The following is a 121,157-nucleotide window of genomic DNA, read 5'->3' on the forward strand; positions in this document are numbered from 1 at the left end:
AACAACAACAGATAGCATGAGAGCTGAGGCATGATTTGATGAAGTGAACATGCGCGAAGCCCAACCATTTTGCCTGACGTTCTTAGAATCATTAAAATTAAATGCAAATTTTATGCAACGATTTTATGAAAAGTTTATTGCAAATGGCATATTTTTCATTTCGCCATGTGGATGACAAATCCATACAAGTGTTAAATCACTCTGCCTTTCATATCTGAAGGCCAGATGAAAAATAAATCCAGAAAGCTGAAATATATGTCAGGAACATTGTAAAGCACATTACACAGTAATAAAGGTTGTCTGTCAACTTTTAAGTTCACAACATATGAACAGGAACATAACACCGGGTATACTTGTTGTTTCCAAATATATTTATACAGTACCTGATTTAGACCAATTGGGCAGGCCTGGGCAGGCTACACATGTACTGTAGTACCGGGTATTTATTTATTTATTTAGCCACACACACCCCCGGCCGACCAGATTGGTTGACCCAATGAGTGATGCAGCCCCTGGGCCAGACTTTGGACATGCCTGGTCTAGGTTAATGTATGGTAACTCCTCTAGCCCCCACCGTAACCTTTCCACATCACCATCAGGGTGAAACAAAAATAGATTTTTTTTTGGGGGGGGGCTCATTTTAAATCTGAATGTGCTGAGAGCCCAAGTAGATATTTGATGAAGATATGGCATTCTGAGTCTGTGATGAACATTGAAATCAGGGATGGAGAACCTTTAGTGGCAAGGATGTTATTGGACTCCAACTCCCATCAGCCTCAGCCAGCAAGAAAGGGGAGCTTAAATATTTCCATCCTTCTGATTCTTCTAACCCTGAATTCTTTTCTCTCAGTTGTTAAGAATCCACTTCTTCCCTCTAACTCATCCCCTCACACTGTTTTGGAGATGTTCAGTAGAGATTCATGCTCCTAGAAGTTGATATCAGTCTTCCCCTGAATATCCTGTTCTGCAGCGTGCCAAATCTCATATGGAGGATGCGGCAGTGGGCTTAATCTTGGTGGTCTAGGGCAGCCACTGATGGTGACGTGGAAAGGTTAGGGTGGGGTCTAGAGGGGTCAGAACAAGCTGTGTCCCATCTAGTCCACAGGTAGCCAATGTAGTGCCATCCAGATGTTAGACTCCAACTCCCATCATCCCTAGCCATTGGCTATGCTGGCTGAGGCTGATGAGACTTGGAGTTCAACAACACCTGGCAGGCACCACGTTGGCAACCTCTGAAGCAAGTGGAGTCACTTTCAGGAAATCATTTGGTTCAGGAAAATGCAGCAGAGGGCATTCAGGTTCATCTACAGCATGTGCCAACCTCCCTCCCCAAACCAATAACAGGTCCACTTAGGCACAAACTCAGTGGCTTGGAAAGAGCAGAATCCAGGCCAGGTGCTATTACAAGGGAAAGGATTAGCAACAATCAGTCCAGTCCAAGAGCAAGGACCAAAGTTCAAGAGTTTGAGATTAGCAGTAGGAATTCCAAGGCTGCATGGGAGTTGCAAAGTTGTTGATAACTGAGACACCCTGACATTAGGAAACCAATTAATGCACATAATGTGCTAGAACTTCTATGTCTTCATTCATTCCACAGGAGATAGCATTGAACCTCTCAATTTATTGCAATTTAGCAGTTTCACATTGTCATCTCTTTGTAATGTAAAAATATTTGAAATATTAAGTTAGACTTCTAAAGCTGACACAATCTGTGTTTCGTTGGTGAAGATATCAGATCAATAGACCTTGGGCCTTGACTGAATGTCAATTAAACCATCTTTATTGCTTTCTTGAATTGATCCACAAGCTGCAATCTTAAGCACACCTCCTGGGTGGGGAATTCCACTGAAACCAATTGCCTCCTGTTCCAGTTAAGAGTGGATAGGTCCAAGGTGCAAGAAATGGAGATTTATTTGTTATACTTTGTTAGATGCTTTGTAAAGCAACTTATCTAAGCATTGTACAGATCAGTTTAAAATACCTGTACAATGCTTGTAGGACAATTGCACAGTAAATCTTAAAACTCCGAGAGTCAAGCAGAAGACAGGGAATAAAATTAGGTGGTCTTAAAAGACTTGGGGAGAATGAAAGGTTTGTAGCTTGACACTGAAAGAATAACAATATGGATGGTAAGTGGCTTTCCCAATGGGGAGCGTTCCATAGCCAGAGGGCCACCACAAAAAAGGCCCCCTCTGAACTTCAGATTGAGGGAATGCACAGAGAAAGACATTCTTAGATACAGTTAGCAGAAGGTAGATACAAGAGGAGGCACTCTGTCAGGTACCAAGCAGGTACCATAGGCAGATCTGTATCTTTCCACCTGAGCAAAGGTTAACCTGTGTTTTTCTTTGTTCACTCTTCCAGTACGACCTCCTCCACCCCAGGTTCGAGATGTTGTTGTCACAAAGGATGGTGACTACCTATTGGCTTGGGAAGCAGGGGGTGGAACAAATAAAAGACATTGGCTGGATGGAGCCCTGGACTTTGAAGTGACCTACAAAAGGCGCTGGGAACTCTGGGAGGTATGTATGACCATTTTGAGAGTCATGTCAACATTTCTGTCTGCACTTAGTCATGCAGTGAACAACTTGTTGTTGTTGTTGTTGTTGTTGTTGTTGTTGTCGTCATTATTATTATTTCAGAAAAAAGCAACCACAAAATATTATTCTACACAAGAAGTGTATTCGATACCATTTGTAGAAGTGCTGACTGATTTTCCAAAATTTAAGAGTTTTAAATGGAGTAGAGAAGGTAGCACTAAAGAATTCACTACCCCAAGATATAATGACCACCAACTAGGGTGGCCTTAAAATGGGTTTAAACAATTTCAAAGAGGATAAAGCTATTAGTAGCTGCTAGGCATGATGTCTCTGTACTCTCTCCAGTATCAGAGGTGATAGACCTCTGAATACCAGTTGCTGGAGAGAACAAGCATTGGGAGTGCTGCTGTGATCAGCTCCCACTTTTGGCTTCCTATAGGCCCCAAAGTTGGCCCCTGTGAGAACAGGTGACTGGAGTGTATAGAGTACCGGTATATGATATATGGCGCAGCCGCCCCCCCCGCTCGACTATGGAAATGTATTTATCTTTCTTTCCCCCCCTCTATGCAAATCTCTCTCTCTCCCTTGCTAGGATTCCACCTCTGTCTTGATGCCAAACACCTCCAGGTGCCTTTTCCTCCACGATGACCTTGTGCCTGGGAGCCCCTACGTTGCTCGTGTTCGAAGCAAACCAAGACAAGGCGGTAGTCTTGTTGGCCGTTACAGTAAATGGAGCCATGAAGTCTATTGGGAGACACCGAAAACATGGAGAGGTAATACTGCAAAGAGATGGTTCTTCCTTGTGGGCATGGGTGTATGTTCTAAGCTGCTGGAAGAGCTGCATGCCAGTTGGATAAGATTTATGCTGGAAGATTAGTTCTGGGTGAGTTGCACTCGGTTGCTCAAATACTCTGGATGCTCTTGCACATGCATGTCTCACCGCTGTTCTTCTGTAGGCACCCATGGTGTTGGGCAGCCTTTCCCAACTTGGTGCCCACCATCAGCTTTGTGTTTGTGATGCCATTAAGCAGCTTGTGAAGAAGCTTCAAGTTTTGCACTGAGATGAAGCTAAGATTTGAGACACACCCAGACATTTCGATCACTCTTGGAAAGAACTCCATGATGCTGGTGGTTCACCTGAAAACATGATGGGACGTCTGTTGGAGTTAACCTGTACCTGTCATGACCCCAGAGTCCAGCAGCAATCAAGACTCAGGTCATGGGCTACAAAGTCTACAGCTAAGGAGTCTGACCAAGTGCAGAACTCTGAGTCTGCCGCTGGAGATCAGGAGACACCTGAACCAGAAGATCATAAGTCTCCAGAAGATGCTTATAATGACTCAGTCTGCTCTCAACCTTTCTTGGAGCATGTCAGTAGCTGTAAACTCTTATCTGCCTTGTCCATGACATCCAGTATTGGACCAGGAGGTGATGGTACCTTCAGGTGTCCTCATTCTAAATAACAAAGATAGACTATTGCATACAAGGCTTCCCTCACATTTACTAACCCACTTCCCATCTTATTGTTCCATGCACCTTAATTCAACAATTGGTGAGGACTCCAGGGATGCAATGTGTACATAGTTTCTGTTTCCTTTGGAATTAATTCATTGGATGCTCCCTGACCTTTGGCCTTGATGTCTGGGTCTAGTCTAGCAATATTTGGAGGACCCAGGCTCCCCATTTCTGATCTACTCATTGGTGGTTTCCACAACACTAATGAGAGTTAATTTGCACTGGTGTCTTCTCTGCAGGACAATCCCTATTTCTGTCTTGATCAACGAAGTGTTTTGTGTTATATAGTTTCGTTGGTCTTCTTTGAGAAGCCTGATATTTAATGGATCCTCTTTTTCATTTCTTGTTGCACTTCTTACCAAATCCCTCCACAATGTTCCTTCCCTGTGTTAGCTTTTGCCAAGCTCTGCATGACCCTAGACAGGGCTTATTCTTTCTGGTTTCTCCCATTAGATGATGCAGAAGCGCAGCCCAAGAACCTCCAATGTCTATTTAATGGCATTGATCAGCTAAATTGCAGCTGGGAGGTGCGTCAAGAGGTCACCAGTTCAGTCTCATTCACACTCTTCTACAAAGCCAGCCCAGAAACAGGGTGAGATTTTCTGTATGAAGCAAAAATACCTCCAAATATTCTTGTCTTAAAAAAACAACAACTTAACTTCCTCTTGTTGTATCTTCCTTGTTCCTAGAGAGAAGGAATGCTCTCCAGTCCTTCAAATGGAATTGCCTTCCACCCGATATGTCCTGCAAAGCTGTGAGATCAATGTCACCAACCCCAAGAAGATAAGCCAATATATTGTGACTGTGCAGCCAAAAGAGGAAGAGAAAGTGATGGAGGCAGCAAAACACAGTAAGGCCCCTTTAGAGTCCACGAAGCTTAATTCTATGGGACACATGTGGGCTCCTGTAACTTTGCTTTACTTTGTGACTTACCTGAGCAATGTCACCTGTATGCAGTCATGAAGAAGCAAATGTGAGAATAAGTCACGTGGCCAAACCCAGTGCCAGTGCCTCTTACAGGCAGACCAAGTGAGGGCCAAGACTCTGAAGGGAAAAGGTGCAACAACCTTGTGGAAGCTGGAAAAGTCTGAATCTGGTCCATAGCTGAATGGAAGACCCTTGTCCCATCATGGAGGGAATGACCGTTCCCCACATTAAAAGGGGAGCGGCTTTTGTGTGGTTGCGCGCAGCCCCCTTGGATCCCACAGCGGCTCCTGCCAGTTTGGGCTGGCGTCGCCTTCCCCAGGCTAGATACCTGTGGTCTCCGCCTACCTCAGCCAGTGCCCAATCCCGCCTGGGGGAAGCGTTGCCAGGGGGATTGGCCAGGTAAGGGGAAGGACCACCCAGCCCACACAATAGAAAGCGTAGCTTACCTGGGAAACGGCAGTCAGGCTCCAGAGCTTCTCCCACCCTCCACTCCCTCAATTAACTCTTAATTTTGCAGGTTAACCTCTTCTCCACAGGTACGCAGGTGCTGCTATGTCAAGGCCGCTGTTGAAGGGCCAGAAAGGAATTTCCCTGCATTGGCAGGTTTCACCTTTCCCGTAGCAAAATGTCACAACTTTGGCAGTTTCAGGCCTTGGGCGGAATCCTTTAGTCATCTTCCTAAATGGGGGGGGCATGGGGCGGTGACCCCATGCCCCCAATGCAGCGGCGATACCAGGGTTCCCCGTTAAAGGGGTCTAGGGGGGAGGCATTGACCATACGCCGAGAGGTTGTCATTGCTCTCCCCCTCCAGTGACGGTGAATGGGGGGCGGGCTCTCTGCTTGAACATATGTTCTCCAGAGCCAGCCCAATCCCCACACATTCTGGATAACCCTGAAGTTTCCCAGATCCCCGGCTGGGGGCTGGGAAGGATAAACGCCCAATGCCTGAGCCAAGGTCTCCCTACATCTGAATCTTAATAAAGTTGTGGCCAATTTTAATCCCATAGCACGTTGTCTTGTGTCATTATTACACTCAGGAGTTGCCTGGGGTTTGGGGGACTCCGCCTGTCCACGCAACAATGCCATAAAACGAATTAGCAGCCACTTGGGGTAGCACAATTCAAGAGACACTCCATAAGGAAAGAAGCACATCAATCTGAGACTCTGATGATACTTTTGGTGTTGGCACTTCTCCCAGGGAGCTGGCTATGCATCCTAAACCCTCAGTGAAGTCCTAGGGACTCCTGGGGGTACACTCCTGCTTTGCTTGGGCTCACTCTGACCTTACCCTCGCAAATACTCTTTAACAGGTTAACAAGAGATAGGTTTCTGTTCTTGATGCATCCTTTTTTCCCCAGTCAAGGCAGCCCCACCTTTCAAGCTGTCTGTGTCAACCCAGGACAACAAGGAGTACAGCCTCAAATGGGAAGTTAGGAATTCAACTCTGCGAATTCCAGAGACATATCAAATCTCATACTGGAAAACCGGAAAGCTTTCAGAGGTGAGCAGTAAATAAATGGCTCCCCAATAATTTGAGAAAAGCAAAGTGTTAGCTCCTCCCTCGTTTTTCTCCTCTTTTCTCTTCTCAGGACCATTTGGGCAACAGTGACGACAAATGGTTCACCTTCCCCTCAGAGTTGCTGGAACAGGACACAAGTTACACAGCAAAGGTGCGGGCAAAAGTCCGTGGTTACTCATATGATGGTCCATGGAGTGAATGGAGCAAGGAAATTGACTGGAGAACACACAAGGGTAAGCCAGAAATGGAGTTTTCAAACAAGGGCTCTAGTCCACCTTTCTTCTCTAGGGGGAAAGGTTCTAATTGCTGTCTTCAGATGGTGATATGCTGAAGGGTTGATATGGACATGCTGAGCAGAGGCATAGGAAGGGGGGTGCTGAGGGTGCGGTCTGCCCTGGGTGTCATGACAAAATGGCAGGTGAGTGGGCAGCACATCTCGTGCCTGGTGGCATAAGCTCCTGCGGAGAGCAGGAGAAAAGCAAGCAGCAGCTTCCCCGCATCTCTCCTACCCTGAACTGTGGCGTGTGGGAGGGCACCCTCCACACCACGCCCCCCTCGGGAGCGCACCCCACCCTAGGCAGTGCGGGCATATGCTTTGCCACTGGTGCTGAGGGCACATTACAGTAGTCCAGTCCGGAAGTCTGCTTGGCATACATCTAATGTTTTTCCCTGGGTGTGACTTCTTAACAACACTTGAAACAAAGGCAATGCTGCTTCAAAGTCAGTTTTCAAATTTGAAGTGCAATTTGCTTTAACTTTCCTTTCAGTTGATCTCTCAGCATTCTGATGATGTTGCAATCTTCTGTTTGGTTTCAGTTGTGCCTCCTTGGAGCATTATACTGATTGCAGCAATCTCGGTCATTGTGATGATGGCGGGCATGTGCTTCTGCCATAGTTATTTTCTCAGGTAAGCATGTGTTGCAAATGGGTTGGTTATCTGGATACATTGGCACACAATAGTGGAGGGGAGGGTGGGAACTGACTGCAAGGGGTTGCACAGCTCTCAAGTGGTGCCTGTTGCCCTATAGTGAACAGTCCATAGCATACAGCTGTTCGTTATGTGGACTGGGTATTGTTTTTTTAACCACATCTCTATAAATATTCCAGAACATACATTTGCACTGGTGATGCATTGCACATGGACAGCTCACAATTTGTTAACATCCACAAAGAGGAGTGTTCTCCACCCTTTTGCATCTGAAATATGTATATGCATGCAGGATATGCTGGGTGGCATAGTGTCATGGCAGTGCTATAATTATTTGTCATGCACAAAGTGCATAGAGTTTATTCTGTGCTGTGTGCAGATTACAAACATTGTGGTTCCTGCCCACAAGCATAAAATCCAAAGGCATGACACAAAAGGAATAAGGGGTGAGGAGGGAAGAGGAAAACAAGCAAACTCGGGTGTCAGTTCTAAAAGTGATATACTCTCTGGCTAGGGTGGAATTCTCCAACAGTTTTGGAGAAGGCTGCAAAAGAAACATTCAGAACATTTCTGATAAATTTCTCTTCTGTTAATTCCACAGTTTGAAGGAAGCAGTGAGCTGAGAGACAAGAACTAAAAAGTGCAGAGGCCAAGCCCCCTGTTTCTTTCGACAATATTAAAATAGCATGAAACAAAATTAAAAGTGGACCTGCAAATTGTGCCCAAAATTCTCTCTCCTATTTCCAGGATGCAAAATTTGGAATGGGGAAGTCAGCTGACCTGAAGAAAATTAGGGTTTTCTGAGAATTTTCTTATGCCCCCCCCCCCGAATGTAGTATTGTGGACAATTTCAGTCTCCTGTTGAAGAATGTTCAGCCAAATTTCAGCCCACATCTAATGTGCATAATGAGTAGCTTGAATGGAAACAGTTGTGGCGGGGGGAGCCAAATTGACTTGGTCTCCAACCCAAGCCAACTGAGAGGTCCTGGCAGTCTTATCTCTCATTCTGCTGCTGCCAGGTGAAATGGAGGCTTTAAATGACTGAGAATCTGCTGACCCCATGCTCTCAGCACTGCCAGATTTGCCTGGTTGCTTAGCTGCACTGGCGGAGAAAGAGGAGTGTGGGGGGAGTGCACCGCCCCTGGCAGCGCGATCCCGGTGGGGTGCCATCGCGGCTGCTCCCTGCCTGCGCTGGGTGCCATGCCCCCAAGATGCGTGCCAGCCCCGCCCCTGCCTGTTCTCTACCCCCCCCCCTCCAGTGCCAGAGCTTGAAGCTCCACCACTGCTTAGCTGGCAGCAACCAGATGTCATCTATTATTTTAGACATCCTCTCAACATCTGGAATAAAGACCATGCATCACCGTGGTTGAAACAGCATGTGGAAAACACTTTGGGTGGCAACAGCAGTGATGTGGAGATCCTTCTAATGTGGCAGTGCTGGTTCAAGCAGTGAACAATCTTATGGGTGCCACATTGAGCAACTTCCATTCAGAAGCTGTTTCATGCGGCATTTGTTGAAGTATAGATGGACTGTTGTTTGCCGACCACAGAGAGCAAATGGAAACTCTTCTTGGTCTGACTGACGTTGCTTTAATGTCTTCATTACAGGAAGAGCAAGAATTGGAAGGAAGCCATCCCACACCCTCCCAAGGCGCTTCTTCTCCCAAACCTTTTCCCGGTGAGAGAGATTTCCTTTGGACTGGAATCAGCATCCTCTGCTTCTGCCTTGAAAAAGTGTACTGGGCTTCTTTGTCTGAAGGCATTCCTTCTGATACTTTTTTTGTATCAAACCATCTTCCCTGAGATACTTCAGCACTGTGTGTTTGGCCTTGGTCAAGATCCAAGGACATTAAGGTTCTCCCATGTGGGCAACCAATTTCAGGTCCATGTCACTTCTAACTGATTCACCCCAAGTCTGTTTCATTCCATTTCCACATAAAAAAAAAATCCACATGGAAAACTGCATTTAAATCCATATTTTCAAAACCATGCATTTAAAACACTCTTATACTACTTTAAACAGCCATGGCTTACCTCAAAGAATTTTGGGAACTCTAGTTTGGTAAGGGTGCTTAGAATTCTTAGGAGAAATCTCTCAGAGCTATAATTCCCAGCAACCTGAACTAACGACAGTTCCCAGGAGCCTTTGGGGAAAACCATGACTGTTAAAGTGATATAAAAGTGCTTTCAATGTATGGTGTACATGTTGTTTTGAAAAAGCAATGGTATTTTGATACTTTTTTGAGCCAAGATCTGCACTGGAACAGTCTGGAAATGTGAAACATATGAAATTCCCTTCTATTAGAGTCAAACCATTGATCCACCTAACTGATATGCAAGGTAGGATCTGAATGAAGATGAGACCAGCTGCGTATGGGCACTAAGCCAGCACACAGGTGCCCATGAGAAAGCAGGAATATGCAGATGCCCTGTATCACTAAAGCACTTGGGACATGGTCTCACCCACAAACACCCTGTGTTTAACTTGAACCATGCACAGTGGCACTTTCGTTCCAGCTCTTTCCTCACACTGCCCTTGTGTCCTTGTGTCCTTTCAGAGACTAGAGTTGCTGAATGGCTCAGAGGACAGTAGAAGCCAGAGCTCTGGGGAGGAAGTCAACAGCTGTACGTTGGAAAGGTGAGTACATCTAAAGGAAGGACACACTACTTTTCCAAGGCATTCTCAGAAAACTAGCTGGTATGTTTCCGGGCCATGTATACACTAAAGCAGCAATCCCATACGCATTTACCTGGGAGTAAGCTCTGCACGGGTGGCGCTGTGGTCTAAACCACAGAGCCTAGGGCTTGCTGATCAGAAGGTCAGTGGTTCAAACCCCTGTGACAGGGTGAGCTCCCATTGCTCGGTCCCAGCTCCTGCCAACCTAGCAGTTCGAAAGCATGTCAAAGTGCAAGTAGATAAATAGGTACTACTCCGGCGGAAAGGTAAACGGCATTTCTGTGCGCTGCTCTGGTTCGCCAGAAGCGGCTTAGTCATGCTGGCCACATGATCCGGAAGCTGTACACCGGCTCCCTCAGCCAGTAAAGCGAGATGAGCACCACAACCCCAAAGTCATCCGCGACTGGACCTAATGGTCAGGGGTCCATCACCTTTAAGCTCTGTTTAATTCAGTGGGGTTTCCTCTGAGCAGATAGGCATAGAATTGTACTGGTTTCTGTAGCTCTAATTAGCTGCTTCCTGTTCACTAGCAAGCCAACAATGGCTCGGAAAGTGGGCACATAGAAAGAAGCCACAGACCATTGGTCCATCTAGTTCAGTATTGTCTACACTAATTGTCAAGCAGCCCCCATCCACTCCGTTTCAGGCAGGGGACGGTCTCAGCCCTACCTGGAGATGTTGGGGGCAGTGGTGGCTGCTGAGCCAAGGGAGCAACATCTCAAAGCCTAGTAAGCAAAGTGCTGGGCTGTGGGAAGGGGGTGTTGGGCTCTGACAGTGTCTTAGAGTCCTCCCAGCTCCTTCTCAAATGCTAGTTAGCACTTTTCCAGCTTTGGGAAGGGAGTAGGAGGGCTCTAGGACCATGCCAGAGCCCTCACGCCTCTTCCAGAGCCATGCACCACCTTACCCACTTTTAGGAAGGCAATGCAAGTACTGGGTGTGCGTGCACCAAATTTTGTCCTCGCACGGTGCACCATAGTACCCGTCAGCCACTAGGTGGGGATTGAACTTGGGACCTTCTGCATGCAGAACAGAAGCATAAGACAGGTTTCGTGATCCCAGCATCTTCAGATGAATTCCTCCTCAGACTTCCCTCTCAACAGAGTTGGTGCATGGGAGGACGCTGAGGTGGGAGTTGCATGTGTGCTCCTACCCACTCCCCACATTTAGCCTACACACACTCAGGCAAATGCTTGAGTAGGGGTATTGTCTTGGAGTAACCTTTTTGGGTGGGAAGATCTCTCTTTACTGACTAACATTCTTCACTTATTTCCTCTGCTGCTGCCACAGGCTGGTTAGTCACCCAGAGCCTCTTGAAGCCTCCACTTCAGGGAAAACAACACCACATTCCACGGCCTTCCAGGATGTGAAAGGAACAGAACCTCCTGTGGCCAATGCCTGCCAATTTTTGGATCAGCCCGACAAGGCACTCTGTAGCCACAAGGCTCGGAAGTTTGATTTTGATGGCCCATACTTACTCTTCCCACCAGAGTCCTGTCCGCCTGAGAACCAGAAGGACTCGGAAGTTGCCTCTTTGGAAAGGAAAGAGATGCCTGTGGCTCCGCAATTTGTGGGACTGCCTCATTGCTGTACTTTCCAGCAGCTTCCACCTGTGGGGAAAGAGAAAGAGCCGCCAGCGTCTCCTGCCCTTGTCCGAGAGCAGGAGAAACAACAACTTCTTCAAAGGCAAGAAAGCCGAGTGGCAAGTGACAGGTTGGAGAAGGAGGCAAATGAATGTTTGAGGTCACAAAGTCTTACTAGCACGAAGAACCATGGTCAAAATGAGTCCTTAGACTACATTGCCACAGAAGATCTATCGCTAAGTAAAGAGAGGGACTTCTTGTTCCCCTCACCTCTGTTGGGCTCAAAGGCTGGAAGCCTTCTGTGTTCTGGGATGGCCACAGCTGGCTCACAACTGACCCCATCCAAGGATGATATCTCAAGCTCACAGCTGGTCCAGAAGAAGGAAGCAGGTCCTGGGCACCCAGCTAATGCTCCAGTCGTGTCCCAGGACTCATTTAGTGACTACGTCACCAGCATGCCCCAAACCCCAAGATCCGTGCCAAAGGAAGGGCTTCCTTTCTCCCTAGATGAGCCTAAACACAAGGGCTTCCTTTTATTCCACCCTGGTGGCAACAGTAGCCCAGTTTTATTAAGCCAGGTAGGTGAATACTGTTTCTTTCCTGGCTCCAAGACCATGGCGGAAGCCTCTAAGAGTCAAGCAGAATCCGTACGGCAGCAACTATCAGAAGTTAGTCAGAAAGGCACCAAGCCTCTCTGTGAGGACAAGCATTTTGGGAACAAGCTGCAGACCACCCCTGCCCTGTGCCAAGACTTAAGAGTGGGTATGCCTCACGCACATGCATGAACATCATTCTGTTGTCTTTCCTTTTGTCACTAGTATTGAGCTTTCCTCCCATTGTGAAAAGCAGAGGGGGGGGTGCTTGTGTGTGGTCCCTTCCAACTCTACAATTCTTTGATTCTGTAGGAATGGCAGCAGGGACAAGAGCCCCCCTCCTCTCACAACACAGACTTGTTTGCCCTAAAAAGGGATAAATCTGTCTGTTTCAGTGTCTCCCCAGTTCTCATTTTTTCCAGTCTTCAGTTCTCCACAGCTTCATATCAACGTGTGATTTATTTATGTATTTTTAAAATGTCCTCAGGAAAATTCACCAGCATTTTAGTACAAATCCCCCCAAATACAGTATACACATTTTTATGCCATTTTGCCTAATACACACATTTTTGCAGAGCATTCTGTTTGTTATTTTCAGATAGATAGATAGATAGACAGACAGAAGGATGGTAAGATCGATCATGTTATTATTTCTGTTTCTTTTATTATTTCTGCCCCAAACTTCTTAATTTGGGGGACAAACCCATAAGATGTGTTGCATCCCATTACTTCCTCTCAAATTTCTGGGGGAAATGTGGATGTCTTTCACTTGAGGGCTTCAATTTTCTTTAAAGTATTTACAAATCTAAATATGTTCAGACATACATTGCCCATCACTATAATGCTTTTTTGTAATATTATTTTTAATTTGGAAGATGTAAATCATCTCCAAAGTAATGCTTTGGAGAGAATATATATATATATATATATATATATATATATATATATATATATATATATATATATATGATGCCATATTAACCATGGAATGCTTAGATAAACATTAAACCAAACATTTACTTACCCAGCTATATCAGCTATTAAATGATGCAATATGTGATTATGCTTTTAAGTGATTAAATGATCACTAATTAATCATATTTAAGTGAACATTCGGGGGAAACAAAAAATAATAATAATCTATATTTGCTTGTAATATTTTTCAAAACAGATTACAATTTGAAAAGAAGGTCATGTGCCTGCCATAGTTAAGCACATTAAGCAAATATTGAATAGACTTAAATGTGTTTCACTTTGGCTAGGTCATTTTCTGAAGCCAAGGAATATTAAGGGTTATAACAGAGGATTCTGATGGAAGCAATGTGTTGTCTTTATTGAATCCTACAATGAATCCTGGCCATCAATTTAGGTCTGGGACAGTTTTTCATACACAATCCAAGTGTTATGGCCCCAATAAAGAGTACAGGAAAGACATTCCAGTATGACTCTATAAAGATGTTACACAGGGCTTTTTTTAGCCAGAACACAATGGAACTCAATTCTGGCACCTCTCAGGTGGGTGCCATTGCCATTACGTATAAGAGAACAAAGGATGCATTCACGATGAGTTCCGGCACCTTTCCCCCCCTAGAAAAATAGCACTGATGTTAAATATTTTAAAAAGCTCATATGGTAGATCAAACAGAAAACCCAGAATTGCCTTTCAACAGTTGTCAGCATTTACCTCAAAACACTGTGCATTTATTCTTCGAATTTTGAAACTCCTGTTTAAAAGCAGAAGAGCTTTAGGTTCCAGTCAGTAGGGCATTCCCTTTTTATGAGGATCACATAATGACAAACATCTGTACCTTCTGATGAACAGAAATTATTTATTGACCAGTTTCATCTACTTGCAAAAGTCATCTTGGTGCTGTGAATGCAGACATGGCTGCTCATTTATTTGCTCATCTGGATATTCTGTAGATATGGTAAAAAACAACAACAACAACACCAACAACAAAAATACTATTCTGTATAGTGCGGAGGTCAGCAAGAGCCGGCGTGATGTAGTGGTTAAGAGCAGCAGACTCGTAATCTGGTGAACCGGGTTCACTTCCCCACTCCTCCACATGCAGCTGCTGGGTGACCTTGGGCTAGTCACACTTCTCTGAAGTCTGTCAGCCTCACTCACCTCACAGAATGTTAGTTGTGGGGGAGGAAGGGAAAGGAGATGGTTAGCCACTTTGAGACTCCTTAAAAGGAATGAAAGGCAGGATATCAAGTCCAAACTCCTCCTCCTCCTCCTCCTCCTCCTCCTCCTCCTCCTCCTCCTCTTCTTCTTCGCAGGCCAGGCAAGCCACTGGAAGTAGCCCACCAGTTCCCACAACTATTTCCTGGTGTCAGCACTGAGTTTGCTGAGTGCAGCGTGCAATATCATGGCCTCCTTAAGCTTTAGTTTGCATGCTGCACTCAGCCTCATGGGATCAAATGACTTGGCTGAGCCAAAACTGGCAAGCTCTATCTAATTCAGGAGTTGTAAACCTGCCCCGCCACCAGATGCTGTTGGATTACAAGTCCCATCACCCTGATCATTGGTCATGCTGACTGGGGTTGATGGGCCCTGGAGTCCAGCACTGTGAAAATATGCAAATAGCCAACCTGGCTAAGCACCATTGGATAGTCAAATCACATATGTGCCTCATTCCACGACATCCATACTTATACTGAACATAACTTCACCATTACAACTCGGGTCCATCAACTGCAATCTAACAAATTTGACTGAACAAGAGGCAACCTAACATATTTTACTGTTTGGGACAGTTATTCAGAAGAGGGAGGTGGCACAGCTGATTTATTACCTAGAAGATATTACTTGACCTAGAATCAACAACCTTGGTCAGTGCCTGCCATTTCAGACAACCCATGCTGTTGGCCAAGTGACTCCTTAATGTTTGCTATGTAATGTTGCAACTGGCATGATAGGGTGGTCCTAAATTCCCTTTTCTATACACCTATTAAAGGTGAAGGAGCTCTGTGTTCTTTTTTCAATTGCAAAAGCTTGACCTGGGCTACTTCCACCGCAATGCTGTAAGCAATCACCATGAGAATCTAGAACAGGGGTCAGCAAACTTTTTCAGCAGTGCTTTTTCAGCACTGTCCCTCAGACCTTGTGGGGGGCTGGACTATATATATATGGGGTGAACAAATTCCTATGCCCCACAAATAACCCAGAGATGCATTTTAAATAAAAGGACACATTCTACTCATGTAAAAACAAGCTGATTCCCGGACAATCCACGGGCTGGATTTAGAAGGTGATTGGGCTGGATCCGGCCCCTGGGCCTTAGTTTGCCTACCCATGATCTAGAAAGAGATACTTGAAATACCAACATTTTACATGTGAATGAGGTTGCGGTCCACAAAGCACATACTTATGCCAAGATTATCCATTGATGTTAATCATTGCTAGAGAGGTTTGTTTAAACAAACAAGGTGCAATGATTATCTCAGGTTTATTGTCCTACAACAGCAGCCACAATCTACACAAACTAGGAAGTCCAGCCTGGATTCTTCAAGTTTAAGGGGGATCCAGGGCTGGGGAGTCAGACTCTTTAAATCTGAGTAAAAAGTCCAAGTTTGGCAAAGTTTGCTGACAGTCCTGATTCTCTTCATGAAGCAGCTGATGCTCTGCTCTGTGTTCCCTACCGTGTGTGTGTGTGTGTGTGTGTGTGTGTGTGTGTGTGTTTACTCTGTAAGAGTACTAGGAAGCAGGATATCTGCAAGGAAACGGAAGCCTTACAAGCTTGCTTCCAGTATTGTGAAAACCTGTCCTCCTTCTGAAGTATAATTCTTGAGTTGACTAGTCTAAGAAAGGCAGCTTAGTCATTGGCTTAATGACGTTTGTTGAATTGGATTCTGTAGCACCCAGATTCATCAGGAGTTATGCATGGTTGCTCATAAAACTTCCCTTGTGTCCTGCTAGCCCAGAGAAGCACTGGTAATGTCCTTAGGGCACTCTTTATTCATTCTAGGTGATGGATGAGGGACCCAAAGACCTCAGCAATGGCCCACAGAACATGATAGCATTGCTCACAAATTTTAGGGCAGAGAGACATAAGTGTTTCGCAGCTGATAGATGGATGTGGTAAAAGTTATATGACTGTAGGAATGCAATTGGCTTAGTACATTTTATCTGCAGAACAGGGGAAGGAGACATTTTCAGACTTATTCTGTCTCCTTGCACCAATACTTCTCTGGTAGCCCTCTCCACTATACACAGTAGGTGTTCCATATCCCTCCTTACTGTATTTCTGCAAAACTCTATTCACTTTCCTAATTAATGGTTGCCATTGATTGAAATGGACTCATAGGAAGCTGCCTTATACCTAGCTGGACAATTGGTCCATTTAGTTTAGTATTGTTTGCAGTGTAGACTCAACACTAATCGGTGGTGGCAGCTCTCCAGAGTTTCAGGTCTTTTCCCAGCACCCTGTGGAGATGTTGGGAATTAATGGGGGATCGCGCTTTGTTCCATTCTTTGAAAAGCTGCACCTGCTCATTTCAAGTGACTACTAAAGATACACAATCAGGCCAGGCTGACTATTCCCAGGCCACTTAGATAACCCAACTTTCTGCTTTATCCATATACAGAGCACATCAAAAATAGAGGCTAGATGGAGGTTTATTCCACTGCTAGGGAGAGCCAGATATTTTCCAGAAGGTCTTCATCCCTCTTCTATGCCTTCTTAGGATTTGCCGCCTTTGTTCTTGTCCCCATATTTTTGTTCCAAAGCTTTTTGAAGGTTAAGGTTTAGCGCATTTTTCTGGAACCACCTCCCTGTTGAGAAACAAACAAATACACACAGTTTGCATGTACATATCATGTACCTTTTAGCAGGCACCAGGATTAAAGGGCTATCTTTGGGAGAGGCTGGGAAAGGGCCAGTAAAGGCCATGAGGGCATGGAAAGGCTGAGGTGTCTCTGTGTAGCTGATGTACAGTATTAGCAAGCTTTCTCTGCTTCTTTCTCTCTATTTCTCTCTCCACCCCCCCTCTGCGTGCAATGTGGGTATGGACACTATGATACTAACTAGCCACAGACATGCCCAAAGTGGCAGAATCTTTATCACTGACAGTAATGAGAACAAGATGCCACAAAGATTCCTAGAATATGTGCTCAGTCTTGCAATGTGTGATTTGCAAGCTGTCAGCTGGGGGGAATCCAAATATTTAGATTATAATAATACTTTAGGTATTTATATATAGCTCTTTTTCTAAGTGCTCCACTAGCATAATCTCTGTAATCCTCACAAGAACCCTGTAAAACAGACTGGCACTATTATCCCCCATATTACAGATCTGATGGAAGATGCCTGAGGCAAGTCCTTTGTTACTCAGCCATCATTTCCTTAAGATCCTAGGGTTTCTTACCTAGATCATCAGTTTTTCTTCCATGCCAATGTTTGGGGTCCCGAACTGCCCTCTTTATTACATCTGGGGTATAGGAATCCTTCATCAGGCTTCTGCTTTCCAATGGGCCTCCTGCAAGAAAGGAGATTCACAGAACTCTTACGCCACTTGCATCAGAGTCATCTAGGAGCTGGATCATAGGCTAGGGGGAGCTGGCCCCTACAGGAGACAACAAAGTAGTTGTGTGACTTGGGTACCTCAAATTGTGAGGGCTGTCCTGAATCAACAGTCCCATGTTCAGCCTGTTTATACAGGAAGAGGTTCCCAGTGGATTTTAGCCACACATGCCTTGCCTGAGTAGGATGGATTTGGTAGCCTGAACTGTCCAGAAAACAGAGTGTGGGGAAAGCCTGACTCGAACCCTTCTTGTGCTTTTAGCAGGTTTTTCCCCATTCTGGTGATAATACAATCACCTGCAATTTGCTGCAGATCAAAGGTAGTAGGTAATGGAGACAATAGGAACATGGGCGATCTTACATAAAAACAAAAACCTCAAAGTGATGGAAGTTACTGGACTGGATCTGTCCAAAGAATGTGAGAAACAGTCTGGAGTTTTCCTCTGTCAAAGGTTGGTTGGGTTGGGTTGGGTTGTAGTTGTGTGATGGTGTTGTGAGAACTTTGGAATAGGCCCCTTTAGCTGTGCTTTAATAGCCCTTAATTTGCAGTGATTAGCAAGTGATAATATCTGTCTACCATACCATAAAGCTTTGCCTGCTGGTCTCTGCATATCAGAGTTCTGTTAAAGGCACAAGAGAGACATTTCTAGGTGGGCTGGGTTTCTCTCCCTGCTCTCTTCCAAGTGTTCCTCCCTCCAAGTCTTCTGTGTTCTTGCTGTGCCTTCTCCTAATACCTTTCCTATTTCACGCACATACACACAAAGACTTTTCTAAGGAAACTGACACCGCAAAAGATCTGTTCTATTTTCGCTGCTCATAAGTAGCATGTAAAAAGTGGTGTCAATTGTGGGAGATCTGTGAACTCAGCAATACAAAATGAGTAAATGCCATAACTGGAGTCAGAACAGGCAGTGTGCAGGTAGACCTAGGGTGCTCCTTTACCTTGGAAAATGTTGGACCTCAAGTTGTATCCTAGTTCATAATAATCAGCATAAGGTGACGATGCCATAGGATTCTCTAGTGTCTTATATGGCCAGTCACTGAGGCGCTTCTGCCCCTGGATCAGCCCAGCTTCACAGAGAGCACGACGTGCCTGGAAAATACAAGACGGTGGAGTCAAATTCCACTTAAGGTTCTGAGGTACTGGCTCCACCAGCTACTGGTGGAACTTTCCCCTCTCAGAGTGAGTCCTCTAATCAGGTATAAACTTGGCTAGAACTAAGGTTACCACCCACAAATATTTTTTTATGGATTCCCCATACCCTGAACCCCTTTCCATATTAAGTAGAATATTAATCAGAGTCAGCTATTGTCTTATCATCTTTTTGTCATGACTTTTTCCCTTCATAAAAATGAAATCTCAATAAAGCACAGTCATTTTTTCCTAAATGGTGATGTATTTGTCACTTTGACAGATTACTCTGCGGATTAATCAGTGTCCCCTGATCTATGGCATCAACCTCGTATCTTTTAAGAAGTAGGGACAGAAGCTTTGCAAAGCTATAATTGTCACTGCATAACCATGTTCTGTTTTCTAATTTATTGGCTAATGACTGAAATAATATCATGCATTATACTATCATTAGAATAATTCCTTTACAGCACAACTGTATTCATGTCAATTCAAGAAGTAAGCCCTATGGTCAATGGTTCTTACTTCTGGATAATTGTTTACTGAATGGCAGCTTTATATATTTTGCATTGCTGCTTATTAGCTACTGTGCTACTAGTAGCATTCCTATTTATAACAATGTTACTAACAGTGCTACTCAGGGCTTTTTTTCAGCCGGAACTCAGTTCTGGCACCTCTCAGGTGGGTGCCATTGCTATTATACGAGAACAAGGGGCATGGTGAGTTCTGGCACTTCTTTTTCTAGAAAAATAGCATTGGTGCTACTTCTCTACTGCTGAACTTACTATAGCTGCTGCTATGAGAGTTACAAGTATAATGAGTAGCACTGCTGCTGCTGCTGCTGCTGCTGCTAATACAATGTATTACTTAGCAGATATTTCCAGTTAAAAAAAGTGTTAGGCATTCCTAGTTAACCCTCTTCAAAGGCAAGACCATTACATTCTTTACCTGCTCCTCGGAGACCAGCTTCTCCACCACAGATGTGCCAAACTTGGCCTTGATACTAGGAGGTATTAATAGGCTGTTTTTCTTCTCCTGGAGGGCCTTCCCCTCTGCTTTGACATCTTGCCCACTTGATGCTAACGACTCTTTGGCACTCATGACATCCTGGGCTTCTTTCATGTCTTCACAGCTGCCCTTTACGTTCTTTCGAGGAGATGCATGCAATCGGGTCACTATAGGCCGGTATTGCCTACCCGTTAGTTCATCTGAATTACCATGTCCATCTTCCATTTCTTCTTGGCTAGACTTAGCTGACAGCCTGGAACCTCCAGGTTTCCCCTTTGGGTGATGATTCCCTATTCCCTTGGAAGTGGTACTGTCCAGGCTGTCTTTCCTCCCTGCAGCCGTGTGAATGCAGAGGGCAGATGGAGTTTTAGACCTGAGGGTCTGTTTGTTTTGGTTTCTGGTTTGGATATGCTGTGCGGATGGTGATGTCTCAGGCAGGACTGGGGGTTCGCCCATAGCTGTTCTGTTCTTGGGATTCTTGGAGTTCGTTGATGAGGTCCTACTGGAGCACCTTGAGGGAGGTCTTTTGTTGTTGGACTGTTCCCCAGTCAAGTTGTAGGTGGCCTGTTCCTTGTTTCCATATCCAGGCACTTCTAGAAGACAGCAAGAAAAGTATAACCCACAACAAAATGTTTCTGTTCAGGTTACCAGGCAACCAGCTATGTTCCCCCCTCCCCCGTTTTTATGATTTTCCTTCCCAGCTGACACTCCATGTTCTGTGACTATTCAGCATGCTTAGGTCTCATAGGGGTCGGTGGCTGTGGGCCTTTGGGGGTTGACCCTTCATGTACTTCTGCAAACTTCAGGATGACCAGAAGCTAAGCAGGGTCTGGTATGTTTCAAATTGAATGGGGGACCATGTGTTGAGATTCCGGCATTGCAGCAGGTTGGATTAGATCAGTGTTTCCTAACCTTTTTTTTGGCCATGCCCCACCTAAGCATCTCTAAAACCCTGACCCCCCCCATGATATATAATTCTTATTATTCAAAAAGTGAGGTCCTATTCACGTGGAGGAAGCCTAAAAGGCCATTAACTTGCTCTAAACAAGCTTCCAAAGAACATGGCATCCATGAAAGAGGAAAATAAGAGAATGAAAGGACAAAGTACTGAGGAAGAGCGCTACTCCCCATGAATAAGCCCAGTTTATTTTATGTTTAGATAACTTTTTCTGTTTTGATAACCTCTCCCATTGTTACCTGCTGACCGTCATGTACATTCTGATATTAATTTTAAAAAATGTCTATGTCACAATATATATTTATATACTGTATATGAGGCCCCTAGAACCATAAGAAATGCAAAAAAAACCCACTGTTAATAACTCATTCTCGAATTGCCCCCCCTAAAATCAAATTGCCCCCCTGTAGGGCATGTGCCCCATTTTGGGAACCACAGGATTAGATGCTCTGACTAGCAGCAGGTTTCAGGTAGGGAACATTCTCACACATACCTGCAGCTGCTACAGATCTAACCTGGAATCTTCTGCATACAAAGCAGATGTCCTTCCACAAATGCCATTAAAAATAAAATTGAAAAATCCCCTTAATTTACTTTTTATTTACATATATTTATTTATGACTCAACAACCAGATGCCTTCATCTGCCCTGGCTGCAACAAAACATGTCTCTCCAGGATAGCTCAGTTGGTAGAACATGAGATTCTTAATCTTGGGTTTGTGTGTTCAAACCCCACGTTGGGTGAAAGACTCCTGCATTACAGGGGGTTCGACTACATGACCCTTGTGGTCCTTTTCAGCTCTACAGTTCTATAATTCATATTGGTCTCTACAGCCACAGCAGGCGCTGAAACCTTCCAACAGTTTGACTTCACCCCCAAAGATGCACTCCTCCATTGTCTCCCAAGACACATGGATGCCAACAACAAAGTATAACAGATATCAAATATAAGTTAAAAAAGGAGATCTGTTGGAACTAAACATAAAGGGGGGGGGTGATTTCCATACCATAGTTGAAGATAACAAATGAATAATTATCCTGTACTTTATTACTCTAGTACATTCTTAAAAGACTCCATTTCTCAATAAACACACAACTATCTTCTTGTCTGCCTTCTCTGGTTCTTACACCATATATGTAAGCTTAACCATGTAGACCACCCACCACCCTTCTGAGTAATACTCCTCCCCACTCCCTCACTATATTTAAGGATCTGGTGACTTCTGTTTCAGTGTATCTGAAGAAGTGTGCATGCACACGAAAGCTCATACCAAGAACAAACTCAGTTGGTCTCTAAGGTGCTACTGGAAAGAATTTTCTATTTTGTTTTGACTATGGCAGACCTACACGGCTACCCACCTGTAGCATGTAGACTATGTTCCAGATTTTAGTTATCCGTTCTCTTAAGGATGGTGTTGTCATTCCTGCCCCCCCCCCCGTTATTCTGACAAATAATAATTCCGGCAGCAGTTAAGAAAAACATGAGAGCAGTGCAGAATAAAAAATACCTAGAGCAAGGACAGAGAAGTTTTTACCCTCCAGATGTTGTGGGACTCCAATTCCCATCAGCACCAGTTAAGGGTGCTGGAACATGTAGTCTAGCAACATTTCTAAGGCCAAAGATTCCCCTTACCTGACCTAGAATCTTGCATCAGCAAAGCATTTTCCTCTAAAGGCCTGAAAACATAGATAAGTTTTAACCTGGAAATGGAATCCCAGACCCATGGCTGCCATATTTATGCCCAGGAGGAGAGAATTCCATAGGCAAGGTGTCACAATGCAGGAGGATGTGAGCCAAGCCCATAAAACTTGTGTATCTATATTAGCCTGCATAAGGCATTAGAGAAGATTTCAAAGTATCTCCTACCTGTTGGACCACCGGCCATTCTGGTTTCATGGTATGCGGCGGCAGGAATTGGGAAGGCCGTCGTGTCCATGGGCACCTGTTCCAAAGAGAAGTAAAGAGTGGATTATCTCAGCAGTCTTTGCAGCAGCCTGTAATATATAATCTGTCCAGCACGAAGGGGAAATGGAGAGGGAAAGTAGATTTGGTGAAATCATGGCTAAATTGACACTAGAACAAAAACATCCAACTCAATTCGTTCTCCTGATCACTACACTTTATCTGCTGTCCTGTAGATGTCTCCAGATGTACATATTGGATGTACAAATTGGATGTAACTCTAATATAATTATATCTTATGAAAATAATTGACTGTGTATAATCTGCTTCATTACATTGGCATTGTGTCTTGTTATTACATTAAATAATAATACACTGTACAAAGCTTCTGGTTTGAAAGTGGATAGAATTTGGGGCTGAGAGTTTCCTGTGTAGCTCTGCCTTTAAAGGCAGCTTGAGATAGGGATCAGTGAATTTGAATTTCCCTGTTTTTTGTTGTTGTTTTTACAGACTTATTTTCAGTTCTCCACATTTCCAAATCAGTTTTCAATTTTTTTAAAAAAAGTCCTTACAAAAATTCATGGGCATTCTAGTGCAAATTTTTCCCAATATTCACATTTTTATATGTAATTTTGCCATATACATGCACACATACAGTATATGCAAATAATTTCCCCAATATAATGCATTTTTGTCCATCTGATGTATGTATTCATTTATTTTTTGTGCATTACTTGGCCAGAGAACTGCACTACAAAATTCAAAGAAGTGCAACTTTCGAAGGATGGCTGTGTTTTGGTTCATATAGTGTTACGGGAAATGTAAATATGGTAGGTTTGTCTTAAAATGCAAAGTTTGTTTTTCATTCCTTGATCTGGTATTAATTTTATAGTTTGGTATTTGTTGCTCGTTTCCATGCTATTTGCTTCCAGTAATAATCCATTTCCAAACAACATTGAAATGTGCTCTAACCTTGTGTTATATTCCGCTATATTTTGGGAATTGGCTTTTACATCTGAAAGCTTAAATATAATGTGGAAACTCACGGTTAAAGGGAATATCAGGGAAATGGAATAAACTGCCATGTGAATGCAGCCATGGTTGCTTTGACAATGTTTAAATTTGAAAAAAAAGAGAGAGGAAATATTTGAATTGAGAAATTCTAAAGAATCTGTCAGGTATTCTTTAGCTGTAATTCAAGCACTGTAGGGGAGATTGGACTAGATGACCCTCTGGGTCCCTTCCAACTCCACAGTTCTGATGGAAGGCACTTCACACCACTGAGGCCACCTGAGCCTCAAGCGACAGCAGAGTGTAACCCTATCAAGAGCAGGCAACCTCCCATCCATCTGCTCTAGGGAACCGCCCACTAACAGTGCCTCAGTCATATCTGGCTTGAGCTTCAGTTTGTTGGCTCTCATCCAGTCCATTACAAAGGCAAGACAACTTCTACACAACTTCTTCACACTTCTACAGGTGTGTGTGTGTGTGTGTGTGTGTGTGTGCTAGCTGCTGGTCAAAATCAGAATGTACTTATGACCTTGTCCGCAGCATCACAATCTAAAATACAATAATGTCACAAAAAGACAGGGAAACTGAAAGGAAACAAGAAAGTGTTTGAGCGGATTTGGAAAGGAAAAATGAATAAATTACAGAATAGAATTATTAACCTAGGAATAGAAAGAAATAGATATCAAATAGTATAAGCAATAGTGGAACACAGGAGATAAAAGGCTTGCTTTTAAAAATTTCTTAAGCGTGAGGAAACAAGGAAGGCAGTGAAATATTTAAAGGGGGTAATTTCCCCACACATGAGAGGGAAAGCACAAAGATGAAATATTATACATAGAAATGGAGGTTTAATAAAACCTGTTGATTTGTGATTTGAGATTATGAGTTTCACATATATTTGTTGCACATATATGAAGGTATTTAGTCACCTTAGTTGGCTACAAGACAACTCTCCACAGTTCTTAACACCTTTATTGTTACCTTCATAATAATGACAATATGATATGTAAATTAGCTGTGGCCCTGCAGCTCCTGGTTTTCCTCTGGGGCTGGCAGATCCCTTGTCCCTGTGCTTAATAGATGCATCCCATTTTAAATGGTTGCATAGACCGGACTTTCTCTCTCTCCATTTTTGTTGACCTTTGGCTTCCGCAACTGAACCTGTTGCAGATTCTGGACACCTAAATTTGCTGTCTGCTTTACTAGAGCAATAAACACCAAGAATAGCAAGGCCCACAATGCTGTTTTCTGGGCCTGGAGCGAAACCCTTCTATTCCTAGTCAGTCCTGAGGCTGGTCTGATTCCTTCTCTGCTCAAGTATGTACTTGCCACATTCCAATTATTACAGGAATCTGATAGCATCGGAAGGTGGCAAGAGACAGCTGTGGTCCTTGAACATCCCAACCCTCTTTTCCCCCTCTCCAAATCACCACCTAGACTTTCAGAGTCATTCTTGGTTCCCAATAAAGATCCTGAGAAAGTTGTGTTAGATGAGCCTGACCAGCCCCCACATTATTTTTCACCTGAGTCACATCCTCCACTTTGCTGGCATTTCTTGGGCAGGAAGACATGAGGCTGCTGTCCCGTTGGAGCAGGTTAGTACCAATCTCCTCCAGCTGTTGTAGATACTGGAGTACAGGGCTAACTTCTTTCGACTGGTGGACTGAGGGATCAACCTTTTCCTCAAGCTGCGGAAGTTGGTGGTGCAAGGCAGCAAACTCTTCGGGATGCTGTAGGTATCGTAGCACAGGGCTAACCTCCTCAGGCTCGTGTATGTAATGGAGCAAGGGACTAGCCATCTTTGGCTCCGGTTGGCGCTGGAGCAAGGGGCTAACCTCCTCAACCTCCTTCTGGCACCGTAGCAAGCCACTAGGCTCCTGAGGCTGGAGATATTGCCTGGCCAGTTTCACGAAACCTCTGGCTGGGAACAGCACAACTATTAGAATAAATGAGCTATATATGTGCCAGGCATGTCCCAGTGTGGCCAACCAGATATGGCTCCAAATCAGTTGCCAGAAGTGGCCAAGGACAGCCTCACATGCCTGCCACATGTGGCCTGGACTGGTATCAAGAAAACAGCAAAGCTCACTGCATTGACTGGTGCTTAAATACCCAAGACTCTTTGTGTAGGTCATAGGGCATCTGAACAGTGTGTGTGTGTGCCTCCCTGCCTGCCTGCCTGGGAGGGGTTATTGTTGTCTCTGAGGGTGCCCAGAAGTTAAGTCCTCCTCATAAACATGTGCCTCACCTCTTCCATGATCTCAACTGAGGTGCCAAAGTAGTTCTGGTGAATCAAGCAGATCCTTGCCAAGTCTAGAAGTGTCGACAAAGAGGTGGAACTATGAGAAGTCGCCAAGGACAGTTGCTAAGAAACCATCCCTATCTGTGAGCTGTAGTTGTCATGGGAACCAAGTAAACACAGGGACCAGCTGAGAGTTATCTTCAATGCCTTAACTTACTAAATGGGTCTGGGCCACAATATCTTAGCCCTTGCCATAAAATGATAACTTTTAGGAGATAATTTTGGCCTGTCTTTCCAAGGGTTGCAAGTTATTTCATGTACCTCAATTAGCTTCTCAGGACAAATCCAGATGCAATACAGACAATTGATGAATGGCTCTCAAGACATGTGTGTGTGTGTGTGTGTGTGTGTGTGTGTGTGTGTGTGTGTAAAGCAGCCTTGCCAGATTGCATTAGAGCAGTGTTTGGGAGAGATTTAACCTTCTCCCCACTTGAAATTGTCCCCTGCTTCTGAAGCTGCCATGAGATTCCCCAAGGACAAAACATGTACAGCTATTGAGCTTGCCTTTATTCTGTAACGAGGTTTACACCAATTTTTAGGGGAGGGGTTCTTTTCATCCGGGTTATATCCCCTGGCCCTGCTGCCCTGATCCAATTCACCTATCTCTGATGAATGCTTTAAACTGAAAGCATTAGAAGATTCAGTCACATGGGGTTTGCCCCCAATCTCAAACACACTATATGGAAGTCAAATACAGCTCCAAATCTGGTCTTCACTGGGCTGTTTTGAAGAGTTCCTTCAAGAATTCTGATACCTCTCGAGTGTGCATGCATGGTGTCAGAATTGTGCCATTCCGGCTATATAAGCTACAACACTCACACAGCTGAATATCAGAAATAGCCTGATATTTGATAAATCTTGAATAGATCGGACTACGGGCAACTTTATATAACTGAGATGCGTGCTTTTGTATCTGAAGGGGTTAGCACATATTCATTGCACTGCATGTACACATGCTGAAAAACTGCACCCAATTACAGCTCTCTGCCTCAAATATATGACAAAAGGCTATTGTAGCTCTTGAAATGTGGCAGTGCACACATGCAATCCTATGCATCATCCTTGCTGGCAAGTCCCACTGTTGAATTTAATAGAAATAACATGTGTGTGGGTTGAGAAATCCCCGCTTCTTTTGATTTTTTTTTTAAGTCTTTTTATATAGGATTCTCAGTGCAATCTTCATTGAGGGAAAAAAAGTCTTGTTTAATTAGTCCATCTTGCCATTTGTATGCCTGATGCAAGATTGCATCAAGGTCTGTGTAGAAATCCACCAAGCAGCTGCATTGTCTTCCAGCACGTACACTCTCTAGTGCTGGCGAAATATGTACCTAGGCCCTGATAGGCTGAAGCAAAACCTATTCTTCTTATAGTATAAAAACTGGTCTTTCACCTGGGTCTAACTACCCCCATTCAGATGAAGGATTGTGAAATGCAACAGCCACGTGTGCCCGGATGAAGCTTGCTGGTGGGGGTCTGTGACTCTTAATGGTGGGTATTAGGGCGAGGCAAGGTAGCTTTGTTATCTTATATTCTGCAGTCAAATTCCCCAAAGGTGTCTTCACTTCATTAGCCTTCCTTAACTGCCTTTATTGGTGAATGGTTCTAATGTTTAGAATTTCCTTCACTTCGGTGTGGCTTGTTGAAGTAAGCTTGGCTCCTCGGCCGCACTCTACTGAGAAATAACAAAAATGCACAGAGGTAAAAGGCCACTTGACCTGAGATTCTGTTTTATTCCATTACCAATTACAAAAACGAAACAGGAAAAAAACCCATAGTGTTCAATTAGAAAACTAAAAAAAATTATAAAATTACTACAAAATTTGCATTTCCCCAGCCCTTGATCTTTGTCAGGAATAATTAAGAACCTAAACCTCGGTGCATGAATAACCGCAGCAGACTGATATTGCTTTGCTTATGCCTTATGGCGTTTCCACTCTGAAATTTTAAGCTCTGGAGGGGCACGGCGAAACCACTCTGACCAAGATCCATCGTAGATGGCCACATCAGGTGTGCCACACAGGTATGCCGCCAGGGCAATGTGGCAGGCCGTGACCCCCTTGCGGCATGTGGCAATCAGTGGCTTTGAGAGATCCACTTTCTTCTCCTGGAACATGCTCCGGATCTCTTCCGTGCTCTTCTCAAATCCTTCTTCAGTCAAGAAATTGAAGAAAGGCATGTTCAGAGTGTGGGGGATGTGGCCTGGTTCGAGCCCTAGAATAGAAGGGAGAGAGAAAAGAGCCTCCATTTAGATATGGTGGGAAAAATAAACCAATGCGTACATCTTAAAGTTGATGCTTCAAAAAACTGTGGAGGCAAAGTATCTCAAGAAAGGGTTGGAGAATATGCTGACAGAAAGGGTTTAAAAAGGCTATTCCAGAAGGAAGGAAGGAAGGAAGCCAGCTGCAATTATGTAAAATAAATTCAGTTTAAAGATCAAATAATGATGATGGTGGTGATGCAAATTAAATTAAATCTAAATTAAATTAAATTACATAAAATAAATTCCGTTTAAAGATCAAATAACAGTGCAGCAACAACAATTTATAATTTATACCCTGCAACAACAACAATTTATTATTTATACCCCGCCCATCTGGCTGGGTATAAACTACTTCCGATACAAAACAGTTATAATGTGGGACACATCTACAAAACTTGCATTAAGTGATGAATCAAGGTAACTGTATGTAGCCAGAAATATTCACAAACAGCACTGACTCAGTAAAACTGAACTGGGAGATCAAGAAAGGATCTTCAATTATTTTGTTTGGTCTGCATTTCTAAGTGAACCAGCCTGATCTGCACTTCTCAGACTAATACGTGAATTGGAACATTGTTACCCTTTGGTTTTTGCACTTCTCTGAATTTTGCAATACCATTCTCAAGCAACATTGCAAAATTGTACTTTTCTTTAAAGGTAAAGGGACCCCTGATCATTAGGTCCAGTCATGTCCGACTCTGGGGTTGCAGTGCTCATCTCGCTTTACTGGCCGAGGGAGCCGGCGTACAGCTTCCGGGTCATGTGGCCAGCATGACTAAGCCACTTCTGGCGAACCAGAGCAGCGCACAGAAACACCGTTTACCTTCCCGCCGGAGCGGTACCTATTTATCTACTTGCACTTTGACGTGCTTTCGAACTGCTAGGTTGGCAGGAGCAGGGACCAAGCAACGGGAGCTCACCCCGTCGCAGGGATTCGAACCGCCAACCTTCTGATCTGCAAGCCCTAGGCTTTGTGGTTTAACCCACAGCGCCACCCGCATCCCCTGTACTTTTCTTTATTCAGTACTTAAATCAACATAAGGTACTTTGGGTTGCCCTGGCCAAAATAAAGTGACTAAGAAATTCAATAAATAGTAGTAATAATAGTAATAATGATAATATCATGGACAGGACAAATAGATAACACTAAATGTTTTGAGTATGGGGAAAGTGTTTTTCTCATATTTATATTTGGAATGGAAACCACTGGCATGCAAATTTTGATAGCATGGAAATAATTTAAAAGAAAGGAAATTCAGAGTTCAGAGTTTGCAACACTCCACCTGTACTGGAAGTGTTCACTGTCTCACAAATTTCAGAAGTGTCATGGCTGGTTTTGATTAACTGATGGTAAGGAACGGGCACTCTGCACATGATCAAATGCAATGTCTTAATTGTTGTGTGAAATATCCAGTAACTTAAGTGTTTGTAGGCTAAGCTTCGCTAAACTCTGGCTGGGATGACTGCCCAATTGCCACAGATTTAGGATGAGTTCATATGAAAAATCTGAAGAAACCACTAGGGCGGTCTGCTCATTTTGTGCATTTTTATATGTATGATGGATAATTTATTTGACATACCCTAGGCAGCCTAATTACCGACTAGCTCACAGGCCATTTACAGGTGCTTCCATTGAGTTGATAAGCCACAATCTTGCTGTTTTGGTAGAATTATATTTCTCAAATTTGCCTTAAATAACATGCATATACTGAGCACATGTGAGGATGGTGGTTTGTAGAGAAAGCAAATTCCCTGGATTGGGTCGTATTGAAAAGGAGGGATTCCTCCGTAGCATATTGAAAATCACTGCAGGTAGAGGACACATTTGGACATCAAGTATCATGTCCCACCAAATGAAGAAAAACCCACCAGCCAAGGATGTCAACCACCATTGATAAAGCTTATTGGCTTTGCTGCCTGTCTGGGTCTGCCAGAGCCATGAGACAAGTCACACAAAATACACAGCTTGGGGCGAACTGTGTTTGGCAGGTCAGCTCAGGACATTTAACCAAGTAATCAAAACATTCACCTAATCCAGGCTTCCTGGCCACAGCTATTCATCCGAAACTTCCCCCCCCCCACACACCTTTTGAGAAAGTTTAAATCTCATGGGTCAGGGCTTTGTGTTGTCAGTGTTGGTCATGACTCAAGTGTCTTATGATAGGACAGCATTTTAGCATCCGCTTGGACTTAGGTAGCACCATAATGAGAAGCTGCAATAAACTATGGCATGCTTGGCTCCCCTCCACCCAGCAAAACACACACACAAAGTAGTGTAGTTTAGTAATTTTAGACCCTAAACATCATGGTCTTACAGGGGCCCCACTGATGAATCTGATTGTAATGGTCTTGTGGGGATCCTACTCTTTAGATCAGGCTTCCTCAACCTCAGCCTTCCAGATGTTTTTGGCCTACAACTCCCATGATCCCTAGCTGGCAGGACTGGTGGTCAGGGATGATGGGAATTGTAGTCTCAAAACATCTGGAGGGCCAAGGTTGAGGAAGCTTGCTTTAGATTGTAATGTGTTGCTTCAAAATATGGTAGGCCAGATCTACTGTATTTGGGGGCCCTCCTGCTGAGCTGGTCCCTGGATTTCTGCCCTCCTCCCCCCACCTGCCCCTGATGGCACCACTGCATTTCTGTCCATGTGCACACACACAGCACACACACACAGCTCGTGCACACACACTGTACACAAAGAGGAGCGACTGGAACGCTGAACCTGCAGCAATTCTTTTGAAAACGTGCCACAGCTGGTCTCTCGCCACAATTCCAGATGGACATTTTTCGTCTCATTTGATTCTTGATTTGTCTCTTCTGTGCTCCGCAGGAATTGGCTCTGGAGCTCATGGCTTCCCCTGGACATTATCTCAACATTAAAGAGCTAAAAAAAATTGAACTGAGTTTTTAATTTAAAAAACCCCATCCTTCCATTTTGACTATTATGTTTTGATTTTACAGCACATCCAATAGCTTCCTGCTACTCCATCTGCCCAAGCTTTGAAGAAAACCAGAAAAGCTACAGAATATAATAGTAAACAGATCCTCAATGTTTACTTTCTCAGTAATATCACATAAAAGTTAGGTCGCTGGGACTCTCCATTGGCCATGCTCCCTGCCCAGACCATAACCCTGGCTAGCTCTGCTCCATGCCCTTCTCGAGTGCTTTTGCTTGGCTGAAAGGTGTCAGGTGGCCAAAATGTAGCTTAATGTACAAATGGAAGAGTTACATCCATCGCCCTGCGCACCTTGTCTCTGGCCCACCACCAACATGTGGCCTCTGGAAGGTTGCTCCCATTTGACCTGGTGTAAGCGAAGAGTATGCAGAAAGATTCTGGTGCTCCTATCTTTACTAAATGTCTTTCATACAAGGTGCAAGAAGCATTTGTGGGATAAGAACTTCCCACAGTGAAGGACCGGGACTCAGAAAGCCAAAAAAAAAAATGTGCACTCTCTCCCACAGAGGCTACCCCTATCCAAAATGTTGCATTTTTCAGGTCATGCAGCTGCAGTTACTATATAAAAGGGCTTTAGCAAGCAGATAGTGAGCTGCCAGAGTAAAACTTGCAAACTGACCCTTAATCTGTTCCAAGAAAGATAATAGCTGTGTGGACATAGTCATGTGATGTTTTATAGGTATTTATGTATGCACAGCTCTCTGAAGCAGGCTGCCTCCCAATGACGAAACATTGCATGAACCTCCAATCCCACATGCAGCTTGTCATACATGCATGTGTATTTTAACGTGTGTTGCTGCCATCCGTCTGTCTCAAAAGAAAATGGAGTGTGCCTCTGGGGGTGAAGTCAAACTGCTGCATTTGCAGCACCTAAGTGACCTCCCTGGGGGACAAGCCTGGGCAGTGTATATGGAGGTCCTGGGCTGCCCAGATAACAAGACCCCCCTCTTGGCCTCATTGATGTGGTCCAAAGGAAAGCGGAGCAAGACATTTGGCACCAACTTGGCTGCAGGAGTTGCCAGAAGGAGGTGTACAAGTCATCATCCAACCATCTTAAGGACTCCACTCTGGATTTGTGTAGGGTTTGCTCCTTAGTCTTTTCTTCTTGAGAGCCAGTGTGGTGTAGTGGTTAAGAGTGGTAGACTCGTAATCTGGGGAACCGGGTTCGTGTCTCCACTCCTCCACATGCAGCTGCAGGGTGACCTTGGGCTAGTCACACTTCTTTGAAGTCTCTCAGCCCCACTCACCTCACAGAGTGTTTGTTGTGGGGGAGGAAGGGAAAGGAGATTGTTAGCCGCTTTGAGACTCCTTCGGGTAGTGAAAAGCGGGATATCAAATCCAAACTCTTTTCTTCTTCTTCTTCTTCTCCTGCAGATGTCCCACAAGGCAGCAGAGGTCTAGGATGAGAGTTTTCCTTCTCCTCGAGAAGCTACCTTCCCCAGGTTGATGAGCCCCACCTGCACCTCACTTCCTTCTACAGCACATGCAAAAACAGACTTCTTGACCGTTGGACCCACTACTGGTTTCGTCCGTTCAATCTGCTGGAGCCTGTCTTCACATGCAGGGGAAGTCCTGAACTCACCAAGGGATTGAGATCCATTGGCTACTCTCACTTGGTTCGGCCAGCCACTGGAAGCCATTTCCCAGGGTGTGGCCGCTGTCGCATGCTGACAGCTTCTAGGAGCCACAGGTGATTGCTGACTTCAGGGTGGGAACCAAAGGTTTGACAAACTGCCTCAGAAGGAGCACAAAACACATGTATGTACAGCTAAATCGCCACATGCATATTTATCTGTATTCAAAGCCAACCACAATGCTGAAGATTATCTGAGAAAAAACATTACTAATCGAGCATGAAACAAATATAAGTCTTGTGAACTAGGTAGATTGTGTGTAATCACAGGCTGGGCAGAAGGACTAGTTATCACTCAACAAAACAAACCAGGGCTAGGGTCACCACCTGAAATCCCTGGACAGCCACCAAGGCTCCAGAATCTAGGAGGGCCCACCAGTGCTGATCCTCTCACTCAGTTAGCCACCCCCCCCCCCAGTCATTCCCCCATCTTGGTTTACTTAAGGATGGGCTGCTGTGTGCTGCATGCCCACACTTTAAAATGAAAATGTCCTGGGGCACTGTAGAGGATTCAAAATGGTGGGCGGATCTGAGCGGTGCCAGTCTTGATAAGCAGTACAAATGCAAGATATTACACAGTGCATAAATAAAAGGGAGGAAAAATCTAAAGAAACTGGCCGTCACCGAGTAGATTACAGGAATGCATGCAAATTCTTTTATCTACATCACCAACCTGCAATTTAAATACTCCCTTATCTTTTTTGTTGGTGCTTTTGATATATATATTTTTCTAACACGGAAGTGCTTCCTCTATAGGAAAACGTGTTAAGAGTGGAGAGATCAGTCCTATAATTTTTCTGCTGGGGATAAAACGCTGGAGTGGCTGGGCATGGCGACCCTGGGGAATAAATGGTTAACTTGGTGTTTATCTCAGGATTCTGTACCATGAGGCTGCCATTCCTCTCTGACATATGCACAGATGCACACAACTTTCTGCCACTCCCACCCTTTTGGCTTTTGCCCTTTGTCCAGGCTGATCAAAAGTAACAGCTCAGCAGTCTCCCATGGAGGGGGGAGAGTATACAAGAATGTGAGGCAGTCATTTCAGACTTTTTGTTTGGACAGGCTGGTTTTTGGACAACAAAGAGGCAAATACTAGTCAAGCCAGTTCTCTGAAATATATAAGGAAGAGCTGCACTCCTTGAAAGAGCTGCAGAATCATCAAGTTACCGGAGAACCTGTTTTAACTTAACGTGCTTCTTATTGCGTTCATGCCTCACTTTCCTCCAAGGAGATTGTGGTGCTCCCCCTCCCCATTCTATACTCGCAAAATTCTTGGAAACTGTCGGTGGCAAACATAAATGTCAAGAGTACAGCTGTTACCAATAGAGATTGTTGGAAACAGACCCAGAGCACAAAAGATAAGTTCATCTGCTGCTTTTCTGGCTAACCCATAGTCAATATAACTAACTGCTTTTGCCATATATAAGGGGAGGAGAGGGAATCAGAGCTAAAGATCTGCCAATGGGCTATTTTCCGATCATTCCACTCTTCTAATAGATTGTCGGTGGGGAATCCTGTCATATATCCTCCATATATTGGAGGATATATGGTTCTGCCAATGTGGACTACCTATTAGACACCCACCACGGCCCTGTGCAGATTTACTCACAAATATCCCACTTTGTTTTTGCTTTGACGCATGCATGCGCAGGATTGTAGCCCAAGTGTGCAAAGCAGACTAAATGAATGGATCTACATTAGTGGGAAATGAGTGTGGAGAGAAGGTCACATCAGAATGAATGCCAGAAAACACTCTTTTGCAGCTGAAGGTGGTTCCAGATACCGTTCCTACCTTGTGTCCCTGGCTCAGGTTCTGTTCCCCGATATCTCCCTTCAGATCTGGAATCCACCACTTGGAACCGCTTGGATTCCAGGTTCTCCAGCATATCCTCATAGGTCTTCAGGAGTGATCTGTTTAGGCTGGCTTTGAAAACGGCCGGCTCCAGTCTGGTGCTCTCTGATGTCACAGGGTGCCCTTCTTTCACCCAGTTCTTGAACCCCCCATTCAGCACAGAGACAGTTCGGTGCCCAAAGACACGGAACATCCACCAGGCCCGCGGTGCGTAGAAAGTGCCCAGGTTGTCTCCATCGTACACGACGACGTGGGTCTGGTTGCTGATGCCCAGGCGGCCGACGTAGTCCGCAAAGTGCTTCTCGCTGGGAAGCATGACCTCGTAAGGGGATGACTTGTCTTTGCATTCCTCGATGTCGAAAAAGGAGGCTCCGGGGATGTGCCGCTCCCTGAATTCTTTCTGGGCATCTCTCTTGCCACCGGGTTCATACCAGGAGGCATCCAGCACCCGCAGCTCAGGCCCAATCTTGTTTGCCCGCACAGCTTCTGCTAGCCATTTGGTGGAGACCAGAGCTCTATACAGCACTTGTTGCACCATGTCAGCTAAGGTTCTTTTGGATGGATGAAGACAGACCTCGGCAAGCAGAAGGGAATATGCAGGAGAAAGGGGAGGGTCTCAAACTCACAAGCTCGGGTGTCTGGTTCCCCACCAATAAAGGAGCAAGGGGCGGAGAAACCAGGGTGAACTATATCCATTTGTATGCAGACCCGTCCTTTGAGTGAACACAGGCCCTCCCCCGCAACAGCTTCCAATCCCAGAAGACCTTTTCTCCCTAAACATTTAGTCTGTTTCAAGTACCTGGATCAAGTCCTAGCAGAGAACAATAAACCTCTCCCAGTTCCTTTCTACACCAGCTGTTACGGGACGTGCTGTAACAAGAAAAAAAATATGTCTGAAGTGCTACAGTAAGTGAGGGTGCAAGAGTGTGGTGTGATTGGTTGAACCGGCAAAGTGGGGCAAAGGGCTAACCTGAAAGGGGAAACTTACCAATAAGCTTCCCAAGAAGGCTGAGAATGTGGGGTCGGAAAGGGCAAAGAGGAAAAGTTGAGAGAGAACGCAGGCTATTGATCTGAAACACCCTCCAGCTGTTCAGAACTCTACCCAGATCTGTTACAGGGCCACAGGCAGGCAGCCCACTGGGAACTTTTGCTGCCTATGCATGACAGGCCTTTGGTGCTTATATAGTTGTTCCCAACGAATTTGAGAATTAACCCAGAAGTGAGAGGCAGAGCAAAAAGTTAAAAATAGCAGACGCTGTTGAGTGTCTTGGCTCTGCTCCAGAGGAAATATCGGGAGGTCTGAAATAATAACGCTGCAGCCCTAAAGCCCACTTACTAGGGAGTCAGTCCTATGAAACGCAAGGGGAACTTTACTTCCAAGAAAGCATATATAAGACAGCCGGGTTCCATGGAGGTCAGAGGGTTGTGAGAACCCCGATTCCTTTTAAGAGCAGGGTGTTGTTTACAGCAGCACACAGTAACGCTGCAAAACTCGCCCAAGTGCACAAAGGAAGCCTGTGAACTAAATCCACGGGCCCAGGAGTCCAGGACCTTCAAACAAGCAGAAGTGACTAAAGGACTATATTTGTTCCTTGGCACTGCCCATACCTCCGCCTTCCAGTAGTTCCTCCTTCCTCCTGTCCTTGCCAATGAGAGCGAGATAGCAGGGATTACTCCCCGTTATTGGGTCAGCTGCAATTTCCACAAACGCTGCTTTGTCTGCTTTAAGGGAAATGGGTTCGATGGGGGAGACTGGAGACTTTGATCCCTGTGGTGTAAAAGTAGATGGAAGATCCTGGGCCAATGCACGGCTGGGAACACTCCCTGCAGGCTGCTTACCCGCCCCCCCGCCGCGCTTTAAGAAACTTGGGGCACCCCCCAAAAACATATACTGGATACGCCTCTTTCTTTTAGGTTCAGCTGTCTGTTGCTGCAGGGAGGCGGCGGGGGGAGCGCGGCTCCTGCTCCCGAGCCGAAAGAGGCTCCCGAGGGCTTCGCACTTCGCCCAGTCTCCCTCCTCCCTTTGCCAGCGAAGGAAAGCGAGGCCGCTTCCGCGGTTCGGTCCCGAAGGGGACCCGGTCTGCTCATTCGGGCCGGAGACGTCGCGCCGGTTCCCCCTCCTTCCCTGCCCCGACTTGGTTTGCCCCGGCAAACTCTTTTCTGCCACTGGTTGGCAAAGTGGGATGTGGCCCTTGTCTCCACCCAAAATGCACGTAACGGCCTAATGGACGGGGAAGGAGGCAGCCCCGGCGGGCGGTAGCGGTGCGGGGCCCTCGGAGCGAGCGCGATCGTCCTCGGCGGGATCTGTCGGAAGGACGAAGAGGTACCTTGGTCGGTGGGGGGGGGGGAGGCGGATCCTGTCGGGGGTGGGGTGGCTGAATGGTGCGTGAAGCCGTAAAGGCTTTTGCAGAGAGGGGAGTCCCGCCCCATGTGCTCGGGAGGCCGTCGGATCCTGCAAGCATTTCGCCTGCTCAGGAAGAGACGGGAACGTGGGTGCTCTGCTGGTCCGAGGAGATCGTAGATTTGTGGAGTTGGAAAGGGACCACGACGGTCATCTAGTCCAACCCCTTGCAATGCAGGACTCATTTTCCCTACGTGCGACTCGAACCCACAACCCTGAGCTTAAGAGCCTCATGCTCTACCTACCAGAGATGCCAACTTCAATAAAATATTGTGGGGGGTGGGGACGACGACACGCACCAGGTAAGCCCCGCCCCTACATCATCGATCACATGACACGGCACATGCACACTGTTCGAATGGCAATGCCCATCAACCCTAGGAGTTGGCTTCTATGCTACCTACTGAGGTATCCCAGCTGAGATCACCACCAGCACTATTTTGCAGCTCTTTTCACCAGCTCTTTAAGGGTGACCTTGGGCCAGGCGCATGACTTTCAGCCTACCCAGGCTCATTGGATTGTTGCCCTGTGTCAAATAGAAGAACTGTTTCTGCTGCATAAAGAGCTCTGCTGGATCAGGCCAAATCAAGGCCCACACAGCCTGGCAGCCTGTTCTTGGATGCTTCTGTGGAAAGCCTGAAAGCAGAACCTTAGTGCAAGCAGTGCTCTCCAACAAATGGTCCTCAGAGGCCTGTTGCCCTTGCCGTTTGGGCTCCTCTTCCATTGACTTCTCTAATCCTCTTTTAAAGTCTGATCCAAGTGGGTAGTCATCATTGCTTCCTGCGGGAGAGAGTTTCATAGCTGGAATATGTTTGTGTAAAGAAGTGCTTTATTTTACCTGTCCTGAATCTTCCAACCTTCAGCTTCCCCAAGAGATGGGGGAAACCTCACACTTACACTTGCTCTCACCTGTTGGGCGTGGGCACTGGGCACACACTCACTCATCTCATTTACCATCTTTTCTAAGCTGCTTGAAAGAAAGGTGGGGCAGAAATAAAATCAAACTCTTAAAGTCAGAGGGCAGTTGCTGTCCTATCACTTCCTTGTCTCCTGGAAGTCAGAAGTTTCCATGTCTGCAAAAAGAGGAGCTGGGGCTCTTTCGGAAGTCAGGCCTGCCCCCCCCCCCGGCCCACATACTCTTACCTCTAATTCTACAAAATCTCAGGCAGCTCATTCTGCCCCCATCCAACTGTCAGTGGTCAGCCACAGAGCATGAGGCTCTGAGCAAGCGCAGAGTGCATTCGTGCTGACAGCTGTAATTAGTCAGTTTCCACAGATCTTATGGGAAAGGGGATTGCTAGTCTGATTAGGGTTGAGCTCAGGGCTGCAAAAATATAATCCATTAGATGAATCCATTTTTTAAAAATGCCCTCTCAATTCAGGCAGTAGTTATAAAAAAGACATACACAATTTTTAGAAATTCTTATGTATGTGATTATATATATATATATATATATATATAATCACATACATAAGAATTTCTAAAAATTGCAGGTGTTCACAGCGAACTATAGACAGACTATAGAAGAGACATTCTCAACTTCTCTTGCCCATGGGATAAGGTTTAACTTACATTTATTTATATATTTAATGAAAAAAGAATTCCATCTCTTCTTTCCACATATGTGTTTGATGCCGCTCAAAAAACTGCACAGCAGCTTAACACAACCACCTTTAAATCAATAGTGCCTTTATATATATATATATATAAAAAGTATATTAATTTATACTGGGACCAAATGTGGCTTTTCTGCAATGACGGAAGGCACTCCAATCACGTGTTTTTTTAAAAATGGATTCACATGTGCCAGATGTGAGCCCTGGTATTTGAAGTTGGTTCAGTGACTAAACCCTTCTGAGCTGTGTCTCGGGTTATGCATTGGTTATTAGCAATGGGGAAACCTGGCTGTCCTAAGTCAGAAAATTGGCTTGTAATGGGGAAGATTATACAGAGATTTTTTTTCCCGAGCATCAGGAAGGGTGTGCGTGTGTGTGTGTGCAGTCACATGGCCACTTAAACTTCTGTTTAAGTTTGAAGCTTGCTGTGTTGACTCAACATGGTTTGCTCTCTGATAGCAACACTGAGTGTGAGACCATTCATGGTTCCTAAAAACTTAATAAACAAATAGGAAGTAGGTCATTGAGTGTCTACTGCTGTGAACATTACCACAAGTGACAATGTTTACAGCACCAACGTAAGTCGCACACACTAAGAGTGTGAAACACACATACTCATTCACCTCTGACAAATAGTCTTTCTGTCTCCTGTATAAAAAACTTCTGGAGGAGAAGATGGATATGTGTGCTCGTTTATATCAAAGAAGGTGTTTGGCTTTACCTTACCAGCCAACCTAAATCTTCCTTTCTCCTTGAACTTAATTCTTATTGACTTCCCTCTCCCAGCATATCTTGCAGACAACAGTTCACCTAATTCTTTGAGACAACATTTTAGACAGAGCAGATAACTGAAGACTGTTGCAGTGGTCCTTATAAATCTTTATTTGCTCCCTGCAGCTAAACAGGGAAATGTTCCCATGATTCGAGAGAGAGTTCTTTCAGGTGTCCAATCTAGCAAGACAGTGTGCACACAAACTCATTCACCCCCTAGCCATTTTTGTTGCTTTCTAAAAATTGGTGAGCTTGTTGGATCAAGAGCACTGCATCTAACTCAACCACATAATAGGCTAAATTTGTCTTTCTATTTGTCTACATTAAGGTTGGGGGACTTTTATTTTTTTTTATTTTTTTTTTTTTTTTTTAAAATCTTTATTGCTCTTTAAAAATATTCTTACATATCTCACATGTGTGAATAAGTATATACAAAAAAGGAAAAACAAACACAATCAAAACTTACGTGCATCTACATTCAATATCTAAAAAAGAGAAGAGAAAAGAAAAGGAAAAAAGGGAAAGAAAAGGAAAAAGAAAAGAGGGGAAGGGAAGAGAAAAAAAAAAAAGGGAAAGAAGAAAAAGAGAGAAAGGAGACCAAAGGCATAGTAAGGAGTCTCCAGTTGACATTACATAATTAAACTTCAAAAGATGTACTTCCACTGCTTTAACAACGCTTCATTTTAAGTAAATTACCTTGTTATAGCTGTCATTTATACATATTCCACAATTTTTACAGATCTTCCAATCATCGCTTTATTAGCTTTAATTCCTTTCCTTATTCTAAGCACAACCAGTATCTTCTGTTCGTATCTTGCTTCCCCAAATATTCATTTATATATTTCCATTCGTTTTTAATTGTTTCTTTTGAGATACCTCTGATGTAATTCGTCAGCTTCGCAAGCTCCAGATACTCTACTATTTTACTGAGCCATTCATCTTTTGATGGTAACTGATCTCCTTTCCAATATTTAGCCACCAGCGTTCTTGCGGCGGTTGTTACATATAAAAAAATATTTATTCTGTCTCTTGGTACTTCGTTAGTGATTATTCCCAATAGATATAGCTCTGGTTTTTTGCAATACGATGTTTTGATCAGCTTTTGCACCTCTTTGTGGATCAAATTCCAAAATTCTTTAATTTTGGGACAGGTCCACCAGATATGGAACAACGTCCCAGTCTGGTTTCTACATCTCCAACACTTGTTGTTATTGGATTTACTTATCTTGGCTGTTTTTTCTGGTGTTAAATACCATCTATGGTGTACCTTCATAAGGTTTTCTTTTATTTGATAAGAGGCGGTGAATTTGATATTTTTTGTCCAAAATTGGTTCCATTTGTCACTCTCTATTTCATGCCCGATATCTTTTTCCCATTTTATCATATTACTATTTTTTATATCTGAAGTCCTCTGTTCGCCTTTTAGTAATCTATATATTTTGGATAATATTTTTTGTTTACAAACAATTATTTCATCTATTCTTGTTTCTTTTTCCCCGAAACCTCTATTTTTTACATCTTTTTGGAATGTTGCTCTCAATTGAAGATATTCTAGCCAACTTATGTTTAAGAATCTTAAATCTGTATAATTTTTTAATTTCGGGTTTTCTTTCTGTTCTTCCACTAATTCCTTGTATATAGGCCATCTCCTTTTAGTCGTATTCTTAAAAGTTGAGGTGGCCTCCACCGGTGAGATACACCAGGGTGTTTTTTGCATTATTTTGATTTTAATTCTTTCCCAGACTTCAATCAGGGCTTTTCTTACCAGATGGTTATTGAACCTTCTATGCATTTTTAGTTTCTCGTAAAAAAGGTACCCGTGCCAGCCGTAGAGCTTGTCCCAGCCTTCCAATTCTAATGTTTCTTTGTTTTCTAATGTAATCCAATCCTTAATCCAGATCCACCCTGCAGCATCATAGTAAGTTAATAGATCCGGAACCCCGAAGCCGCCTACTTCCTGTTCACTTAACATAATTTCTTGTTTTATTCTCGCTTTTTTCCCCTGCCAAATAAAGTCTGCCAGATCTTTTTGGCAATTCTTTAGATACTTCGTCCCAATGATCACCGGTGCTATCTGAAAGAGGAATAGGATTTTTGGGAGTATCATCATTTTTATCATTGATACCCGTCCTAATAAAGATAACTTTAATTTCTGCCATTTTTTAAGTGATTCTTTGACATCTTTCCAAAGTCTGACGTAATTATTCTTAAATAAATTTGTATTGTTGTTGGATATCCACAAACCTAAATATTTGGCTTTAGTTTCGATTTTTAATCCCGTTACTTCTTCTAATCTTTTTTTCTCCATTTCCCCCATATTTTTTGTTAATAATTTGGATTTTTCTTTGTTTAGCTTGAAGCCTGAATTCTTCCCAAATTCGTTAATTTTCTCTAATGCTTCTTGCAAACTTTCTGTCGGGGATTCCACTGTAATAATTACGTCATCTGCGTATGCTTTCACTTTATAATTATAATTTCCCACTTTTATTCCTTCAATTTTCTTGTCTTCTCTTAATGTGTTTAGGAGAATTTCTAGTGTTATAATAAATAACAGTGGGGAGAGGGGGCAACCTTGCCTAACGCCTCTCTCGATTTCAAAACCTTCCGACAGCTCATTGTTTATGATTAATCTTGCATGTTGTTTGTTATAAATACTCTTAATTCCATTCAAGAATTTCTCTCCAACTTTCCACTTCTCCAAATTTTTCACCATAAATTTCCAGGAAATGCTGTCGAAGGCTTTTTCGGCGTCCACCAGTAACATTGCGATTTTTTTGCTAGGGTTTAGTTCTGCATATTCCCATAAATTGATTATTGTTCTGGTGTTGTCTTTAATTTGTCTCTCGGGGAGGAAACCCGCTTGGTCTTTACCTATCACTCTTTTTAATAATCTCTTTAATCTATTTGCCAGCACCCCGGTAAAGATTTTATAGTCTATATTTAATAGCGATATCGGTCTGAAATTTTTTGTTAATTTCAGATCCGCACCTTGCTTAGGGATCAAAGTTATCAAGGCATCTTGCCAAGAATTAGGGATTCTCTTTTTTTGCAGAATCTCATCTAATATCACCTTTAGCTTTGGTGTTACTATCTCTTTGAATCTTTTGTAGTATATTACTGGAATTCCATCCGGGCCAGGGGATTTTCCTGTTTCCATTTTATTTATTACATCCTCAATCTCTTCTGTTCTAATTTCAGCATTTAACATACTATATTCCTCATCTTTAATTTCTGGCAATTCTTTCCCATTTAGGTAATCTTGCATTTCCCTTTCTTCCTCCCCCTTATCTTGATATAAATTTTTATAGTATCTCCAGAATTTTGCCTTAATTTGTTCCGGGTCTGTTAACTCCGCCTCTCCATCCATTATTTTGTTTATCACCCTATTAGCTTGTCTTTCTTTGGCTAGCCATGATAACATTCTCCCTGGTTTATTTGCCTGTTCAAAATATCTTTGTTTTGTCCAGAGAATCCTCCTTTCTACCTCTTTATTTATCATGTCCGAAAGATGAGATTGTAGGTTCCTGATACTCGATCTTAATTCTTCACTCTTCGGGTTTTTAACCAACTCCAATTCCTTATCTCTTATTTGCTTATTCATTCCTATAAAATTATTGTTCTTCTCCTTCCTAATTTCCTTCATCTGTTGGATCCCAAATCCCCTCATATACGCTTTACTGGTGTCCCAGATTACCATATTATCCGTTGTTTGATTTTCATTTAGTACAAAAAATTCCTTTAGTGTCTCTTTTGCTTTATTTACTCTTGCCTCATCCCTCCAAAGTTCTTCATTCATCCTCCATCTCCCACTTGTGCATTTCCTGAATTTCATCTCTATCGACACTGGATTATGATCGGAGATGGATTTATTTAAGATTTCCGTTTTTTCCACATTCAACATTAATTTTTTTGAAACCCAAATAGCGTCAATCCTCCCTCCAGATTTGTGTACTTCAGAATAGTGGGTGATGTCTTTAACATTTGGATTCTTAGTTCTCCAGGCATCGTATAAATTTAGATTAGTGACCAAATTGAAGAAAGATAAGGGGAGTTTACCGGAGTTGGATATTTTTTCCCTATCCGTTCTATCCAGGTCGATTGAGATCACACCATTCTGATCTCCCATAAATATCATATCTTCCCCTACAAAATCCCAAAGTTTATCCTCTAAGTTCCTGTAGAACTCCTCTTTCCTGTTATTGGGAGCATAAAAACCAACCAAAACAATTTTTCCAACTTCTGATTGTATCTCTACAATTAATATTCTCCCTTCTTCATCTTTAAATAATAACTGAGGCTGTAACCCTGGATTGATGTACATTACTACACCTCTTTTTTTCTCTTCCCCCGCCGCTATAAATTCCTTTCCCAGTCTTGCGTTCTTTAAGACCCTTGTATGAATTTGAGAAATATGCGTTTCTTGTAGGCATATGATATCCCATTTTCTTTTTTTCAATGTACATTCTACCCTATTCCTCTTTAGCTTGCTGTTTAAACCGTTTACATTCCATGAGACACATTTCAACATCGTAACTGTAATTCTATCTTTATTCACCGTTTATATACTTAATGAGGAAGCTCTAAAGAGGAAGAAAAGGAGGAAGAGAGAGGGGGGAAAATGTTAAAAGAAAGGGACAAAGAAAAAAGAGGGCACAGAGAGAGAAAAGAGAGAAGAAGAAAACAAAAAAAAAAACAAAAAAAAAAACAAAGTCCACGACGCCCAAAATGCAAAGGGGCGACGTCTGTTTAAAAATACACATTCCCTGAACCAGTTACAGTTTAGTCGATCGAGAGGTCCCAAGGAAGGTCAAGATGTGATTAGTCCTCTGTTGTTCCAACCGCCACTTTCCCGTCGTTTCAGTCGCTTTGAATACTCTTTTCTGGACGTTTCTCGCCGCCCAGCTCCTCCCAGTACTTTCTCCAGAAGATTTCAGTATCATCCACGGATTTAAAAAGCCTTCTTCTTTCCTTAAATGTAAACGAGAGCCCCTCTGGGAACTCCCATTTGAACAAAATTCCATTTTTCCTCAATGCTGTTGTTATAAACTTATAGTTCTCCCTCTTTTTAAGCAGGCGAGTCGGGATTTCTTTCATTATTTCTATCGTATTTCCGTATATTTGAAGTGGTTCTACTCTTCCTTTTAGCAAAAGCTTATCTCTCAGCAGTCTTGAGTTTAAAAAGATGAGGCAGTCCCCTGGGCCTTTCCTAATTTTGGTTTTATTCACTCTTATTCTGAAAATTTTCTCTATATCCAATATCAGCTCCTCTTCTGGCACTTTCAACCACTCCGCAATTGCTTTGGTGATTATTCCTGGAATGTCTTCATCCCGGTTTTCTTTGATACCTCTCAGACGAAGAATCATCTCCTTCTGCCTCATCTCCAAAACAGCTAAAGCATCCAAAGTTTCTTCATGTATCCTCTTCAGTTCGTCTATTTCCATTCTATCTTTTTCTTGGTATCTTTTGATTTCTTTTTGTTCTGACTGCGTCTTTTTGATGTTCTCTTCTTGTTTTTGCAGCTTCTCTTTAGCCTCTTGCACCATTGCGTCTAGTTCCGTCTGTTTGGCTGTCATTTGGTTTACTTGGCCTGATAACTCCAAAATTAGACTTGAGTTTTTCTCAATCTTACTTCCCATGAGCTCCATCTTTCCGTCCAGCGTTTTAATATTCCCGTCAAGCGTTGTTAGTTTGTCACCTATATTTTTTTCCATTCTTTCCATTACTGCCATTAGCTCTTTCATCTCCATACTGGTGTCGTTTTCTATAATTGAAGTTCTACGTTGGTGACTCAGAGCTGCTGCGTAGCTACTGGATGCTGTTCCTTTTTTAGTTCCCATTAGCGTATTGCCACAATTTATAATATTTCAGTCTCTTTTTGTTTTAACTTTGTGTTATTAATTTTGCTACAATACCCGCTTCTTTCCTTTTATAGGGAGTTCCCTTTGGGAGTATTCCTTAGCAACTGTCCATATCCACTCCTCTTTTCCCTAAATTTAAATTTCCCCTGTATTTCTCAGATCGGCCACTGGGTGGCGTGTGTTCAGATAGTCTTTTTATTTCCAATTGCCGTTCTATTTGTGGCCACTTGGGGTCGCGCTTCTCTCTCTCTTACTTCTCTCCTTCCCTCGCTTACGATCTATTTTCCAGCACCTCTTTGTCTTCTCCTTCGGCCCTCTCACTTATCTCCTCTCCTCCTATGATGGCGGCCCTTCCGCTGACTCAGCTTTCTCAAAGTGTTCCGGCTATTGGTAAAATTGTTTTTATATCTCTTTCTCAGGGGAAAAAAAGCTTGAATTTGTATATTTGCACGCTCTTCACCTTCCCGCTCCCCCTTTAGCGGTTTCTCTCTTTCTCTTTCTCGTGCGTGCTTTATTAGTTTCGGTTTAAGCCGTCTGATATTATTAAGTCCACAGGGGGTGGTTTACGATACTTTCACCACAGTCTTGGTTGTTTTATGACAGATATTATGCGTTGTACCGCAGCCCCCCTAGTTATTTCTGTCCGTTTCTGCCGTTTAGCCTCTCAACGTCCTCTCCCTCCGTTGTAACCCCCTCGTTCCAGGGTTGTGTTCTTATATATCTTTATATTTAATCCTTCCAAATTCGGGGGAGTTTGTTCTTTTGCAGTCTATATTTTAGTGGGGGAAAGTTCGGCGCCGCTTTGCCGAGAGTTGGGGCGTGTGTGTTGCGGAGGGGTTTATGCCCGTTTGCACGGAGGTCCTCCCAGTCAGTGCTATCGCGCCCGTTCAAAGTTTTTTAGGGCAGGAGACCCCAAATCGTGCCGCCGTGGGCTTCTGCCCCCAGGATCCCCCCCTGGGGTCGGTTGACTCACGCTTCGTCGCCCGTTTTCGCCTCCTTTCAACACCGGTCCGCCTCGAGATAGCAGGAGCGCGGATCCCCACCCGGCACTAAGCACGCCGTCCCGGAAGTCCAGGTTGGGGGACTTTTAGGCCCAATGGGCCAGTTTTTCTATCTCCACCCACCCCACAGACCCAAGTGGGGAGTACACTTGTCAATCATCTGATGTCATGATAACATCAGGTGACTGATAGGTGGGCAGTCCCACCCATCTCAAAGTTGACCCGTGGAGGTGGGGCAGGCATCTGTTTTGCCAGCATGTTCCCCACAGAGAGAATGCGCTGGCAAAGCAGCACCCAGCAGGATTGAACTCAAGTGGGTTCGGTTCTGCCGTCTGCAGGAATCTGCTTCCCCAGCTGTTCCCTGTTGGGAACGTGCTGGCAAAGCAGCATCCAGAAGCACTGGCACACCCACACCCACCAATCAGCTGACATCAACCAGAACTGATGGACAGGTGGGCATGGTTTGGAGGGAAATGGCTTTGTGGCCCAAATTGGAACTTCACTTGGGCCAAGACTGTCTCACAAACTGGAGCTTCCCCGCCCCTTCTCTGCATCACGGCAGGTGAACTCCTCCCTATTCATGTGGGGATGACAATGTCTGTTGTATCATCTTCTTTCACCATAGTGTAGACAGTCCAGCAGAGTCCCAGATACCTCCTGAACCCGAACAGGACTTGAGCACCATGTCTCAGCAGCTTCTCTACCGGGCTCTGGTGTCGGCCAAATGGGTCTCAGAAGCCATCAAATCCCCTCAAGCTGGGCTGGCTGTACGGCTCCTCGACGCCTCCTGGTACCTCCCCAAAATGAAGCGCAACCCCCGGAGCGAGTTTGAGGAGCGCCACATCCCCGGAGCGTCTTTCTTTGACATTGACCAGTGCAGCGACCGCACTTCACCGTACGACCACATGCTCCCAGGCCCGGCGGCTTTTGCAGAGTACGTGAGCAAACTGGGGGTTGGCAGCGACTCCCATGTCGTGGTCTACGATGCAAGTGACCAGGGCTCTTTCTCTGCCCCTCGCGTCTGGTGGATGTTCCGGGCCTTTGGGCATGACGCCGTTTCCGTCCTAGATGGCGGGCTGAAGAACTGGCTGCGCGAGGGGCACCCCGTCAGCTCTGGGAAGAGCCGCCCTGTCCCTGCGGAATTCCATGCTTCTCTGGACAGATCGCTAGTGAAAGCCCACGAGGATGTTAAGGAGAACATTGAGGCCCAACGCTTCCAGGTGGTGGATGCTCGGTCAGCCGGGAGGTTCACTGGGACGGAGGCAGAACCTCGGGAAGGTAACACGTCTCTTTAGGCCTTGAGGGTAGAAGAGTCCGCTTCCTTTAGCTCAGCGACTGAGAAGGAAAGAAGCAAGGGACAGGCATCAGTGCAGGATACAAAGCCTCTAGATCAGGGATGAGGGAACTGCAGCCCTCCTGATGGACTACAAATCCCATCATCCCTGACCACTGGCAATGCTGGCTGGAACCATTCTTATCATTTATTCCATTTATATACCACCACCACCACCACCACCCCCTTCATCAAAACACCACAGGGTGCTTTGCAACAGACAACACAAATATCAGGGCGGTAACATAGTATTTGTGCAGTTATGTAAATACAGTGGAACCCCGGGTTACGCACGCGATCCGTTCCGGGTCGCCTTGCGTAACGGGCGTGAGTAACTCGAACACACACAAAAAAACATGAAAAACTGGAAGTCGCGTGATTTGAGCGCTTCTGCGCATGCACGAAGTGCGCAGAAGTGTTCTGCGCATCCGGTGGCTGCGCGTGCTCCGGAAAACACTTCCGGGGGGCAGGAGTGCGTATCCCGAACGTACGCAACATGGAGCGTACGCAACACGAGGTACGCCTGTACAGTACATTTGATATGAAATCCATAACACAATACGTTTTCTCATGAAATACAGATTCTCGCAACAGCATGGGAGGAGAAAATCAGCCGCAGGGTATCTTAACATAACAAAAATGTTGCACAAATACAGAATCTTCTCTCTAGTCAAAGTAGCTCTCCATCCTGGCAGCCCACAGAAAATGCCATACCCTCCCAGCTCTCACCTGGGAGTGCCTCCCTACCTCTCACTCAGGGTCCTTCTGTCATCTATCAGCCACTTTTCTGTGAGTGTGGTCCTTGGCCCCCAATGACATCCCAGAGGGGGAGACACCCAGGGGTAATTCCCTGTGGAGTCCCCCCCCCCTTTGAGGTGTCTCCCCCTGGCGTTTGCCCATCATTGGGCAACCTGCTGTGTGCAGCATCACTGACTTCTCTCCCCATCCTGAAACACAGCCATAAGGAGCTTAAGTCCCGCAGCATCTGAAGGGACACTTTCTCCATCTCTAAGAACCTTTCTAGGTGCTTTCATTCAAGGCCTGGTCAAACGCTTGATAGATATGAGTGCAAAGTCTTGGTTCTGGAGATCTCGGGGTTTTTTTCTACCTCAAGTCACATGTATTCAATGGACGAGGTCTGTAGGGTTGTACTGGAGAACTGGTGCCCTTCAGATATCGTTGGGTTAAAATTCCCACCATCCCTGGCAATGCTGACCAGGGCTGAAGGGAGTTGGAATCCAACAACATCTGGAGGGCTGCCTGCAGACTCTCAATGCAGAAAGATTTACCTTACTGTGCCCGATGCACAGTTTAGATCTTTGCTGGGGACACCGTAAAAAAACAAAACAAAATTGTTTTATCAAGTGCTCTGTTTCAAAATGATTCCTGGAACACACTTTAGGCTTAAAGGGTTTCCTCTCCACTTACTAGCTCAGTGATCAAGCAGGTGCAAGTTTGCAGCTATGTCTCACTGTCATAGGTGAGATCCTGCTTATATATAGGCCAAGTTCTGCAGAGGATGCTCACACACTGTTGCTCACATGGATTCATTTAAATCAGGCACCCACCAAACTCGGCCCTCCGAATGTTTTGGGACTACAACTCCCATCATCCCCAGCTAACAGGACCAGTGGTCAGGGATGATGGGAGTTGTAGTCCCAAAACATCTGGAGGGCCGAGTTTGGGGGTGTATGATTTAAATGAAGGCGATTTGAATTGCAAGGAAGAAGAAAATGAGCATTGTAGATCTGCTTCTTCAGCAAGTGTGTGTCCTAAGTGGTGGGTATAACTGTTTTTTAATACTTTTTATTTTGTTTTAACTTTCTCCAGGAATTGAACCTGGTCACATCCCTGGCTCGGTGAATATCCCTTTCACTGACTTCCTGACTGAGTCTGGCTTGGAGAAGAGTCCAGAGGACATCCGCAGCTTGTTTCAGCAGAAGAAAGTGAATCTCTCCAAGCCCCTGGTGGCCACTTGCGGTTCAGGGGTCACAGCCTGCCACGTGGCCCTGGGGGCGTATCTGTGTGGCAAGGCTGATGTGGCCATTTATGATGGCGCATGGGTGGAGTGGTTCATGCGGGCACGGCCTGAGCACATCATCTCAGAGGGGAAGGGGAAGGGGAAGAGCCTGTGAGTTTTTGGCCTCTCGCCTCAACAAGGGGCAGAAACATTGCCTTGTACAAGGGAAGGGCCTGGACTTCAAAAATCCTGTCTTAAGATGTTCTTGCCGATGTGTGAAGCATTTCAACAGCAAATATGGGGTTCCGCTGTCCCTTTGTTGGGCATGAATGATGTCCTTTGTTCACTGCTGCTTGTCTGGGTGGAAGAATGCACTGATCATGGTATGGCAAAATAAGGGTGTCAGGTTGCACAAAGGAGTTGTGGAGGTCCAGTCACATTGGCCAAACCACAGGAAAGGGTTACGTACGGAATCAAGCTAGCACTTTGACTGTGGCAAATTATCTCATCTGAATACACAGTACCAATCGTTTCCCTCTTGTGAATTGAAATCTGGTTTACTTTTTTTTTAAAGTGAATTCTGATTTTTTTAAAAAATTAAAAGCATCTTAAGGTACTTTAATTTTTCAGTGTGTTCGTTTGTTCTGATGTAGTTGCTTCCAAAGCACTTTGTTCAGGACACCATATGTTGTAGATCACAACTTGAGTTACCACAGTTCTGGCACTTGACCACAGCAGCATAAATATCAGAAGGACATCGCCACCTATTGAATGAAGCTGTATCCGGGGAAATGCACAAGCTTCCTGACTACACAGAGCTCTTAATTAGGCATAGGCAAACTCTGCCCTCCAGATGTTTTGGGACTACAATTCCCACCACTAGTCCTGTTAGCTAGGGATCATGGGAGTTGTAGTCCCAAAACATCTGGAGGGCAGAGTTTGCCTATGCCTGTCTTAAATCTTTATGTGGCCAAGGTGGGAAGGTGGTTCTTAATCGTCCATGGAATAATAATAATAATAATAATAATAATAATAATAATAATTTATTTGTACCCCTCCCATCTGGCTGGGTCTCCCCAGCCACTCTGGGTGGCTTCCAACAAATATTAAAATACATTAAAATATCATAGATTAAAAACTTCCCTAAACAGGGCTGCCTTCAGGTATTTTCTGAATGTCAGGTTGACCTCTGATGGGAGGGTGTACCACAGGGCGGTGCCACTACCGAGAAGGCCCTCTGCCTGGTTCCCTGTAGCTTTGCTTCTCGCAGCGAGGGAACTGCCAGAAGGCCCTCAGTGCTGGATCTCAGTGTCCGGGCTGAAAGATGAGGGTGGAGACGCTCCTTCAGGTATACATGGAAGGTGTTATAGAAGGGCAGGAGCATCTTATGGTGAGAGAAAACCCTGTTTGCTTCAGGTAACTTGGTATTATTTACCTGGAGGTGATCATTAAAAGTCAATTTCCTAGTTCCACTTTTTGATGACTAGTTACAGGAAAGCATGCCAAAGCCACAAATGCCTTCACTTTAAAAAGTGGTGTATGCTTGTTTTGCCCAAGGCAACAGTCTCAGTTGGGGAATGGGATTCTGGCTCAAACGCGGGGTTAGGTTGGACACAAAGTACAGGGATGCTGGGGCACATATTGCTAGCACCAGTCCCAGATCCAGGAAGCAAAGTTGGTCAAGTGTAGTCAAGTCCAAGCAAGGCAAGCTCAGCCAAAGCAGAGGGTCAGTCCAGAAAAACAAGGTCAGGCAAAGCAGAGATCCAAGTCCAAAAAGCAAACAAGCAAGGTGGGTAGCACCCTTGATATCCCCATGTGAAGTTAGTCTGGAGTCAGACAAGGCAGGGGTGAATATTTCATATAGTTATATTGCATTAAACAGGACTGCTGCTTCCTTTAAGCAGCTGGCTTCAGCCTCCAATGAGGGTCAAGCCTGTTCTCTTAAAGGGGCCCAGCCTGTTTTAGGAGCTGTGGGTTCTGGTAATGTGGAGGAGGCTGTGGTTGTGCGGTAATGTGACAGCTTTAGGCGGGAGATTTGCAGTCAACATCCGGGAGTGGAAAGGCCAGCTGACTAGGCCCCAGCTGGATCATCTCCCTCTCACCCTCCACTCTGCGGAGATTCATCGACCTCTGGCTCCAACGTAAATCAGCGACTCAAGCTTGCTGCCGTGAGCACACTATGCATAGCAGTGTAAACTGCACAACAGAAGAGGCTGAGGCTGTGGATACATACTAAAACTACAGATTTATTCTACATAAATCAGAACAAAGAAAAATGTCATCTCTCCTTGCCATCTTCTTGGAGAGAGTCTAAAAAACAAAAGCAATACACAGAGCGGAAGTTCCGCTCACGGGACCCAGCAGTCTGTGCTGGAATGTAAACAGACATGTGACACGCAACAATCCCATGTCTGCAACAAAAGGTGGAATGGAATCTCCAACGCACGGGCCCTTCTGGTCCTGGAACTTCTTATGAGGTAGGGATGTCACAGGCTGGCTCAGAGGGCAAATCCTCCCTGTCAAATATGTCCTCTGAATCCATGAGGTTTTCCCCTGAGGATCAGCAGTTGGAGCCCTTGGTCATAACACTTTGACTCCCCTTGATAACAGTGCTATTATGATATATAAAAAGTAACAATCGCAAATGCTCTTTAAAAGTCATTGCTCTTTTTTGCAGTTTAATCTTTGATATACCTAACACAGGTATTTATTAACTGCAGAGTCCCTCCCCTCTGCCCCCAAAAAACTGGCAAAAGAATGGATATGAATTATACATCGGCAGCAGAAGCATATATGAGAAAATGGATTGTGCTCCTATTAAGCTGGTAGAGTGTTGATATGATGTGCTTTTAAAATGTGAAAGCCCTTTTGGCTGATAGAAGTAGCTCAGATGTATATATCTGAGAGCCACTCTTATGAGCATATCTCCCCTTCCAACTCTGTTCTGTTCAGCTGCATTGGAGTTTTTTGTTTTTGATAAAGGCTTCTTCACTGAAAAGCAACAAGCCTGGAAGAAATATATAAAATGATATTTGAATTTGGCTAATTCGCTGTACTGCTGTTTGGATATGGAACTTGGATAGATTGAACAAAATAAAATAAAAAATTCCTTCCAGTAGCACCTTAGAGACCAATTAAGCATGCACGAAAGCTCATACCAAGAACAAACTTAGTTGATCTCTAAGGTGCTACTGGAAGGAATTTTTTATTTTATTTTGTTTTGACTATGGCAGACCAACACGGCTACCTACCTGTAATTGGATAGAAAGGTTTGAAGTGCAATATACAGGGATATTTCACAGGTAGTAATTTATGTGGTTATCCCCTCCCAGCCGCCCAGCTTTCATTCTAAAGCCATTGCAAAGGGTGGATGAAAGCCCATCTAACTTCCAAAGCTCTATGCCACCTGATATACATGGAGCTAAAAGCTGGGGTCAGTGTCTTGACCCTCTAACACAAGTACTTCCATCTGCAAACACTGATCACACGAATGCACCTTATAGGCACACCTAAACAAAGTTAAGGCTGTACACCTTTGCATGAGGCTGCACACCTGGAAATAGGTCCACTGAATATAGAGCAATGCAAGGTGTGCCCGTGGCAAGTGTGTTCATTTACAATGAAGTCATTCAGCATGCAAATAAGTAGCGATCAAAAGCCCAGGATCCCAGAGGATCTACTTTGTGGGGAGCACTGTAAGAGATGTTGATCTGAGTGCTTGTTGAGCTATGAACAATCATAACCATGTTCTGTATGCATTCCTCATTCAAAGGAGCTGTTAGCACAGGTGGGTGGAGGCAGGCTATCGCCTTCTGGGATCTATGTTGCTTTTTAAATAGAATCTTGATTTGATTCACCAACTGGAGCCAGGTGCAAAAATAGTGACTGGGGTGGGTGGACATTTAAAATTCAGAAATGGATGGTGCTTGAAGACATGCTCACCTAGGAATTTGTTTTCAGTACCAGAACTGGGCCGCCTTCACGCCATATATTTAAAGCACTATGATGCCACTTTAAACAGTTGTGGCTTCCCCCAAAGAATTCTGGGAGTTGTAGTTTAAGGGCACTTACTCCTCTCCCAGAGCTACAATTAAGTTTTCTGTGAAGAGGAAGACTGATAGTTAAACCACTCTGGCTGTGAATGTGTGCTGTGGATGAGCCACTCTGGCTTCATTATCCTTTCTTAGGAAAACTGAGCCCTGGTTCCCTGCCCAGCCTTTGTCTCAGCAGCCTAATTTTCATTCTGGGGGTGAGCAGTGGTGGTGATGGGGAAGGCTTTCATCATTCTCAGCCAGTGGAGCCAGTGTTCAAGAGTGACTGGGGTTGGAATCCTAGAACATCTGGGGACCCAAGGTTGAAGAACACTCTGTTCAGCAATTGCTGAGAGTCCAGAACCCTGCTGTAAATCACCCAGAGCCGCTCCAGGTTTCCCAAATCAAATGGGCAGTACTCTCCCTGTGGGGTTGGATTACCTGGGGGTGCTAAGAGGCAAGCGGGCAGCAGGGGGGAGGTGTAAATGACTATCAGACTTTGAGAAGTTTGTATCACTGGATCAAGTTCACCAACTTTGTTAATTAAACTAAATAGGTTTACAGACATACCTTGGAAGTCGAACAGCTTACTTCCCGAACGTTTTGACTCCCGAATGTCACAAACCCGAAAGTGACTGTTCCGGTTTGCGAACTATTTTTGGAAGCCCTGATGGGGCTTCCACGGCTTCTGATTGGCTGCAGGAGCCGTGCTTTGGTTTTCAAACGTTTGGTTTTCAAACGTTTTGGAAGTTGAACGGACTTCCAGTACGGTTCCGTTCGACTTCCAAGGTATGGCTGTAATTCGATTTTGCATAAATGTGCAATTAACTGTTACTGTTTTGATTTTTGTGTGTGTTATTATCTTCCTTCGTGGGTCACGCAAACAGCTATTCTGAATAATGCACTGGGGATAAGGGTTTTAGAACCAAGTGGGTGGTGGATTGAAAAAGATTGGGAACCACTGATCTAAATTGACCTTCTGCCAACTCTTGTCCTAGTTTCTGATAACCTGTAAACAACGAAAGACACGCACACAGCCCCTTCTTCAAACTGAGGCTACATACCATACATTTAAAGGATATTACCCCACACCCAGCATCTTGTGAGCTGTGGCTTGTTAAGGGTGCAGGGAATTGCAGCTCTGTTGGGGGGAACTACAATTTCCAGGAATATTCCAGGTGGAAATATGTGGGATAACCAGCCTCATACAACCAACATGCTTAAGTCTAATAAATGCATGAAGGGGTTAATATCATGGAGTTAGCTGTCCTGCTAGACTTAGCTATGTCCACTTCCTTTACCTTTGGAGGAACTAGTTACAGGTAGGTAGCCATGTTGGTCTGCCAGTCAAAACAAAATAAAATAAAAAATTCCTTCCAGTAGCACCTTAGAGGCCAACTAAGTTTGTTATTGGTATCTGAAGAAGTGTGCATGCACACGAAAGCTCATACCAAGAACAAACTTAGTTGGTCTCTAAGGTGCTACTGGAAGGAATTTTTTATTTTATTTTGTTTTGACTTGGGAGGAACTAGTCTATCAGGCCTATTGTTCTGTCTACCAGAGAAGCTCAGCATGTAAAGAGGGTTGAGCTGGTTACTCCAGCTCAGGACACATGGCTCTCATCAGCCGCTCTTGAATTCCTATGCCAGTAATCTAGGAACCTTCACCACTTTGTAGCTAAGCCAAGTTTTATGCTTATTGGGTAACTTATTGAGAATGCTGTATGGAAAAGCACATGAATATGACCTTGGGAGTGTTTGTAAGTAAACCATTTCTAATGTGTGGTCTGTGCTGGAGGAAGAGGAAAACTTTGGAAGGAACTTAGAAGGGCACATTTTTAAAGGTCTAATAGCCTCTATTTCTATGCTTGAGTAGCTTGAGATTTTGAATCTCTCACTATTTGCCCGAAACCTGGATCTTAGCATCCAGGGAATCTCCTTATAAGTATACCTATTGTTTTTCCTTGAACTCACGAAAAGCGCTTCGATTGCGCTCTAACTGTGCGTTGTGCCGCTCCAGCCCACTGGGAAAGCCTCCTTTGTGGTGGCGCTGCACCCGAGGAGAACTACAAGCCCCAGAATCCTCCAGGCCCCCCACCTGCCTCTGAAGCCCCGCCTCCCCGTGGAAGTAGGAGGGACCGGCGGCGAGGAAAGGAGATGAGGATGGACCGAGGGGAGGCAACGCGAGGCGTGCGGAGGGCTCCTTGCGCGTGGGAAAGCTCCCAGCAGGCTCTGCCCCCCAGCAGCCGAGGCAAGTGGGTGAGGCTCAACGTCGGCGGCACCGTCTTCCTCACTACCCGGCAAACGCTGTGCCGCGAGCAGAAATCCTTCCTCTGCCGCCTGTGCCAGGGAGAGGAGCTGCAGTCGGATCGGGTAAGCGAGCGAGCCCGGCGTGCCAGCGCAAAGGATCGCAGTGTTTTTTGCGGAACACGTGCGCGCCCTGCTCCTGCCGCGGGGATCGGTTGCTCCTTCGGCCCGGGAGGGAGAACAAAGGAGACGCCGGAGGAAGCGCCCTCCGCCGCTCCGATGTTCCTCGCTCGGCCATGCACTTTGCAAGGCGCGCTCGCTGGAAGGAGTCGGGCTTGGCTTTTTTTTTTAATTTTATTTTTTTGCAAAGTCATAAGGCTTGCATTGCAAACGTTGCCGGGCCGCTGGATTTCCATGCATGCACCCACCCCCGGTCAGTTATATACAAGCCTCTCTGACTCTCCTTTTTGGCATCTGGGAGATTTGGAAGAGGCGTGCCGACGAAACGCAGCTGCTGAAGGAATCAAGTCCTAGAGGAGGAGCCTGATTCGGGAAGGAGCCTCGTCTGAGGCATACAGTACTCCCAGAATTAAATTAAAATAAAATAAAATGAAACGGCGCCTGTTTACTCAGTAGAGTTTCCCCTCCGCGCGCCCGGGCAACTGCAGCACCGCCTCCCGCTTAGTTTACTTGTGTGGTGATCAGTTTCCCCGGGGAGGCAATTGGGGTGTTTGGGCGCGCGCTCTGGATCTCAGATGCGCCTAATTTACAGACCGCACTGATGGGCGCACCCTCAGAAATACGAGCGCCCAAAGCGATGTAAGCGCCGCGTTTGCCTCTCCCGCGTTGCTGGTTTGCCCCGCCAAGCCCTCACTGGATGCTGGTCGTCAGGACAGGGTGGCGCGCCGTGAAGGCTCTTTTGGCCAGCCTTCCTGGCGGCGAATCCAAGGAGGTATCCCAGAGCCCAAGGTGGGGCGTTCCGGCTGCAATCCTGTACTCAATTAGCTGGGAGTGGGTTCCGTTGAATCCAGTGGGGAGTATTTGGGTAGGATGTATCAGTGTGTTGAAGTCCAAGAGTTGATCTTGGCTCTTGATTGCTCTTGCAGTGATATAAATACTTAAAGTATGTTTTATCAGAGAAAGAAAGCGAATTTTTGAAGTACTGTATGTAATTTCAAAGTTTCAGCTTCCCAGTTTTAAAAGTCATAGTTGCTGAGAACAGATGGAAAAAAGAAGTAACTCCAAATCTGCAAATTTGGCTTACAATAGCCAACGTTTTTTGTCTTCCCAATCTCTCCCGATTCCTTCCTCTCAATAGCATCATCCTGTTCTGAGGCTTCCTGCCGCCTTGGCTCCTGTTCTTGGCCTCCTGCCTTCCAGCCTAGCACTTACTGGCCTCTGCATTCTGTTGCATTCAACTTCCGCAACCCTTACGTGAGAAGCTTCTTTCCCATTCAAGCCAATGTCGTTTCACTTCCTTCACAGCTGACTTAAGAGTCCAGGACTCCCTCTTCCTCAGTAGTTAGATTTATGAGAATTCTGTGACATCACAGCAACAGAGGGGACATACCATGGACTATTGACAGCTAGCCATCAGGCAGATGACTGTTGACAAATTGGATGCTATGTTTGGACACAAGCATCTTTGGACACTTACTATCTTTGAGATTTGGTGACCAGAGCTGTACAATATATTCCAAGGTTTGTCCAAAGTAGGGGTGAGGAAACTCTGGCACATGGGCCTAATTAGGCCCAATAGGCACCTTCATTTTACCCACAAAGCCATTTTGGTCAAGCTATGCCCACCTGCCCTATACTTAATATAAGGTATGTGGCAGGTCATAATTATCTGGCTCAGCCAAAACTGGCCCTGCAAGATGATGTTTTGCAAGCATCTTCTGAAGTAACTTGCAAAGTGCTCTTCAAGACCCACACATGCATAAAAAGACTCACTTGACAATGCAATACTGTCCCACCTATAAAACTTGGCCTATGAAGAGTGGGTGGGGAGAAGATAATGATCAAGTCTACCAGCCACTTCCAGTTCCCCACCTGTAGGCTAAAGTCATTATGCTGCTAGCAGTTTTATTTCCATCTGGTTGGATGGATGGCCGTCGTTCTTGGTTGCTTTCATTGAGATTCCTACATTGGTGGGGGGCTTGGGTTAGACTAGATGACCCTTGCAGTGGCTTCCAACTCTACGATTCTATGGTGACTTGAGCTGTACTCATTATATTCCACACCATAGGTTTGTTTAAAGCCATTTTGGTATTGACAGTTTCGTTTTAGAGCACTTGCCGAACAATCCCTAGCACGTAATTTGTGTTTCCACAACTGCACACTGGATCAACATTTTCTTTAAGCTCTTCACCATGACTCCCAAGACCCAATTCCTGGTTGGTAACTCCCAGCTTGCATTAGTATAAATGCAGTTAGGATTTTTTTTTTATAAGAATTTTATTGGCTTTTTTCAAAACAAAGAACAACAAAACACGTACAACACACAACACACAAACATAACAATCAAAACATAATAAAAAAACAAATATAACCCCACTAAAACACCAATAATTCTTTTTCTTGTTTGAAACAAAAAAAAATTTTCTTGTTCGAATCAATACTGGGTGACTTCCCCCGTTTTCTCTCCTTTGGTTCCAATTCCCATTTACTTTAATAACTTCTCATCTCTAAAATTCAAATCATCCAAAAAGAAAATCTAAACATACTTCTCAATATTTAATTCTAGTTCAAATTAACAGTTAGGATTTTGCTTCAGTGCCTCGCTTTGCACTTGCTTACAATGAACTGCATTTGTCATTGTATGGCCCATTCTCCCAGTTTTGGACTGCTTTACAATCACTTCTTGTTTGTACATCCTGAATAATTTGGTATGTTGTTAGCAAACTTTGCCACCTTGCTCCACACCCCTAACTCTTGGCCATATGCAAAACGATTAGATAGCACCAGTCTCTATACAGATCATTGGAGGAGCCCACCTCTTGTATTGTGAGATCTGCCCATTTATTCCTCCTCCTCTTTTAGTCAGGTTCTGACCCATAAGATGATTTCCCCCCTCTTATTTCATGAATGTTAAGTCTACACAGTTATCAGTGGGGATCTTTGTCAAAAGCTTTTTGAAAACCCAGGTAAGCAATGTATATTGGATCACCCCTATCCAGATGCTTATTAACACTCTTAAGGGAGGTTCATGAGACAAGATTTATGCTTGCTTGTCTGTTTCTTTTGTTTAGGATGAGACTGGTGCATACCTCATTGATCGGGATCCCACTTATTTTGGACCCATTCTGAATTTCCTCCGGCATGGGAAGCTAGTACTGGATAAAGATATGGCAGAGGAAGGTAAGTTTTCAGACCTGTGCAATTATCACACCCGAGTACAGGACTGCCTGATGTTGCTTGGAGAGGCCAATGGAACAAACAGAGTGCATCAAGGCATGAATTAAGCTGACTGTAAGAAGTGGATGAACTAGCCTATAAACCAGTGGTAGGGAGCTTCTGACCCATTTGGCCCATGAGATGCTTTGGGGGTGAAAGGCTTAAACTGCAAAGTAACAGTCTTCAAGGAAATGCTTTGTTTACCATGCTGCTAACATCCACTGTAAATAGAGTGCTGGTGCCATAACTCTTGTTGTGCTGTGACGGATCCTCTCTCTCACTTTTTGTCCCTGCATCCATGACGTGTGTGTGAAAGGAATGTCAACATTTACTGTAGTTCCATTTACGGAGTACAGGGAATGGAGCTAATATATGGTCCTGTGATGATAATGTTTTGATCCTTGCGAATACACTTATGCTTTCATGTCCTCAGTGTTTATAGTTTTGTCCTCTTGATACAAAGAGAGAACTTAAAGCAAAACACTTTGTTCCAGGGCCATGAAGAATAAGGTGCCAGCTCCAGGATTTTTGGGGAGGGGAGCTTGGGCAGGATGCCCTGGCAGGATCCCTCAGTGAGTCTGCGCCCCATTGCCATTGTTTTTATAGGTTGTTGCTCCTCTGCCACCTCATTGTTACCACTTGCATGCTTGCCAGACATAGTCAATAAACAAGCAGGCAGTGGGGACTTCACCACCATCACTTGTTTGCCCTCCCTCCCTTCTGGGCCAGAGGCAAGCAGAACAGATTACCTAAGGGATCACATAGCTCCATATATACCTGCCAGGCAACTGTGCTCCTTAGATGATGCACTGCTAAGAGCACCCATGTGCTCCAGAGGTGCACTTAGTATGCACTAGAAACCAGGCGTTTTAAGTTTTGCAGCTCTATTCCTTTGGAATCAGTTGGCAGCTGAAGTGAGACTTCTTATTCCAATTGCATCTCTTACTTCAGTTGCATCCGTGCCATACAGATCTTTGTGTGCCCTGCCTTGTTTTTGATTCTGGACTTGGGCATGGGCAGGAAACAGAAAGTTCATCAAGGTCCTCTTGAACGTTGATGACTATAACGTCTGTGGTCATGTCAAAAAAGGAAGGTCCTCTTCCTCATCTCCCGCTGCCCCCTGGGATTGTAGCTTTTAGTAGCCATAGTTGATTATTCATCTGCTTCTGAGGAAGGAAACAAAGATATTGCAAGGTCAAGGTTCCAAAAATGATGGCGTATCTGAGCGGGTTCTGGGCAATAACAGAATGCTGGTTCCTAAGCACCGTTCTGTTTCCACTGTGGATTCATTAAGTGCCTATTGCTATTGCTAACTAGGCAGCGGAGGAGGTTGTGCATGCGTCTGGGGAGGCGATGGATGCAAATAACCAGAGATTAACATAGCAGATGACAAATGCTTATTTGCCTACGTTGCAAGAAGCAGCATCTCATGTTAGCGATTGAAAGGCAATATACATTCTTATATCTCTTACTGAGGTCACTAAATTGTCTTTCTGGAGAGGGTAGCCTTCTTCATGGGTCCAAAACTTGGTGATTAGTTGATTCTCCTTGGTTGACTAAAAGGGGTTCATTGTACGGAGACTTTATTTTCTTGAAGCTGACCTCATTTGCACCTCCCATCGTTCCATGTCCCATTTCTCTTCTGCGATAGAACATAATTTAGGAGGGGGAAATAGTCTTCTTTGCTCCAGCAGGGCATCAGAGAGCTCAGTAATTATTTTCCATTTTTCATGATGCACGGCTTGCCCTTCTGTTTAGAACTATTCACGGGAGGCTGTTCCAGAACCCTGCTCAGGGGCGTAGAAACCATTTCACCTGCATTAATCCCAAACTGAATAATGGGACAGTCGCTTTCATTCCCTCCCCCCTGCTTAACCTAAATGGGTTGCCTTCATTTGAGTACCAACCCCATGTATTCATGGATTATCATCTCCTCCATCTTTGGCACTCTTTGCTTGTATTCATTTTGTTCTCCATACTCACTGATTTATTCATATACGTATCTCTTCACCTCCCTTAAGAGTGTGGAATAGGTGCAGAATTCCATGCTTATGTGAAACTGCTGTCCACACATGAGGGCACAGGGCTGCCAACAGGATTGCTGGGCCCTGGCAAAGGTGTGGATTGGTCCCTCAGCTCTATTTGCAAAAGAGGAGACAAATCTGTACCACATTTTGCATATGCTCTGTGTCACATGCAAACTTGTATTATCTTTTGTGGGTGGGGTGGAAGGCCAAAAAAAAAAAAAAACCATCTCTCTGTGTGTGCACACCCATGTAGAAAGATATCCGACTGACAAGAGGAGCTACTCCCATAATTGTGTCTCCATGCTAGGGAAGGTTTAATCTGTTGTCACACAAGTAGGATGCATCTATACTATACATTTAAAACATTTTTTATACCGCTTTAAGCAGTCATGGTTCCCCCCCCCCCTAAAAAAGAAAAGAATCATGGGAACTGTAGTTTGTTAAGGGTGTAGCGAGTTATGAGACGCCTATTCTCCTCAAAGAGCTACAATTCCCAGAGTTAAAGCACACCGGAAATTGTTAGGCTACCAATACTACATTCCGTGTAATGGTAGGCATGGCATTTTGGATTGCGGGGTGGAGAAAGATGTCAGAAGATATTTAAGATTTACGTCAACCAATGTCTGGGAGCCCATGTGTTGATAATTCAAAAAGCAGTGCATTTTAATATTTGCATTTGTTATTTAATAATTTTAATAATTTATACTTCCCTAGTAATAGCTTCAGCAATTCTATTGTCACAGGTCAAAACAGCCACTGTCCTGCCCGCAACCCCGGATTTGAGCCTTTGGTAGGCAAATATACCCCTCTAAGTGTTTATATTTGCAGCAACAGCCCATTTCCAATAATCATTCTGACCTCTGGTCGGTTGCGGCCTCTTAGCCTAGCCTACCTCACAGGGTTGTTATGTGGATTAAATGAGGAGAGAACCGTGCAGGCCACCTTAAGCTGCTTGGAGAGAGAAAAAAGTAGGAAATACATGCAATCAATCAATCAATCAATAAATAAATACTCCCCTTCTCCCTCTGTGCTGCTGCTGCTGCAGTCAACTTACCGTATTTTACGGCGTATAAGACGACTGGGCGTATAAGACGACTGGGCATATAAGACGACCCCCAACTTTTCCAGTTAAAATATAGAGTTTGAGATATACTCGACCACAGATTCTCCACCCGGCGTATAAGACGACCCCTGACTTTTGAGAAGATTTTCCTGGATTAAAAAGTAGTTTTATATGCCAGAATATACAGTACAGTGGTGCCCCGCTAGACGAAAATAATTCGTTCTGCGAATTTTTTTGTCTAGCGGTTTTTTTGTCTAGCGAAGCGGCAATGACAGCCGCGCTCCGCTAAACGGAAAAAAAGACGAAAATTTTTCGTCTTGCGAAGCAGCCCCATTGACTGTTTCATCTTCATCTTCGTCTAGCGAGGCATTCGTCTAGCGGGGCACCACTGTACTAGCTTTCCCCAGTGGCATTTTCCTAAAGCACCCTGGATAGCATCACTGCAGGGTTGTCATACACAACTCTCTCTCTGAGCCCCTCTCCCAAGTGTTAGTATAGCAATATGTGAGCTATGCTTTTTCAGGCACAACCCCCCCCCCCCCCGCAATATGGATAGACTAACCATAGAATTTTTTTTTCAGTGTTTACATAGGGGGGAAATACATTTTTGCGTGAAATTAAATTCGTTGTAGTTTTCACCCCCAAAGGCCTTTGAAATCCAGCTTTCACACTATTAAAGGTAAAGGTATTCCTGGACCTAGACTGGTATTGTCCGGAATATATGTGGACATGCTGTTTATTTTTCAAGTGCTGGGTTCTTCTTCCAATTTAACAACTCCGATTTACAACTTCCGTCGAATGTGCCACCCAGCTTATCGTTCTCTGTGGGTGTGCATGTGTACACTTCCCACATTTGTGTATGTGTGTGCATATAGTGGCCGTTTTCCGTTTTGGTTTTGAGCACTGTTAAAAGAGTGCTGGGTTGCATTTCAACGTTAGCTGCGGCATTTTCCTTCCTTCGCTCTCATTTACATCAAGTGGCCCTCTGGGGTTGCCATCCTTAAGGTCAACTGGGACATCTTTATAGTTTAAAATAGAATATAAGAAGATAGAATTGTGATGTTTTCTATTTTATGTATTTCTGTTAAGGAATAAGGTGATAGATATAAGATGACAGATAAGGATTAAGATTAGTTGTAAAAGAAGAGTTAAAGTAGTTACAAAGTTACTACAGTATATTTGAAATGAACGCAGAAGAGAGGGTGTGAGGAAGTCCCCCAAGTAAGATTATAAATAAGATTAGAATAGATAAATAGATGTTTGAATGTGAGGTGTGTTTCTGTTGTTTTAGTTGTGTTTTTATGTATTGTATTAGTTTTTTGTTTTGTATTTTGTAGTTTGTATTTGGTATGTATTTTTTGTATTTTGTTAAAATACCAATAAATTATATATATATATATATATATATATATATATATATATATATATATATATATGGTTGTGCCATCTCTGCAAAGTCATTTTACTTTGCAGAGGGCATAAATACTAATGGTAGAAATAAATACTATAATAAAATGATGGGCCTTTTCTGCAGTGGTTCCCCATTTGTGGGATGCTCTCCACAAGGAGCCTCACCTGGCGCCTTTATAACATATCTGTAGGCACCAGGAAAAAACATTCCTCTTCTCCCAGGCCAGGCACCCCCAAACTCGGCCCTCCAGCTGTTTTGGGGCTACAATTCCCATCATCCCTGACCACTGGTCCTGTTAGCTAGGGATGATGGGAGTTGTAGTCCCAAAACAGCTGGAGGGCCAAGTTTGGGGGTGCCTGTCCCAGGCCTTTGGCTAATGAAAGAATCTGACCTTTTAAACATGGGGGGGGGCTTTGTTTTTGTTTGTTACTACATTATGAATTTTTGTGTTTATATATTAACTGCTCTGTGATCCACAGATGAAGGGGTATATAATAATAATAATTCTCAATATTTATTTAAACATGAGCAATAATAACATTCCCTCCCCCCCCGCCCCTGTTGCTTTCTTTTCTTTCCGTATTTTCTTGTTGGTTTTGAATTTCCTTGCTGGTGTCCATTTTATTGAGAGAAAAGTGCACCAAGAACTCTGGCCAGTAAATTTCAATGGTGGGAATAAATTCTACTCAGAAGTCAAAAAATCAAACAAAAGTGTATGTATTCTGAAAAGAAATACAAATTTAGACAGGGCCCTGTTTCGATGTGGACTTTTAAGATATACATTGATCAATCCACACCTAGTTGCTACATTATAGAAATTACAAGATATATTCATACGAGTTCTACAAATTAACACGACCTCTAAAAAACTAGCTGGCGAAGGTGTCCACATCGAAACAGGGCCCTGTCTAAGTTTGTATTTCTTTTCAGAATGCATACTTTTGTTTGATTTTTTTTACTTGTGAGTAGGATTTATTCCCACCATTGAAATTTACTGGCCAGAGTTCTGGTCAGAGTCATTGTATAGCTAGAATCAACTCTGTTTGGCTTGGCATTCACTAAGCCAATAGCTGTTTCTCACCACACCCCCTTCGAAAAACCCCTGCTTTGAACATAGTTATCAACTTATTTAGGTTTGGAATCTTTTTCTCTTGCCAGTTGTATCTTGGTGCTTGGTGTGTAGACTGCAGTTATTTGTATTTTCCCTGCCTCTAGGAAATTTAGACTCTCTTGTTTGACTCCACGGTGCTGTGGAAGTCTTGGCCTCAGACAGCGTGCACAGAAACAAGATGGAAAACTAAAACTAAAAGTGTTTTCTTCATCTTCTCTTAAGAGTTCTGCCCAGCCACAATTGAACCACTATCATTTTAGAGAGAATAGCCAACAGTCCTTTGCTTATGTTATGAAACCTAGGTTTCTTTTCATTGCCCATTACTTTAGCTGTCAGTTTAGTTCCTCTTTGCCAACCCAGTGCCCTCCGGATATTGTTGTACTACAACACCCATCTGCCCCGCCGAGCACACTGGGCGGCCTTGAGATTAATTGCTCTCAAGCCTAACAACCTGCCTCACGGGTGTGAGGGTTTAAAAATAGAAGGGGTGGAGGAGAGCTTTGTATGCTGCATTGAACTTGCAGGAAACATGGAATGGCCATGTAAATAAATAACAGGGTGCTGCACCCACAAAGGAAGAATGGCAAATGAAACTGATGGGGTATGCGGAATTAGCAAATCTAACAAGTAACATTAGAGAACAAGAAGAGACTAAAGAAGATTGGAAAGCATATGTAGATTATTTGAAAAGTTATTGTAAAAATGTTAAGACCCGAGTTGGTTTGGAGTAAGCTCAGCTGTTTAAAATTATATAGAGGGAAATATGGAGGTGAAATGGATTTGCTTAAAATAGAATACAGTGGTACCTCGGGTTACATACGCTTCAGGTTACATACACTTCAGGTTACAGACTCCGCTAACCCAGAAATAACGCTTCAGGTTAAGAACTTTGCTTCAGGATAAGAACAGAAATTGTGCTCTGGCGGCGCAGCGGCAGCGGGAGGCCCCATTAGCTAAAGTGGTACCTCAGGTTAAGAACAGTTTCAGGTTCAGTAGTTCATTTATTAGATTTGTGAGGTCCATGCCTTTACACAAAATACCATATAACATTATTAAAAGGGTAGAATTAAAATTATTAAAGTTATTAAAATAGGTTATAAAATTCATGCCGCGCTGTCCCAGCAAAGGAGACAAACAAAAACAAAAAACAAAAAAAACAAAAAACAAAACCCAAAAAGCCCCATCAAACAGAAAAGAGGATACAACAACAGGTTAGGAGAGCAATGGGTTTCAGGTTAAGAATGGACCTCCGGAACGAATTAAGTACGTAACCAGAGGTACCACTGTATGCCTTGATTTAAGGAAACCATGGAAGGATGGATGGGAAGTCAATTGTATTTTCTTTCTTTTCTGTTTTTCTTTCTTTATCTGTCATGTTTGTATTTCGAAAAGCGTATGTGTGTGTGTACACACACACACACACACACAAATACAGTGGTCCCTTGGTACTCAAACAACTTGGAACCCAAACACGGCAAAACCGAAAATAAGTGTTCCGGTTTGCAAAGTTTTTTTCAGAAGCCAAACATACTCCATTTTGAGTGCCACATTTCCATTTTGAGTGTTACGCTGAGGTCTGTCTGTTTTTGCTATTTATTTTGCTTCTGCTGCTCTTTTTTGTTGTTTTCCTTTTTGTGACTGTGTGGAACCCATTTCAGCTAATGATTGATTGATTGTGTGACTGCAGTACATTGTTTATTGCTTTCATGTTATGGATCAATGGTCTTGTTAGATAGTAAAATTCATGTTAAATTGCTGTTTTAGGGGGTTGCTTTTAAAAGTCTGGAACAGATTAATCCATTTTGCCTTACTTTCTATGGGAAAGTGTGCCTTGGTTTTGGCACGCTTTGGTTTTGGAACGAACTTCCAGAACGGATTAAGTTTGAGAACCAAGGTACCGCTGTAATAGGATGGCCTTGCTAGTGGTTCTGATCAGCGTGGGGCCACTAGTGTTTGGAGTACACATGTGATTCAGCCTACCCATGGGATCTAAGCATCCCTATGGAGCCAGCAACAAAGGAGAACAGAAGAAAAGCCTGCTGGATCAGACCAATGGTCCATCTAGCCTAGCACCCTGTTCTCACAGTGGCCAACCAGATGCCCATGGGAAGCCCCAAAGTAAGAGCTGGGTGTAATAACACTCTCCCTTCCTGTGGTTTTGAGCAACTGGTATTCAAAAGCATGTTGCCTCAAATCATGGAGGCAGCCCATATCCATCATGGCCAGTAGCCATTGAAAGCCTTTAGCTCCACAAGGTGTGTATGGCACAATAAATCTGCTCGTCTTTCAAGTGCCCAGTTAGCTCAAACACCGAGTGAGTTCACCCTCCCTCGCTATACGTGGACTTAGGGTATGAGCCCCACTTCCCAGAGTTGCTGTTAATAGCAGGTTGCTTTTCAAAATTTCATCTGTGTAATCTTCAAACTTCTGCGGCAATATAACTCTGACTCAGGATCCAGAATTAACCAGCTGTCTGGTTACAGAATGACTAGATGATGGTAACAAAGGATGAGTATTTTTATCGAGAGCTGCTTGACAGTGAGTCAGCTCAGAGGCTCAATGCTCATTATTTTATCTATTGCGCTCTCTGCCTTTATTTCTAGGGGTTCTGGAAGAAGCCGAATTCTACAACATCGGGTCTCTAATCAGGCTAATCAAGGACAGACTGGAAGAAAAGGACTACACTATAACACAGGTGTGAACGGAATGGCCCCACAAGGCCTTTGGCAAGAGAAAAGAAAAATACTAACAATAACAGGGAGCCTTCATGTATGAGATGAAAACCAGGGGGGCTTTGCACCTCCCCAGAACGGCAGAAAATCTTAAATTCCACCTTCTGAGGATGTGCAAGCAGGGAATCTTGCAGAACCGACAGAAGAAAGAAGGCCAATCTTTCATTCCCCCAGAGGAGGAAGTGAATGAATCCGGTTGTTTTAATTTCTGAGCACTCCCCAGCCTGGATCTCAGATTACAGTTTTAATTGCAAAGTAGAAAAGGGTGGTGAATCATTGCTGGGAGGGATACTCCTGAGATTCTGCTTCTCTGCATGGTTTGGAGATATGGTGAGGCAGGAACAGAGAATATTGGAGAAAATAAATTGTTTGAGAAGCAGAGGGAGATCCGTGGACACTCAATAGAATGGGGGCGTTCCAGACTCCTGGGCTCTTGTCCCTCATGATAGCAGTACAACAAGAAGCCAGCACACCTTTCAAGCAGCGTAAGAAACTCAGATATATAAGGAAATTGCCAAATGGCACCTAGAACCTAGGTTACAGTTGCCACAGCAGGACATCTAGGCTCCATTCCCTCCACCCAATGAAATATATTATTATTTCGTTTTGTTTCCATACCACTTTACATTTTGAAGGGGGGGAATCTCAAAAGCTGTTTACAACACATTAAAACATTCAATAGAACAAATTCAGGCTTCAAGGGAAATATCTCTGATCCTTCTCTAGGTGACATTTTGCTTTCCCCATATTTTTTTACCTGCTTAATTTATATAGCTTCTCCATAGCAGAAGCCAGTGTAGTGTAGTGTAGTGGTTAGAGTGGAGGACTAGGACCTGTTCGGATTTTCACTTTTTGAAATATCTTAACCTACTTCACAGGGTCGTTGTAGGAATTAACTGAGGAGAGGGGTAAACCATGTACTCCTTGGAGGAAAAGGTGGGCTGCTTACCTACTTAAGAAAGCTGGAGAGAGGGGAGGCCAGCCAGGTGGAGATGTCTGTCACCAACTTGGCATTCAGAGGTCTCCATGTGGCTGCAATGGACCTGCACCAGTTGCAAAATGTGCCTGGGGAATTTCTAGCACGGCTTTCAAGGAAGGGATCTAGCAACCTGCCTTAAGGCAGGCCAGGCACTCTGCTCATCTTGCTCAGCGGTGTCTGTTTTGATTGGCAGTGGCTGGAAGGCTGAAGTCTTTCCTTATTTATTTTTTAATTTTTATTGAAAAAATTTAATATTAAAACATACTAATAGACACATACAAATATACATACACACATACATAAATTCTCCCATACATTGTGTAGAAAATGATTGGTTATGACTATAAATAACGTTTTACATTCCTTCTCACCCCTCTACCACCCTTAACCTCCACCACTGGAAGCCCAGCACTGGGTGAGGTGGGGTGGTGGTGGAAGGCTGAAGTCTTTCACAGAATGGGCTGCTGAATCCTTTTAACTGGAGATGCCCAGGCTTGAAACCTGGGACCTTCTGTTTGCGAACTATGGTCTGTCTCATCCCTGTTCTGAACGCGTCCAGTCTACTGACTGTTTCCCTGCCATGTGAGAGGTGCAGAGGAGGCCTTTGAGTCAGGAGCTGGCAGCCAACTGAATTGATAAGGAAGGCCTCAAAGAATTATTTGCATAGGTGCATCGGATGGGGCCTTATACCAAGCCAGGCTATTATTGGTCCAACCATCTCAGTTTTGTCTCCGCTGACCAGCAGTGGATCTCCACAGTTTCAAGCAGTTTTTCCCTGCTGTACCTGGAGATACCAGAGCTTGAGCCTAGGCCCTTTCACAGGTAGATCATTTGATCTACTACCGAGCTTACAGCTGCTCCCCAAATACAGATGTAAATGCTCACAGCCACCTATTGCCCCTCGCTTTGATTTGCTGCAACAAGTAGATAGTGCAGGCAGAACTATCTGATGCCCAGTGATGTTGATAGCCCCATCTAGCTTGGTCTCCTAAAGAGAATCTGCATGGATGAAGGGGTCTGCTTTTACATCTCATACCGGTGTTTTCTGCTTTTTTTCTAGGTGCCTCCGAAACACGTGTACAGGGTTCTGCAGTGTCAGGAGGAAGAACTCACGCAAATGGTTTCCACTATGTCAGATGGATGGCGTTTTGAGCAGGTATGCGGGAAGAGGTGGGGTTATATAAAAAGGAAATTGATTTTGCCAGGGTAGAACTTTAGCGTCTGCAGAATCTCAGACACACAGACAAGCGCCATTTGGCTGCAACAGAGGGGAATATGGGAAGTAGGTCTTACCCATTGAGAGACCAGCTATGTTGAGTTTCTCTCCCTCAACTGTTCCCATTCATGCTGGTACTTATCAGAACCTTGTAACTTAAGAGTTGGTGCCTATTTCCCCCCATCCCTCCGCATTACTTGTTCGTTTGTGTTGTGTCCTTTCTCTGTATTTCAGGGATGGGAAACCTGTGGCCATGCAGGGAGTGTTGGTCCACCTCTCCCACCACCCCCTGGCCATTAGCTCTGCTGGCTGGGACTGTTGGGAGTTAGACTTCAACAACTTCCCTATCCCTGCTCTTTTTGATCATGCATGCTTTTAAAGTGGCCGCATGCCCAAATCTTTACCAGCCAACAAAGACAGGAAGTGTACACATTACTGCTTCATTTTTGGCATTCCTTCACTGCTTTCAAAAACAGTTTGCTCAAAGGTGGCCTACAGAGCCTTGGAGCTTTCCCAGTTTTACCGAATTTTGTTGCAGAGGAGTACTGAACGTTCCTCACTTGGCTTACTTTGCAGTAAAAGGGATTCTCTCCTTTTTCACTTCTCAGCTGGTGAATATTGGGTCATCCTATAATTATGGGAATGAGGACCAGTCCGAGTTCCTGTGCGTGGTCTCCAAAGAGCTCTGCAGCTCGCCCAGCGGACTGTGCACTGAGCCCAGCCGGAAAGCCAAGGTGAGGGCAAATCATTAGCATATCGAATTTTCACCAATCCCATGTTTTCAGATATAGAATCATACAATTGTAGAGTTGGGAAAGGGACCCTGAGGATCATCTAATCCAACCCCCCTGCAATGCAGGAATATGCAGCTGTCCCATACAGGGATCAAACCTGCAACCGTGATGTTATCAGCACCACACTCTAACCACCTGAGCTACGAAGAATCTAAATGGCAAGCTTGTTAAGACTACACTACTTAGCTTTGGGCCGTGAGGCACCCTTTCACGTCAAGTGGAAGGCACGGGGCATCTTTCACAATGGCCAACTAGATCCCATGGGAAACCTGCAAGTAGGACATGAGCTCAGTCATCTTCTCCCACTCAAGATCCTTAGCATCTGGTACTTGGAGACATGCATCCTCTGATACTGGAGGTAACATCTAGCCATCGTGGCTAGTGGCCGTTGATGGCCGCATCGTCCATGAATTTGCCTAATTCCCCTTTAAAGCTCTCTAAGTCGATGGCCGTCACCACATCCCGTGGCAACAAGTTCCATAGTTTTAACTATGTGCTTTGCGAAGTAATATATCCTTGGGTCTGTCCTGAATCTTGGACTGTTCAGCTTCATTGGATGATGACCCTCAAGTTCTTGGATTATGAGAAAGGGAGGGGAAATCAAACCACACATAATTTCATACCCACTTTCTTTGCTAAACATGGAAATGTGGCAGATACTGTGTCCAAAAACCCCCCACCAGAGAGCAAGCATCTCATACCTGCCTTATGTGGTCCTTGCTTGCTATTCCAGAACAAGTTGAATTTCCCAGAAGGCCTGACCTGACGAATATAAGAATCCCTAATGTTTGTGTAGTGCTGTCAAGAGCTTTTCGCAGGCATTATCTGGTTGCAATCCTTATAGTACTCTTGTCAGGAAAATCAGTATTATCCTCAATATTGCTGTTGCGAGGCTTGAAGCCGAGAGGCGGTGGTTTGCTTAGGTCCATCTCATGCAGTGGTGGGGAAGCCCAGGACCGGGGGGCAAATACAGCCCTCCAAAACCCTGTTATCTGGCCCTTGATTCTCAGGCCACAGCCCCATCTCCTAAGTCACACCGTTCCCCAGATCTGTCCCAGCCTTACCTCAAAAGCCTTCACCACACTGGTTCTGTGAAAATGCATGTGTGCATGAGGGAGAGACAGCATGTTTGTGCAGAAACCTCCTGACTTTTGCATGGCAGGTTTGTGCCTAATGAATACAGGCAGGAACTGGGTCTGTTGCTCAGCACACTCTTTGCTGTCAAAGGTTCCCCACCCCTAACCTAGTGAGTTCGCAGCAGAGGTGGGATTCGAAATGGGGACTTTGATTCATTGCCGAGCCTCTTAGCTGCCATATTATACCAGTTCTTTGAACCAGGAACTTATTTCATAAGATCTTAAGAAGGGCTCTGCTGTATCAGGCCAATAGCCCATCTAGTCCAGCATCCTGTTCACATAGTGGCCAGCCAGGTGACAGTAGGAAACCCACAAGCAGAATCCGAACCCATGAGCCCTCCTCCATTATTTCCGGCAGCTGGTATTCAGAAGCATTATAGCCTCTGTCCATGGGGACAGAGCATAACCATCTCCCGCTTGGACTACTGCAATGCGTTCTACATGGGGCTACCTTTAAAAGGTGACCCGGAAACTACAACTAATCCAGAATGCGGCAGCTAGACTGGTGACTGGGAGTGGCTGCCAAAACCATATAACACCAGTCCTGAAAGCCCTATTTTGGCTCCTAGTACATTTCCAAGCACAATTCAAAGTGTTGGTGCTGAGCTTTAAAGCCCTAAACGGCCTCGGCCCAGTGTACCTGAAGGAGCATTTCCACCCACATTGTTCAGCCCGGACACTGAGGTCCAGCGCTGAGGGCCTTCTGGCAGTTCCCTCACTACGAGAAGTAAAGTTACAGGGAACCAGGCAGGGGGCCTTCTCAGTAGTAGCACCCGCCCTGTGGAACACCTTCCCATCAGATGTCAAGGAAATAAACATCTGACTTTTAGAAAACATCTGAAGGCAGCCCTGTTTAGGGCAGTTTTTTGTGTTTGATGTTTTATGGTGTTTTTAATATTCTGTTGGAAGCTGCCCAGAGTGGCTGGGGAAAACCCAGCCAGATGGGTGGGGTATAAATAATGAATTATTATTATTATTTTATTATCCTGGTTAGTAGCCATTGGTCCCTTCATCCTCCAGTCCACTTTTACAGCCATCGTTGGTGGCCATCACTGCCTCGTGTTGGAGTGAGTTCCATAGTTTTAACTAGTTTCTTTCATCTGTCCCGAATCTTCCAACATTTGACTTTATTGGATGTCCACGAGAGTTAGGAAAGAGAGAGAAAAACTATTCTCTATCCGCTTTCTCCATGCCATGCTTTTTTATATATAAACTTCTATCATTCCCCCTCTTACTTGCCTGTTCTCTAAACTGAAAAGTCCCAAAGACTTCATTCATTCCCCATAGGAGAGTCGCTCCACCCCCTTGACAATTTTGGCCGCCCTTTCCTGAACCTCTTGAGAGCCCAAATCCTAGCCTACAGAGCACCTGCCTTGTGTGCACAAAGTTGCAGGTTCAATCTAGATGAACCAGTGCCGTGACTATAGGGCAGCTGGCTCTGTAGCTAGACTTGCAAGTATTTGTGCTCCACCTTCCTTTTTTGTACTGCATGCTGGGATACAGAGCACAGAGGAGGACCTAGAGGAGGAAGAGCAGAAGGAAGCGGAGCTGCAGGAGGAGGAGCCGGAAGAGGAAGAGGAGAAGGTGGTGGAGCAGGAGCGAGAGGAAGCCGGAGTGGATGAGGAGGAGAAAGGTGCAGCCGACCTCTGAAGACAGCCAGGAACAAAACCAATGCCGAACCTTAAAGCCGCTTGCTCTCTTTTCTGGCGGGAGCAGGTGGGGGGGGGGAGCATGAAAAGGGTGCTTCTGCGGGTGATGCTTATGCAGGGAGGAAGCAATACCTGGTGGCCAAAGGCTCAGGGAGAGAGAGGTGGGGGGAGATCAGTTCATTTTGGAAGCTGCTGCATTTAGGTCTAAACCATGTGTGTGTAGTGGTGTTTTTCTTACTGCTGAATTTGTTGCAGATTGGAATTGTGTCTACCCCAGAATTCCTCCAATTCCCCCCCTGCCTTCTTCCCTTTTGGGTTCCTTTTCACTTTGGCTTTTTCAACTCATGCACATTTTCCCCTGCCTTGCCAATCCTCCTTTCCTCACCTCCTTTCTTCTCTCCCTGAGCCAGCAAAGATCTTTTATTCTTTCCCAGCCTAGATGTCTTCCTCCTGCCGCCTCCTCCTCCTCCTCCTCCTCCTCTGTTGCCAGCCCAGCCCTGGTCTGCACTCCCAGACTTGAACAAGTGGCTCCAAGTCCCTTCCCTTTGCTCGGACATTTAGGTGGGCTGAGTGCACCCTTGTCCAGAATTTGTCTTCCAGGGTAGCCCTTGCAGCCCCGGAATGGGATGGAGAAACTTGGGGCAGAAGAGGAATGGAATTCGGCCAGGGAGCAGGGGAGAGATAGCTGTATGCAGTGAACCTCTGAAGCTGCTTTTATAGCAAGAATGTGAAACCCGTTGCCCTCCTAGCTGTTGTTGGACTCCAACTCCCACCATCCTGGATTATTGGCAATGCCAGCTGGGGCTGATGGGAGTTGGAGTCCAGTAACAGTGGGAGGTTCCCAGGTTCCCCACCCTGCTCTTTGGTAAGGTAAAGGGGTAAAGGGGACCCCTGACCATCAGGTCCAGTCGTGTCCGACTCTGGGGTTGCGGCGCTCATCTCGCTCTATAGGCCAAGGGAGCCAGCGTTTGTCCGCAGACAGCTTCCGGGTCATGTGGCCAGCATGACTAAGCCGCTTCTGGCGAACCAGGGCAGCGCACGGAAACGGCGTTTACCTTCCCGCTGGAGCGGTCCCTATTTATCTACTTGCACTTTGACGTGCTTTCGAACTGCTAGGTGGGCAGGAGCTGGGACCGAGCAACGGGAGCTCACCCCGTGGCAGGGATTCGAACCGCCGACCTTCTGATCAGCAAGCCCTAGGCTCTGTGGTTTAACCCACAGCGCCACCTGGGTCCACCACAGCGCCACCTGGGTCCGCTCTTTGGTAGATTAAGCCAATAGCCCACCCAGTCTACTGCAGTCTATTTTTGATGGGCAACAGCTCTCCAGGGTCTCTCTCTGGAGTTCAAGCGCTATTCCTTGATGCTCATAGCTGGAGAAGCCCGAGATTGAGCCTGGAGCCTTCTGTGTGCAAAACATGCTTCTCTCCATTCAGCAGCAGGGCAGGCACTTGGTGCTAAACCGGAGAAACCCACATCCTGTACTGCAGGAATCCATGTATCTGTGCTCAGAATAAATCAATGCAGATTTGCATTGCACATAATATGCATGCTTATTTCTCGTTATGGTGCTTAAGAACTATTGCGGAGGGCAAGCAGTGTGGTCTGGGAAAACTGGGAGGTGCAGGATGGGGAGAGGCAGGAATCGATGAAACACATAGTAGATCTGCTCCATGTCCACCTCCCTTCCCCCAGGAGGCTTGGTTACTCGTTTTCAGCAGGGGCTTCTCATTTTTGCCCATCCTCTCTCCTAGTGCACCCGCCTCCCCCTGCAACAAGCTCACTACCTTGAAGCCTAGTAACTGAAAATTTGGATTCGCAAGAAGCCAGATTCTGTGGCCAGGCATTGTTCACAATCCAATACAGAGTTAAGCGCTCTTAGGGATAATGATTTCAACTGAAGGTGGAAACAGGAGAGTGTAGCAATCATTTTCAGTATCTTCGTACAAGTTCTATTCCTAGAAGCAGCTATATAATCCTTTGGAGGGGAGGTGTGGATCTTGCTGGTCCTTTGCTTGCAAGTTCCCACATCTGCCTTCCTTTCGATAATTACATTTTCTTGGCAGGAACAGATACTGCACTGTAGCTCCTGGCCCATGAGAAGCATTCCATCGGATGCACTTGCCTCTTCCTCATAATTAGAACTCAGGATTTAGCAGAAGGGCTGTCTTTTCTATTACGAAGAAGCCCTCATTGTCCTCTGCAATGAGAGCTGGAGAATTTGGTTCTAGGAGTGCAGGCTTCTCCTTTTTTCTTCTGTGCAGGAACCTCTGCAATCCACTGTGGCCTGAATATCACATCACCCTTCAGGCTACTAGTGCTTTTATGTGCATGACCCCTGCCCTTCTCTCTCTCTCTCTCCCTCCCTCCCTCCCTCCCCCTTCCTCCACTTGCTCCTCTTCCTCTGTCTTAATCCAGCTTTCTCCTTTTCACTTGGCTTCGCTTGTTCTTGTCACTTTAAGCTGTTACAAACCAGATGTCTCAGGATATGATGCTGATCAATGTTTGTTTTTTTAATGTTAATTTTAAAGTCTTTATTTTTGTACTGTACTTTTTCCAAAAAAACAAAACAAAACACAGCCGGGGTGTGTGGGGTGCGGGTGGAGTTAGAATAATATTGCATTGTGGACGTTTTTACACAGCATTTTAGGTTTATGAGGTGTGTGTTTTGCCTTCAGCAGATCTCGCCCTACAAGCCCTAGGATTTGCATTTCATGCTGACCTGGTTCACAGGCCACACAGCCAAACCATGACTTAGCGCAGATGGGCAAGCACCTGGCCTACAAGAGAGGATGCTGCTGCTGCTTTACATTCCCATAGCTGTCAACCTTTCCCTTTTTTTTGCAGGAAATTCCCTTATTATAGCATTGGGAAACAGCAGGGAGGGTTGACAGCTATGCATTCCCCCTTTTTGTTCTGAGCTGTGCCAAGCCTAGATTTAAAGTACAGTTGTACCTTGGATCCCGAACACCACAAACCTGGAAGTGAGTATTCTGGTTTGCAAACTTTCTTTGGAACCTGAAAGTCCGACGGAGCTTCCTGCAGCGCTTTGGTTTCCTGACGTTTTGGAAGTCAAACGGACTTCCGGAACGGATTCCGTTCGACTTTCAAGGTGCGACTGTAATTTGAACCCAGGCTCATGGTTTAACTTTTGCAGAGACACCATGAGCCGTAAGCCACAAATCTTGGTTAGAGTTCATGGTTATTCTGGAGAGAGGTAAATCACGAGTGTAGGTTTGGTTGATAGGCTAGGCAAAGTCATGGCTTGTATCAGTGGAGCAACTGGTGAGCAAAGCAGTCACAATCCCCTCTCCTGGAGTCTGGACCCTCATGGCTTCACTTTCAGCCATGGTTTGACTTAGTGTGGCATGTGAACTGGACCACAGTCACAGCGACCCCTATGGGGAACAGCAGAGCACAGCCTTACAGCTTTTTTGTCTCCGACTCCAAATTCCCATGTTTGCTCTGTAGGGAGGGAGTTTCTTGATAGGCTTGAACTCACAAATGCACTCGCCCCTGAATAGAACAGTATATCAGAGACAGGGGATCTGTGGTCCTCTAAGGTGGCGTTGGACTCTTAACGCCCATCATTCCAGACCACTGACCCTGCGGGCTGGGATTGATGGCAGTTAGAGTCCCAACAACATCTGGAGGGCCACTGGTTCTGCTTTATTTCAATAAATGGGAATGACAGGAGGATACTGCCTGGAGTGTTAGGTCAGGAAGAGGACACCTTTAACAGAAAGCCAGTCCCATTTTACTCTAGCAGGCTCTGCCGCTAATTCTGTTAAGATTGGATCATAGCCACAAAACAGTGCCTGAGATTGCTGTGTAATAACTCCCAAATAAATTCCACAGACTATTACTACTGCCTCGCGTCATCTCACCGTATGTGAGCTGGGTGCTCTTTTAAGTATAGAACCGTTTTCTCCATAAAGGCATTTGAACTCTTGCCAGCTGTCTTATGTTTTTTTCCCCCTCCAGGAGGCAAAAATCCACTCTCGGTGTGTGTGTGTGTGTGTGTGTGTGTGTGTGTGTGTGTTTTGGCATAGGAGAGGCTGCAGTCCTTAAGCCCAAACTTGTCGAAATCTTCAGGAGCATGTCGCCAGTTTCTGCTTGTCATAGTATTCGAAAATTGTCATAGGGTAGACAATTTCCATCGGGCTTAAAAGACAAAGGAATAGAATCTAGAGATAAAATAAAACTTTTTTTAATGAAACTTGGGACTTAACCTTCTCTGATGGGTTAAGGCAGGCATGGGTCCCTCCTGGTGCTTGTTGGGCCCCTAACTCCTCTCAGCCCCAGCCAGTATCACCAACCGTCAAGGATGGCCGCAGAGTCTACATTGCTTGTAAATTGCTGCTTGCTATCTTCTGGCAACCTTTGGAGATACCAGAAGCAAACAACCTGCTGCTTCTTTTGTTTTCACCTGGTCCTACCTTCTGGTTGACCTTTCTATCTCCAGCTTCAGAAAACACACTGCTGCAAACTAGGAAACAAGGCACTTGCCATCCTGCCTTACTGGAGGATCAAAAGGTTTGGATGGGAACAGAATCCTGACAAAGACCCAGAAAACGAAATAGGCCACAATTGGCTACATTTGCAATATTGCTTGTACAAAGCTAAGGCATTGATCATTTCGAATTTCATAAATACGCCAAATGCTAAAATTTTATATTTAAGTTATAAAACAATGTATGCTGGTAAAGCAGTAAAAATGGGTTTGATAAGAAGCTTAGTATTGCATATATTTGGTTTCTGTTTCTCTCCCTGCGCCCCTCGCCCTGCCCTAGTCCTCAAGATTTCCAGAAAGTGTACATCTCTTGTCATGGATGGTGGCAGACCGAGTCCAGCAGCAACTGGGGGCCCTCAGATTATACCCCCAAGCTGCATTTGAGTGCTTCTACAAACTTCGGTCACCCCCACTGATTTTTCTCTGTGTGGGGGGTGGGGGTTGCATCCCACTCTCAGCAGAGTTATAGTCTTGTGAGCAGCTCCAATATGCTTTCTGTTGTTTGCTTGCTTTACTCTGGCCAAATTTAATGTTTGAAATGTAGCTAGTTAGTAATTGAGCATGTGTTGGACCCATTTCCTGGACCAATGCCCAAGTTTTTGAGGTGCTTAAGGTGAAGGCTTAAGCATTTCTACAGTTCCCATCAGCTCCAGCCAACAGGAAGGATGGGAGTTGGAATCTAGCAACTACTGAAGAGCCAAAGGTTCCCCATTCTTGTTCTTAGATTACCCATCTCTGGTTATCTTAGAAAACAAACCAACAACAACTGACCAAATGGCAGGGGAGCATAATTTCCAGTTCCTCATAAGTCAGGGACACCTCACATTTTGGGTTTCATATCAGTCCCTCCTCACTTGTGGTCCTTGCAGATGCTTTCTGCTACCCAGCATTGTATCCTTGACTAGCAACAGTTGAATGTTAAGTGGGACATGAGCTGATGTGGGATGTCCCAACAAATACAGGACATTGGGGGGGGGAGGGGGGTGAAGTCTGAAGGGTGGCTCCTCCACACAGCCTGCATTGCCTCGAAAGGGAAAGCGGGTTGGGCATTTGCTCAGCTCCTCGTGGCTTGCTTAATCCATTCCATTACACTGGTGATCCTGGTGTAGACCCCGTAGTAATTCGGACGTGCACATCCCATTCCCCAGCTCACCAGGCCAGCTAGAAACCACCTGCCGCTCGGCTCCTGACAGGCAAGGGGTCCCCCAGAGTCGCCCTGGGAAGAAAGGAGAAGGAAAAAAACACCAGCCTGGTCAGAAAAAAAGTGGAAGAGTTAGCAAATTGAAGAAATGTGCTTTGAAACTTTTGCCATGCAATGTGTTGCATGGAAACAAGAAAGTTTGTTGACAAGGGCCTGAGAAGACCTTTCTGTGCCGTGGGATGTGGTGCACACAGTTACCTGGCAAGAGTCCTTCTTTCCATCGGGGTAGCCAGCGCAGAGCATCTTGGACGTAACCTGGTAGTGATAGGCTTCGTTGCACATGTCCTGGTGCACTAGTGGCACACTCGCCCTTTGCAAAATCTTACTGCTGGGACCTGCGTGCCGGGTACAAAGGTCAGCAAGGTCGATTGAAGGAAAAAGAAATCCTACCTCCTTACGAAATTCTCCGCAACACGTATCTTATTCCACATTTGCAATTCCTGCCCATTCAGTAGGTCTTAGGCAGGAGAAACAAAATAAAAAATTATTTCCAGTAGCACCTTAGAGACCAACTAAGTTTGTTCTTGGTATGAGCTTTCGTGTGCATGCACACTTCTACAGAACATGTTTCCTAAACTCCTACCGACTCAAACCTCTCTTGTACCTGTGATAAGTTGACAATATTTTTATTATCTGGACACATGGTCAACAGACCCTGGACACCTTCCACCAGAAATTCAATTACTTTCACCCCACCACCAACCTAACAATGAACCAATCTATGCAAGAAATACACTACTATAAACATACAGAATGGGTGCATAGACACCACCTTATACCGTAAACCAACTGACCGGCAAACATATCTACATGCTTCTAGTTACTATCCCAAACATACCAAAAAAAGAAAAGAAAGAAGGTATCTGGAAGAAGTGTGCATGCACACGAAAGGTCATACCAAGAACAAACTTAGTTGGTCTCTAAGGTGCTACTGGAAAGAATTTTTTATTTTGTTTTGACTATGGCAGACCAACACGGCTACCCACCTGTAACTTAGGCAGGAGAAGCTTGAATGATTTTCTGGAAAGATTCACTAGGGGGAGCTTGAGAGCATTTTTTGCAAAGCAGGTTGCAGCGATGACATTCTCCCTTAGCTTGTCATACCACTTTATGATGGTAAGTTGGGTTTTTGACAGGACAGGACACACCTAAGCATTGTACATGCACCTTTTCTGCAGAACTCGAGGTGTTCTCGCAAGGTTGCTGCTGACTGCATGGCATCGGTTAGATTCTTTTTTTAAAAAAGCTGCAGAAAGGGGACTCTTGGAAGAAGGAGGAGGAGGAGGAGGAGGAGGAGTTTGGACTTGATATCCCACTTTATCACTACCCTAAGGAGTCTCAAAGCGGCTAACATTCTCCTTTCCCTTCCTCCCCCACAACAAACACTCTGTGTGGTGATTGGGGCTGAGAGACTTCAAAGTGTGACTAGCCCAAGGTCACCCAGCAGCTGCATGTGGAGGAGCGGGGAAGCGAACCCAGTTCACCAGATTACAAGTCTACCACTCTTAACCACTACACCACACTGTCTCTCTTGGAAAGGATGGGATATATATACACTGCGGATTACCTCCTTCCTTAGTTGCACCCCAGCCTGTGATCCAGCACAGGAGGCCTGCCTCAAAGAGATGGGAGCTGGCAGGCAGACATATAGGCTGGATGAAGGCTGAATAGATGACTGGGTGGTCGAGCTGCAGCAGCGCCACATCGTAGTCATGGCTGTCCTCTTCATAGTACGGGTGCTGCAGGATACGAATCACCTTGAAGGAGACCTCGTTTTGGCTGCTGACATTCAGAAGCTGCTTGCCAAGGTAGACTGTCCAGACAGTGGGGGAAGCCTGCCTGGAAAGCAAAAGGGTAGGAAAGGGTTTCGGCAAGATCTTTGCACGCATGCTACTCCTGTTCTCCGGGGACAGGGTCTAGGATCTTGCCTCACACCAGGTCACACTATTATCCACCTAGCTCAGCGTTCCTACTGAGAACATAAGACGAGCCTGCTGGATCACACCAACGACCCATCTAGTCTGGCATCCAGTTCTCACAGTGTGGCTGACCAGTTCTGACTGGCAGCAGTGATTGAAGACCATTCCCCTTACTTGCTACCTGAGCCTTTCACCTGGAGATGCCCTGGATTCAACCTGTGAACTTTGGGTCCCTTTGGGCTGTGGCCTCCTCCCTTTTCATTAACAGTGTGCCCCCTATCTGCAGAGGACTACAATTACAATTCCTTAGCTGGAGAATTCTGTTGCATTCTGAGCTGATTGGTTCACCCTGGGGGATGTTGGAGTCAAATAAAGGAAGCCCAGAATAACTTAGTAAACGTGGACCCAAACATCATCAAGTTGAGAGATGGGAGGCTTATCTGAGTGGTGGCTAATGAACTACTTGAATTGTATCATTGCTAGAGGTTCCAGCTCTCCTTCCCCATCACCCCCATTCACCTGTCATCCAGGAAACAGTGAGCGGCGGTGATCACCCAGCGATCTGCAATCAGTGTCCCACCGCAAACATGGTGACCCCGCACCTGGAGACTAGCTTGCCATGGCCACTCCCCTTCCACAGAATGGGCACCACCCACAATGCGGTTCAGTGCAGGTTGCAATCCACAGTCTGAGGAAAGAGGGAAACATCTTAAAACCAAGTCCTTAAAAAACAAGGACTGGAGCTCTCTGTGTCGAGCCATCCCCATCTTTTTTGGCACCTCCTGTAAATCATCACTTCAGAAGATATACAAACATGTTCGCCTTGGCTTTCTGCATCAATAGTATTTGTTCATAATAAGCACAAGAATGGTTCCTCGGCATAATGTGAACCAAGTATTTTGGATCATGTCCAAGCCGAGCATTTAACTACAGTGCATCTGCCGCACCCCTGAAGGCCCACCCTGACAGCGCTATTAGCAAGACATCGTTATTACCATCTGAGATGCTAACAGGGATGGGAAAGCTGTGTCCCTCCAGATGTTGCTGGACTCCAGCTCTCCTTAGGCCCAGTCAGCATGGCCACTGGTCAGAGATAGCAAGAGTCCTGGCACATCAACATCTGGAGGGCCACAGGCTCCTCACCCTTGCTTTAACAGCATAGTCCTAAGCATGTCCATTCAAACCCAAGTCCTGTTACAGGGGTGGGAGAACCTGGTTCTCTCTAGAGATAATTGGACTACAACTCCTATGAACCCCAGCCACCATGGTCAGTGGTCAGGAATGATGGGAGCTATAGTTCAACAGTACCTGGAGAACCACAGGTTCCCCATCCATGTCCAATTAAGTTCAATGGGACTTATTTGCAGGTTAGTCTGTATGGGCAGAGGACCCATAGACTCAGGTCATGTCAGAATGACCTTCTTTAGAGCCCCTCTGCCAATACCACTATAAATAGAAGGGTCTCCTCTGATTTGGCTGCCCACACTATTCTTAACTAGGGCAGATCTTCTCCTATTAACATCTCACCACAGTGCATCTCGTCAGAGCGATCCTTGCAGTCAGGGACTGAGTCACACTGAGGGTTGGGTTTCTTCACGCAGCTCCCATCGGCACACAGGTAAGTGAAAAGTCCACAGGGAACTCCTGGAAGGAGGGATTTGTGGAAGTAGAAAGGAATGGGAAGTGTTATTTCTACTGGGTTGTATTCAACTAAGTTTTAAACAGAGCAGACCCATTAAAATTAATGGATCTAAGTTAGTTGTGTATATTAATGTCATGGGTCTACTTTGAGTAGGCCTAGCACTGAATACCACCCACTGCTAAAACTACTTTCTCTGTGCCCAAAATGCTTGCCTGGTACCAGCAGTGTGCTATACAGACTGTAGTGTAATCACCCGTCACTGCCATCATTAGGAAGGATGAAATGGTGAGGTTATATTGGTGGAGCCTATATGGTGCTCCTGCTGCTTTGCTTGCGCCATGCTGGCCTCGCTGCTACCTTACCCCTCCTCTTCACAACACACCATGGCAACAGCAGTGACATGAGGTCAGATAAGCAGCATTGCCCCAGGCCCCCGACTGCTACTGGAAATTACATGGTCAGTTGGCCCATAATATTAAATAGTGAACTGGCCTATATTTGGGGTGGGGTGGGGTACAGCCCTCCTTGACCTCAGGCACAGGCCAACATGCCTGACTTCTTCCCCTACCCAATTTGCCCAATCAAAAATTCTCTGGCCAGGATGGGTAGCTGTAGGGGGTGCGGGGGGAAGCAAAATGATGGGTGGTGTAAATACTGGGGTTGATGGGGTTGGAGAAGTGATATGACAGAGACATTATGGACAATGTATGGTCAAACTATATGTTATGTTTATGTTTATACACACACACACACACACACACACACACACACTAAAATGCTGAGAAGTGGCCGTGTCTTTTTAGAAATAAGCAGCTGGAAGGATCCCCCAATCCAGGAGGGAAGGCGTTAACTTGTTATCCTCATGTCATCCTCCCACTGAAACTGCTATTTATCCCCCAAGAAGCTATTTGCTGCAGGAAGTTCACTATTGGCAATGCAGTGACATTGACATAACATTCAGAAGGATAAATAAGTATCCTGTGTTAACCAGAAAGCAGTACACTCTGCCCTGTTGACACCAAAGTTCTGGAATGGTAGGTGCCTGACTCCATTACCTTCATTGCATTGTTGCTCATCACTCCCATTGATGCAGTCCAGGTGTTTATCACAGACCTTGGAGAACTCGATACATGTGCTGTCTTCCTGACACTGGAATTTTGCAGGGCATACTGGCAAATTTCAAAATACAAGAGAAGGACTGAGATGGGCATTGGGTGTCTTCAAGCTGAAGAAGGGCAGAGGTGGGGTGGAGTATTATTTTATTTTGGGGACCACCCGTTGTGCTTTTTATTGTGCATTCATGATGATTTGTGCTCATGATGGCAATTATACACGATCCCACTTTGAATACTGTTTGTGCCTGCAAAAATTCCAGCTTGGACATACGACTACATTTACAATCACTGCATGTCTCATAACTTCCTGCTGAAATTCTGTAAGTTTTTTATATCACAAATGTTCTGGCTTATTATTATTTTTTGTCTTGCTTTTGTTGCTCTATAGTGAAATAATGTAGTAAGTTTGGGGAAGCCTTGCAGAACAACTAATAAAGCGGAATGATGCATGGACGGTCCAGTATAAACCCACCACTATGCCACTATGACTGCATCAATAACACATTGCAGAAACCCCAGTCTGGAGGGGCCCTTTATTAGTGTCACAATGGTTACTTTCTGTTTTTAATAATGTTCCTGCTGCTGCTCTCTGCTTCAGCTTGTATAATTTTTGTTTGGGTTTTTTTATTATCAGTTTTTGAAATCACTTTGCACTAGTGCTCATAGCCCCACTGAGAAGCTGAAAGTCGGGGTATCAATACTTTAACAATAAATAAATATCCCCCTCAACAAATAGAATGTCACAGAATGAAGATTCAAGGGAATATCTCTAATACTGACCGAACCTATGGATGAGAACAAATGACAAACAGAGGCTTTCTGAACAGAGCAGATTAACTCCTTAGAACAAATTCCTTGTGCTGACTGGGGCAGATGGAAGTTTGAGTGCAAAAGAACTGGTGAGTACCAGGTTCAGGAAGGCTGCCTTAGAAACTTTCTTCCCTCCTCCAGTGTTCCCACTTGGCTTTAGCTGACCAACAGCTCTGGCCAAGGATGGATTGGAGGGGCATTTGCTAAGGAAGGGCAGTTACAGTGTGAAAGGAGAACAATGAAAAAAGTAAATAGCCACACACCACAGTTTCTCTCATCTAATCCATTGGGGCAATCGTTGATCCCGTCACAAGCTGGCACACAAAGCCCATTCACGGAACAAAGGAACTCTCTGGGGCATGCTTTTTAAAGCAAAATAAATCAATAAAATAAAATAATGTTAGTTCATTCAGTCTACAATCCCCTACACACTTACCCGGGGAGTAAGCCAGCCCCACTGAACTTAATGGGACTACCTTCTGAGTAGAGATGCATAGGACTGTGCTGTCAGCATGCTAACTTAGAGATCAGTTCAAATATTGCATGCATTATTTTTCCATTTTACTGCTTCTAGCCCACCTCAAGTTCCATTTGGAGGCAGGCAGAGTATAGGTTTTCAAAATCAATGCTATAAAGTTCTGGGACATGAGAAGGAAACATGCATAGCATGTTTATAGCAACAGGGCACTCGCCAAATCCTCAAAGCTGAATTATTTGTGTACCCAGCCTGGTACACAGATTGCAACACTCATTGAACCTAAGGCATGCACACCCCTCAAGACAGCAAAGATCCAACAGCAGGGTTTGATGGGATTTCTCCCTAATACTTTGGTCAGCTGCTAAACTGCGTGTTTTGAACTCACGGTCTGACTGATTGTATAGGCTGTATGCCGCTTGCACTCCAGGCCCCGTTAGGGAGTTCTGAGAAGTGAAGTTGATGGTGACCCCAGCACTGGACACGACAGGGATCCTTTCAGCATAGGCCTGCAAAGTCCGCAAGCCACACAACCTGGTTAAAATGAAAAGAAGGAGAGCAGGCAGGAGAATATCCTGAAGTCCATGGTGCTGCCTTATGACATTGGCAAAGTGGTCATTCAAGGCTGAGTCCATGTTTGAGCTTCCCACCCCAGTTAAGTTTATTGGTCAGCAGAGGACAGTGCAATGGGGCAGCAGTGCTCAGCTGCAGTGCTGTTGCTTACTGGGAGGTAGAGGGGAAGGGACAAGGTAGCAGCTAGGTGCCAGGGACCATGCTGAGGAGGGCTGCACTGAGGAAAAATGGTGGGAGCCACCCCCTCCCCCTGACCCTGATCCTGAATCTTCCCAGGAGTAGGATGACAGTATAGATTTGGAACAGTGGTTTGCAGAGGGGCATAGTTCAGAAGGCAGAAGCTGGGACATACTGGATGGGGAACAGCTAGCAGAAGAAACACTAGAAGGGAGAGTTAACAGATTCACAGTCTCTGAGTAGTATCCACCCCCCTTCTCCAAAATCACAGAGAGCTCAGAAAGTGTCGGAACAGAAAGCACAGAGGCTACAAGCTCAGATTACAGGATGTAGGAGTGACGTAGATTAATAGGGACAGAGAGGGGAGTGACACTTAATTGGGAGCACCGCCATTCCTGGTTATGTGTCCTTTGTTGTCTCATTGTGCTTATTAAAGATTCTAACTGGTAAGGCATTCCTTTCATTTAATCTTATTATCTATGGCCATGGGGCAGGAAGCCAATTCCCCAAGCCTGACACTAGGTCAGCTAGGTCAGCATGGTGCAAGCACCAGCAGGAGTCCTGGATTGCACTGCGTCAACCTCGTCACCGCGACTGCCTCTCTCTTGTTCTCCTCCCTCTACCTTCCACTAAGCAGCAATGATATCACTGGCCAGAGGTCAGGTGAGCACCTGTGCCCCTGCAGGCAGGCATATTTGCAGCCAATGACAGACACAGTGGGCAGCAGCAGACTGAACTGTTTGCTGTTTTGATTCTCTATGAAGAATTGTTCTAGGGTCGCAGCTCAGCAGGAGAGCATCTGCTATGCAGGCAGAAGGTACCAGGTTCAATCTCTGGCTTCTCCAGGTCGGGCTGCGGAAAACTCCCTGTGTGAAACTTTGTGGAGCCACTGCCAGACAATGCAACACTGAACTAGATAGACTAATAGTCTGATTCAGTATAAGGCAGTTCCTTAGGTTCCAGGGCATTGTAGGAATTAAAACAGTGTGTATCTCTAAGACCCAGCCACCCAGCCAGTGCAGGAGGGCAGGATGAGGTAAGGCATTAGCAGTGTTCTCTGCCAGTGCACTTGAACCCTGATTACTAGTCAAGGATGCCAGATACTGGTTGTGGCCAGTTTAACAAAAACAGGAGGTGGGTTTGAAACTGAAGCTCTGAAAAAAGGAGTGCCCTACGGATATTCATTGTGGTGATACCTCTGAAAATATAGAAGGAAGGAATTACAAGCTGGGGAGTCTAAATTCAAGTTTGGATAAAATCTCAAGTTTGGATAACTTTTAGGACTGATCCACATGGAAGGAGTCCTCAAGTTACTTTATGCACCTACCAAAGCAAGGGAACCGCAAATTCTTGGGGTAGGTGCATCTCCTTTTTCCAGCTATGATTGCAAGTAAATTAGGAATGCCACTTTTTCTTCTGACACTTCCAGGTTCTCACACTTTTGCACAGACTATTTGCTAGTATGTGCTCTTTGCACAATAAGAATGTGCCTTTATAAGCCACCAGAAAGAAAGCAAATACATTGCAATAGATAGGAACTGCTAAACAACATTATCTTGCACAACAAATCCTCTCCCACCCACCCCTTAAAAACAACTTCTTACCATAAGAAAAGTGACCTGAAACTACAGTGGAAAGTTCAATATAGCAACCCCTTGATGGTGTTGGCGTATGACCTCCATGCAAACTTTGTGAAAACAAATCAGGACGGTTGTTCAATATGCACTTCATGTAGAAGCAACCAGAGGCCCAGTGCTCTTAAAAGCCACACTATGGCAGAAATGCAACAAGTGATATGGATATATAGTGAAAAGGGGGGGGGAGAGCTGCACCTCTTGAATTTCTGCCTGTCAGGTGGGTGTTCAAAGCGCAGAGCTAGAAGAAGTGAAAGCACAGAGGATATGATGCCGCAGGAGCAGATGGAGAGAACCTTTCCCAGCAGATTCCTCTTTGAATGTTGGGCAGCAGGAAGAACAGAAGCAGAAGTCCAGGAGATAACTCCAACCCAATAAAAAGTGAGCTGGAGCATCCATGAAGAAAGGGACATAAACAGCCATACCAAAGTGTCAGAGTCTCCTTACTTTCTGTTCTGGATGGTCCATTGCCCTTGGGTACATGGGAGGTCATGCTTCTGCCTCCTCAGAGTGTAAGCATCAAACCAAAGGACGACTCCATATTCCAGAGATGGGACCTGCAAAGATGGAGATGTTGTCCATGTTAACCAAGGATGGGGAACTTGTTGGACTACAACTCCCATCACCCCCCACCATTTGCCATGCTGGCTGGAGCCCATGCGAACTGGAGTCCAGCAGCGCCTGTAGGGGCACAGCTTCCCCACCTCTGATGTTAACTATCGTATTTGCATAATGCTAGGTAAAGGGGCTTTGAATACAGAAACGAGAGCAGCAAAGCATGAGGGGGAGAAGGGGAGAGGGGTGAGCACAGGCAGACATAGTATCCTCAACAAGAGGCTCAGTAATGGTGCGTTGTTGTTTTTTTTTAAAGTGTGCAAAATAAGAGAACACATGCAGGCTGCAACCAGGGAGATCTGGGTTCAGATCCACATTTACCTGGTGACCTTTGGCCAGCCCCACTAGTTCTCAGCCTAAACAACCTCACAGGGTTGTTGTGAGAATTAAATCTGAGGCTGCAGGAAGAGAGCCATGCACACGAGTGTGATCCTTCAAGATAGAGACCCGGGTGTAAATGTAACAACAACAACAATAAGTGCATAATGCAATTCTTTTGGTACAGGATTTAACTGATTGCTTTGGTGCAGAAGGACACACACAGCCCATCTTCATCTGGCAAAGGACAAGGAGACCTCACCGTCATGTGCCAAGTGCACTGCGTATTGGGTGCATAGTAACTGGGGTAGTATGGGGTCCTGATGTTCCCTTGCATCTCCTGGCTTCCCCGTAGCGTTAAATTCATCTGGCAGGCTGAAAAGACAGAAATATTCTGACACCAGCTGAGCCACTCAAAAAAATGTCGCTCGTGTTTATACTTCCGACTCAGAGGAAGGGTCTGCTCACAGAAACACTGTAAAACTAGACAGTTCTTTGTCTCGGGGATAAATGAGTTATAGTTCTTCTGTTGATGCAATTATTTAACTGTTGCTAGCAAATCTGCAGTTGTGCATGGCAGACTGATAACAGATCTTAGAGATGTAAAGGAGCTTCCTCATTTTACATTGAATATATACCAAGGAACTATATCAGGGGTCAGCAAACATTTTCAGCAGGGGGCCGGTCCACTGTCCCTCAGACCTTGTGGGGGGCCGGACTATATTTTGAAAATAAATAAATAAATGAACGAATTCCTATGCCCCACAAATAACCCAGAGATGTGTTTTAAATAAAAGGACACATTCTACTCGTGTAAAAACACGCTGATTCCCGCACCGTCCGTGGGCTGGATTTAGAAGGCGAGTGGGCCGCATCCGGCCCTGGGCCTTAGTTTGGGCTGCCTTATATTGAGTCAGATCACTGGGCCATGTAGCCTTGCATTGTCTATGCTGACTGGCAGCAGTGCTAGCTCCTCACGCAGAGACCTTCCCCAGCTCTGCTACCTGAAATCTCTTTAACTGGAAATGCCAGGAGATGAACCTGGAATATTTTTGCATGCGAAGGAGATATGCTTGTCTGTGGCTCATCTGTGTTAGAACTATGTAGATGTGGTGCTAAGAATTAAGCTTTCTCCTGTCCAGAGGCCAGCATGGATAATTACTGCACAATCTTCTGTCCCAGATTCTGACTTTAGTATAAGGTGGAAATTTGTCTTCCATCTTCTTATATAAAGGTTGCTCTTATCTTAGTGTCTAAGTCACTTTCCAAACATCAGTGAATTCTTGGGCCAAATTATTGTGCAAAGCTTCCATACCGTAATAGATACCAATTACTCTACATCCCAGATACGGTGTTGGCTGCTGAAATTGTAATAAATATCTATATCTATGATGAGTGATGCTTGGCAAAGGGAGCAAAGGGTTTGACAAAGGCTTCTTGCATCTTCTTTCTCTCTCCAGACCTCTCAGGATCCTTGCTCACCTTCAAAGGGCACAGCCTGTGCAGAGAGTATGAAAGGATCGTAGTAGCTGTACATCCCCTTCTTCCACACCACAGACATGACGGGGCCTGAAGACAGGACCTCAACCACAGGCTCCTGGCGACTGCAGCCATACAGCCTGGGGGCAGAGGGTGAAAACGGAGATGAGTGTATTGACAAGTTGGGAAAGGGCAGAGAGAAAATGAAGGAACTTCGAAGGGGGAATGAGTCATCTACATTTCTGCTTGCGCTGTGACTAGAAAACACAGGTCTGAGCAGTTTCCCCCCCTTCCCAACTCCTTTCCAAGGGAAAACCCAGTGATAGATCAGAACAAGCGGCACTCTGGGGGAAACGCGAATTGCTGTTTGCTCTGGTTGAGCACTAAAGAGTGGCTTTCTGTGGGGGAAAGCAGTGGTACAAGAGAAAGTATGGATAAGCCCTTAATCACCAAGACAGCTAGAAACGTTTTTTTTAAAGAACATGCCTGTGTGTGTGTGTGTGTGTTCAAGTGGGTTTTGTATTTGCAGAATCAGAGATTGAAGGGACCCCGAGGGTCATCTAGTTCAACCGCCTGCAATGCAGGACTCTCAGCTAAAGCATCCATGACAGACAGCAATCCAAGTTCTGCTTAAAAACCTCCAGGGAAGGAGAGTCCACCACCTAGTGTGGGAGTCTGTTCCACTGCCAAACAGCTCTTACTGCCAGAAAGTTTCCCCAAATGTTTTCCAAATGTTCTGGTCAGATTACCCTAGCGCAAATGTGGAAACCAGGCCATGACCCTTGGGCTTACTGTTACATCTAATGCAGAAATTGTGATTCCTTTTGCTCCAAACAAGTCATTGTTTTGGGCTTCCCAACTGTGGTTTGTTTCAGTGAAACGAACCACCATTTCTGACTCAAACATTACACTAGCCAAGGGCTCATGCACACTGCTGCTTGTCCCACTCTCAGTTTACTGCTGAATTGGAACAAATTTCAATCAGTTTCTCTGCAGATTGGTGATTGTTCCGATTCAGCAGTAAATAGTGAGTTTTCCTGAGGAAAGCAGTGGGACAAATAACAAAACAAAACCCTGCTTGGATCCATGCCCAGAAAACACGGGACAACTGGAAAATCTCTTGGACCCGTGTTTTGTAGACACAGGACAAGTGTGGACGAGCCCCAAGCCAAGAGGGCCGTGCCACGTTGCTATGTGCTCATTCACAATAAGCCATTAAACATGGCTTTACTGCGATGCACAAAGCAGCCCCGTGGCTCCATCTTTCGCCACTCATGCTTCTGTGACATCGAAGCTACCTACGAAGTGATGAGCCGCTTTTCCAGAGGTCCTGCTGCGTCATACATGGCCAGTCGGTCTCTGCATTCGGAGAGGGTCCATTCCAAGCGCAGCTTGATCATGTGGCCTTTGGGGCCATGGAGATGCCAGAGGCAGCTTGAGGCAAGGTAGTCTGGGCCCCTCAGCTTGAGCACAGCATCTTCCCTGATGTAGCTGTACCTGTAGCAACCTACAGAGAGAAGCAAAACTGCAGAGCGTCCCACTAGATTGGGGGGGAGGGAGTTGTCTTGCAGAAAAGGGGTCTTACAGCACCACCATCGACATGCCTACTCACAATTAAGCCCCATTGAGTTCAATGGTGCTCACTCTGAGGAAAGTGGGTGTTCTGTAGGATTGCAGCCTTGTGTGGCTTAAACTACTCCGTATCCCCATGAGAGATCAAAGCGAAGTAACATAGAAGGGGTTGGCATTCTGCACTCCTCCAGGTTCTTCTGATACGATCAAAATTTAGTAACCAGTCTGATTCTTCAGTGGCACTACTCTCTCTCCTTAAAGCGTCGCTAGCCATCTCAGTCCTTGTCACCCCAAAAACTGTGCTCAAGTCCTTTTGTCTCAATGGAAAAAGGTGAAGCGTGTGCTTAAATCTCTGATTGAAATCAATAGAATTGTTATTTTAAAAAATGCTTTACTTTGACTGAATGGTGCTCTTCATTTCTGCTCGTTTCTGAACTGTTTCATTACAAAATGACATTTTAAAAAGCATATACGTAAAAGTGCGCTGTGAAAAGTATTTTTAACATCTTTTACATTATACATTTTTTACGTTTAAAGTAATAATAAAACAGTCATAGGAACAGGGAGAATAAAAATACAAGATAGTAAAAAGTGTTAAGTAGGTATTTCAAAGCATATGTATTAGACTTTATGTCATTATGATCAGGTTAGTGACAGGTGGGTGCTCCCCTGGGGGATTTAGGAATCTTGCCCAGCAGCTAGATCCAGTTCCCCACTCTGGAGTATAAGCACAAATGTTAAAAAAAACCCCGAAGACATATACATATACACAGGCAAAAACGGCATGTGGATGTCAGCTAAACCATGGTTTAGCATGATGTTAACAAGCCTAGCCTCCTCCAAGGTTTGCATGCTCCCTCCTCCTTTGGGGAGATTTTCCTTTTAATTAACCATGGTTCTGTTGTGTCATCTGGAGTGAAACTGTGGTTAGCATTAACAATTGTTATTTTAAAATAAGACCACTTTGAAGGATAGTTTCTGAAGCAGGCTTGTTTAAACTAGCTATATTTATTATTAACCACAGTCCCCAGCTTGAACAACATGGTAAGTTGTGGTTCAGTAAAAGTGGAAATGAAAGCTTCTGAGCGCCTTCTCTCAGTCCTGCAAGAGATGGGAAGGGGAGTGAGGAGCTCACAAGCCTGGAAGGAGGCTAGATCAATTTACACTATGCTAAACCATGGTTTAGTGTGAAATCCAACATCCACATGCATACACACAAATGGCAAGTGCTCATTAAAATATTCTTTAAGACAATTAGACATTCCTCATTCGCTTTTTTTTTTTTTAAAAAAAGGCATGTGTATTTCACACATTGCATACCCACAGCAAACTCCAAGTCTATGCTGATGTTAGAGGTATTAAAAACAGAATCAATGCATGAGGACGAGGACCAACCACAATGATACCTTTCCAAGTTGAAGGTAAGCCCAAAGATGCTCACAAGAATCAGATGCAACCCACAAAACAAAGGACAATAACAATTCATAAGAATGCAACCAATGAAAGTGAGACCGAGAGCTATGAATAGTTTTAACCTCAGTTCCTGCCGTTTTCAAAATATTTTTATTGTTACGTCACTTGTTTGCCACCCTGAGCTCCTTTGAGAAGAAGGGCAGGATATAAATTCAAGAAATAAAATGTCACATTGGTTTATGGATTTTTAAAAATAAACTCTCACACACTTCAGTGCAAGAAACATAAAATAAGGGAGAAATAAACAGCCTACCCAATGTGGATTTCAGGACTTTTATGTCTTTCACACTGGATTCTGTTAGAAAAAAACACACACAAAGAAAAAAAAACCCACATGAGATCCTGCAAGACCAAAAACTAAAAACTTAAAAAGGCTAGAAAGATCCACTCCATTCATGCCCAGCTTCCTTTTTCATGCTGCACCAAACACACCATAAATCATTCCCCCCCCCTTCCCGTTATCAATAATTGGTTGGATAGAATGCCAAACCATAGTTCTGCACAGGGCCAGATTTAGGTCTGATGAGGCCCTTAGCTACTGAAGGTAATGGGGCCCTTTATATGTCCAGCTGTTCTTTGTCAGCAACAAATTGTCGCTGTTTTTTGTGTTGAATATATTGTTGTTGTTCAGTCGTTCAGTCATGTCCAACTCTTCGTGACCCCATGGACCAGAGGACGCCAGGCACCCCTATCCTCCACTGCTTCCCGCAGTTTGGCCAAACTCATGCCAGTCGCTTCGAGAACACTGTCCAACCATCTCATCCTCTGTCTGTTGAATATATGCTATATGGTAATTTATGGACCTAAAAGGTATCTAAAGTCATTTGCACATAACAAAATATGTATATTATCAAAGTAATTGTTGAACTGAAATACAATTAAGAAGAAGTATATTTTTTGGGGGGGGGCAAGAGAGTGGGGCCCTAAGCTATAGCTTGTTTAGCTTATACGTAAATCCGACACTGGTTCAGCACTATACGTATGAGCCTGCCTGCTCAAGCACCCCCCCCCCCTTTTCTCTCCTGCTGCATGTACCAGAAAAGGAGATTCAAGGCTTCTGGTTCCAACCCAATGGCATGGGACAGGCAGGGAAGCAAGAAGCAAAATGTCCTCCCTTCCCCCCAAATGCACCCGGGGCCACTGTCCCCCCTGGCCACGCTACTGATTGTTTTCACTGACTAGCAGCAGCTTTCCAGGGCTTCAGGCAAATGTCTATCCCAGTCCTACATGGAGACACCAGGGATAGAACCTGGGACCTTCTGCATGCAAAGCTCTGCCACTGAGCTATAGACATTTCCTGAATCAGGGCTAAATGGTATCAAAATTAGGGTGGGGGAGGTGTGGATGCTGTCATTCAAAGGCATCAGTCATCAAGAGGGCGCCTTAAGCTATTGAATGCCTTGTTCAGAAATCTCTACTACATGTATTTCCACTGAGCTGAATAAGCAGGTATTGAAACAAGAGGCGGGAAGGATGTGGGAAGAAAAACAAGCTGGGGTGAGTGATGTACAATGGAAGAGACACTGAGCTGTTCTTTAATGTCAGATGGCTTTGACAAGGGAAAGCAAAGCAAAAGACAATTAAGTTGTTGGGTTTTGTTCCCCCCCCCTTTACAGCTTTGTAAGAATAGAGATGAGTCAAAAGAAGTGGGGGGTGGGGTGGGGGTGGAAATACACCCAGATATCAGTCTTTAGAGGGGAGGAAATGGAGAGGAAATATACTTGCACTTTGTAGGTGCTTCCAGACTAGAGCACATTAGCAATGCCGAATTATTCCGCTTGTGCAAAGAAGTGGAAGCGGAACGGCCATTGTGATCCCACACTGCACCCAACACAGTGCTTTATCCTAATTGCAGTCTCACAACTTACCATTTCCATATCATAGGCAAAGGGATTACACAGGTGGGATTGGCAGTCCTAAATATATTAGTTATTCTGTTCAATCAAACCTACAGCCACAAAAGTGCACTTTAAACTGATAGTCTTCAATCTAGGGCTAGATGGAGCCGACTAATCTCAGTCCAAGTCACTTTCGCGTGTGTTCCATCCTATTTGCACATTAAACTGATTTAAATATTTTTTAAAAAAAAAACTGGGATAAATCAGATTCATATAATCAGCATGCTTAACTCTAATAAACACATTGAGGGCCTGAGGACATAGAGCATGGGTAGGCAAACTAAGGCCCGGGGGCCGGATCTGGCCCAATCGCCTTCTAAATCCGGCCCGCAGACGGTCTGGGAATCAGTGTGTTTTTACATGAGTTGAATGTGTCCTTTTATTTAAAATGCATCTCTGGGTTATTTGTGGGGCATAGGAATTCATTCATTATTTTTTTCAAAATATAGTCTGGCCCCCCACAAGGTCTAAGGGACAGTGGACCGACCCCCTGCTGAAAAAGTTTGACATAGAGTAAGCTGTCCTGCCATGCTTAGCTAGGTCACAACCCCTCACCTTGGGAACAAGGGTTACCAAACACTTTGTGCTTTTTTCTTCCACCATGATGTGAACCCTGCCAGTAAAGGAGTTCTAAGCTGGATGCTCCAGCCATCTTTGTGTTTTTATACAAATAATTTAGAAACTCTTACTATTTTGAAACCAAGTTAAACTGCCTGTCTTTTCTTGCTGCTGTATGGGAAAGCACATGAATCTGACCTTTGAAGAGTTTGTAAGTAAACCATTTTTAACTACCGGGTAATCAAGCGTGAGGTCTCTTTCTATGCTAAGGGAAATGGGGAACTTTGAAAGCAACCTAAAAGGGGATATTTTAAAGGTCTAAGCCTACATTTCCACTTTTGCTGCATGTTTCATGATTTTAAATCTCTGCTGGGGTTCTCTCAGCAAAGAGTACTTGCCTCAAACATGGATCTAGGCATCCAGGGAATATCTAAAGCAATTCTCTTTAATAAATAGCAACAAAAAGTCTACAAAACTTTGCACTTAAATATATATTTCTGAATCTCTTTCCTTTTAATAGGTGCATTCCTAAACCTATTTTGTCTCAAAGATTTTTTTTGAACCAACATTTATATGGTTGGAATTTATTTCAGTACCTAGTTAGTATTTTTTTAAAAAATATAATCTGTTCCTGATTTTTAACAAATCAAACAAAATAAGGAGAGTTAATGCAGGACAAATCCCTCCAGTTAAGCTCTTAAAGCTTTAAAAGAATTTGTCACCATACCATGTAATACGACAATTATCATAGTGAGGCTTCCTTCTGAGGTACAAAAGTCTTTACAGTTACCCATTAAATAATGAATCACACCTCTCTGCACTTAGCATGGAAGGAAAGCAATGATTATCTCCAATTAGAGGGAAGTATTATTATTGTTATTTATACAGTACCACCAATGTGCACAGCACCAAGCAAACTGATGGCCTTAATACAGGAAGAAAAGCAGAGAAAGGCTGTGTATACACTATGTATTTAAAGCACACACCCCAAGAATCCTGGAAATTGTAGTTTATTAAGGGTTATGGGAATCACAGCTCTGTGAGGGGTAAACCACAGCTCCCATGATTCTTTAGGGGATGGGGAATGTGCTTTATAAGTACCGTATTGGCCTGAATATAAGCCACGCTTTTTTTTTTTTTTTCCAAATTCTGACCGTGAAAAGTTAAAGCACGGCTTAAATTTGTGACCTTACCAAAATTGGCTTTCACGATATTGCTGCTGAAACAGACAAACGGTAAAACGAAATGGGTGTGAGTGCCTGCAGAATTTTAAGGGAGCGGCTTATTTTCGGGTATTGTCTTTCCCCCCCCCCCCCCTGAATTTTAAAGGTCTGGCTTATATTCAGGTGCGTCTTATATTCGGGCCAATACGGTAAGTTGTATATTCTGAAAGTGTGGGTTGCCGACACCCGGGACGGGGCAAGTGTTATGCCCCCCTGCTGGACTGGGAAGCTGGGGTGGAGGCATGGCGGGGGAGGAGCCCATGTATAGGGAAGGGCGAGCTGGTCTAACCTCGTCAGCCAGCCCAGAAGGAGGGCACATGTGAGAATCCTTTCACTGGCCATGTGGAGAAGGAGGCACTGCCCCAGCTCCAAAGGCCCAGGCTGTGTGTGGCTTGCCTCCCTATGGCTCCAGAAGGTGGTAGGAGCAGCGGTGGAGCAAGCCTGGGATGGCACGCGTGCCCTGCGCCCAGGGGTGGGGCCAGCTGCCCGTGAGGCGGGACCAGCAGGGGCAGGATGCTCCATGGGGCCTCTGAGGAGTCTGCCTGCCTCCTCTCACTCAGCTACCCTACCGTTTGGGGCACAGTGCCCAAGCCACTGCGTCACTCCCAGGATAGTGGTGACACCTGGGGCAGACCGCTCCCACCGCCCCCTTCCTCCGCCCCTGGGTAGGAGCTCAGCGACATTGAGGGAGCCTGGTTGTACCTCTATCAGAATTTTGTGCCCAGGGGCACCACCCCTCTGTCCCTCCCATGCTACACCAATGTGAGTACCAGTTGCTGGAAAGCACTGGAAGGGAGAGCACGCTTGGGCCCTGCTTCTGGACTTCCCATAGGGATCCAGTTTGCCCCTGTGAGAACAGGAAACTTGACTAGAAGGGCCACTGGCCTGAAATGGCAAGGATCTTCGTGTGTTCTTATGATACAGAGAACAGGAGGAAGCAGCCTAGGTGGAAGGCTGAGATGTTCAGCCTTGAACATACCGAATTCTCAGCAGTGTTGAAACACCCAAGTGGATTGCATGGGATTCTTATGTAAAAGCCACAGACATATGGAACAAATGAAAGTACATCTATTTCTTACTCACTTAGACATCTGCTTTTATAACAAGCTGGATTGAAGCACTTGAACAGAAAAGTATAAAGGACATGTATAATGAATGCAGAAACATACTGTCAGGCAAAAGATGTAGGGTATTTATAAGAGTGTTGGGGGGATATTACTGCCTTATGCATTTTCTGTTACCCATGCACAATTATTTTGCCTCACTTTTTAATATAAAATGTGTTGTAACATTTTGCGTTCGGTGTATTGTGAAAAATGGATGCACCTGTAAGTGTGAGCCCAATATGGCTACCTATGTGATGGAAACTGGAGATTATTCAGAAGCTCCAGATAACATAACCAATTGTAATCCCACTGAGATGTGACAGTGGGTTTGAGACTTGACGATGCCAGGGCATAGCCTTTGTCACTTAGATAGGTTGAAATGTGTCCTTCTGCTCTTTGCTAAGTGTGATTTGCAAAATTATAATACACAAATTACTTAGAACTGAGCAGCGTCACGCAGAATGCCCCAGGAATGGAAAAAAACTGTAAATAAAAGGTAATGATGAATGATGGCAATTTCTTAGCAGGGAGATTTTCGGAAGCTTATAGAATTGGTCTCATTTAACATTTTTGCCAGCAGTGAGGTAGGGAAATTAGAAACCAAAATCCATTCACTGACATGTTTGATGGCAAAAGGGGCAAGCATCTGATATACAAAGAGCTAATAAGGCCAGTTTTATGGGCAGGCACAATGCACTGAAATAGGAATGATCGTAAAAACAGGCAAATATTAGAGTTGCAGTGCAAATTTCATTTAACTGTTTGTCATGGGGTTTGGTTTCATTTTGCAAACAAGTCAGGTTTCAAAATGATTCCGAGAATATTCTGTTCAAATCCCAACTCTTCCCACCGCTAGCTACTAAAATTCCCAGCAATTTTCTGCGTTCTTTGAAAAGAGGGAAATGAGTGTTTCACCATTTTAAATTGGTACTGTAGAAGTGAGAGTGAAGGAACACACATTGGCAAAACACAGTCAACTTTTCCACAGGGGAACATTGCGTGGTATACTGTAACAAGAGGAAGGCAAAACTGTTGAAAGAGACTTTGAGATGGCAGTTTGCTGTCGGGTGCAATGCAATGCAATGCAAAAAAAAGTTTAGAGGATGTTTATAGTCTATCTGCCAGCAAGTGCAATTCAGTCTTGGGAACAGGTTTCCATTGTGGGTGGTACTTGTTCTTTTTAATTGCTACATCTAGCAAGCTGATCGGCACCCACCCATTATCCATGATAGATTAGGTCCTGTGCATATCCTCTAAGTAACACAGGAGTGGGGAACCAACTTGTGGCTTTCCAGATGTTGTTGAGCTACAGCTCCCATCATCCCTGCGGACTTTCCCTGTTGCCTGGGACTGATGGGATTTGGAATGCAGTAGATCTGGAGGGCTACAGGTTTCCTACCCATGCCTCTAAAAGATGGCTGATCAGATGTGACAGCCAGTTTATCATTGAAAAGTGGACAATGCTGACCATCTGTTTGGAGGGTGAGTGAGCATGTTAAGATTTTTGCGTGCAAAGATCTGGGAATGGTGATACTATCTCAAGCAAAGAGGGGATATTTCTGTTGGATAAGGTATGAAATATATAGTACATCTTCATTTTTCCAAGTGGCCCAGGATGCAGCCAGATAATCAGCTGTTCAGATAAACAAGGGAAACTTACATAACTTTGGCTCTTGGGTCAATGGAACTTTGAAGAGTCATTTTTGGCTGGAATGTATACTAAGCACTGCGACACCCGTTGTTGTTGTTGTTGTTGTTGTTGTTGTTGTTGTTGTTGTTGTTATAAAAATTAGGACTTCTATTACATGCTTTCTTTGAGGAATATTTATAAATCTTCAGAAAGCATTCCTTTCAAAAAGGGGAGTTATTGGGTTGGATGTTGACTCAGTTATGCTTAGATGAGAAATTGAAGAATTTGTCAAATCTGCTTTCTCATATTTCCAGTTTTATGTTCAGTTTTGCCACATTTCCACATCAGTTTGCAAATTTGTTAAAAAGAAGAATCCTCACAGACGTCCACCAGCATTTTAGTGTGCATATATCCTACGATACAAATTTGCAAGCATTTCCCCTTCATAGAATGCTTTTTTGTATGTTTTAATTCACCCCCCCCCCAAACAAATCTTTGCTCACAGTTATTTGGTTGGAGAAGTAAAGCCAAATTTGGAAAAGTGAAAACTTTGAAGGATACTTGCATTTCAGTTCATACATTGTTTTGGGAAGTGTACATTGGATAAGACTACATTAAAATACAAACTGAATTTCTCCCTCATCCCTAGAGTAGACCCACTGAAATAAATGGGATTTAAGTTAGTCATGATTTCATCTGCTCTAATCCAAGCATCACTAAGTCTGGATCCATCTCACTGCATCTTTCCTTTCTTAGCATCCTATCCTGCTGACAGACACACTCACTCCACCCTGTGTTTCTTTTCATGTCTTTCTTCTGTGGAGTCAGGAAATCTTTTCCCCACAGACTATATAGGGATCATAGGCAGCTCTTCCTTCTTGGAAGTACAAACTGCACATATGCGATCAGTACTCACCTAGCAAAACCAAGGATTCTGGGTCAACCTTGTATTCTGTCTGGTATGAGAGGTGTCCTGTTCCATCGATGCTGCCAAGAAGTTCTTTGTAGAGCGTGGCATTCACTTTCTCCGCAGTCATCTCCTTGTGCTGCCCTTTGGGGACTTGAAGGGCGAACCAGAAGAAGCATGTCAGAGATCCCTCTCTAGCAAATGGAGAAAACAAATGGATTTTTAATTTATTTTAATTCATTTAACAAAATTTATATAAGTCTTGAGCACAATAAAGCCTCTATGTGGTTTACAGGAAGTATTAAAAGCATCGATAATTTCCCCCCAAAGCATTTAAAAATAATTAAAATTAACAATAGGATAAATTAAAACGTGGAAACATCTACATGCCTGGATAGGTTTGCTAAACAAAAAGATAATTTAAGCAAGTGCCAAAAAATGTTCAGTGATTTCAATTGGCAGGGAGCTCCAAGGGCACGTGCTGCCACACTAAAAGTTAAGTTTCTTACAACTGCAGAACGAGTCTCATGTGGCACCTGTAACAGCGCCAGTTCTGTAGATCAAAACGGTTGAATGGGCACATGTAGGGTGAGGTGTTCTTGCAAGTAAACTGTTCCCAATACATTAAAGGCTTTACATAGCGATGGTAACATCCTGAACTTGACACAGTCAGTAGTGGAGAAAGGTTGGGGCAGTGAGGGCAGTGGGAGCGGCCCTCCCTGGGTGCCATAGGGTGGGTGACATCACTGTGGGCGGCGCCCCCGGGATGCGCACTGCCACTGGCGCACCCCCTTGGGACGCTCCTTGCTGCCAGCACAACCCTTGGGACGTGTGCCGCCGTTGATGCACCCCGACGGATGGCTAGCCCTGCCCCTACGGGACACTCTAGGTGCTGGAGCAGCTAGCTCCATCTCTGGACCCAGGAGCATATCAGTAGCCAGTGCAGATCTCTGAACAGAGGTGTTACATGCTGACAAGGCCTCCCTTCTGTCAGCAATCATGCTGCAGCATTTTGCACTAACTGCTGTTTCTGGGTCAAGTTCAAGGGAAGCCCACAAAAAGTGCACTGCAGTCATCCAGTCTTGATGTCACCAATGCCTGGACTATTGTGGCCAGCCTCTCCTGCGTTAGTAACAGTCAAAGTGGCCATACTAGGCACAGCTGGAAAAGACACTTCTAGCCACTATGGCTACTTTGCCTCCAGTGAAAACTCTGGACCAAGAAGCACTCCCAGACGGCTCCTTCACAGGAAGCGCAACCCCATCCAGGGCAGGCAATGAACCAATTAGGATTCAATCCCATTTATTTTCCCTCATCCATCCCACTGCTCTGTCCAGACACAGGTCAGGGGCCTTCACAGCATTTCTTGATTCAGATGTTATGGAGAAATGGAGCTGAATGTTACCAGCATATTGAGGGCACCTTGCCCCAGAACTCCCAATGAGCGCTATCCGCAGCTTCCCATAAATATTAAATAGCCATGAGAATAAAGCTTCTCCCTTTCCATTTGCGCATCTTAAATTCATAGAGTTAGATGGGACCACAAGGGTCATCTAGTCCAATGCAATGCAGGTATCCATTTGACCAACATGGGGCTCAAACCCACGACCCTGGGGTTAAGAGTCTCATCCTTTACCAGTTGAGCTATCCCAGCTTCGACAGTGGCAATCATGCCACTGCTACTGCAGCTAGCTAAACATTTCCAGCTTTAAGGTGTATTAACCCAAAGTCACGACCAATAATCATTTGGGGGATTCTTCAGCTCTGTAAAATAAACACACTGCAACTTCTAAGGGCAGCTTTCAAACAGGCTAATAATGCTTCACTCACCCAAAGGCATAGACGGTGCTGGAGTTGTAGTAAGGAGCCAAATCAGTGGCATGAATGAGGTCTTTCAGCTGTAAAAGAATGTTCTCTAGTCATTACCAGACAATAGTGTCATCAGAAAATCATACCCAGTCTCTCTCACAATATAATTCACCTATCATTCAGAATTCAGGCATGAACCAGTATTGCCATTTTTTTTTTTTTTACCATCTCTGCTCTAGGGTGCTGCTTCTGCATTGGCCCAAACATGGAAATGCATCATGAAAAAGAAACAATTGCAGGGAAGATTGTGACCAGGTGAGCTGTGTGCCTGCTCAGTCTGCTGTCTAGGTGCTAACCGTGTCAATAGGCCACGTCTGTTGCTGTTGCTGCTTTCCCTTCTTACGGGTCTTTATCTGTAAACTGGACTTGGGCGTTTCAAATAGAAGACACCTTAAAATAGAGGAGTGTCCTCTGTAAAGTAGGGTGCTTGGCTACCTATGGCCACTGGTGTAGGAAGGGCGGGGTGTAGAGGGTGGGGCGCCCTGGGCAACAGGATCCCGATAGGGTTCCATCTCGGCACGCCCCGCCCCCAGAATGCACGCCATGACCCTGCGGGTGGCACGCCCCGCCCCAGAACGCACGCCAGCCCCGCCCCCACCTGCTTCCCGCCCCCGGTGCCGGAGCATGAAGCTCCGCCACTGCCTATGGCTGCTTAATGTGCCTTTTGGTTGCAGACCGAAATGTAGAAATTTGGCAGACAGGGCTTTTCCTGCCGGGGAAACCCAGTAATGGCTATGGGGAAGTCACAACTTAAACTGCTTTGAAAGATACTGGAGGAGGACCCATAGAGAAGCTGGCAATTCTGCACACTAATAACCTCTGTACTAATGCCTCACACTAACACCGCCTGTAGCTCATGAAGTCGTGCACCTACCATCTTCTGAGTCTTTGTTGTCTCTGTCCAGAAGCCTCTGGATTCCATCCGCCCATGATCCAGGGAAAACTGTCGATTAAGGATCCGCAGGCTGCCCGAGTAGAAGTGCAGGGATGCCGTGTGGCGTGGTCTGTAGTCTGCCAGGAAGACGAGACACACGGATGAGTTCCATACAGTGGAACCAAGATACCACATGGGCACCACACTTAAAATGGACATACCTCACTCAGACAACTCCACCAAAGGAGCCAGGCTGGTGGGGAAGGGTGAGATCCAAGTAAAATAAATAAATGGCAGGCCCTCATCTGCAAAGCAGGATGTATGGCCACCCTAATGAAGCCTGCAGAATGAGGTAGTATTAGAATGGACAGTACCATTTCAGACTGTAGGTGGGGGAGTGGAGCATTGGATCCCCTGCCACATTCTAAGCTGGGCTGGCTTGTGCTGGCCAGGGTGCTAAATTGAGCAGGCGGGGGGCGGGGGGGGGGGAAAAGCCAATTCTTCCTTCCTTTCTGTTACACCTGCTGCCTAGCAAAGGGGCTGTGGGGCTTTTGAACCAGTGGATCCGAAGTGTTTGGTGCCCAGCCCCTTCTGTTGCAGGGCTTTCTGCTTGCACCAGCTTTCTGCACACTAAGGTGCATCAGGATCCTCTGCTGGGAAGGAGAAACAAGAGGAAAAATGAATGCCAAGGAAGAAGAAGAAGAGTTTGGATTTGATATCCCACTTTTCACTACCCGAAGGAGTCTCAAAGCGGCTAACATTCTCCTTTCCCTTCCTCCCCCACAACAAACACTCTGTGAGGTGAGTGGGGCTGAGAGACTTCAGAGAAGTGTGACTAGCCCAAGGTCACCCAGCAGCTGCATGTGGAGGAGCGGAGATGCGAACCCAGTTCCCCAGATAACGAGTCTACCGCTCTTAACCACTACACCACACTGGAGGATGAAAAACAGATGAAGAGAAAGCCAAGGAAGGAAGGAAGGAAGGAAGGAAGGCACTTAAAAAAAAATCCCCATGCATTTCAAGAACATCAACCTGTTTATCAAGGATTTTTTAAAATCACAAATACAAAATTATATATTCAATAAATGCCGAATTACAGAATAGTATAGCAAGCATAGGAACACAGATAGCTGCCTCATATTGAGACAGACTCCTTGTCTAACTCTGTATTGTCTACACCAATAATGGGGAACGGTTGTCCTATAAGCAACCTTAGGCCCATATTGGCCCTTTGAGCTGCCCTATACCTGACATCAGGTGAAGGGCAGGTAGGGGCATGGGCTGGGCCAAAAGGGAGTTTGCAGGCACTGCTGATCAGCTGGTTGTTGGGGCTTGCAAAGCGCTGCACCAGGGTTTTGCAAATACCACCGATCAGACAGTCTACTCTGCCTGGCAGTGACTCTCCTGGGTTTCAGAGAGTGGGCACTCCCAGCCCTACCTGGAGATGCTGGGGATTAAGAATGGGACCTTCTGCATGCAAGGCAGATGCTCTAGCACTGAGTCTTGTCCCTCCCCCACTCTAAAAAGTCAGCCCCCATCATTACCGTGCTATATTGAACAAATTCGTCAGTACTTAGCCATAATATAAATAAGACTTCAGCATACCGTATTTAATTAAACCACATGTAACTGTTCAATTCCTGAAATCTTTAAACACATTGTCATAATATGTCAAGTGTAACTTACTTCAAATCTCCCTTCTTTCATGTATAATAAAATTCAAAACTTGTATCTTTCAGTGCTTCTTGCGAAAAATGCTTGGGGCAACTTCTCTTGATGCTTACCTAAGCAGATTAAAATGTAACCATCCCAACAGGATATATATCAGATTCTTCCTCTAGCCAACTATCTATAATTAAGTTAAATTAGCATATTTTGCGATAATGCTGGACCTAGATGCTTCCATGATGGTGCAGTGAACTGATTGTGTGACTGTTTCAACCTTCCCATGAAGATGACCTGTATTCAGCTGCGGATTCTCCCTCAAACCATTTTTAAGTGACATACAATCACTTCACCATTCAGCCACATGAAAGGGGAGTTGACTTCGTCATGTCAAAAGTGAGCGGCAAACAGGAGGGCTTAATCCAGGTCAGGGACAGATGGAAGTGTCTGAGATACTTGAACTGGCCTCATTCCCCCACCATGCTGCATCAGCAACAGGGATATGATTTCTCTCTCTCAGTTTCCCATTTTCCCATTCATACGTTCAGTTCTCCACATTATTTTTTTTTGGTGTGTTATTGTTTTTTACAGTCCTCACAAAAATTTGTTAAGAGTGTTGTGTGAAATCCTACTGTACACAATCTTGCATGTTATTTGCACTAAGGCATGCATTTAGATGCAGGCTTCAGTATATATGTGTTTTTATACATTGCTTGGCTAGAGAGATGCAAAATTGGGATAAGTGCAAATTTCGAAGGATCATTGTGTTTCGCTTCCTGAATTGTTTTGGAAAGTGCGAATCAGGCAAGTTCACATTTAAATGTGAACCGAATGGGATTTCTCCCCCCCCCATCCCAGATCACCAACCATTCCAGAGAAGAACAAAGAAAGACTCAAACAGTTACCTATGAAATACCAAGTTAGCGCTCCAGCGCCGCCCAGCAACACCAAGACTAGCCAGAGTGGGATGCACTGCTGGCAGTTACAGAGTCCACGCTTGTGTCCTTGGTGAGGGTGCACCTCTGAATGGTCCTCCTGCTCTTCTCCCTCCATTATGGACAACCTACCAAACAAACAAAGCAAGGATCAGCCTCCTCTCCATTCTCCGTAGCTGAACCTCTATGGCAGAACTGGGAATCATCACAATAAAACCATGATAACTTAGTGGAAAGGTGGGTTCAAAGCTTCCTCTATTTTATGCCATTTCCACAAGCTCACAGCTGTATACCCCACACATTCCCATCCCAACCTGCAGCCACCACCAAACTGAGTGCATTTTAAGATAATTTTAATAGTCATACATCTTACCACAGCGGGGAAGACTGATCAGGGGACCTGTGCTCCTGCCCAGTCTGCTGCCCAGGTCTAATTGCTGATGGGTGACTTCAGGCCCCTGCTGTCCCCTTCCTAGGTCCTTTATCTTTAAATTGGACTTGGACCCAACAGCCATTCAAATAGAGAACCCCTTAAAATAGACAGCCTCCTGTAAAACAGGATATGTGGCCTTTTGTTAGATTAAAATCCTGCTCCGAACCAATCAGGAGGTAACTGTCACAAATGTCGCAAATAAGCACTTAATAATAATAATAATAATAATAAGCACTTAATAAGCATGGGTGGCGCTGTGGGTTAAACCACAAAGCCTAGGGCTTGCCGATCAGAAGTTCGGCGGTTCGAATCCCCGCGACGGGGTGAACTCCCATTGTTCGGTCCCAGCTCCTGCCAACCTAGCAGTTCGAAAGCACGTCAAAGTGCAAGTAGATAAATAGGTACCGCTCCAGCGGGAAGGTAAACAGCATTTCCGCGCGCTGCTCTGGTTCGCCAGAAGCGGCTCAGTCATGCTGGCCACATGACCCGGAAGTTGTATGCCGGCTCCCTTGGCCAGTAAAGCAAGATGAGCGCTGCAACCCCAGAGTCATTTGTGACTGGACCTAATGTTCAGGGGTCCCTTTACCTTTACCTTTAAGCACTTAAGATGTCAGTGGGGCAAAACAGCAACACCTGACCTCCATTTGAGGCTTCTCTGGGATGGCCCAATACATGTTGTTGCCTGTACAGAAAATGTCCTCCTTCCCACCAGAGGGCAGCAGGCTAGATTAGGGGATGCAGGACAAAGCATATGGCACACACAATTCTTCTGTCCGGCTCCCTGCCCCCTAGCATCTGACACCTGAGGTGTCTGTCTCATTCTGCCCAGTGACAGAACCAGCCTTGTGCTTTGAGTTAAATGAATCAGACCAAGGGTTAAAAAAGCAACAAAACACAAATATATATGCATACCAGCCCCTCCCTAACCTGATGACTATCATATGGCTTTGATTATGACTCCCACCAGCCCTAGCTGGCACAACCACTGGTTGGCAGATAATGGGAGCTGTGGTCTAAAACATCTGGAAAGCACCAGATCGGGGAAGGCCATTGTGGTGCCTTTCAGATGTTGTGGAACACAACTCCCATCACAGCATAGCCAGTGATAATGTTGCAGTCCACATTTCCTTCCCCTGCCCAAAGGGCATAGAACAAGGCTATAAACATATTTCTGACACAATAATGCAGTTGTTTCTGATAAATCACATCACTAATCACTCACTTCTCACATTCATGGCCAGCAAAGTCAGAATGAAAATAATGGATATCCATGGAGGGGAGGCAAGGGGGCAATTGCTCCCCAATAATGAACCATAGTCTCCAAATTCCCGGCTTTCATTTTAAAAGAAACAGTAAGTTTCTAGCAATTGTAGAACCTGAGATATGTGACAAAACGCACAGACTCTAATCTCTTTTTGATAGAAGCTAGCCTCTTTCCTCTTTTCAGTGCTTTTACTTTGCCAATTGCCACATTCCCCCAGAAAAATTCCTACGAACACCGATTATGTGAAGCACCGTGTTTTGCCTCGGTAGCTTTTTCCTACAGGATCTGCACCATCAAATCCACAAGGAGAAGGCTTGGGCTGCACTCTATAGCCACCTGTAGCCCAGCATCAGAACTCCAAGCCTCTTCTTCCTCACTTGGAAGTGAAATCCTAAATACCAGTGTGATCCCAAAGTGACAGGCCTACCTTTGCAGCTTCCTGTTGTGGTTGTGGCCTGGTGCGGTCTCATCTGAAATCACACACACACACACGAATGTAAATACTGAGCAGGATTGAATGTTTACTTAAGCCCAAGGTCTTCCTTGTGACCAGTCTGTCGTCCAATGCTTTTTGCCCTCTGTTTTCGGCCTTTGCCCTATTCCAAATCCGCACCGAAAGCTGTGCTTAAATGATCTCATGCCACATCACTAACTCACAGTGTTCTGTGTCGCTCAATAGCTTATGTGAAGCCAGTGCCCTAAAGGCCCTCTTGGGTGTTAAAAATGGCAGTGGGGAGGCCTTCTCGGTAGTTTCACTGCCCTGGGAAATTCAGCAGTGTGGCGTCTCAGCAGAAGACGTTCTCTGTGGCAGCCCCTAAATCTGGCATCATTATATGCTGAAGACACACCTCTTTACCTGGGCTTTTGACACTTGTGCAAGATGTTTTGGGACCTACTCTAGACTTTTGATTGTAAATTTGTGTGTGTGTGTGTGTGCGCACGCATATATGACTATGTGGGTACAGCGCAGTTAAAAAATCTTAATAATAATACTGTTTTTTCCCAATGAAAAGTCATCCCCTTACCTATTTGATATCTTTCATTCCAAGAGAATCTTGTAGCAATTCTTCTTACCAAAAGTGGAAGACATTGTAGCTTTTCAAATGGGGGGGAGAACACTTGGGGAGAGTGAGGAAGGGCAGTTTGGAGGACAACAGCTTGCAAGATGTGGAACGAATGATGCTCTGAAGAGCCAAGGTAACACACTGCTTGCTCCCAACCATCTCCTCCTCCTCCCTCTGGTCCCCCCTCTGGAGGGCTGCTGAATAGTTGCCCGGCAACTTTTCCCTGTCTTAGTTACACTCATTCGCTCCAAGGGGATAGAGTCAAAATACAGCTGAATGGGGGGGGGGCAGCCTTCTGCTAGGAACTAATGCCTATATGTCCGTCTTTGGGTTGCTATGTTTCTTCCCCCTTGGAAGAGCTCTTGCACTTTTAACAGCTGTGCAACAGACACAAATCAAACAGGTGCAGCCTCCCCCCTCAAGAAGATGCTGGAGTGTGTTCTTTGTTCCTTAAATATCTGCACCTTGCACAGCTGGTAAAAGGCACAGGTAGGGGTGAGGGGGGGCAGGCAAATATCTGCTGCCTTGCTAGAGGGCTGTCAGCAGAGTGGATAAAGGAGGGGAAGTGAGCAGCAGAGAGAGTGATGAAATGGGCTCAGCAGCGATAGGCTGGCAGAGTCCTAGCCAAACAGACAGCGCTGATAAGCTCAAGCAAAAGTCTCTCTCAGACAACCAGCCCTGACATTCTGAACCCCTTTGAGTCCGTTTTCCCCAAGCTCACTTTCTGTTTTGAAGACAAAATTGCATTTACTCATTACAGCCCCGTATGAGGCTGATGTTTGTTTCTAGTTCCTTATTTGCAGTTTCTGATGCATTACTCATTCAAGAGGTACTGACTGAAAAAGGAACTGGACTATAAGCAAAAGTTCACCCAAAAATAACCTTTGGATCACCCCAAATAGTTTCTCTAGCAAACTGGATGTCTGCCCCCTGTGTGCTACTATGGCTATATGCTGGTGCCTGGTCCATAGGTCCACTAACCAACTTAGATACAGAGTGCCTACTGGGTGCAATTATTTTGGAGCCCTGTGAAAATTCCCCGAGGTTCATAACTAGAGTTGCCAACATTTATCTTTCCCTGACAGAAATCCAACAAGTGAATCTTTTCCCCTTTGTGCATCTGCAGGCCGTGTCAATTGCATTTCAACTTGCCACACAGCAGACAAATTTCTCTTTCGATCATTCTTTCTTCAATGCATTTTTAAAATTGTGTATACCTTTACCCCAGCTTTCAGGACATCTGTGAAAAGTGGCTTGCAAAAATAATTTAAAACAATAAAAGAAACATTGAAACAGGACCTGTTTAAACGCAACATCTGATGCCCAGATGGGGGCTAGGGCTGTACCACTCCTCCAACGTGGACCGCTTGGGGGATGCCCTGATTTGATGTAGGTCATAGGTCATAGGGCATCCCCCCCCCCCCGCTGGCTTCACCCTTAAACACTCCCAGCGGACGGACGGGAGTGACATGCACTGTTGCTTACCTTAATGACTATGATAAAAACTTTCACATCTGTAACTGATAAAGTTGTGGCCTTATTTGATCCCCAAAGCCCAATATGCTGTGTATTGTCTAGTTATTTGCACCTTAGGGAATAGGGTGGTCGCGGGGCCTCACCATGCAAGTAATATAAGCAAAGCTGCAAAGAGGCTTTCAGGATCCATTTAAACACAGGCAAAGAGGGAGTGTGGCCATGTGTCCTACTTTGCAAATGACATTCCTCTATCTGCATGTGTCCTTTATTTGAAGGGCTATCCAGTAAGTCTGGCTTAAAGATAAAGAACTCTTAGGAGAGCTGCAGTTGACTTGAAGCTGCCCATCAGCAATTAGCACCTGGAGAGAAGATTGAGCAGGCACACAGATCATACACTGCAGTGAGACATACTGTATTTCTAATTAAAGTGTAATCATAGATTTAAAACATGTGTCTGTTCATATACATTGGCATCTGCAAATCTGAGTCTATTTTCAGCTGTTCAAGGGAGACCCATTGTTATTAATGAACCTAAGTAAATCACATCCATTAACTTCAGCAGGTAAGACTAGCATTGAATGACATCTTTTCTATAGATCTGTGTCCTTTTTTCTTTGGTGGGGTGTGATGCATTTCCTCCTTTGGGGGCAGGGGCGTAGCGAGGGGGGGCGGTCTGCCCCGGGTTCCATAATGGAGGGGGTGACAAATTAGCAAGAATTTTTTTTTTGAATTTTTTTGATTTTTTTTTTTGAAAATGCCTGCTCCAAAGGTCTTATCTTACTATACTAGGGATTATATAGCTATATATGAAATTTCATGCATATCGGTTAACATCTTGACCCTCCTCCACCAAAATAGCTGTTCACTTGGCTGTTTTCCTATGTCATGAAGGCTGAAATTTCAGTTCAGAGAACACTTACTGTTCCCAACCCTAACCCTGTGGAAAGCCATCTAATTAGACTTTGAAAGGTTTTTAGGAGGTAATTTAATTATTGTTTGATTTTATACCAATGTTATGTATCTGGTGTTAGCCACCCTGAGCCCGACTTTGGCCGGGGAGGACGGGATATAAATAAAAGTTTTTTATTATTATTACTTGCTATTATTCCTTTGTAAGAAAATATGAAATAACGTAAAACCAATTTTGCAGGGGGGGGTCAAGGGGGGGGGTTGACAAGAAAATTTCCGCACCGGCTACCACCTAACCTTCCCATGCCTGGGGGGGGGGCGACAAATTTATTTTTGCCCCCGGGTACCAATTTACCTAGCTACGCCCCTGTTTTGGGGAATGCATAAGTTGCCACCCCCTTTGGCTGATTGAAGATTGGCCCATAAGGGCAAATGTGGCACTGCCCCATCAACCTCAATTTGCCCTCGGGAGAACAAAACCAGGATGAATGGACCCTGTGTCCTGGCTCCCTCTGGACAAAGGACTCAGACTACATTTCCTGCTAAAAACCTTTTGTGGTGATTCGCTAGCCCCGCCCTATTATTCCATTCCTCCAAGCCGGCAGGAACTGGCCACAAAGGGAGGGGGGTGTTCACTTTTAAAGTTTCAAAATACGGTCAAAACAGTAGCTGCCACCACCTCCTTTAGAACCAGTGTATTTTAAGGAAGAGCCTAAGAAGGAAGAATCATGCTATTTGAGATATACCAGGAGTCGGTCACTTTAACACGACAGGCAGGAATTCAACAGGTTGAGTTCGGCACTTAGTTGTAACTCAGGACAAAAAAGATTCACAAAACAGCAGGTGACTTAAGCAGAAGACACTGTTTCAGTTTACCCAGCCAAAGGCAATAAACAGGGAGGGGGGGGGATCAAAACTCCTTTTCCAGGATTTATTTATAAAACAAGACAACTTATAAAATCAGTGCACACTTCTTAAAAGAGGCTACAAACAAGTAAAACAAATACATTGTATAATATCACTTTCCAAGTACTGTACTTACAAACTGGCATTTCAAAAGGCACAGCAGGAAAGGTATGACAAAAGAGTTGTTTTCGGAAAGCCACTTGCCCTTAGGCAAGAAGCCACTGCGTTCTGCGAATATACATCCCAGAAAGAGAAGGCTTTATCCAAAAAAACCCATGCGGGGTTCCATTGAAAAGCCAATTAGAAAGTTAGTCCCATTAGCAGAGATCCAATGCAAGGAAGGATGTGTATCCCATAATTCACAATGGTCAGGTGATTATCCCAGCTGCAGTCTGTTTTGACTCTAATTCCTGAGAAGGAACTCCCTTATCATCACAGGCGATAGATTTAACATGTAGGCATAGATCTTAGACTACAACTCACTCTGATTGATCACAATAACCATTCTAGACCCCAGCTGTAGATCAGGCTAATCAGATAAGAGGTTGCTTTCCTTTTCCTGGGAGGGAAGCACTTGAATCACACCTTTGGAGTCAGTAAGGCTAGATAGATTCTCTTATTAAAGAGACCAGGTAATTAATCCCTTAGAAAGCCTTGAGGGTTTTTCCCTTCCCATCAGGCCATAGTCCAAAGGAACCAAAGTTTGCATTTTGAAATTCCTACTTTTACCACACCTTTAATACTCAAATAAGCATGGTATTTAAGCAAAGTACAGTGTACCTTGGTTCTCAAACTTAATCCATTCCAGAAGTCCATTCCAAAACCAAAGTGTTCCAAAACCAAGGCGCGCTTTCCATAGAAAGTAATGCAAAACAGATCAATCCATTCCAGATTTTAAAAAACAACCCCTAAAACAGCAATTTAACATGAATTTTATTATCTAACGAGACCATCAATCCACAAAATGAAAGCAATAAACAATGTACTGCAGCCAGACAATCAATCAATCAGTAGCTGAACTGGGTTCCACACAGTCACAAAAACAAACGAAAAGAGCCGCGAAAACAAAAACGCAAAATAAATAGCAAAAATGGACAGACCTCAGCGTAACACTCAAAACAGAAGTGTGGCACTCAAATCAGAAGCTTAACACTCAAAATGGAGCACGTTCAGCTTCCGAAAAAGATTGCCAACTGGAACACTTACTTCTGGGTTTGCAGTGTTTGGGTTCAAAGTTGTTTGAGTACCAAGGCGTTTGAGAACCGAGGTACCACTGTACCAGGAGTGCAGCAGGTGCAAGGCATGACTACACAAGCTAAGACATTGATCCAATGGTCAACATTTCCCCTAGGTTCCCCTTATATAGAAGTGGGCATGGCTTTAGTATGGCAAGTGTGATGTCCCGGGTCATAAACTGATAACTCCTCCAGTTCCTTTCATCCCTCATCTTGGTCTGACCAGCCCCTCCAAGAGGTCTCATTGGGACTCATGACACACTCTCTGTCATTGGTTTTTGTGGTTTCCCTCTTCATCTCCTTTGTAGGTGGCACATAGAGAACGAATGCAGATGATAATCTCACTGTCTGGATAGGTTCATATGGAGAGAAATGGTCCTTTACAAAAAGAAGCACTGCCCAGAGAAATTTGAGTGACTAGTGAAACAAAAAAAATGCCATTGATAATATTTTGTGGGCTGGGGGAAGCCTAACCCTAACTGCAGCAACCAGTTGGAACAATTGAGGAAATGACATTAAGTTTTAAATAAGCTTAGGTGCTTTGTGGATAGAGTAAAATGGATGATGATGATAATGCACATCAGCAGTAGCTAGGGTAAATTTTAAAGAATATTCTGTTGTTGAAAATGATTCATAGTCCAGAGGATGCAATTTTCCATCCCTGGCCTAACTACCAAAAATGAGATTTTAAAAAACTTATCCTGGGGAGTAGAAAAAGGAAGATCTAGATTCCCTTGACACCAGACTTGCATGCCAGCCACTGCAAAACTTTGTGCTCTTATGGAATGCATTCTTCTTGGGCCTTTGATCATCAAAGAAGATTGAAGGAAATGTGAATCTATGCAGACATTCCAAGCTTGTTCATCGCCATGGTATCCAAATGTCTGAATAAGACAAGGACACAGCAGGCCAAAATTAGACCCGGTTGCAAAGGAATTGTACCCACCCACCGGAGCTGAATTTGCTTCTCGACAACCATGTTTCCATGGGAATGTTGTGCGTCACTAGGTACACCACAAGCGAAGGGCACGCTGGCAAGGATGTCAAGGTGTTACTGAATGGAAATGCCAAACCGCCCCTGCCCATGCTGCACCTGCTCCACAAGATAAACAATAAGATGAGAACACCAGAAGAGCCTGGCTGGATTAGTACAGAAGCCCCTCTAGTCTAGCATCCTGTTCTCACAGTGGCCAACCAGACACCAATGGGAAGCTTGAAAGCAGGACCTGAAGGCAACAGCACTCTCCCATACCTGTGATTCTTGTAAACTGGGCCTACTGCCTTCAACCATGGAAACAGAACATAGACCTTGTGGCTAGTAGCTATTAAAATGCCTCCTCTCTGCTGTGGCTGGTGAGGTGCTGTGCTCTGTCAACTCCTCTTTGCAGCTTTGCTTATATTACTTGCACAGCAAGGCTCCACAACCACCCTATTCCCAAACAACTAGACAACACAAAGCATATTGGGCTTGGGGGATCAAATAAGAAGAGAAGAAGAAGAGGAGTTTGGATTTGATATACCGCTTTATCACTACCCGAAGGAGTCTCAAAGCGGCTAACATCCTCCTTTCCCTTCCTCCCCCACAACAAACACTCTGTGAGGTGAGTGGGGCTGAGAGAGTTCAAAGAATGTGACTAGCCCAAGGTCACCCAGCAGCTGCATGTGGAGGAGTGGAGACGCAAACCCGGTTCCCCAGATTACGAGTCTACCACTCTTAACCACTACACCACACTGGAGACTGTGTGTAGTAAACGGCAGTGCTGAAACACCACAGTCCCGAGGTCTTCCATGCCATACCTTTTGGCTTCCTGAGAAAGAAGGCCAGCCATAGATCATTCCTTTTTCAAGCAGAAGAATCAGGTTCTGGCATGTTTAGCTGACAAAGCTGGCATTAAGAGCAGATAACATCAGGCACCTGACTCTACTTCTGTGGAATCCATATAGTGTTGCCTTTTAGCCCATCTCCCTGATGCATTGGGTGCTATTAACCAAGCAGAAGCATAGCACTTACTTGCAGCAGGAGTTTATGCCTTAAGGGGAATGTAAGCTGAGCAGTTCATGTGCATAAAAACTGGCCATTGTGCACATTCACCAGGCCTCATGGAAAATGCATGCATCATCCTCCCATGAAGAGGGAATTGTGCACATTTCCCGGTCAATATATAGAACCTACAATACTCCTTGGGGAATGAGCATGTCTCAGCTGAACTTTGTGCATAATCCCTAACCAGCCTTAGGGAATGTGCATATATTTACTGAATTTAATGCATTATTCATCCATTAGGCATAATCTCCAAAGGTCCTCTGGCTCACCACCTAGTTTGGTCCCAGGGCCTGAAGCTCTCCACCCCTGAAGCAAAGCAGTGACAAATCTCTCTAACTGTGACTGTTGACATGGCCACTTTTAATTCAATTCTAAGTATGGATGGGGACAAATTTGATTCAGTTTGTTTCCGCTGAAATTCACACTTATCTGAATTTTGCAATGCAGTTCTTCAGCCAAGTAATGCGTACAAAAACACCCATCCCAGGGGAGAGTGAGCACAAAAATGGAACATATTTCTGAAAATACCACAGAAATGCTTTATGTTAGGGGAAATTGCTTTTCAAAAATGTGTACATTAGGAAAGATGATGATTTTTTATGAGGGTGCTTTTTTTTAGAAAATTGCAAACAGATGTAGAAATATGGAGAGATGAGAAAAATGAGAAGCCAAGTGGAATCTCTTCACTTAACCCTAGGGCCAAGTCCGTTTCACTTCCATGGCTCCTGAGCAAAGGATCCTGAGAGGAATTTGTTTAGTGAAGGGGGGGGGGTAGTAGCCCACTTTGAGGTTATTTGAAGAGAGCCAAGAGAGTCAAAATGGATATCCAGTCAATATGAAAACACAGACATATCGAAAGCATAATAAAATACAGTGTGGCATGAGAGAGCTGCCCTCCAACCAACCGTTCTGAAATTAGCACAATAAATGCAATCTTGTTTGAATACAGGAATTTTGTTGTTGTTGCTACATTTGCATCCCATTGTTCCTCCGAGGAGCTTAGGGTAGCACACATTGATCCCCCCTCCCTTATTTTATCCATCTCTGAGGGACTGAATGGCCCAAGATCACAGTCAACTTTACAGCTGAGAGAGAGGTAAGCCCCCTTCAGGGTTATTAAAGAACTCCACTGAGATATCATCAATGGTTCATTTAATCATCTCTAGTGTGCAAATGAACGCCCAGTGCCGGATTTACGTATAAGCTTAACAAGCTATAGCTTAGGGCCCCACTCTCTTGCCTCCCCATTTCAATATTAATATACTTCTTCTTAATTGTATTTCAGTTCAATAATTACTTTGATAAAATACATATTTTGTTATGTGCAAATGGCTTTAGGTACCTATTACGCCCATAAATTACCATATAGTATATATTCAACACAAAAACAGCAACAATTTGTTGCTGACAAAGGACAGCTGGACATATAAAGGGTCCCATTACTTTCAGTAGCTTAGGGCCTCATCAAACCTAAATCTGGCCCTGTGAATGCAAGCAAGCAAGCAAACAAACAAACAAACAAACCTGTACACAGTGCATGCTTTGTTATCAGATCAGTACCATCAACAATTAAATGTGTTGACACACACTTCCTGTTTTTAGAACAAAGAGCATAGGAAACAACTGAGGTTAGCCTCACACTGTGGCAAGCACACTATTAACAGGCGAACCACCCACCAATGCATGGCTGCAGAGGTGGCAGCACAGAATTGCGTTGGTATTTCGTTGTTTCCTGTTCTATAACCAGGACAAACTCTTTAGTGCAGTCTTTTCCCCATCGTAAGATTCACCCCAATAAATTCTCCCTCGCCTGACAAATTTTATGTAACAGTCGTCTAATATAACTATGTAGACGTTTCGGCTTTCCTATATGATTAACAGAATTAAAAGATATGAGAGAGAGAGAGAGAAGGTGCCATTGGCATGCATATTGCATCAAAGAGGACAAGTTTTTGCCGCTTACGATCTAAAATCCTAACTTCAGCAAATTTGTATAAGCATATTTATTTCTGTTTTTATATGGAAAAATAACATTATAGAATACTGGAGAGGTTCCTTAAATGCTCATTCCATCCATAGATATTTCTGAAAAATTTTAAGTGGAAGGAATTCATTTTCTGATATTTCTTGATTCTTGTCACATGTGAAGAAAGAGACGATGAAGAAGAAAAATGAATACCGGGTACATTGCAATCACTGAAAATGGCCATCACAGCAACCATGCAATCAATCTTTTGCCATCTACCCTTCCACTGCATCATGGTAAAAGTAGTATCTCTGTGCTGCATCATGGTGATGGTAGTATATATTCCTCAAAGCAGGGAGAAAGCATGTCAAATGTTAATTGAATATTTAATGCTTTGAAGTAAATAATTTGGTTTTGGTTTCAGGCATAGGTGCAGATCTGTATCTATTTATGTGAGATGATTCACCCATCATCTCTGTTAATTATATGATTATTTCCTCAAGCAAGGGAAACAATGGAATGGGCTATATCAATTAAGATGATTTTTCACTGGTACAGGCTATGAGCTGTGCCGCTCTGTAATAATCTTATCATAATCAAATGAAAGAGGGATATTTTGTCCTGCAAGGCAGAGCGACATCACTAGAATATTCCAGTTGAAATGGGAAATTAGATTGGGTTTTGCTGTGAAAATATTTCCTGTATTCAAACATGGAAGAATATGCACGCATGGTCCTGTTGTAAGTGCATTTAGAATATTCTCTAGTCTGCTTTTCTTCTGCAAAAGGAACTCAAAGTAACTAAGAGCGTAACCATCAGAATAATCAATACAATACATCAAAAACACTGTAATGAAGAGAGAGAAAAACAGCAGTAAGATTTACAGGCTGTTAAGAAACTACAAGAAACTACACTTCATCGGCAGTAAAAATAAAAGTGACTACGGTAAATGCATTTGTTTCCATTACAAGTGTCATGTTCTTAATTTGAATCATCAACTTTTGAATCACTTTAACTGTAGTCGTTTGACTCATTCAGCTTCGTGTCTGGACCCAAAGGTCAAGAGGAAGAGACTGAAACTTGGTGGTAGAACCTTGCATTAAAAAAAAAAAAAAAAAAAAAAAAAGCAAAGGAAAGACCCTCTGTAGGAAATGCTGGAGAGACACTGCCACTCATAGTGAGCAATGTGGGGCTAGATCGGGGTCAGCAACCTTTTCCAGCCATGGGCCAGTCCACCGTCCCCCAGACCATGTGGTGGGCTGGACTATATTTTTTTGGAGGGGGGGGGATGAACGAATTCCTATGCCCCACAAATAACCCAGAGATGCATTTTAAATAAAAGTATACATTCTACTTATGTAAAAACACGCTGATTCCCGGACTGGATTGAGAAGGCGATTGGGCCGTATCTGGCCCCCGGGCCTTAGGTTGCCTACCTCTGGGCTAGATGGACTAAGGGTCTGATCTGATATGGCAGCTTCCTCTGTGGGGGGAAAGTGCCATTTGAAGTCAAATGGGACTTACCTCAGAGCAAGCAAGCATAGGATTAGCCTGCCCATGATTAGAGCCAGGTCTGCTCTGCAGTGCAATCCTGTGCATATTTACTCAAAAGTAAACCCTACTGTATCCAATGGAGCTTACTCCTTAGTAAGTGCCTTTAGAAATGCAGTCCCAGTCAGGTAACTCTCTGGTGTTTCAACCAACAAACTGAAACTGACACGGGGACAAATAGAAGAAGATGCCTTCACCCCAGGATGGTCTCCCTTCATCATATACATAGCCCAACAAGAAAACAACAAAAAACCACCAACAGCATACAAATCAATCTGGCTAACCTGATCCAAAAATACAAAGACACACACCCCACTCACACACAAAAACAAATTTCCTTAAAGCCAACCAAAGACAACCAACCACGCCCTAGGCCATCCCCAACCTCTCTCACCACCAATGAAATACAACAAATGAACAGTAAAGAGAACACACACAAGTGATGCTGACACAAAACCCCACACATACACTAAGTAGAAGAATTGAATCATTGCCACCCTACCTCACCCATCCCCCTCTTTCCCCCTTTTCTTCCACCCTAACATTGTATACAACACTAATGTCTCACAACAAATGAAACTGGTCTGTAAAAAAACGCAACTTGAAAAAAGAGACAATGCATGTATTTTTGTAAATTAAGAAATCTTTAATAAAAACATATATTTGAACTCTGGTCTCCTAGGTCTTAGTCCCACCACACCACACTGGCTTTCCTATACCACACCATACATTTAAAACACTTTTATACCACTTTGACAGTCATGGGGAATCCTGGGAACTGTAGATTGCCAAAAGTACTAGGAGTTGTAGATCGGTGAGACACACTTGACCAACTAAGGTTCCCAGAACCCTTTGGGTTGTGGGGAGAAGCCATGACTGCTAAAGTGGTGTAAGAATGCTTTAAATGTAGGGTATCAGTGTGACCTCTGACACAATATAGTCCAGACACCCTTCAAACAAATCAGAGTGAATGTTCATTCAATAGCCAACCCTTTCAAACAAATCAGGATTGTTGAATAAACAGGTCATCTGGAAGTACCCATAGTAAGAAAGTCCCTTCCTGCCTTTTCAACAATATTTTCATTTTTAGAATGCATTTGCATAGGCTTAACAAAACTTTTAATCTATGGTATTTCTGCCTCACATTTGTAGCCCATAGTGCTGTCTTGTAGCAGCCTCCAAGTATAGAATCATAGAATCATAGAGTTGGAAGAGACCACAAGGGCCATCCAGTCCAACCCCCTGCCAAGTATAAAGCTATACAACTAAAAGTACACACACACACACACACACACACACACACACACACCAAACTAGATTCTGAGCAAGAAGCTACCGGATCCACATTCTGTACATGATCAAGATGATTCTGGACCTTCATTTGCCTCTAAACCCTAAAGGGATTTTTATTTTTTATTTTTATTTTAAGGAAGCAGTGCCTAGAGACAAAGGAACATTACTTTTTCACATGGTCTTGGTAGCACAACTGCGATATGCTGACTGTTGCAAAAGATGCCCTACATCTAAGAAAATGGCTCATTAAATTTGGGGATCTTGTTATAATGAACAATAATGGCATATGCACATCCAACAAGGAAAAATTTAAAATCAACAATTGGGGTGAAAGTGGGATTCTTTCAAAGTCATTATATTCAAAAGCTAAACAAGTTATTGCTAGAAGTAAGCCCTTTCCCTTTGCTGTAATGAAGCTTAGATTGCAGAAAGAAAGGTAACCCCAATTAATCAAACATTGAAAGCAATTTAAAACAACCAGCCAAGATTCAAATAATGGGTTGTATCCCATGCTAGTCCTACTCAGAGAAGACCCATTTAATACACACGGTGAACTTAGGTTCATTCATTTCAGTGAACTTAGGTTCATTCATTTCAGTGGTTCTACTCAGGTTCTACTTAGGTTCATTCATTTCAGTGGTTCTACTCAGTGGTTCTAGCTAAAATGCAACGACTTCAGTAAACTATGTCCATCCATTTCTAACATACGGAATTACAGAGGGTTTTTAAAGACCAGCAGAAGGTAATGCGCCTCACATCTTCAATGCATCAGATTCTTTTGTAGTAGCAATAAGGTATAAAACCATATAATAAAAAGCACCAGAAAATTTTCAGTTACATCCCTGAGCAACAATATACTGGCCATGTGCTGTTCCACTGGAGCTTCATAGACTTATAGGATTCTTTTAGACCTGTAGACAACAATTCACTTCCCTGTACCTTGGTTCCCAAACTGCTTGGTTTCCAAACAAATGGGCTCCCGAATGCTGCAAACCCAGAAGTAAGCCTTCCGGTTTGCGAGCATTTTTTGGAAGCTGAATGTCCGTTTTGGCTGTCGGCATTGTTTCTGGGGCCAATCAGCCAATCAGAAGCCACGCCTTGGTTTACGAACATTTTGGAAATCGAACGGACTTCCAGAACGGATTGAGTTTCAGAACCAAGGTACAACTGTACCGGGGTAGGATCTTTGCTTGCTAATGGGCACAAGAATGCCATTGCCCATGTTATCCACAGTAGGGTGTACCACGTGGAGAAAGCAGAGGTTTCTGTGGGAAAG

At 44.6% G+C, this 121,157-nt stretch overlaps 6 protein-coding genes across 12 annotated transcripts in view; 3 read left to right on the forward strand and 3 right to left on the reverse strand.

The window, feature by feature from the left end:
• The window catches only part of CSF2RB (colony stimulating factor 2 receptor subunit beta), a 16,581-nt gene extending 3,829 nt beyond the window's left edge, over positions 1-12,752 (forward strand). The window contains exons 3-12 of the mRNA XM_033163200.1: positions 2,365-2,522; positions 3,133-3,313; positions 4,518-4,647; positions 4,745-4,905; positions 6,341-6,483; positions 6,572-6,734; positions 7,318-7,408; positions 9,038-9,107; positions 9,988-10,067; positions 11,394-12,752. Coding sequence (XP_033019091.1) covers positions 2,365-2,522; positions 3,133-3,313; positions 4,518-4,647; positions 4,745-4,905; positions 6,341-6,483; positions 6,572-6,734; positions 7,318-7,408; positions 9,038-9,107; positions 9,988-10,067; positions 11,394-12,471 — 2,255 coding nt within the window. The 3' untranslated portion in view covers positions 12,472-12,752. The remainder of the gene's footprint in view (positions 1-2,364; positions 2,523-3,132; positions 3,314-4,517; positions 4,648-4,744; positions 4,906-6,340; positions 6,484-6,571; positions 6,735-7,317; positions 7,409-9,037; positions 9,108-9,987; positions 10,068-11,393) is intronic.
• A 4,133-nt stretch (positions 12,753-16,885) lies between these two features.
• TEX33 (testis expressed 33) lies at positions 16,886-26,174 on the reverse strand. 3 transcript variants are annotated; one of them, XM_033163087.1, is made up of 6 exons: positions 26,068-26,174; positions 22,773-22,848; positions 19,888-20,540; positions 18,750-18,900; positions 17,653-17,763; positions 16,886-17,059 (listed from the first exon to the last, which is right to left on the reverse strand). In XM_033163087.1, exons 1-6 carry the CDS (start codon positions 26,074-26,076, stop codon positions 16,968-16,970), a joined length of 1,092 nt encoding a protein of 363 aa, XP_033018978.1. In that variant the 5' UTR covers positions 26,077-26,174; the 3' UTR covers positions 16,886-16,967. The 3 variants fall into 3 exon arrangements, with proteins under 3 accessions (XP_033018978.1, XP_033018977.1, XP_033018974.1); XM_033163086.1 differs by lacking the exon at positions 26,068-26,174 and adding an exon at positions 25,343-25,969 and having other exon boundaries at positions 19,888-20,537; XM_033163083.1 differs by lacking the exon at positions 26,068-26,174 and adding an exon at positions 25,343-25,969.
• Positions 26,175-27,820: 1,646 nt separating this feature from the next.
• Positions 27,821-35,511, reverse strand: TST (thiosulfate sulfurtransferase). Its single transcript, XM_033161741.1, has 2 exons — positions 34,768-35,511; positions 27,821-28,332 (listed from the first exon to the last, which is right to left on the reverse strand). Exons 1-2 carry the CDS (start codon positions 35,363-35,365, stop codon positions 28,034-28,036), a joined length of 897 nt encoding a protein of 298 aa, XP_033017632.1. The 5' UTR covers positions 35,366-35,511; the 3' UTR covers positions 27,821-28,033.
• An 86-nt stretch (positions 35,512-35,597) lies between these two features.
• On the forward strand, positions 35,598-50,335 carry MPST (mercaptopyruvate sulfurtransferase). Of its 2 annotated transcripts, none has more exons than XM_033161739.1 (3): positions 35,598-35,733; positions 47,102-47,754; positions 49,640-50,335. In XM_033161739.1, exons 1-3 carry the CDS (start codon positions 35,717-35,719, stop codon positions 49,942-49,944), a joined length of 975 nt encoding a protein of 324 aa, XP_033017630.1. In that variant the 5' UTR covers positions 35,598-35,716; the 3' UTR covers positions 49,945-50,335. The 2 variants fall into 2 exon arrangements, with proteins under 2 accessions (XP_033017630.1, XP_033017631.1); XM_033161740.1 differs by lacking the exon at positions 35,598-35,733 and adding an exon at positions 36,778-37,150.
• Positions 50,336-55,923: 5,588 nt separating this feature from the next.
• KCTD17 (potassium channel tetramerization domain containing 17) lies at positions 55,924-73,630 on the forward strand. The gene is made up of 6 exons (XM_033162705.1): positions 55,924-56,172; positions 59,298-59,406; positions 67,658-67,749; positions 69,826-69,921; positions 70,590-70,715; positions 73,415-73,630. The coding sequence occupies exons 1-6, from the start codon at positions 55,957-55,959 to the stop codon at positions 73,559-73,561; spliced, it is 786 nt and encodes a 261-aa protein (XP_033018596.1). The 5' UTR covers positions 55,924-55,956; the 3' UTR covers positions 73,562-73,630.
• Positions 73,631-78,498: 4,868 nt separating this feature from the next.
• Positions 78,499-107,957, reverse strand: TMPRSS6 (transmembrane serine protease 6). Of its 4 annotated transcripts, none has more exons than XM_033162371.1 (18): positions 107,865-107,957; positions 105,711-105,868; positions 103,141-103,277; positions 102,228-102,295; positions 100,407-100,591; positions 93,329-93,370; positions 91,333-91,537; positions 90,034-90,170; positions 88,814-88,926; positions 88,066-88,175; positions 85,623-85,768; positions 85,023-85,121; positions 83,890-84,003; positions 82,720-82,836; positions 81,712-81,880; positions 80,841-81,112; positions 79,472-79,608; positions 78,500-79,288 (listed from the first exon to the last, which is right to left on the reverse strand). In XM_033162371.1, exons 2-18 carry the CDS (start codon positions 105,856-105,858, stop codon positions 79,127-79,129), a joined length of 2,361 nt encoding a protein of 786 aa, XP_033018262.1. In that variant the 5' UTR covers positions 105,859-105,868; positions 107,865-107,957; the 3' UTR covers positions 78,500-79,126. The 4 variants fall into 4 exon arrangements, with proteins under 4 accessions (XP_033018264.1, XP_033018266.1, XP_033018262.1 ...); XM_033162372.1 differs by lacking the exon at positions 107,865-107,957 and adding an exon at positions 106,114-106,282; XM_033162373.1 differs by lacking the exon at positions 93,329-93,370 and having other exon boundaries at positions 78,499-79,288.
• Positions 107,958-121,157: the final 13,200 nt, after the last annotated feature.

The sequence above is a fragment of the Lacerta agilis genome, chromosome 10 (assembly GCF_009819535.1).
Source record: "Lacerta agilis isolate rLacAgi1 chromosome 10, rLacAgi1.pri, whole genome shotgun sequence".
NCBI lineage: Eukaryota > Metazoa > Chordata > Lepidosauria > Squamata > Lacertidae > Lacerta > Lacerta agilis.

What these genes read in the sequence shown, in the direction of transcription:
- TEX33 (XM_033163083.1), bottom strand. Translation starts at nt 25,954, where the DNA reads ATGACCTACACAAAGAGTCTTGGGTATTTAAGCACCAGTCAATGCAGT. An exon ending in AGCTGGTCTCCGAGGAGCAG is followed by an intron (nt 18,901 to 19,887) that starts GTAAAGAATGTA and finishes TGTATTTTCCAG; the next exon opens with GCACGTCGTGCTCTCTGTGA. An exon ending in GAGGTCCAACATTTTCCAAG is followed by an intron (nt 17,764 to 18,749) that starts GTAAAGGAGCAC and finishes CCTTTCTTGCAG; the next exon opens with GAGGCCCATTGGAAAGCAGA.
- TST (XM_033161741.1), bottom strand. Translation starts at nt 35,365, where the DNA reads ATGGTGCAACAAGTGCTGTATAGAGCTCTGGTCTCCACCAAATGGCTA. An exon ending in ACCTGAGCCAGGGACACAAG is followed by an intron (nt 28,333 to 34,767) that starts GTAGGAACGGTA and finishes CTTCTATTCTAG; the next exon opens with GGCTCGAACCAGGCCACATC.
- MPST (XM_033161739.1), top strand. An exon ending in GGAGGCAGAACCTCGGGAAG is followed by an intron (nt 47,755 to 49,639) that starts GTAACACGTCTC and finishes AACTTTCTCCAG; the next exon opens with GAATTGAACCTGGTCACATC.
- KCTD17 (XM_033162705.1), top strand. Translation starts at nt 55,957, where the DNA reads ATGAGGATGGACCGAGGGGAGGCAACGCGAGGCGTGCGGAGGGCTCCT. An exon ending in TAAAGATATGGCAGAGGAAG is followed by an intron (nt 59,407 to 67,657) that starts GTAAGTTTTCAG and finishes CTTTATTTCTAG; the next exon opens with GGGTTCTGGAAGAAGCCGAA. An exon ending in AGCCCAGCCGGAAAGCCAAG is followed by an intron (nt 70,716 to 73,414) that starts GTGAGGGCAAAT and finishes GCTGGGATACAG; the next exon opens with AGCACAGAGGAGGACCTAGA.
- TMPRSS6 (XM_033162371.1), bottom strand. Translation starts at nt 105,858, where the DNA reads ATGGAGGGAGAAGAGCAGGAGGACCATTCAGAGGTGCACCCTCACCAA. An exon ending in CAACAAAGACTCAGAAGATG is followed by an intron (nt 102,296 to 103,140) that starts GTAGGTGCACGA and finishes ATTCTTTTACAG; the next exon opens with CTGAAAGACCTCATTCATGC. An exon ending in CACTGTTTCCTGGATGACAG is followed by an intron (nt 81,113 to 81,711) that starts GTGAATGGGGGT and finishes TTTGCTTTCCAG; the next exon opens with GCAGGCTTCCCCCACTGTCT.